This window comes from Telopea speciosissima, chromosome 6 (genome assembly GCF_018873765.1).
Source record: "Telopea speciosissima isolate NSW1024214 ecotype Mountain lineage chromosome 6, Tspe_v1, whole genome shotgun sequence".
NCBI lineage: Eukaryota > Viridiplantae > Streptophyta > Magnoliopsida > Proteales > Proteaceae > Telopea > Telopea speciosissima.
Genome location: NC_057921.1, coordinates 2,508,262 through 2,652,440, shown reverse-complemented (window position 1 = coordinate 2,652,440; position 144,179 = coordinate 2,508,262). Strand labels below are relative to the sequence as shown.

The 144,179-nt window shown below is 42.5% G+C and overlaps 1 protein-coding gene across 2 annotated transcripts; it reads right to left on the bottom strand.

Moving 5' to 3' along the window:
• Nucleotides 1–45,499: 45,499 nt before the first annotated feature.
• Nucleotides 45,500–127,858, bottom strand: LOC122666313 (P-loop guanosine triphosphatase YjiA-like). 2 transcript variants are annotated; one of them, XM_043862512.1, is made up of 10 exons: nucleotides 127,517–127,858; nucleotides 127,121–127,186; nucleotides 122,934–123,114; nucleotides 120,259–120,455; nucleotides 120,073–120,123; nucleotides 119,892–119,983; nucleotides 107,126–107,190; nucleotides 47,401–47,492; nucleotides 45,861–45,965; nucleotides 45,502–45,752 (listed from the first exon to the last, which is right to left on the bottom strand). In XM_043862512.1, exons 1-10 carry the CDS (start codon nucleotides 127,820–127,822, stop codon nucleotides 45,615–45,617), a joined length of 1,293 nt encoding a protein of 430 aa, XP_043718447.1. In that variant the 5' UTR covers nucleotides 127,823–127,858; the 3' UTR covers nucleotides 45,502–45,614. The 2 variants fall into 2 exon arrangements, with proteins under 2 accessions (XP_043718448.1, XP_043718447.1); XM_043862513.1 differs by lacking the exon at nucleotides 127,121–127,186 and having other exon boundaries at nucleotides 45,500–45,752.
• Between the last annotated feature and the right edge of the window lie 16,321 nt (nucleotides 127,859–144,179).

The following is a 144,179-nucleotide window of genomic DNA, read 5'->3' as shown; positions in this document are numbered from 1 at the left end:
GTTTGGCAGCCAACCCCCTCCTCCAGAATGCATTTTCCAAACTGATTTTGCACCATTCTGGCAACTCAGGTGGGGTCCACAGGTTTCCAAGGGTAGATAATGGTTCCTAAAATTCCCATCTACCCCTAGAGGATGTCCATGGTTTGTATGGGTGGTCCCCACATGTCTGGAGTCCAAAATAACCAATTCAGCCACTCTGGTCGATTTACTGGGTGATAGGTCCAATCGCTCAGTGCATTGCCCAGAGAATTTAGCAAGGTTGTAATTCCTCTATGCTTGCATAGGAGCTTAGGCCTTGCACCAACATCTCACCCAAGGTCAAATACACATCTTTCCAGGTATGGGCCCCACATTTATGGATAGGAGAGAGAATACTTGGAATTTATGCAGTACATTATGCTGTGGGTAGTGCAACTGCATGGGGCTGCAATCCACCTTCTGGTAGGTATGTAGGAGGTCATTCTTAGTGGTTTAGCTACTGGAGTGATGCTCCATAGGGTGTTTGGATGATTAGCCAGAGGTTCCTGCCCTTCATTCAAAATTTCCAGCCAGTTAGGGGCAGGCTTGACATTTCTCCCCACCTTACAAAAATTTCTTCCTCAAAATTGGCTTACCTTGTAGCTCAAATAGTTGGGGATACTTTTCCTGCATTTCCCCTTCGCGTTCCCACTATGCTTCCTCCATGGGACAGTTTCTCCATCGAACCTTGACGAATGCGACCGTGCGGTTACGGAGGTTATGTTCTTTTCTGTCCAATATCTTCGTAAGCTGTTCTTCATAGGTCATGTCGGCATTCAATTGTTCAGGTTCATCAAAGAGCACATGTGTCGGGTTATTGATGTACTTTCTTAGCATCAACACATGGAAAACATCATGTACGCTTTGTAAGGATGGCGGTAATGCCAGTCGATATGCTACGGGGCCCACTCTGTTGAGGACTTCATAGGGACCAATAAATCTTGGGCTCAGTTTGCCCTTCTTGTTGAAGCTTAGCAATCCCTTCGTTGGAGATACTCAGAGGAATACCTTCTCTTCGACTATCAATTCAATATTCTTCCTCCGATTATCGGCATAACTCTTCTGTCTTGATTGGACCGCTTTAATCTTCTCTCTAATGATATCCACCTTCTCACAGGTTGCTTGTATCATTTCAGACCCAAGATACTTCCATTCTCTGACTTCGTCCCAGTACAACGGGGTCTGGCATTTTCGACCATAAAGAGCTTCATACGGTGCCATGCCAATGGTGGAGTAGTAGCTGTTGTTGTATGCAAATTCCACCAGGGGTATGTGGGCATCCCAGCTATCGTTCATTTCCAATATACAGGCTCTGAGCATATCCTCCAGAGTCTGGATTGTCCTTTCGGACTGCCCATCCGTTTGAGGATGGAAAGCTATGCTGAGATTTAGTTGAGATCCCAGTGCCTTCTGCAGACTTCTCCAAAACCTTGAGGTAAATCGGGGATGCATATCAGACACAATGCTGACAGGCACACCATGTAGGCGGACTATATTCTCGATGTATAGTTGGGCGAGCTTTTCCATCGAATAGTTTATTCTGATGGGAATGAAGTGAGCCGCTTTCGTGATTCTGTCTATAATCACCCAAATTGCATTCATCCCCTTCCTGGTGTTGGGTAGATTGGTTATGAAATCTATGGTAATTCTTTTCCATTTCCACTTGGGAATAGGGAGTGGCTGCAACAATCCATATGGTCGGTGTCTCTCTGCCTTTATTTGTTGACAGGTGAGGCATTCAGACACGTATATAGCTATGGTTTGCTTCATCCCAATCCACCAATAGTACTTCTTCAGATCCTTATACATCTTTGTGCTTCCAGGGTGGATTGAATAGGGTGAATTATGTGCCTCCTTAAGGATTCAGTCTTGTACCTCATAATTGTCAAGCACGCACAATCTATCTCTAAACTTTAATGCCCCATCATGGGCCAGTGAGAAGTCTGGGTCCTTGTGGACACCATGCTGCACTTCCCAGATCATCTTGGCCAGTTCGGGGTCATAAGGCTGTTTTTCAATTATCTCTTCCCGGATCGGCGACTGTACATTCATGGCTGCTAACTACATAGCCATTCCTTCGATCATCAGTTCCAGATCAAACCTTCGTGCTTCTTTTATCAATTGCTCGCTTATAACCAAGGAAGCGAGGGATGCGGTTTGGGATTTCCTACTTAACACATCCGCCACTACGTTGGCCTTACCAGGGTGGCACTGGATCTCACAATCGTAGTCCTTTACCAATTCTAACCACCATCTCTATCTCATGTTCAACTCTTTCTGGGTGAAGAAATACTTCAGACTCTTGTGATCGCTGAAGATCTCACTCTTTTCACCATGGAGATAATGTCTCCATATTTTTAACACGAAGACTACCATGACCAACTCTAGGTCATGAGTGGGGTAGTTCTTTTCGTGTTCCTTCAGTTGCCTTGAAGCATAGGCGACCACTTTACCTCTATGTATTAACACGCCACCTAATCCCGTTTGGGATGTGTCGGTTTAGACCACCATTCCTCCGTTGCCATCTGGAATGGTCAAAAGTGGCGCCATCACTAATTGGTTCCTTAACTCTTCGAAGCTTTTCTCACAAGCATTGTTCCATTCAAATTTTGCACCTTTCTTTGTCAACTTTGTCATGAGAGCCGAGATGCGCGAGAAATTCTCAATAAATCAGTGGTAGTATCTGGCTAAACCCAAGAAGCATTGTATCTTAGTGGCATTCTTCGGAGTCTCCCACTCGAGAACCGCCTTTACCTTGTCTGGGTCTACTTTGATGCCTCTTTGGTGACGATGTGCCCCAAAAATCCAATCTGGTGAAGCCAAAATTCGCATTTGCTGAACTTGGCGTACAGATGGTGCTCCCGTAATCACTGCAACACAAAGGTAAGGTGTCGAGCATGTTCCTCTTTGCTTTTGGAGTACACCAGAATGTCGTCGATGAATACAATGATGAACTTTTCCAACACATCATGGAATACTCTATTCATCATATCCATGAATGCTGCTAGGGCGTTGGTTAACCCGAACGATAGTATAAGAAATTCATAATGTCCATACCAAGTTCTAAACGCCGTCTTGTGGATATCACCTCTTTTGATCTTCACTTGCTGGTATCTGGACCTAAGATCGATCTTGGAGAAAACTCTTGCTCCCTGCAGTTGATCAAATAGGTCATCGATGCGTGGTAACGGGTATCGATTCTTAATCATCAGGTTATTCAGTTCTCGATAGTCGATGCACAGATGCATGCTACCATCCTTCTTCTTTACAAATAACAAGGTGCTCTCCAAGGAGACACGCTAGGTCGTATGAAATCCTTCTTAAGCAAGTCTTGTAGTTGGACCTGCAGTTCTTTTAGTTCAATAGGTTCCATTCGGTATAGTGTCTTAGATACCGGTGCCGCACCAAGAGTTAGATTGATTATGAACTCTGTCTCACGATCAGGCGGTAGCTAGGTCAGATCTTCTGAAAAGACGTCAAGAAATTCTCTAACGACGTCAAGCTCCTCCAAAGGCTTTATCTTTGCCTCAATATCCATTACCGTGGCCAAATAGCCTTGGCACTCATCATCCAACAACTTCCGCGCCTGGAGAGCTGATAAGGTTATTCTTTTGGACTTCCTCATCGGTTCACTTTGGTAGGTGAAAACCGAGCCATCATCTAACTTGAATGTAATCTTCTTCTTCGTACACATGACGTTCGCTCCATAGGCAGATAGCCAATCCATGCCTAGTATCACGTCAAAGTCCTTTATATCAAACTTAATCAGACGTGTGGTCAAGTTCTTCCCACAAATTTCTACCAGACAGGGGTCGTAAACTTCCTTTAGGCTCACGACACTACTAGTCGATGTGCTGACTACTAAATCGTGCCCGATGTCCCTTGGTTGATCAGTCATCCTACTCGCAAAGGTGGTGGAAATAAAAGAGTGGGATGCACCCAGTCGAATAGTACTCACGCGAGAATGGTTAAGACAATCAGGGTACCTAGGATTTGTATAAAATTTAGGTTTCTTGTATCCATAGGTTATTTCCTACAATTTAGTAGTGTTCAGTAGACTTACCTGTCATTACTTTGGGATTCGCTTCCGCTTCTTCATTAGTCAGCGCGAATACCTTTCCTCGAGTTCGATTGTCCCGTGGCTGAAAAGGTCGAGCGTGGGACTGGTTTGGTGAGTAGGTGTTGTATCCGCGGTGCATGCATTCCCTGGCCATATGCCTTGCCTTGTGGCACACGTAGAAACTATTGGACAGCATGGCCGGTGATGAGGCTTGGCTCACTTAGCTCGTAGCAGGTCGGGCTGGAGAAGCTGCCGTTGTCGCCTGACTTGCAGTTGGTTGGGGAGGCTGGTTATAAGTGGGCCAGAAAGAGTTCTGGCCCACATCTGGTCTATGATATGGAGTCGGATTGGGGCTCAAACTAGCTCCTCGGAAAACTTTGTTCAGCCAACAGAAATTCTGATAGTTACTTGGCCTCTTGCCCAAGCCGGGTGACGTTGTAGCTTTCTCTTTCTCTTTCTCTTTCAACCTATCTTCCATAGTCTTCTCCTTGTCGACCATTTGTGTGTAACCCTGAATATCCATAATTGACAAGACAGACCCGACCTCTAGTTTGAGTCCCCTCTCAAATTTCTTCGTTTTACTAACTTCCCCTTTTAGGTGTTCCAGAGGAAAGTGGAACAGATCTTCGAACTGCTGCTGGTAGTTCAACACTCACTTGGTTCCTTGCACAAGTGCAGAGAACTCAGCTTCCTTCCTGTCCCTAAAGCTCTCTGGGAAGTAGTTCTTGAAGAAAACATCTTTGAATTGTTCCCAGGTAGGGTTTGGATGAGCGGCTTCGAGATTAGGCTTGGTGGCCTTCCACCATGCTTCAGCCTCATTTTGTAGCTGATAACTTGCACATATCAGCTTCTGCACATCCATACATTCAAGCACGTCAAATGCCTTCTCTAGGGTATTAATCCATCGTTCTGGCTGCATTGCCTAAGAATTCAACTTGGAAAACACGGGCGGTTGAAGTTTCTTGAATCTCTCCATCTCCTTGGCTATAGAGTTTTCCACTAGGTGTTAAGGTACAGGTGGTGGAAAAAGTATTGACTGGTTGGGTGGTAGCGGTGGTACCGCTTGCTTTTGCATCATAGCTACAAATTGTGTAGACATTTGGCCCAGCAGCTCCTGTTGTTGCTGCATGGTCCGCATCATGGTGGTCATGAAGGCATTCACCTCTCCAACTGCTATACCTGGCTGAGGTACAGCGGCAGTGGCTTGGGCAGCCATCGGTACCCTTAGTGAGGTAGCCGACACTTCAATATTCTGAGCTTCGATTCTGTCCGACAGCTCAACTTTCAGGACATTTCGAGGACGTCTTCCTCGACGACCACCTCGGTTGGTTCTAGTGTTGACCATGATTGCTTTTTTGGAATAAGATACATATTTAGTATTCCAACACTCTTATCGAGGTCAACAAATAATTCCTAACTATCACATGTACATTACCTATTTCACAGTTCCGGTGAAATCATGTTATCATCCTAGTAAGGTGTGTTATTTATTAAATGTCTTGTTCTTTTGGTATTTGTTTTATGTTCGAGGAGTGTTTTATGCTGTGATATGTCATGCATGATATTATGTTGAAGATTTATTTTAAACAAAAACTTCTTAATTTTTTTATACCTGCGTCTAGCATGCAAGTCTCTCCAACTTTGTCCTGGTGATAAGAGCTTGTACGTAAAAGTATCCTATGTCACTCCTAACCCCGTCAGCTAGGGAAAGGTAGATGGCTCGACCCTCAGGTCCACTAGTATCTGCAAGTGCCAAGTAGACAACCATTTGGTTCTCGGCTCGGGACTGTATCTCTCGTATCCAAGCTAATCTCTTCCTTAGTCGTCTAATGTAGAGCATGTTGTTGGGGTCTCCAAGCCCGAACAATGCGATAAGATCCTGTCATGGAGAATTTCTAAGTATCAAGTCACTATGGCTACTCAACTTAAAATTAAGTGCGACAATATAGGTAAATTAAGTAACATAGACAGGAAATTAAATAGGACAGCCTGATGTTGCATACAGTGTTTTAGTACCTGTGGGGTTCTTATCTTGCCCGATAGCTTATTAGGTCTAATCCTTGTTGGGCTAGGCTATGGGTATGGTAGGACCTACTTACAGGCACAAAATTTTAGGTAAAGCCTAAGCTTCCCGAGATTCTACAACCACACATTTCAATTTGCCTATGTATCTATGTTCAAGTTTGCACAGCATTACTCATACAGTGGTTCGTACATACATATATATATATATATATATATATATATATAAACACATAATATTTAAATATAATAATTATACTCAAACTAAGCTGTATAAAAGAGAAATTTATTCCCTCCCAATTCCTTACTTCCTCATCTCATTAATTTATACCTATGTGATTTTCCCATTACCACTTTATTTATTCATTAGTGTTCATTATTATTTATTTACCAATTTATTATATTATATATTATTATTATTTATTATTTTTTTATTCACATAATTATTTGAATGTTGTAATTATGTTAATCATACTATTTTAGGGTGGAAACAACAAGTCCATAAATGTATAGTTCAAAATTACTGAAAAATTCCATTCTCTGGGCGTTAGGCCCCATCGCCGAGTGCATCGCCCAAAGAATTGGGGCCCAGACTATATTAGTCCGAGAGTTGTCATTTTCAACCTATTTTCAATTCTAAGTCTTCCAAACCCCTAGGGCAGAACTCCAAGGGCTTACTTGACTATTTCTATACCAAGTGCATGTGTTTTCACTGGTCCCCTGCACACCTACACGAACCTAGGGTAAGTTTCTCACACTTTTCTCCTATTTTGGACTACTGTCCACAGTTTTCTTGTCCTTTTGGTTTAAAACTACAGATTTTTATGCCCTAATTTTGTTTTTATTCTCTCTTCTTGCTTGCAGCACCATGTCTACAAGTGGTAGGCACAGTACGGCGAGGAAGGCCGTGACAGGCAAGCAGCTGTGGTCTGATCCCGCACCTTCTTCACCATCTACAGTACCTGCTGCCTCACTAGGAGAGGATTCCTCATCTAAGGAACCAGAGTTTGATCGCTTTTGGTTCTCTAGGTTTGAGCACTCAAAGGACTAGGCAAAATTTAAGTCCAAAAACATAGTGAATGGGAGGATGGTGCAGGTGGATGACTTCCACCAGTACGGGTTGTATGCTAGGTTTGCCCTAGGTTGGGCATCGATGCTGTCTTCCACACAGCCATGCTACCCGAACCTGGTTCAGTACTTTTACTACAACCTTGTACTAGCCTCTGGGGTGCAAGGGTTTAGTTTAGAGAGCAGGGTGAAGGGAGTTGACATGAGGTTCACCCCTGCCATCTTAGCAGAGATATTGGGGCTGCCCAACACAGGCGATAGATGCTATTACAAGCCTCGGGTAGATATCGCCAATATGTTTTCTTCGGAGACCAGGAGGATAGTATTCAAGGCATTTACTAGGTCGGATGGGGTTCCGAAATCTGAGGCTGACTACAAGCCTACACCTAGGATTATTAGCAAATGCATCTCCTACAATATTTATCCGAAGGGCGGTAACCGGGGTAGTATTTCTATGCTCTGGGCTTATATCACCTATTGTCTGTTGGGGGCTGGTAAGGGGGTCCGGTGATTAACCTCCCATATTTTCTGATGCAAGTGATGCTCTATCCCGCGTAGAACCCGTCTGATGGGAACCTACCCTATGGGAAGTTCCTAACCCTGGTGTTTCAGTATTTTGGAGTTCATCTAGCTGGAGAGTACACGGATGGGGACAGGTCAAGACCTATTAGCAAGACCTCGATCCAGAAGATGAAGATACAGGGGGAGCCTAAGTGCGATCTTGAGGGTGGAGAGGAGATGGAGATGGAGCAGGAGGTTGGCTTAGATGAGCAGGGTGATCCAGAGGGTACTGGGGCACAATTTGTAGATTTTCCCTCCTACGAGCCGATCGATGCTACTAGTTCCCAGGTGCCGGAGTCCTATGGGTGGTCCGACTTGATGGCACAGTTTCAGGGCCTCCGCACCTAGCTTACATAGATGTCGACGTGGATGGATCAAGGCTTCACTTCCCTGGAGGGGAGAGTAGGTTCTGTGGAGCAACGCTTAGACTTCTAGGACTCCGACTATCGCATCAACTCCCGATAGACTCAGCCTCCACCGAGCGACATGCCTCCTCAGGAGAGCCTTCCAGCATGAGTTCATCTTTAGTCTGACTTGATGTAGTTTCTTCTCTTCTTTTTTTTATCATGGTTTCTGTAGTTTTTTTTTGTGTTCCAATAGATGTAATTAGAAGTAGTACTTCCATTGAACCTTTATGTAGTGGCTTTGGCCACAGTTAACCTTATTAATGTTCAACTTGTGTGTTTATCTTTTGTTTACATTTACCCCCTGTAGCTTTTAATTATTACATGTTTTGTTTTCTTGAAGTTTTTATTATTCCTATTCCGCTGTCTGTGAATGTAGAAAGAGCTTCTCGCTCTGATACCAAGCTATGTCACACCCCAAACCACCCCCTGGGAGGATTAGGTAGGTGACCCGAATTGCATGACTACAATCTGCCAAATCCCACGGATCTAGAAGTAGTTAATCCATTCACAGACACACATCCACCATAATACGTCATGTAAAACTCAGAGTGCTGCGGAAAAACTATAATTACATTAAAGCATTTGAATAGCGTAGCAGTACAGGAAATGGTAATATATACAGTATTGTGTCTGATCATTCCCTCTCTCACTCCCACAGATAGAACAGTAGTAACTATCATATACAACTTTTAAAACAAAAGAAAATATATACAGGGCAAGATAACCCGAGCTCCAAAAAGAAGAAAGCTAAAAGTAGAAACGGGAAAAAACTCCTGTAAAAAACAAAAAGGAGTCCCCAAGACAAAAAACATCAACAACACCCTTCACGGGTCATCTTTAGTAATCATCGAGAACACACGCACCAACGGTATGTCCTCCATCTGGGTCCACACCAATATAGTCATAACCACCATGGCTCTCCTCTGGGTAATAAGTCTCCCCGCCACGGTGACATCCACTTGTAGTATCATCTAATAGAAAACATGTATAACAGTGTGTGAGCTCCACCGAGCCCGTGAATGAAACATATCATCATGCAAGCATATGCAATCACAATCATAGGAATGCTACATGAGGTGCAGCTCATTTTTATTTAATTAGCCATCTAACATCACAACTAAGGCAGGTTAATGCTACTACAATCCTCAATACATGTATCCCTGGTGCGGGCTTTTAACCCCTTCTCGCGATACACCCATTGAGTTATCGGAGAGGACTAGTCAGCTCCCACAGCTTTCACCAAGGTCAGCCCGATCATCCCTCTGTGATTAACCTATGAGGCATCATCCTTTTCATCACTTTTCTTTTCTCTGGCTTATAGCCCATAATCACATTTTTTGTGCATTCACATTTCTTTCTTTTCCTTTCTTTTCTTTACTTTTCTTTTCTTTTCTCATTTGTATGGTCACTCCCACAGGCATCCAACACCTTAACCCCTGTTGGCAAGGGTGCGCAGTACGGGTGATGAAACTCTAGCCCAATATGTCTATATGGCACCATATGAGTTGGGCAGTGTCAATCGTATCCCATTCTATGGGCTACCACATGCCTCATTTCCAAGCCGGCTACGGCATATAATCTAACAATCACATACAACATTCAATGTCCATTTACAGAATCCAGCAGTCAAACATATCTTTGTTTCAGATTTCAATGTTTATGAAATAAGTAAACAACATAATTTTTATTACATTTCATTTCAACATATTAATTATGTTAGATTTATATACACGATGACATTCCACTCACCTTGGTCTGATCCTACTGGTTCAGTTGTTGGTTCAGTTCCGACCGGTGTCTGGCAGTGCACCTCAAGCATGGGATCAAATCCTAAAGTAATAAATCAAAAAATTGTTATTTTAATTATTCAAAACTGTTTTGGATAACCTAGTGTTGGCCTAGGCTCATTGGTCTGACTCGGTGTTTAGTCTGGTATCCTTGGAATTCTTTGAGTCTTGCACTGGGCTTTGGGTCCATGTCCCGGTGCATCATCCAGTGATGTGGATCAGGGTCAAATATGGTATTTACCAGTGTAATTAATGGTACATGGTCCTAATACTCTTACAAATCAGTCCACAAGTCAATAGTTCAGCTAGACCATCTTTGGCAGGGTTGCCAGGCCCTGTGGGTACCCACTTGGGTACCCACGGTATGAATATCAATGAATAGATGTGATGAGGGGTATTTTGGTCATTTACCATCTCCTCACACTATATATGGTCCACTGGTAAAGGTCCACATAGATAGGATAGTTGTATGGCCCATTTTCAATCTCTGGGCGATTTACTGGGTGATAGCACAATCGCCCAGTGCATCTCCCAGAGCCTGTTTGAGGCGTGAACAGGCTCAAATTCTTGGATTTTCATGCATGGGCAATGCCTATGTCGATCCTTCATGCATGTTGGGTTGTTGTGGGCCCCATTTGGAGTGGAATCCAATGGTCCACATGGATCATGGCCTGGATCCTCCATTTGGAAGCCAGGAGTTGTCCAGTCAGCTCAGAGAACAACAGCCTAGCTGTGTTCCAGCTCAAGGCCATGTTTTGAGCTGCATGCAAGGACAGATTTACATGTATAATCATGGCAGTAGGCTGTTCCTACATAAAACCAAGCAAGGGCAAGCTTGCATGCACAGATCCAAGCCCTGCCTGTTCTGGTTGCAACTAGGCAGTGCAGTCTGGCACAGAGACTAATCTCAGTCTCAGATGCAAAACATTAAGTATACTATACATAAAATTCTCAGATCTTACATGCAACCAGTTTGCCTGTTAGATCTGTGGCAGCACAAGGCAGCCCCCAGGTGTTCTGGGCTATCCTTGGCCAGTTTCACCTCCACAGTGCAAAGATCCATTGAGAAATTCAAGAACAGCAGCTCAAGGTGGTAGCACCTATTACCTGAGATTGATTAGGCTGCAACACAAGGTCTGGATGTAGGGCAGTGTTGTGTCCTCCTTCCCTTCTCTCCTTCTCCTTCTCTTCTTCTTCCTTTCTTTCTTCTCTCCATCTCTTTTTCTCTCTTTTCTCTCCTCCACAGTTTGAACAGTGTAGGAGCTCTAAACTAAGGCTGGGACTGCCTATTTATAGGCCAGTAGCCCTATTTAAGGCCTATTTGGCAGCCCGCTCCCTCCTCAGAATGCATTTTCTAAACTGATTCTGGGCCATTCTAGCAACTTAGGTGGGGTCCATAGGGGTCCAAGGGTAGGTAATGGTTCCTGAAATTCCCATCTACCCCTAGAGGATGTCCATGGTCTGTATGGGTGGTCCCCACATGTTTGTAGTCCAAAAATAACCAATTCAGCCACTTTGGGAGATTCATGGGGTGATAGGTCCAATCGCCCAATGCATCGCCCAGAGAATACAGCAAGACTGTAATTCCTCTGTGCTTGCACAGGGGCTTGGCCCAGGGCTTGGGCCTTGCACCAACATTTCACTTGGGGTCCAATACACCTATTTCCAGGTATGGGCCCCACATTTATGGATAGGAGAGAGAATATATGGAATTTATGCAGTACATTATGCTGTGGGCAGTGCAACTGCATGGGGCTGCAATACACCTTTTGGTAGGTATATAGGAGGTCATTCTCAGTGGTTCAGCTACTGGAGTGATGCTCCACAGGACGTTTGGATGATTGGCCAGAGGTTCCTGTCCTTCGTTCAAAATTTCTAGCCAGTTAGGGGCAGGCTTGACAGGTATTCCCGTTACATTGCCCTTGTTTTGGGATGGGGGTGTGAAACAATATTTGTAAAGCCGTTATTCTATCCGACAGAGGATAAGTCAATCATTTGTCTCCACCTAAGCGGGGGGATGCTTTTCATCTTGCATTTTTTATAATCCCATTGGTTTAACATCTCTATCATTAACCTTTGATTTTGGCACAATGTAGACTCCTAAGTATTCATGTGTAGTGTACATAGTAGTTAGTATAATGTAGTTTAGTTTTATTTGAACAGTTTGTGCATCATTATTTAGCCATGCATGTTAGTATAAGACATTCAGAAAGGGAGAATATTAAAAAACAAGCATCTATTAGAAAGACCGGTTTACTCAGGTGAGGTGGGTGCCTAACATCTTCCCACTCTCATAACCTAACCACTTACCCTGAATCTCTAACCAAACCAAACAGAATCATGTAGCCCTTCGCAGGGCTACACCAATTGGGTCCTAGGCCCCAACCCCAGGTGGCGACTCCATTCCACCTGATTGCATGACCCCCATCGCTTGATAATTGACATAAGACCCTTCTTCCCATCAAGGAGCACAAATGACATACCCACCATCCGCAGACCAGAGCCACCTCGCTGGAAACACCACCAACCCCACACATTTGTGGAATGGATCCTCACAGACCCTACTAGTGAGGTGAATGCTCCAATCATCGAGCTCTTCCAAAGCGAGGTTGCAGTAAATGTACCTCACCAATTCTAGAAACAGACCATGTAGTGGTCAAAGCATGGAGGACCAACCTTGTGCCCCAAAACTTTGAGTAACGTTGTAAGAGGTGAGATGATCCTCGATGGCCTCTCTCCCATATAACATCGATTTAAAATCAAAATCGGGCCATCGAGCGGCGTGTTCCCAAGATCGTAACATCTCTCATCAAATGGTGGGGGAGGTACATTTCTTCCCCTCCCTCCTTCTTCGACTCTATCTCTACTCCTACCACGACCCCTTTCGGCATTTCTTGGAGGCATAGTGAATATCTACATACCATAAAAATAGAAGACAAGAACAAAATACAGCAACGAGTTAGCGCAAATAGAAATATAGACATTGATGTGAAATAATAGTGAATTGAATTAACCTAACCCTAGAATTCTATGGCGCGAGCTAAATAAATCCATTAATCATTGAATTGACCTTGTCTATATGCATAAATCCACAAAAAACCTCAAGGAAGGCCAACCGAATCAAAGGGGGAGCCCTAAATATACACAAAAAGGGGGAAGAATCCCAAATTTTGGTGGTGGGACATAATGTACCCACTATCAAATGGATGAACATACTATATGTATGTATGGGAGTGAGAAACATACATAAATCAACCATCTTACATGTTTAGAGAATTGAAACCCTAGGTTTAGAGAATTTAGAAAGAACAACCAAGAAATTGGGATTTTTATTTGCATGTTTGATTTGTGAGTCATAGTAATAGTTGTAAAAGCATGTAGAGGATTGATGAAAATAAGGATTCATGATTATAGCACATGTATGCAAAGAGAAAGAAAAACAAGTCTTTCATCAAAACAAACAAGAACAACAAAAATTTTGAGATTTTCAATGGAAAACTCTCCTTGATGCAGATTTGAATGGTGAAACAACATTGCTGGAGCCTTGGAAGCCTTGGAATAGCAAGGAATCACCTCCTATGTGTTGGGAGTGACCCAAAATGCCCTGCCCAGATCCCGGCTCGGGCAAGGGAGCGATGCGCATTGGCTGGTGTACAATAAGAAATTAAAGTTGCACCTTCCCTCATAAGGCATCTTTTGGGGGATTGGCAAGCACTTGGTTCTACATTTGGTATCAGAGCGGGAGCTCAAGACCGTGATTGTTCTCAATCCAACTAAGAGTAAAGACCATGGAATCCTCTGTCAATCGTAAGGTTGAAGGATACAATATTACCCGACCACCATTCTTTGAAGGTGAAGGATTTTCCTATTGAAAGAATCGCTTCAAGAACTTCGTTTGTGCCAACAATATCAATGCATGGGAAGTCATCGAAAATGGATCAAATACCATAGATAAGCCCAAAGAAGAATGGACCCCTGCTGAAAAAGGAAAGATGGAACTCAATTTTGTAGCTATAAGCTATATTCAATGTGCTCTAGGAGAAAAGGAGTACAATAGAACTTGCATGTGTGACTCCGCCAAGGAGATGTTTGACAAGTTAGTTGTTACCTATGAAGGTACATCTGAAGTCAAACAATCTAAAATCGATATGCTTGTAAACGAGTATGAATTATTCAAAATAAAAAATGATGAAGATATCTATGCAATGTTTACTCGTTTTACTAATATTGTGAACAAGCTGAAGGGTTTAGGGAAAGTTTATTTAATGGAGAAAATGTCCGAAATATATTGAGATCTCTTTCAAAAGAATGGGGACCCAAGACTACGGCAATCAAAGAGTCCAAAGACATAGATAAGCTAAGCCTAGATGAGCTTTTGAGATCTCTACAAACTCATGAAATGGAGCTTAAACTTGACACCAAGGAAGATGAGCCTAAGGAACCAAAGAAGAAAGTTGTGGCTTTCAAATCTTATGAAATAAGTGACGATGAAGAAGAGCTTTCGGAGGACGAAATTGCGTATCTTACCAAAAAGTTCTCAATGTTCCTAAAAAATAAAGGCAAGACCTCATTCAACAAAAGGAGGTTCTCAAAAGATTAGAAAGGTAAGAGTCTTTCAAAAGATGCCACTGACTCCTCTTCCAAAGATATTATTTGTTATGAGTGTGGGAAAATAGGACATTTTAGGGGAGATTGTTCCAAAATGAAGAAGTACAAAAAGGCCTACAAAGCCGAACACACTCTTGATTCAAGCGATGAAGAAGAAGATGACGAAGGATCTCAAGATGAAGAAGAACAAACCAATCTCGCACTCATGGCTACTGAAGACGAAGAATCTCAAAATGAGGTAACCCCTACTTCTCCATCTCATAAAGATAAAGATTTTTTGGAGCTAGAAGAGGCTTTTGAAGATCTCTATCAAAATAGTTTGGAACTAGCAACCACCAAAAAGAATCTCTTGAATGAGATCAACACTCTTAAAGATCAAAACACATTCCTAACTTCTCAAGTGAACAACTTAGAAGAAGAAAGGGAGAAATTGTGTAAAGCCCTAGAGTCATTCACAAATGGTAAGAAAATACTTGATATTCTACTTGAAAATGCCTCCAAAACACCTTTCAACAAAGAAGCGGTAGGTTATGATGTGAACAAGAGTTCAAATCAAACCAAAGAGACAAGTTCAACTAAAATATCAAGTAAGAAGGTAAAGGAGAATAAGTATTGCAACTATTGCAAAAAGAGAGGACACTCTATTGAGGAATGCTACATTACAAAGAAAAGTTCTCAATCCAAGAACACCAATCTCAATAGGAAGACCTCAAATATTCCTCAAGTGGTTGTTTGTAATAATTGCAATAAGAAAGGACATACCATTTGGGAATGTCGTCACATGGACCAATCTTTCTTTCATCCTAAAAGACCCTATAATGGTCAAAATAAGAGAAGTTATCCTAATAGGCAAAGCTCAACTAGAACCCCACCAAAAGTACAAAGACCATCTAAGAACCAAGGACCCTATAAAGCACCTCAAAGCCAAAGACCTTGGAAACCTCAATCATACACAAATTGGTATGAGAACCAAAAGGGAAATGGTAACCAAATGGTTTGGAAACCAAGAGGAATGTATGATACTAACAATTATGGACCCAACTCTCAATGGGGACCAAAATTTTATTGAGTATCTCTTATTTTGTAGAGCAACATGGAATGGTACATTGACAGTGGCTGCTCAAAACATATGACTTCCAACCCAAAGTTGTTCTCCGAGCTCGAAAAGTAAAAAGGAGGATGGGTATCCTTTGGAGACAACAACAAAGGTAGAATCATCGAAAATGGATCGATCAAGTTTGGAGGTACAGTGATTTCTAACGTCAGTCTAGTTGATAACCTCAAGTACAATTTACTTAGTGTAAGTCAACTATGCAATATTGGATATTATGTAAATTTTACTGCCTCTAAATGTGAGATCAAGGATTCAAAAGATAATGTGATTCTTGAGGGTTGTAAGAAGAATAATGTGTACACTTGCATATTTAGTGTAAATTATGTTGATGCATGCCTTATTTCTAAATCTGATGATGTTATTTTATGACATAGGAAGTTAGGACACATTAATTATAAGACTATTAGATCCCTATCCTCAAAAAATTTAGTGAGAAACCTACCTAAGTTGAACTTTGATAAGCAATACACATGTGGAGCATGTCAAAGAAGTAAACTTACAAAGGTATCTCATAAGGCTATAAATTATGTTGTTGCATCAAAACCTTTGCAACTACTTCACCTTGATTTGTTTGGACCTATCCAAACCACAAGCCTAGGAGGTAAGAAGTATACATTTGTAATTATAGATGACTACTCTCGTTTCACCTGGACCCTCTTTCTCAAGCATAAAAATGATGCTTTTGAAGAATTTGTGTCTCTTTGTAAGAGAGTACAAAATCAGAAGGGTTACATGATTACCTCTATCAAAAGTGATCATGGTGGTGAATTTGACAATATAGACGAATTTGGGGAGTTTTGTCAAAAACAAGGTATAACTCATAATTTTTTGGCTCCTAGAACACCACAATCTAATGGTGTGATTGAAAGGAAGAATAGAACTATCCAAGAAACGGCTAGGACAATGCTCAATGAGTACTCCTTGCCTAAGTATTTTTTGGCCGAAACTGTTCACACAGCATGTTATATGTTAAACCGGGTTTTGATAAGACCTATTTTGTTAAAGACCCCCTATGAACTTTTTCATAATAAGCTTCCTAAAGTTGATTACTTTAAAGTGTTTGGTTGTGCTTGTTTTATTCTTAACACTAAGGACAACTTAGGAAAGTTTGAGGAAAAGGCCGATGATGGTATTTTTCTAGGCTACTCCACAAATAGTAGAGCTTATAGAGTCTTTAATAAAAGAACACTAGTTGTGAAAGAATCTATGAATGTTAAATTTGATGAATCTATGGAAAAAGAAAAATATAAAGACCTAGAAGAAGATGATGAGGATGAAGTACTTGAAATTAGGAAGAGAGTTGAACAAGTCACTCTAGATGAACCTAATGATCAAGTACATCAACTTCCTAAAGAAATTAGAACTGTTAAAGACCACCCTCTTGACCTTGTCATTGGAAATCTTGATAAAGGTATACAAACTAGGAGTAAAATCCAAAATATTTGTTCCAATGTGGCCTTCATTTCTACCATCGAACCCAAGAATACCAAAGAAGCACTTTTGGATAGTAATTGGATAATTGCTATGCAAGAAGAGCTCAATCAATTTGAAAGAAATCAAGTTTGGGACTTAGTGCCAAGACCATCTAACACCAAAATTATTGGAACTAGATGGGTATTTAGAAATAAACTTGATGAAGATGGTAATATTATTAGAAACAAGGCTAGACTGGTTGCCCAAGGCTATAACCAACAGGAAGGTATTGACTTTGATGAGACATATGCACCTGTAGCAAGACTAGAATCTATTAGAATGTTGCTTGCGTTTGCTTGTCATAAGAATTTTAGGTTACATCAAATGGACGTGAAGAGCGCATTTTTAAATGGTTTCATCAATGAAGAAGTACACGTCATTCAACCACCTGGATTCGAAGACCCAAAACATCCTAACTATGTCTACAAATTGAAGAAAGCTCTCTATGGCTTGAAACAAGCTCCAAGAGCATGGTACGACAAGCTGAGTAAGTTCCTGATAGATGATGGTTTTACTATAGGTAAGATAGATACTACTCTCTTCGTGAAACATAGAAATAAAGATCTAATCCTAGTTCAAATTTATGTAGATGACATCATTTTTTGCTCTACCAATGAATCTCTATGTCTTAATTTTAGTAAGAGTATGAGTAGTGAATTTGAAACGAGTCTTATGGGTGAATTGAATTTCTTTTTAGGACTTCAAATAAAACAGACAACTAATGGGATTTTCATTAGTCAAACCAAGTATCTTAAAGAACTGTTAAAGAAGTTTGACATCAATGGACAGAAGTCATCCAGTACTCCAATGAGCACATCTGTAACTTTGTCTAAGGATGAAGATGGAATCCCAGTTGACCCAACTAAGTATAGAGGCATGATAGGTAGCTTACTCTACCTAACGGCTAGTAGACCAGACATTATGTTTAGTGTCAGTTCTTGTGCTAGGTTTCAAGCCCAACCTATGCAATCTCATTTGAGTACTGTAAAGAGAATCTTTAAGTACTTAAAAGGAACTCCAAGCATTGGCTTATGGTACCCTATGGACAATGACTTTAACCTTATTAGCTTCTCTGACGCCGACTTTGTCGGGTGTCGTGTTGATCAGAAGAGTACAAGTGGTACCTATCACTTTCTTGGATCATGCTTAGTTTCGTGGTTTAGTAAGAAGCAAAATTCAATCGCTCTATCTACCACCGAAGCTGAATACATCGCCGCTGGATGATGTTGTGCACAAGTGTTATGGATGAGGCAAACTCTCCAAGATTATGGAGTTAAGTTTGACACTTCCTCAATCCAATGTGATAACACCAGTGCTATTAATCTCAGTAAAAATCCGATTTTACACTCTCGAGCTAAACATATTGATATCCGTCATCACTTCTTACGTGATACTGCTCAAAGAGGTGAAATTCGTCTTGATTATATTGAGACCGAGAAGCAACTTGCAGATATCTTCACCAAACCCTTGAGTGAAGAGAGGTTCTGCTCTCTTAGAAGAGACCTAGGGTTATGCAATCCTTTTGATTAAAGTTTGGTTGTTCATGAATTGAAAGTATAATTTGCTTGAAAAATGAATTTTGTTCATGAAGACCGGTTTTGATTCCCTTAATTCTACACAAGCGAGCATACTTACAGCAATTCAATCTTTGTCTCTCAATCTTGGACATCTACCATTTGACACATCGAGAGCTACTCCTCAAGCCGGTGCCTCTCATGGTGTTGCACCTCAAGGAGTTATTCCTTCTATCCCTCCATTTTTGGGGATGTCATCTCAAGATCCAACTGTCCATCCGGAGTGATCTTTATTGTTATTTCCTCCCTTGTCCCTTTTCGATAATGCCAAAGGGGGAGAGAAATTGGGTTTTGAATTTGAATTTGGATTTATGTTTGACTATGTTTTGCTAATGCTATGCAAACCTTTTCATTTCAATTAAGTCAATGCAAGTTTTTCATTAATACAAATTGTGTGTTTCTTGATACTAACTTGATATTATAATATTTGGTACTAAGTTATTTGTCATCATCAAAAAGGGGGAAATTGTTGAGGTAAAATCCACACATCACCTTATATGGTTTTGATGATAACAAATAAGTTAGTTCAGTGTTTTACTGTATAGAGACCTTACAAGAAATAAACATCAAGTAAGGGGGAGCTTTCACAACATTATTGAACCTAGATAAAGTATCAAAGTATGGTGTGAAGAAAAAGACTGAGAGAAGGACTATGTTCAAAGACCATGATCAAGCATCTCAAATACAAGAGTTTTTATAAGCATGTGTTCAATGTTTTTGTATTAAGATGTAGTTAAAGTTTAAGTCCATTTGTAATGCACACACTCACGCATGCATACATGTAGAGTGACCCGAGGAGGTGTTTTTACATGGACCTAACCTAAGCTAATGGCCCCACACTTGTCCAAACATGGACTTAGCCATTTTCAGCAAAATTAGCTGATCCGGCATACCGAATCCTAATCCGGCATGCCGAATCCATCTTGACCTGCTTGTTTGCAATCTCAGAGTTTGCTCACAGAGAGCAACCGGAATGTGCTACATCTGATCTGGTATACCGAATTGAGAATCCGGCATACCGAATCAGATCCAGCATACTGAATTGCAATATGTCCGTTGGGAATTAGCTGTTTGACAACTGATAGATTCCATGATCCGACATACCGAATTGGGAAACGGCATACCGGATTTGGACAAAATTATATCCTAAAATGGCAATGAACCTTAGATGCTTTGCTTTGCCTATAAATAGGTAAGCTCATTTGGACTAATGACAATCAATTAAGACTAATCAAAAGCATCGCAAAGGCATTCAAACTTGAACATTCAAAGTGTTGAAGCATTCATTCATCAAAGCATTCAAGTTCACTTCCCTCTCTAGCTAATTATATTCACTTAGCATTGAATCTTCAAAGTAGAAGTTAGCTACACATTCACTAAGGTTGAGGTAATCCTTACTTAGTAAAGTTCTCTTTATTATATGTTGTGAGTCCTCTTGCTCAAAATCAAGAGTAGTTAAATGTGTTGAGTCCTCTTGCTCGTCAATCAAGAGTAGTTGGTGGTGTGAATCCTCTTGCTCCTAATCAAAAGTTGTACGAGTTCTCTTGCTCATTCTCAAGATTCTTTTTAGTGGAATTCTCTCTAAGGTGAAAGGAGTGGACATAGGCATATTTGGCCGAACCATTATAAAACGATTGTGTTACTTTCGCAATTTATTTGCTTTGTTTTATCAATTGTTTTATTTTCGTACTATTTCCACTAGCTTCACCTATTCACCCCCCCCCTCTAGGTGAATTTATATTTGGTATCAGAGCAGGTGATCGCGAGTTCGAGTCTCCCCGGTGCCATGGGTGCTCTGTTATTGGGAGTACATTTGGGGGGGAGATTGTTGGGAGTGACCCAAAATGCCTTGCCCAGATCCCGATTCGGACGAGGGAGCGATGCGCGCTGGCTGGTGTGCAATAAGGAATTAAAGTTGCACCTTCCCTCACAAGGCGTCTTTTGGGAGATTGGCAAGCTCTTGGTTCTACACTATGGCCTTGGGGAGCACTCTCTCTAAGTTTGGAGAACTGAAGAAATAATGAAAATGAAACCCGTATAGAGTTTTAAGTTAAAATTTGCCACCATTAGATGCGAACCCAAGTTCACTGGTAGATGCACATATGTCGAACAGGCATTTTGCATCTGCCAGACTCTCTCGGGTATATTTCTGGCAGATGGGACACTGATAGATACAGGTAATTTTTCCACCCGCCGGACAAGGTAAAACCCATCTGCCAGTCAGGGTTTTAAAGGTTTGGGTTCATGCTTATTTGAGGATGATTATGGGATCCAATCCCCGTTGTCTCTAGTAGTCATATGCAATGAAGTACGCTATTTATGCATGATAAAATGTACTAGGTCCCATTGTTTCTATGCACTATTTTGATAATGTTCATTGCCTTGTAGGGAAGCAGACATGGCTCATACTCGAAACAAATTTTGGGAATCCTACTACCCTAGGTCGAGAAATCACCGGGAATTTAGATATGACCAATCTTCCTCCTCCTCCACCTCTACCTAACCGATATGTAGTCGGGACTTCCGGTACTACTGATATTCCTCCTCCACCAAGACTATCGATCCCTGATGTCACTACACTTATGGGTGGCGTACTCTGGGAATTTAGGGAAGAACAACGACAATATCTAGATATCTTTGTTGCATAGATGGAGCAACGACAAGAGCATTTTATAGCTCAAATTGGAGCATGGTTCCAAGCCACTGGGCAAGTACCACCAGTGCTGGTTACACCTCTGCTACTGGGAATTCCAACGGGAGTGGCTACACCTCCTACTCCTCCAACACCTCCACAGGGTTAGCATATACCAATGATGGGTACTCCTATGACCCATTTGGCAGAGAGATTCCAAAAGCTTAGGCCCCGTACTTTCTTTGGGCCTACAAGTGATATGTTGCTCCCATCAAAGTGGATATAACAAATGGAAAAGATCTTCACCCTGCTCGCTTATACAGGCGAGCAAAAGATTTCATGTGCTGGCTTCCAATTAGAGGGTGAAGCCGAAACATGGTGGAGATCCACCCAACCTATTCTAGCAGCTACTCATCCCAATTTCTCTTGGGAAAAATTCAAGGCGGCCTTCTACGAGAACTACTTCCCTAAGAATTTCTAGGAAAGGAAGGAAGGAGAATTCATGGCTCTAACCCAAGGGACTAGATCTATTTTGGAATACCAGCATCGGTATGAAGAGTTGCACTACTTTTCTCCTCTCCATTTGAGAAATGACCAGGGGAATGCTAGTAGATTTGAGAGGGGATTGAGGCATGCTATTGGGGCCATACTGGTGCCTCATAATCTACAGCGGTATGCAGATGGCCAAATCAGTGGAAGATCGCCAGAGAGACACCTATCATGCTTAGTATAGGATAGGAAAGCGGTCTATGCCCTCACAGAGTACCCAAGGACCTAGTAAGTTCCCTCAACCATCTTATATCAGCCCTGCACCAGTTCTGTCATGCCCCCAACCCGATGAAAGATATTTTACAAGAAAGGGGGTGACTGGGATAACACGTGTCATCCCAATACCTACCATGATCACAGATACAGTGTCCCGAGCCACAGTCCATCCTGTCATCAAGTCATGATAACAGCAAAGAACATACCCAAATGGAATAAATTGTTCCAATTACAGAGTTAGCGGAAACGAAATTTATTTAAATCATGTGAATTATAGAGCATCGGTTCTCTAATGATAACACATAGTACAATTTCAATATCTCGTAACCATTCATTTCTCTCATTATAATTAAACATAAAGTTTATACATGATTGTGGATGAATACATAAATTAAATAATAAATCATGCTATTAGGGCATGTACATACATTCTTGGGTGTACATCGACATCCAAGTCACAGCCACTGGCTCCACTTGATTTACATCCAACGGTGCTCATCAAGAGATTACCTGCATATCAACTAAAAAAAGGGGTTGCGTAACGGGGTTAGCTACACTATCTAGTGAGGGAGCAAAGGGGAATGTACATACATACACACAAACAATTCCAAGTAATATGATGCATGCTAATGTTAGATTCATTTTCCACCTAACACACAAATTCTATGAGTCAAGTATATGCTACTGTGATAACTCGGGAGAGACTGAGGGTCACTTAACTTATCGCCCCAGTTAAACCTCAATTATCACACGGGAGCCTACGCTGGTAGAAACCATCAGGCCACCCAGTGGTAGACCTCGATAGCCATCACTACCCCTGACCTGGCCTCTCCCACCTCCACATGCAACAGGTGCTCAGATTATCCAATACATAAACCCCTGTTGGCAAGGGTCATATCATAAGGGAGTAAGCATCCTAGCCACAAATATACTATATGCAAGTCCTATCGTCCCGAGAGGTATTTCGGGTTGCATCAACCTCCCATTCCATCTAGTACCCGGGTACCAGCACGGCACATCGCATTCAGATCAGGATGGCATATAACAATTTTCATAATTAAAGTTGGGGTTCCGACACCGTAACCCGATACAATGTTAAGAATAATATCACATTCATAGCAGTCACAATTGAGATAAACAATGCAATGCACACAATGCTTATATTTATATAATAGCATGATAATGGTTGCTTAATATGTATATTCAAGCCCAACAAAGTCACCCAAAACCCACTCACCGAACTTGGGTGTCACCCGGTGTGGTTGACATGAATCTCATCGGTGCACCAGCTATCCATCGAGTTGGGTAGCCTAAAAATACAAAAGAAATCATTAAAAGATGTATAGAGGGGTCCCATGTTATGCCCCTATAAGTACCGTGGTCCTTGAGACGAGGGTTCCCCAGCCTTATGGCGACAAGGGTTTGAGTATGGATATATATATGGATAATATTGTCAATGTATAATTTGGATAAATGGAGGGTTGGGATCATGCATTAAAATATGCTAACATAATGTGAAGTCGCCACCTAGGGTTAGGGCCTAGGACCCATTAAGTGTAGCCCTATCCGTTGTGAGCGGAATCAGGCTACGTGACTCCATATGGTCTGACCAAAGGTTCAGGTAAGGGGTCAGGTTACGAGTGTGGGAAGGTGTTAGGCACCCACCTCGCCTGGCCGAAGCCGGTCTCTCTCTATATTAGATGCTATATAAAGATGAATGTTCTCTCTCTTTTATTACGGGGATGGGAATATTATGAACTACATTCAGATTCTATGAATTGAACTAAAGCATAATAAACTACATTACATATATGAAAAATATGGACTAAAATGATGAAATATGAAAGGACTACATTGAATCAGCAAGAATGCAGTAATTATACATGTATGGTTGTATTCCCCTAGCTCAGGGGAGATAGACGAATGGACGAACGTCGATTCTTTCTAGGCAAAGTAACAGCTCTTTCAAATGATTTGGAGAGGAGAAAAATAGACAAAATAATGTCTGAAATAAAGGGGTTTTGATGGTTATCCGTGCACTGACGGGATAACAACGCCTAGGAGTAGGAGCGCTCTATGCTCGAAGGGATAATCGAAGGATCTATCCACGACCAAGAAAATTTCACTCACTCACACTCTTATAAGAGAAAGGAGAGAAAAGAGGGTAAAAAATGAGACAAAGAGAGTGGAAATCACTTGGGAAGGGTCTCTCTACCCAAAATTTCCTTGGAAAATGTGGGAGGGGACCCTCCTATTTATAGGGAGGGACCCCCTCTCTCTCCTGGCCAGATAAGTCCTCCACGGCGCCGTGGACATCGTGGGGGACTTTTCCACAGCGTCATGGGTGATGTCAGCAAACTGATGTCACACCCCCTCATGGCACCGTGGAAATCTGGTACACATCCCCATGGTACCGTGGGAAGGTGTCTACGGCGCCATGGGAAGGAGTCCACTGCGTCGTGGGGGCGCAGTGTCATTTTTCTTGTTTTTGGGCCTAAAAATGGGTTTTTTTTTGTTCAGCGGGTCAGGTATCTTGGATCTAGAAAGAGGGAGAGTGCGTCATCCATCATCCATGTTCCGTTATCATCATCGCCAATTAGGGGGTGACAAAAATCAGTGTCTACAGCCCCCAAAGTTAAAACTAAGTTTTAACCAAGACAACACGAGCAGACTCACGAACAGAAGCAACAGGGTGAGTCCGTCCCTGACTCCGTTCAGGCCAAAAGGTCAAAACATGAGGAGCGAATCCACGGATGGAACATCTATCCTGGATCCGTTTGTATATCCGTTTGATTTTTGAGACACACCCGAGAGCGAGCGGATCCACGAACGGATGCACCATCTTAATCTGCCCTTGCATCCGTTCGATCCCTGAGACATACCTAAGAGGGAACAGACCCACAGGCAAAGGCAACAGAATGAATCCGTTCAGTCTACTGGACGGACTGACGAACTGTACCATGATTGGAGAATCCGTTTGTGCGTCCGTCGGAAATCTTTTCCGAGATTCCAAAGGGCTTTCCTTCCAACTTGAAGCTTAGAGTGCACCTTGCACTCAGGGTCATGGAAAGGGTATTTTAGGTCTCCCTAGGGTCACTAGAACCTAGGCTTACCTCATGGATCCAAGATCTGACAAGGATTTGGTTCCAATTGGTCCAAGAGTAAGGTTTAATGGTTTAGAACCAAAGGTTCAGCAACCATGGCTACAATGCAGCTCATAGGAACCTTAGCTAGGGTTTGGTCATCACCACTGGAGCTCCCATTAAGGGTTGAGCTTCACCTTGAGTCCCAAATGGAACCCTAGGTTAGCTCAAGCTCAAGGAATCTATCAAAATAGAAATGGAAAGAGGGATGTACCAAGGGTCTAGGTCATACCTTGGTGAGAGGAGCTCCAATTCCAGCCCTAGCCAGCCTTGAAGATCCACCTCCTTTTTCTTCCTTTCCATCTCTTCTTTCTCTTCTTCTCTTCAAGCCTTGTCTGGACAGCAAGAGGAGGAGATGTGGGGCAGCCAGCCACCTTGGCATGGCCTCCATCTTCTTCCCTTCCCCTCTCATTCCTCTCCTACTTCCACTTCTTCTTCTTCCTTGTCTCTTCTCCTCCACGGTTTGCTTGGGAGGGGGAGAGATAAGGGAATAGGAGGCTTGTTATCTTTTAAGGGTAAAATGCGACCTTAGCTCTTGTTTGTTTAGGTACCCTAAAATACAAGTTAATCCTTTGGGTTTAATTAGGTCTTAGGTCTTGTTTGGCCCAAGTGATAAACCATTAGGTCTATTTAGTTAGTTAGGTCATGTTTGGGTTCACCCTAAGTCTCATAAGACCTATTTGCCCTCTAAGGTTTGTTTGGTTTAAGTTAGAATATAAAACTCATTATTTTATTTAAGTCAAGTCTAATGGGCCTATTTTTATGGCCCAAATAATCAATTAATGGTAAGGGTGGGGGTCCATCTAGTCCGGGGATCTAATTAGGGTGTCCGGGACACGGGGATGTGGGTCCCATAGGAAAATAAATCAAAAGGGCAAGTAACAGCACGGGCGGATTTGCGAGTGGATTCAGTCAAGTGAGTCCGTTTGTGACTCCGTTGCTGCTGTCAGGGTCCAAACTTTAAGAAAATTTGCAAAGCTTTGATCCATACTCTCAAGACTTTGAGGGGATACTTATAATAAAATACTAAGTTCAAGGTCATAAGTGTTGGCCATAGCCACCATGGCATTACCCTTCAGTAAGGTCCAGTTTGCCCCAGGGTATTGGGGTATATTTTGGGTGTAGGTGTAACAAGTTCAGTACAGGAGACCAGAGGCACCACAACCCACCCAAACTATTCAACCATCGACATCTTCACAACCCATGGATACGAGGCCTGGCTCCTATATAAAATGGCTAATTCTTCTTCCCTTAGCTATCTATAAACTCTCACTTGAAGCAAGCTCCAATCAATAATCAATGGCTGCTTCTCATTCCCTTCTTCACTTTTCTATCCTATTCTTCTCCCTCCTTTGCCTCCCATCTATTTTACACGCAACAACCAGAAACACCTACTCTGGTTATGTCCTGCCCGTCACAAAGGATGCCAAGACCCTTCAGTATGTGACTACCATCAAGGCAAGAACTCCTCTTGTCATTCCACCCTGAACTCAACGTTATTTGTTCTATGGATCTCTATTTACTATGGTTTTCTCTTTCTCGTCTTCTATTATATAAGTTCGGTAATGGCGGAAAACTTGTTACACCTTCCTTTTCCCCTGTAGCACTCCTCTGTGTTTTGATAGCACCTGTGGATAAGTTGTGTGACACATCCTCTTTCCCCATGGCTTCCCAACCGAACAATGCTTCCCTTTCTTTTTTCTCCTTCCTGGAAAGCTTAGCTTCTAAGGCTTTTGCAAAATAGCTATCTATCGAGTTCTCTTATAAACTAGACCTCCCTGACATGTAACTCCCTATAGTTGACGTCTCTGATCAAGCTTTGCTGCAAGCCAAGATCAATCTACAATATTCAGTCAGTGGTTGGGTCCTTGATAATGTGTGTGCCTCAGCCTTGGAATTTGTTTCATGTTTCATAAAGTAGGCCATTTCAAAATGATCAAGGTTGAAGAAATACATTTGGTAGAACAAGCATCTGATAGATTCATTATCAAGTTCAAGAATGCTCGTGACATGAATGTCATCCTCTTCTCTCAATCCTGGATCTACCTGGGGCATCTTGTAGCTCTCCAATAGTGGAATCCAGATATCCCTACTAATCAAGTCATTTTAACCATGGCGGTCATATGGACCCAAATGGAAAACCTGCATTGGATTTACTTTGAAAAGGACATCTTTACTTCAGTTTTCTCTAAATCTGGAAGGTGTCTTGACATTGAGTGCCCTACTGATTCAATTAGCTCCAACAAACAACCTGCTGCTTGTCTGATTGTTCCCCTTACTCACAGTATTCCCAAGTCTGTCACTATTGATTTGGGACCCTCGAACTCAATGACAGTGGAGTTTACTTATGAAAATAGGCCTAAGTTAGTCTGTCCCAATTGCCTTCAATTTGGACACAAGGGATCAGAATGCTCTTGATGAGCACATTTATGTGTGAAATCTTAGGGCCATAAAACATGCATTTTTATACTTGGAATGGAACTATTCGAGGTTTTTGTTTGTGTTTTCAGGTTTTAGGTGAATTCTTATGAAAATGGAGCAAATGATGCTAAGGATCCATTTTTAAGCTATTTAGTGGTGTTTGGCAGTAGCCGAAAGCACCCAGGAGTCGAGGAAATCAAGTTTGGATTGAGCACTGAAAGAATCATGCCAATTAGTCAAATTTAAACATGATTACAGTAGGCCCCTTAGCATAATTTTGAGGTGTTAATAGTATGGATGCGTAGCCCATTGAGTCATCTTCGCAACAGTTCAAACAACACTTGATTCCGAGTTGAAACGAAGAATTTACGGCCGTTTCCGTAACAACGCGCGAAAATGGTCTATAGGGGTTTGTTTATAATTATTAAAAAATTGGCCGGGGACAAAGTAAAGCGGAAGTTCGGATTTGAGGGGCTTTAGCATAATTCACAGAAGTTATCTTTTCTGTTAGCGGAAAGATTCCATTTGGAAGGCTTTGGAGCAGTCCAACTTCAACTTGAGATATCTTAGGTTCCCGAACTCCAAATTGGACGAAATTTGGATCTATTTTGGGTGATTTTTTGCAAGGAATGGAATGTCGAGGCCGATATAAGTACCCCATGCTCCACATTTTTTGAAGGACAGAATGGGTATTTTATTTATTGTGAGTGGAATCCTAGTCATCACCCTTATTCTCTCTCTCCTCCAATTTTTCAAGGGCACTTTTGGAATTGTATTATGGATAGATTTCTTTTGAAAAATATTCTCTTATCCATGGAAGGTTGAAAAGTCAAAGATGCCTTGATCTCATTGCTTGGAGAAGACACCTACAAGGAAAAAGAAGCACAAGTTAGAATTTGAAAGTTACTTTTTGATAAATAAAATGTTTATGTAACTAGGATTTTTATCTCTCTTAGTTTCTATTTTTTTCCTTTTTCTCAGGATTCAAGGCATTGTAAAAGATGAAGGAGAAGAGAATATTCTCTTTTCTTAGGGAATATTTCTCCTACGACCTCCCTCTTCCCTTTTCTCCCTTCTTCTCTCCTTCCCCCTATAAATACCCCTTGCCCTTTGGGTTGTAACTAGTTAGTTTTAGTTCAGTTTTTAAGTTAGTTTTAGTTTAGTTTTAATTCAATTTTTAGTTCCATTAATTAGTGAAATTTCTTCTTCTCTTCTTCTAGTTTTTGGCTTTCTAAGTTTTAATTTGATTTCATGCTTTCAATTCCATGGTTGTAATGCTTTTGATTCATGTTTTAATTTTATGTCTTCAATATGGTTGTAATAATTTTAGTTTAGTTTCAAGCTTTCTAGTCTAAGTTCCTAAGTTGATAACAAGACTTGGAGATTTAGAAGAGGAAGCCATGCAAGGTTTGTTCAAGTATTCAAGCACATCCAGGTTTTTACTCTCTAAACTCTTAAACTCATTCTCCCTCTCTTCTATCTCATTCTCTCTTCTTCTATCTCATTCTCCTGCTTCTTCTTTTATTTTTTTTTTATGTGGTTGTGGTGTGTGGCTGCAATTTGTCCCTTCCAATCCGCGTTAGTTTGATAGGTTAGATGGATATGTAATAGGATGCCAATTTAATTCATGGTAATTTAATTTGTTAGATGCTTGTGAGTTAGGACGCTTTAATTTGTTAGTTTAATTAGTTTAATTTAACACTTTAATTTGGTTCACTTTGCATTACTTTAAAGTGAGTAAAATAGGGTGGCGTATATCTACTTGAGTTCGATCGGTAGCTACGATTGATCCGTACGCTTGTGGTTATTATTTCTTGCAAACAAGTTTTTGGCGCCGTTGCCGGGGAGATTATTGTCCACTTTATTTTTTTGATGTTTAAGTAATTCAAAGTGCTTTATTTTATTTTACCTTTTCTTCTATAATTAAAAAAAAAAAAAAAAAAACAGTTTTTAAAAACCTCATCTTGTTTCTCTTCTGTTTCAAAGACTGTGCGTCCAATCTAAAGTCCTTCATATGCCCAAACCCAACCTCTTTTGGTGTCCCTCATAGGATTTGATTACCTATGACGCTGCATCTTGACTTGATTGGGTGGAATGGCATATGACTTATCTTTGGAGGTGACCAACTTTGATAACAGGACAGCGACATAGTGAGTACCTTGGAAATAGAAACGTATAGTAGTCCTCCACTCTACATTAGAATCCAATTGGAGTCGCCCATAGGTGGCTCTTGAAGACTATACGGGTTCCCTTATTGTCAACCTATATGACAACCTTATAGCTTTGGAACCATTGTTTCAATCGTTGAGGGCAATGCACCAACTGTCTATTAATTCCCTCGTATTTCTTGTGATTTTTCTTTCTTTTGTTTGACAAAAAAAAAAAAAAACAAAAATTTTTTTAGGGAGACCTCAATTTTGGATAGGTGGTTAGGAATAATGGGAGATACACCTCCACCTATGACTTTGGGGGAAAGGTGGAACCATGCTAAGGCACATATGACTTTGGGGGAAAGGTTTAAACAGACTAGGGCGGCCAAAAGTAATGAGTTAGAGAACCACTTTGCACCACCCCAGTACAATTTTGTTCCCCAACCCAATTATGGGCTTTCAGGAAATTTTGATTGGTCATACCCCCAGACTATCCATGTTATGGAAGGATGTCCTAATCTTTATGGGGGTAGCTTTATGGATGAGAATATGAGTCCTCTATTTCAGTACAATTCTTTTGGCACTTACAATCAAGGGTGGAGTGATCATCCCGATTTCTCGTGGGATCAATGGAATAACCAAGCTGGACCACCTAATTTTCAATGTCATGGTCAGTTTGGTCCTCCAATGCCCAACCCTCCAATGCATTCAACAAGAATGAATGAGCTAGAAAGGACTATTGATAGAATGGAGAAGCAACTCTCTCAACTGATCACCAAGTTATAGGAGGAGGAAATGGGTACATTACCTAGTCAGCCTGAACCTAGTCTATGCTATCAGATTCCTGTTCAGAATGAACCACCCATCCCCAGTTTAATGATGTTGAAAGTCCACCACCCCAGTTTGAGCTTAATGAGAGTCACCCCCAATAAAATGATTTTCAAGATGATTTATTTGTTGAGATTTAACCTCCTGAATATGTTAGTGAAGCGGAGTTTGATGGGCTACCTAGGGACGTCCAACTTTTGCCTGAAATTTCTGATCTTAGTGAGCTTAGTGTTTCCACTGATTTAGAATCAGATTTTTATGATAGCATGGAAACCCTAGAAATTCGATCTCCCCCTCTCTCTTTGGAAAACCTAGATAATTGTCATTTTGAGGATTCCATTGTCTCACATGTTGATTTGTCCAAACCTCCTAGGTTTGATGATTTTATTGAGGAGGACAATGTTAGTCATGATGCTTTTGAAACAAATTATCGTGATCCTTATTTGGCGAACCAAGTTCTGCAAAGAGCGGATAGTTTTATTGCTAGGATTGATTTGAGTAAACCTCCCATTTTTTATGATTATTTTGATGATGTTATTCATAATCCTTTTTATGCTTATTGTGATTCATTCTTGATTGGTTTTTACGATAATGACATGTGTTCTACATTGCAAATAGGAGAGAATAGGAGGATTTATGGCCTCAGTTTCAATGCCTTCATTTTTCACTGTCCCATGAGGACAGATTTTTCTGTTGGGTATTTCTCATTTGTACTTAACTTCTATGTTATTTCTCACTTTACTAAAATTCATGGTCGAGTATTTTCTGGTTCTGAAGCTATTTCTCCATTTACTGGCCATATATTGAGATTTCTGTTGCTGTTCCTAGCACTTTTTGTTGAGCTCATGATTCTTCATGATCCTCTCTGTTGATTATATCTAGTAAGCCCCATCATCTCCTCCCTTATCCTTATTCTTTCTTTTATGCATGCATTGAGGACACTGCATGAATTAAGTGTGGGGGGGTGTGGAGGCTTAACTGGTGAATTTTGATTGTGGTGGTAGTTTGGTTTTGGGCACACGTTTCTTTGATTGCCAAGCGAGAGAGAGAGGGAATTAGGTACCCTAGCATGCGAAATAATAAAAAAATCCCTTTTTCAAGGACAGTAATTGGTTTGTATCCGGTGAGAGGGACTGAATTGAAAATTATGAGCATTATTTCATTTGATGGCTAGATTCCTCTATGTGTTTTATGGATCCCTTGATCTTTTGGCTAGTAGTTGAGACCAATTTGTTTGTGGCAAGGCAAGGGATGAAAGTGAATGAGAGAGAAAAAAAAAAAAAAAAAAAAAAAAGGGGAACAAGAAAGAAAAGTGGAATTTCTTGGGACTAGACAGGGCACTGTGCCTCATGAAGTAGGGTGACTTGATCGAAATTCTTTGGAAGGAAACTCAAAAAACTCTTGCATCAATGTCTCAAAGTCTTTATGGATATATGTAAAAAGCGAAGCTACCAAGTATTTGGGTGTCTGGTGTATGTTCCACCATGTCATTCAGAGAACAGTAGTGGAGTAGAAATAGAGTTTACTGTTGTGAAAGAAAAGCTTTTGTCTTAATGCCTGGAAAGAAAGTATGGTAAAAAATACTCAAAGCCTAAGTCTTTGGTTCCATTGATGCTATGAGTGGTTTACCTGAAGGTGAGTAGTGTTCAGAAAATATGAGGAGATCCCTTAATCTTGATGCATGCTTGTTACTTGAATTGATGTGGGGTGATAAAATTCTAGTGTGGGGGAACCTTTGGCTCCTTGATCTTTAGTTGAGCACTTTTTGGGATTATGTGCACTGTCCTACTTATGCTATGATTAAAATTTGCAGCATTCATTTACAATTGAATTTTGGGTGTACATTCACTGCAAACACCCACGAGACACAAGTCGTCCACTAGGGGTGACCTAGGGGTTTAAAGGCTTATTGCACATGCTAAGTGCAACCGTGATTCCTACGAAAATGAGTTAGGATTTTTTGCATTCTAGGTTAGTTTTTTATTTTTGTTTACTTGAGGACAAGTAACGTTCAAGTGTGGGGGAATCTGATGAGCACATTTATGTGTGAAATCTTAGGGCCATAAAGCATGCATTTTTATACTTGGAATGGAACTACTCGAGGTTTTTGTTTGTGTTTTCAGGTTTTAGGTAAATTCTTATGAAAATGGAGCAAATGATGCTAAGGATCCATTTTTAAGCTATTTAGTGGTGTTTGGCAGTTGCCAGAAGCGCCCAGGAGCCGAGAAAATCAAGTTTGGATTGAGCACTGAAAGAATCACGTCAATTAATCAAATTTGAATGTGATTAAAGTGGGCCCCTTAGCATAAATTTTAGGTGTTAATAGTATGGATGCGTAGCCCATCGAGTCATCTTCGTAACAGTTCAAACGGCACTTGATTCCGAGTTGAAACGAAGAAGTTACGGCCGTTTCCGTAACGACGCGCGAAAATGGTCTATAGGGGTTTGTTTGTAATTATCAAAAATCGACCGGAAACAAAATAAAGCAGAAGTTCATATTCGAGGGGCTTTAGCGCAATTCGTTGAAGTTATCTTTTCTGTTAGTCGAAAGATTCCATTTGGAAGGCTCTGGAGCAGTCGAACTTCAACTTGAGATATCTTGGGCTCCCGAACTCCAAATTGGACGAAATTTTGGTCTATTTTGGGTGATTTTTCGCAAGGAATGCAATGGTGAGGCCTATATAAATACCCCATGCTCCACGTTTTTTGAAGGACAGAATGGGTATTTTATTTATTGTGAGTGGAATCCTAGTCATCACCCTTATTCTCTCTCTCCTCCAACTTTCCAAAGGCATTTTTGAAATTGTACTATGGATAGATTTCTTTTGAAAAATATTCTCTTATCCATGGAAGGTTGAAAAGTCAAAGATTCCTTGATCTCATTGCTTGGAGAAGCCACCTATAAGGAAAAAGAAGCACAAGTTAGAATTAAAAAGTTACTTTTTGATAAATAGGTTTATGTAGCTAGGATTTTTATCTCTCTTAGTTTCTATTTTTTTTTCTTTTTTTTAGGATTCAAGGCATTATAAATGATGAAGGAGAAGAGAATATTCTCTTTTCTTAGGAAATATTTCTCCTACCACCTCCCTCTTCCCTTTTCTCCCTTCTCTCTCCTTCCCCCTATAAATACCCCTTGCCCTTTGGGTTATAACTAGTTAGTTCTAGTTCAGTTTTTAAGTTAGTTTTAGTTTAGTTTTAATTCAGTTTTTAATTCCATTAATTAGTGGAATTTCTTCTTCTCTTCTTCTAGTTTTTGGCTTTCTAAGTTCTAGTTTGATTTCATGCTTTCAATTCCATGGTTGTAATGCTTTTGATTCATGCTTTAATTTTATGTCTTCAATATGGTTATAATAATTCTAGTTTAGTTTCAAGCTTTCTAGCCTAAGTTCCTAAGTTGATGACAAGACTTGGAGATTTAAAAGAGGAAGCCATGTAAGGTTTATTCAAGTATTCAAGCGCATCCAGGTTTTTACTCTCTAAACTCTTAAACTCATTCTCCCTCTCTTCTATCTCATTCTCTCTTCTTCTATCTCATTCTCCTTCTTCTTCTTTTGTTTTTTTTTTTATGTGGTTGCGATGTGTGGCTGCAATTTATCCTTTCCAATCCGCATTAGTTTGATAGATTAGATGGATATGTGTTAGGACATCAATTTAATTCATGCCAATTTAATTTGTTAGATGCTTGTGAGTTAGGATGCGTTAATTTGTTAGTTTAATTTAACACTTTAATTTGATTCACTTTGCATTACTTTAAAGTGAATAAAATAGGGTGGTGTATCTTTACTTGAGTTTGATCCGTAGCTACGATTGATCCGTACGCTTGCGGTTATTATTTCTTGCAAACAGCTCTTAAATGAGAACTGAGTATCTCAATGCCATCTCTCAAATCGATCCCAAAGTGGAACTTGCACTCATTTCAAAAGCAACCATCCCCCCTAGAAGAGTCAGTCTTCTGACAGAGATTTGTGTTGTGTATGATGAATTCTTCCCTCCAAATGAGGATCTTTCATCTCCCCAAAGAGAATTCAAAGACTCAAGCAAGTCAACAAGGGGTAGCTATTACCCTCAAAGAAGAAGGGTTGAATTGTTGCATTTCATCATAAACATGGGTCATTTATTTGGCATTGAACTAACCCTCACTTCCACCAGCACTAGGAAAGTCATGCTTGACATTATCAAAAATAACACCTTCAATCCGCCTTTTCATCCCCAACCGCAAGCTCCCTCTCCTCAACATGGAACTAACTTGCTCCCAGTGTTTGTCCATAACACTTATGCCCCTCATCCGAGTTCTGCTCATCTTTCTTACCATCAGGATATCACCAATGTTGAATCCGAAACTCTAGCATGCATCCCTACATTGGTTTAAAATCAGAGTAACCAGTGGAATAATCAAGGAAATACTATTACCCTCCAAGGCTACCCTATCAAAGCAGGCATTCTAAAACTTGATTTCCTTCAAGTTTTGCCCAAAAAAAGAGCTTTTATGAATGATGAGAACGATCCCTTAGCTCTACAATTGTTTATAGTTGGAGAAGCTAATCATCAAAGCGGTCTAAGCTAGAGAAGGATAAGTCAATTATCATTGAATCTGAGGCGATGGTGACTGGCCGGAAACAGTCACTCAAAGGGAAATGAAGATCACAGCTCTCAACTTTTGAGGGATTGGTCAACCTCGACTAAGCGGGAAATCCATCATCTTGCAATAAAACATAAACCTAATTTCTTCTTTCTGTTCAAGACTAAGAAGTCAAGTTCCAATCTGAATCATGTTTGCCGGTCTCTCTCTTTCTCTCATTATATGCATTCTCTTGCTATTCATGGCATGAGGGGTATTTTGCTAATGTGGAATAGTTTTGTTCAGTGCAATGTACTTTGGATCATCCATTACCATGTTCTAATGAACATTGGGAATGGTTGATGATGCTTATATGTGAAACTGCTAGATTAGATGTCGTAGCCGGCTTGAATATGAGGCTTGTTGTAGCCCATAGAATGGGATACGATTGACACTACCCGACTCATACTATGCCATATAGAATGCATTGGGCTAGGGTATCATCACCAGTGCTACGAACCCTTGCCAACAAGGGTTAAGGTGTTGGATGTCTGAGGAAGAACCTATATAAAAGAGAAAAAGGAATAGAATTGTGTTACACCGAAAATGTGATTATGAGGCTGAATGCCAGAGAAAGAAAATGTTATACCGGAATGCTGATGGGTGATCCACAGACTAATCCTAGAGGGCTAGTCGGGCTGACCTTGGTGTTTGATGCAGGAGCTGACTGGTCCTCTCCGATAACTTAATAGATGTATAGCAGGAAGGGGTTAGAAGCCCGCACCAGGGTGTACATGTATTGGGAATTGTAGTAGCACTTTTACCTACCTTAGTTGTGATGTTAGGTGGCTAATTAATAAAATGGACTGCATTGCATGTAGGACTAATTTGGTTGTGCTTGCATGTGCATGTATGGTTATATTTCATTTATGGGCTCGGTGGAGCTCACACTCTTGTATATGTCTTTTGCTAGATGATATTGCAGGTGGATGTGATGATGGCAGGGAGGCTCGTCTCGAGCAGGAGGGCCATGCTTGTTATGACTGTGTGGGTTTGGACCTGGTTGGAGGTCATTCCTCTAGTGCGGGTGTTTTCAGTGATTGTGGATGATGACCCGTGATGGACGGGCACCTGACTTTTCTTCTAACCTTGGGATTCTTTTGTTGTAGATAGGAATCTACTAACCAAACCCCTTTTGTATTGCTTTATTTGGGGCCCAAGTTGTCTTGCCTCTTTTGTTATTTTGTAAAGCTTTAGTTGGAAGAGTTGGGACTGTCGGTGAATGTTGAGAGAGAGCAAGAACAAGAACATTATTGTAAATGTTTATTTTGATGGTCAATGTAAATATTAGCTTCCGCAGTACTCTGTGTTTCTATCTTATTCATTGTTATGGGTGAGTGTGTTTGTGAATGGTAGTAACAGCTTCTGGATCCTTGGGGTTTGGCGGATTGCTACCGTGTAATTTGGGCCACCTACCTAATCCTCCCAGGGGGTGGTTTGGGATGTGACATTTCAAAATTCGGTGGCGATGCCGTCTCATTGTTGCACCTTTCAAAATTCGATCGTGATGCTGTCTCATCATTGCACATTTCAAAATGCAGTCACAATGTCGTCTCATCGTTACACATTTCAAAATTTGATCGCAGTGCCGTCTCATCGTTACACATTTCAAAATTCGGTCGCGATGCTGTCTCATCATTGCACATTTCAAAATTTGGTTGCAATGTCGTCTCATCATTGCACATTTCAAAATTCGGTCGCGATGTTGTCCCATCATTACACATTTCAATATTCGGTCATGATGTCGTCTCATCGTTGCGCATTTCAAAATTCGGTCGTGATGCTATCTCATCATTACACATTTCAAAATTCAATCGTGATGCGGTCTCATCGTCACACATTTTAAAATTCAATCGCGATGTCGCCTCATTGTTGCACATTTTAAAATTCAGTCGCAATGCTGTCTCATCGTTACACATTTCAAAATTCGGTTGCAATGCCATCTCACCGTTACACATTTCAAAGTTCGATCACAATGCCGTCTCATCGTTACACATTTAAAAATTCGATCGCAATGTTGTCTCATCGTTTAGTCGCGATGTCATCTTATCATTTGGTCGCAATGCCATCTCACCGTTCGGCCACAATGCCATCTCATCATTCGGTCACGATACCATCTCATCGTTCGATCACGATACCATCTCATCGTTTGGTCACGATGCCATCTCATCGTTTGGTCACGATGCAATCTCATCATTTAGTCACGAAGCCATCTCATCATTTGGTCATGATGCCATCTCATCATACGTCCCAAAGGAAAAATTCTGTCAGTATGCCTTTCAAATCGAGCATCGCTCAAAGCCATTAGCCTTTTTGATCTTTTGATCACCCATTTGTCGAAATAGATTTTATCATTCACCGAGTGATTTGTCGAGTTAGGTTATTGTTCAAAACTTCGTCACCTATGAAAAAAGTGATGATAGTAGTTGCTTAACCCAAGGAAGTTCTCCGAAAGGTTTACTAAGGGACCCCTATTACCTTTGAGCAAAGTAATAGAGTAGTTGCTCAGCCCAAGGAGGCTTACTGGAAAGTTTGCCGAGGGAACACCATCACCTATGAGCAAAGTGATAGTAGTGGTTGCTCAAAAGATTTGTCGAATGGTTTATCGAGATGCGATTTTATCGTTCAACTCTACCACCAATAAGCAAAGTGCCGGTGATGCATGCTCCTGGTGACAAAATCAAGCGGTCGATTGTTTTTACCCTTCGGCTGTTGGCATAGGTCTCGGCCAAAGAGGGGCAAACTGTAGACGTTGAATTTTGCCACCCCCCAACGATGACGACAACCGGACACGAAAGATTGGCAATGCCCTTTAAATTCTCCTTTCCTTCGGGGTAACTCAGACACTCCCTGTTCCATTTTGTTTCCACCCGTGGTCCCCCCGCATTCCCGGAATGATCCCCCACGACGCCCTCGCTTAAAGCTCTGACCCAATGGCATCGCGCATAGCCGCGGCACCACCAGGAAACACTGCGCTCGGCTGTAGCCCCCCCGGTAGCATCACGCTTGGCAGCGCTGCCACGCGCAAGAAAGATTCCCCCTTCCGCGGTGTCGCACCCCGGGCCACGGTGCCACCAAGGTACCCAAAACAAAAAAAATTTGTTCGACATCGCCGCCAAATGGATTTTTGTTTATAAATAGTCCCCTACCCCTCATTTCAACAAGGTCTGAAGTTGAGGAGAAGGGGAACCCCCAGAGCTCCAGTTTTTCAATTTTTTCCTTTTTGCTAGTTTCGGGGCCTTGCCCCTGTCCGATTTCAAACCTTCGAGCCTAGTCCCTCTGTCTGGAGTCTGGGCCCTTCGGGCCAACCTTTCCTAACCCGGTTCTGTCTAAAACCCCGAAGCCTCCCATGGTCTAATCACCTTGCCTGATGTCCTAATCCCCAGTTTTTTAAGTGTTTTTTGGTGCCGTTATTTTGCCCGAGGTCCTAGTATCTGACACTTGTGCGGCGTTACTTTGTCCGATATTTGAAGAAGCCTAGTTTCCAAAGCTTTTTGACGCCGTTATTCTATCTGAAGTCCTTGTATCCAACGCCCATGTACTGTTACTCTGCCCGATATTTGAAGAAGCTTAGTTTCTGAAGCTCTTCGACCGTCATTCTGTACGAGGTCTCTGCACCCGATACTTGTACGCCGTTACGCTGCCCGACATTTGGGTAAGTACCCCCCAAATATTTTTCCGATGTTGTTATTCTACCTGATATCTAGGTGACTATTTCCCGACGTTACTCTGTCCGACGAAGGGCAAAGCCAGTCTTTTGCCTCCACTTGAACTAGGGGACGCAATTCGTACCGTATAACCGCAATGATTTAAACACATACAAGTATTTAACTCTTTCATCGCATCTTAAATTATGACTGTGTAGTGTACAGTAGTTATGAAGGACATTTATGAAGGAAGAATATTAAAAAACCAGCATCTAGTAGAAAGACCGATTTTGCTGGGCGAGGTGGGTGCCTAACACTTTCCCACTCTCTTAACCTGACCACTTACCCCGAATCTCTGACCAGACCAAACGAAGTCCCGTAGCCCTTCACAGGGCTACACCAATGGGTCCTAGGCCCTAATCCTAGGTGGCGACTCTATTTCATTTAATTGTATGACCCCCATCCCCTAATAAATCATAACCATTTGAGAAGACGACGCATTCCTTCTCTCTCTCCAACTGAGGAGCATAACTCCAAACCCATTCCGAACCAAGTGCGGGGAATGCCAAACCCCCTCACACACGGTTTCGAAAAAGGAACGGATCCTCACACTATCCCCTCTCACATAAAGAAATTAAAGGGATGCTAGCAACCAATCTTACCATCCAGACAGAGTAATGACCCCCGAAGGTTTTCCCAGTCATACTGTTCTGATGGCTAATTGATCAATAGAAAATATAACCAACACCCTCTAAGTTCTAGTAAAGAAAAGCTTAAATTAATAAGAACCATAATCTGAAGGCATCATCTTTACCCCCAACATATTCACCAATGTCGGTAAACAACAAATTTACAATTAAGGGTTTGCTTATAATTTAAAGCTATGCATCCAAGTTCGAAACTTAGGGGTCATGATTCCCCAATTCCACCCTAACTGAACGCATGTTGCTCTGCCACAGAATTAGGGCAAACACCGTAAAAATTGGAACAAGCCGCAATGACATTCCCATTTGTGTCTCTAATAATTCCTCCACCACCACTGATTCCAGGGTTTCCTTTACTAACACCATCGACATTAAGCTTAATCGCTAAGGAAGGAGGAAGCCAATATATGGGACGGGGCATTTTTAAGGGGGGATAAAGAACTTTTACCTTTAAAATCTACATAATCAGATCCTCCTTAAGGTTGGGATGCTTGTATACTTTAGGGGGATATTGCAAACCTCGGATCTAATTGAGAATGTACTCAATAATTGTAGCCCTCATACACGGATCCTCCCCATGTCCTCTCAAATTTCTCTCCCGCCACAATTCTCATAGAATGATAGAGGGAAGTAGACCTTCTATGTAGCACGAAGGAGAAAGTACACCCTCACTCTAATCTCTAGACTATGAGAAACCCTTCGGTGAGTCCTTCACCGATAGTTAGTTACAACCAAAGGGACTCTTGCCAACATCAGTGGGTGACTAAAAGAGTGCAACTCTAAAATCACACTGCATGCACCAATGCTAGATATGAACATATGATACATGACGCAATGAACTTTAGCTTAAAGTCATGTTAGCAATGAAGAGAGAATAATGCATACCAGGCATTAGGGAGCTAGGTAAATTAGCTTCCATTGTGCCCGATGATGACCCTGCATTTCCTGTAGGAATGGCGAACCATTCCCCTGGGGATTTGCCGTCCTGCTGTGGCTGCTCAAGGTAGATGATATGCAGATAGTGCACATACTTGGCTCCACGATACGGGTAATTCCTGTGCATGTGCCTCTGCTGATGGGGGCAAAACAACAAATGCAAGGTTCTTCAAGCCAATCCTAGATGTTCTTCAGTTCTTCAAGCATAGATCTGGGTTTCTAAAACCCTAACTCTCAAACAAAGTAGAGAGCAACAAGAAGAAGAGATCACAAGAGAGAGGGGAGACCAAAAACCATCCAAGAGGGGGAGCAGCCAGAAAACGTGGAGACTTGTGTCCCCCCTCTGCATTTTTGGTTCCTTTATATAATACTAGGGTTTTTTAAACCTTGGATGGAAAAATAAAATCCCAGTGAGAGTCAGACCTCTCTCTCTCTTTGTTTGGCAGTTCTATTTAAACTCAAAGTGCTTCTAATTGGTGAAGAAACAGAACCTAATAGGAATTGATATAATTAATTACTTTATTTAATTTATGGATAATTACAATTAGCTCTATATCCATTAATTAAATAAAGAACCAATTATTTTAGCAAATTTCAAATAACTCCCTACATGGTAATAAATTATCATGTACAACCCCCCTACTAATCAACACCATCATTATGGAATCTAGGGCATGTACACTTGTACTGCCAAACCCCATTCCATAGTACATGTCCATATAAGAGTGTATGTGTATCTGATCGGGTCCCGCAAAACTTGATAAAATACTTTATTCAAATAATTCATATAAACTATTATTTTCTATAAAATAGATTTTGCAAAAATCATTTCCAAAACGGCACTGGATCTAGATTCCGATCCGACCATATACAAACAATCTCAATCTTGGTGTTCCCCAATCGAACAGTGGTGCCCATGTTGAGTAACTCCTTCACTCACAAAGTGTTCACGTATTCCCAGAACACCGACTGTGACTCACTTGAGTCTTAGTCATTGATGAACCAAAGAATGCGATTACACTTTTGCAACGACAGAGTTCCATCAGGTAAAGAGTGTTGGTGACACATATCTATCGCTTCCTATATCTGGCAGTAATACATGAGGGAATCGACAAAGTAGATTCTTTGCCAATACACACATTGATCATGTGAGTACTTGCATTCGTACCCTGACATCACATGTCTAGGTATACCCAATGCGACGACCATATGATAAGGGTGCCCAACCCAAACCCTAGTCGTGACTACCATTTTAAGTAAAGCTTACGAACACATAATGCTCAAAAAATTATATCGCATGTGATAATATTAAACCAAAACGTATAAAGGTTCAATACAAAGTAAAATCGGATTGAACCGGACCGAACCGGATTTGATGCACACAAAAATCCAACAAGCCCAACTATGGGGTCTCTTATTTCCCTACTATTGGATTTGAGCATTATTTGTTGCAAGAGGTTTGACTTAAGCATCGAAGCGTCCTACCCTGCTCAATCCGGCACTCCTTTGTCTTGTACTGTTCTCTTGTGCAGGTTGGATCAGCCATAGAGGACACCCGATCGGATCTCACCGCAACAAGGCGGATGAAGAGAAATGGGTTTATCTTTAGAGGAGCGAGATGAAGAAGCCACAGAGAATGGAGAAAAAAGTTAAAGAAAGAGAGAAATAGACAAAACAGATAAATGAAAAGACGAAGGATGTGTAGCAAGCAGTGAAGTACACAGAATGAAATAAAAAATAGGAAAAAGATTGTGAAACAAACGATTGATGGAAGTAATGATGAGACTAGAGAAAGAAATGATTAGAGAAGTAGGAACAATGATTCGAGATGGAGGAAAAAGAAACAAACTGATATGACAAAAACTAAAAATTTGCAGGTGAAGGAAAGAGACAATGACACGCTGCAAAGAGTGGAAGAAAACACGCTGCAGAGAGCAAAAAAAACTTTCTGATACGAACAACAGCATACTAGGATCGACATTCCTTTTTCCAGAAGAGACGTATAAAGTTCAGCTTCAAAAGTTTAGATTCTCTTTGATAGGAAGGGCAAATTTTTTATTTTTCTCGTAGGATTGGAGAATGGTGGTTAGGGAATCTTGGAATCTTAAGGAAAGGATGGACATCACGTCTATAGGAAAGGGATTTGAGGTATCTCTTAAGGATGTCAACGGATATTCAAAAATTCACATTTGATCCGCATTCGTATTCGTTTAGGAGAATCAGAATCTATCTGAAAACTAATCGTATACGAATATGATAATCCTCCTTATCCGTTTAGGAGAATCTGAATCAGTCCAAAAACTGATCGTATACAAATATGATAATCCTCCTGTCCGACCAATTATTATCCGATTCGTTTAGCAATGTGATGTTAATAAAATGTTTGAATATATTTTTGTATCTGATTATCCGATTAAGTTACCTTATTGGATTTTGTTTTCTTCTTTTTTTTAATTTTATAAATTAAGATAAAATGAATTTTTTTCAAAATTTTCTATTAGTTTATATATATTGTTTTATGCACTGTGATACATGGAATTACATATCTATTAAAATAAATACAAGATAAAATTAAAAGTTAAAAACGTAATAAAATCAAAGACTAAGAAGAGTAAGAGAAAAGGTAGTTGTTGAACTCTCAAGTCTTAACCCTAACCCTTATCAACAAAACGGTAAAGATGTCAATGGGTAGTCAAAAATTTGTATTCGATCTGAGGTCATGACCATATAGGAAAATCCGTATTCAAAAAATCTTTTTTTTTGATAAATGTATTAAAAAAATCACTATCTAAAAAATATTCTAATCCATCGAGAAACTAATAATATATTATTAGAATCTTTCCACAAATAATCGAATACAAATATGATAATGCCACTAGTTAATTTTTTACTTTGCATGTGATAACATAAAGGTATACAAAAATCAAAACAACGGTGGCAAGATAAAGCTCAAAGAGCACTGGCGTACAAAAATCAAGAAAATAATGGACACAACTTTAAAAAAAAAACCGATATATAAGAAAATACTTTGGCGACAATATTGTTCAGGTGCATCTTGTCATACCAGGGAGCATGTGTCAGGCTCATACTCATCGTCATTCCAACGAGTCTCACCGTAAAAAGCATCAGTCGAAAGAGGAAAAAGAAGAAGAAGATTCCTCAGCTCCTGTGTTCACATGAGCGGCTAGAACCCCCACGTGTCGCTGGCCTCTTGAGGGGCTCTTACTCGGCAACTATAGGGCGTTTGCCCTTGTCTTTCGATGCCATGGGTACCATACCTAGCAAAACACTAAGATTTGGGGGTTCTCAAGCAAGAATTCCAAATGAAAAACAAAGGAGAACCCAAATAGAAGAGAAAGGGAAGAAAAGAATCGAAGGAGAAGCTCGGAACGATCAAAGGTGAAATAAAACCAAATGGTTTCTCTCCAAAGAATCGAGCCCTAAAAGTTCCGAAAACCCTAGGCAAACAAATCACGCCTAGTGTTTCAATATCGCCAGAACAATAGAAAATCCCAAAAACCCTAATTTGAGAGCTTAGACCAAAGGTTTTTCAAGATATTTTTGAAGAAGTCGTTGAAGAAATTATCATTACCAATGGGACTTTTGATTATCTCACCAAGGAGGCAGGATGGGCATCAATTACTATTTTCAATAACCAATTTTCTTCAGTGTGCATGAACTTTGGGAATCAGAGAAGGAATCACCAGAGGAATTTCTATAGAATGCAGGACTCTAGAGATGTGGACAGATTCTGAAGAGAGACAAATGAATATCTGAACCTAAATCGCATAGATGGCAGTGGGAACTTTTTCCTCTACTTGTAGATATTCAAACTTTTAATAGTTCTTATGCCATGAGTTGTATTAAGAAGGTTGACATGAACATTATCTCACTAGCCCACTACCTAGTCATAAAGGCTAGCCGTAATCATCTACAAGGCCACTTCACAGACAATGTAAACTTATTTTCAGCAACAATAAATATAATTTTGGATTCATCCAAAATTATAGACAGACACACACACAACTTAGGAAACAAACTTATGGGTTTGGTGCCATCGTGTAAATCGATACCTCATGAATGAAATACATACACAAAAAACATCCAACCACCACAAACAAAGTGGTATTCTCACTTATTCCTTTCATGTGATTGGACCAAACATATCTAGGCGGCAAAGCCATTGGGGCTAAGAACAGAATGCTTATCGCATTCATCTCTAGAGAATTTCTGCATAGAGACTTTGCTTAATCACAAACTAGAGAAGATCCCTCTAGATTGGATTTCTAAGGTTTTTGTTATTCAATGCTATTTTATTTGGACTACTAGAACTAAAACTGTTATTGGTCATGAGAAACTTGATCCCATTTTGATTTTAAAACAGACTAAAAGTTGGCTCTCCGATATGAAGATCTATCTCCCCCCACCCCTTTTAATTCCCAATTTGTAAGTCCAGATACGGTTGATGTGATTGGTATTACTAATTTCTCGGCTTTGCCTTTATTTAGTTACCCTATTTTAATCTGTGCAAGATTCCAGGAAGTCGACGTGATTTTGACAGGATAGTCGACTATGGTTTTGTTAGCTGCTAAATTTACTGTCATAGCGGCCAAATATGTTGAGAACTACAATGGCTTAGATCATGAACTACTTACTATTAGAACATGCCTGGACTTCTAAAGGAACTTGGGGTTGAAGATCAAAGAAGTATGGTGCTCGAAACAACAGATCGCCGATCTTCTTCTATCTCCAACTTCTAATCCTTGGCCATGGTCTTTATTAAAAGATTTTATGTACATACATGAGCTTGGTCCTGATATATACTATACTACAAGGGGAGACCCTTTTTGTGGTACTGTAGCAAGTAATCTGGCTAAGTCAGCTTGCTTAACTAAGTCTATGTACATGGTTTCCTCTTAATTCAACTATTTTTGTTTTCATCAAAAAAAAAAAAAAGTGGTATACTCAGATACCATGATCCAAAGAAATTATCCTTGATGGTAGCTGTGATTCAGGAACAGCATGGGGGTTATCATTGGGTGCATTGAATACAGCTTTGATCTGATAATGGGGCTCATTCACACTAAACAACCTTTGAAGCCTTTCCTCAAGGCAACTTCATCCAAGTTCCTCCCAATGAATACAAGCTTGTTTATTCTTTTTTCTTCAGGTCCCCATGCTTTGCCTTGGCAGCCATCCAATATGGAATGCACCCCCTGAGGATCATAACCACCATATTAATGAAATGACAAAAAGATAAGGCAGTGCTGTTCTAATTCAATGTTTCTCTAGGCATCATCAGAAGAGAGAGTAAGAAAGGACACCTGGACAACATATCGTTCATCAGAACCAGTTACAGACAAAACCCCCTTCAACCTATACAAGTTTTCACCCTTTTCTTCAACCAGTCGCTGGAGCCAATCATCAACCTGGATTTTATATCATAAAGATGAATTAAATTAAGAATTATCCAAATCATAGGATTCAATAGCGATTTTGTGCTGAAAGTAAAATATTAGTGTCATTGTTATCATAAAGTAACAGCTCCAGAAAGGTGTTCCAACTAGACAGAATCAATCGATTCCTCTCCACTGATACCCTATGCCTGCTATGCAATCAGCATGAGGAGACGGACTGGCATTTATTCCTCGCATGTGAATTCTCGAAAAGGATCTGGGTAGCAGGTACTCTCGGTCTTCGGACGCCATATCTACAAGCCACGGATATCAAACATCTCCTCCTATCCCTTATTGAAAATTAAACAATAGCCCAGCAACAGAGATGCTTTATTTTAAATGTGGCTTGCATCACAGGATATTTCATATGGCAGGCCAGGAATCATGTATTTTTTCGAGGGATCAGAGTAGACCCTATAACCACAGTGAAAAATATTCAAAGATGGGAAAGGGACCTCAACATCCTCGACAGCTCCAAGGAACATGAGGAAGATACGGCAGCACTAACTCAAGTCGACAAAGCACCATCTCTAGACTTTTATAACCGGTTACCAACATCTACTAAATGCATAATAATCATGGATGGGAGCTTTGACCATGATACATCCATCGGGGGATGGGCAGCAGTTCTCTTTTATAATCATACACTCATTTCTGCACCAATGGACTTTGGATGTACAGGTTCAGCACAGGAAGCAGAAACAAGAGGAATCCAACAGGGAATCGAAAGTGCAATTTCATTTGGAAGAAGGAGCATAGAGATATGGACAGATTCGCTTGAGATACCCAGGTGGCTACAGAACCAGAAGGCAATCCATGGCCATGGCAACTTTTCACTTTACTTTTTGACATTAAAACTTCTTTAATTCAATTTGATGATGTGTGTATCCTTAAAAAACAAGACATGACGTTCACATTGCACACCAACTAGCACGTTCGGCACGATCACTATGTTACCAGGGGAATGTAACAGAGGACATTGCACTCTTCCTATAATAAATATTTTGAACTTTCATCCCAAAAAAGACAAAAAAAAACAGCTAAAGGTTAGAGTCCTTGTAATAAGAGCAGAAAGAAGTCAATTTTTTTGGTGTTTGATGGCTTTAAAGATTGACATTTATTCTGAAAGGAAAAGACATCATATCAGTTAAATCACATGGCAGCTAGACTTCAATTTGGTACAGGTCATGGATAGTGGAGTTAAAGATTTTCAAAAATTCAAAGGTAGGGTCTGACAGCAACAGCAGATAACATAGGCAAGCAAAGTTTTGAACCTTCCCCATCTAAAAATCTGAGAAGGGAATTTATAAGCTCACCTAAGACGAGGGAGGGGGAGAGCGAGAGAGGTAGGGTGGGTATCAACATTGCGAATGAAATTACATGTTCTCAACATAAGATGGATCATTACCTCATCCAGATCCATGGTTCCCTCAGAAACTATACTGACACTGGAAACAGCAGAATCATGTTCATGATCATGGCAATGTCCTCCATGGTGCTCTGTTACAGGTGTGGGGGAAACCAAAAACTGAAAATAAGCAAGGGTAACAAGAACTACAGTATTATTTTCTCTTCAAAAACACTATAAACCTTGAAAGGCTAGAAAGTAGCTAAATTTGTATAACAAACAAAAACTGCCAAAATAAATACACGAGACCTATTAAACTTTTTAGATATGAACTATAAAAGAACAATGTGAGTGAAAGTTTCACTAGTAATCTGGGGGGAACTACATTGAGTTCTACTAATGCTCAAGCACACAATTTAACAAAATCAAAACTTTATGGAGATAACTAATCTTGATGCAAATCCACACATGGTTGATTTTCTATATATATAATCAATTCTTATATAAGACATCATATTAATCAAGAAAATGCTAGGCAACATTTTCTAATCATTATTGTCATTCAAGTAATTAAGTGATGATTAATAACTAGACCTCCACATGTTCAATTAAACAAAATAACAAGAAAATTCCTATTTGAATGAACCAAAATCCGGATGTTCACAAGCATTACTCCACAGCTTCTCAGGATTAGCAGAGTAAAACCTCTAACTCCCAAAAATATAATTCACAATTCCTTTTTTTTTTTTTTTTTTTTTCTTTTTTTTTTAACCCGAATATTACCTGGGACCCGGGCTGGCCCCTAAGCTTTTATTAGAAACATGAGAGCCAATAAAGAATACAGGGGGGGACATTCCGCCTTACCCCAACCCACAGTCTCAAAAGGACACTCCACTCAGGACAGTCTAAACTCCCCATACAAGCAAAAAAGAAACATAACATCGAAGGATAGGCAAACCAGCCTTGTCTTCACTAATAATTTTTTGGAGGTGTCCCACCGGCATGCTCCCTAGCTGAAAACTGGCAGATGTCTCCGTATCACAGGAATAGTTGGCTAACCAGTCAGCCGCTCTGTTGCACTCTCGGTATGCAAACACTACACGGGCCCTTGTAGATGCCACTAACTCTTGAATCTCCTTGTAATAGTACCATCCACCCCACAGGCTGCACCTCTTCTCCTGAACTACCTTGACAGTAGCCTCAGAATCACAGTTGACTACCACATCCTGCAAGTCCAACAACTTGCACAAACTCAGCCCATCCCTTAAGGCCCGTAGCTCTGCCAGTGAATTAGTGCACGGCCCGTAAAAATTAGCAAAAGCAGCCCGGACCTCCCCCTGTATGCCCCTAATGATCCCTCCTCCACCTCCCAGACCCGGGTTACCCCGACAGGCGCCATCCACATTCAGCTTTACCGAAACAGAAGGGGGGCACCAGTAAATCGGCATGGGGCCCTTTGTCCTGAGAGCAGGTACCGGCAAGCCAAGACACTCAAAAAACAAGCCCTCCCTTGCCGAAGTGCGATTGCCTACCTTGGCCGGGTAGGGCAGTTCCCTCACCCAGGCTGTGATACACTCAACAATTGAGGTAGCTGTCCGTCTTATCCCCCCATGCCTTCTGTTGTTTCTCTCCTTCCAGAGTTCCCAAATGATCAGAGATGGAAGGATCCCTATAATATAAGCAATGAGGCTATGGCAGCCCGCCAGTCCTTGCCAATAGATCAGCCTGCTTCTAGCATCTTGGGTGGGGAGGAGGGCAATGTCAAACACTCTGGAGAAATGGTCCCATACTCTAGTCGCCGTGGCACCCTGCACCAGGCAATGATCCGTTGTCTCTCTTTGGGGCCTTCTACAGCAAAAGCATTTTGAAGCTAGTGGGATACCCAACACCATTAGTGAGTCATCAGTGGGTATTTTTCCATTCAACAGCTGCCAAGAGAAAAAGCCTATTTTTACCGGGAGTATCTGGTTCCAAAGCCATTTCGCATAGGCAACCGTAGGCGCCCCTCCCCTTACCACATTCCAAACAGCCTTGGTAGAGAACCTGCCATTACTGCATGGAGTCCAAACCAACACATCCTCGCAGTCCGACAAGATGAACGAACCTGACAAGATATGCTCTCTAATATGATCTGAATCAATGCTACCTACCACCTCCTGCCTCCAAGAACCGTCCGCGGCCATGGCATCTTTGACCCGCAGCCCCACATCAACTACTAGGCCATTATCCACCGTGTCTAAAAGTGGGCCAAAACCTGTCCAGTTATCCAGCCAGAAAAGAGTGTTACCTGCCCCTAGTAACCATCTGGAGTTACTCAACAGTAGATCTTTGTGAGCCAAAGTGTGCCGCCAAGATTTCGAACCAGTCATAGTCGTCTCTGCAAGTGCCACATGCTGATTTTTAAAAAACTTGGCTTTAAAAAATTCACTCTATAAAGATTGCTCCCCAAGTACCCTCCATAGCCCTTTTAGCCTTCGTAAAAGGCCAACATCCTCCAGCAACCTGATTCCCAAACCACCTTCCTCAGCCGGTTTGCATACTCTCTGCCAACTGACCCAGTGCCGTCTCTTCCCCCACTTCGAGCTTCCCCAGAGGAAGTCAGCAAAGATTCCATAAATGCGTCGAGTGACCGCTTTGGGTGGAGCCAACGTAGCAAGAACATGTATAGGGATCGATGAAAGCACATGCTTCAACAGGGTGATCCTGCCTCCTGCCGACAATAGCTTTCCCTGCCAGCCTGCAACCTTGTTTCTAATCTTTCCAATCAAACCCTCAAACAGACATATCTTCAGTCTTCCCGAATGGAGGGGTGCCCCCAAGTAAGTGATAGGGAGGGACTTCCTTGGGAAACCAGTGACCTCCCCTACCATGTGGGCCCTAGCAGGAGAAGCCAACCTGCTCAAGACAAAACAGCTCTTCTGCTTATTGACAAGCTGACCCGAAAAACCTTCATATCTGCTGAGCAACCCCATGATCTGCTTGAGTGAGCTCTTAAGCCCCCTCGAAAAAATGCTAGTATCATCCGCAAAGAGGCAGTGAGAAACCCCCGAGCACCCTCTAGGCAGCTTGTAGTAAGTGGCATGCCCTTCTACAAATAGATTTCGGATACCCCTGCTAAGAACCTCTTCTGCAATGATGAATAGGCTGGTGAGAGGGGGTCACCTTGCCTCACCCCTCTAGTAGACTTAAAGAAACCCGCTTGTTTGCCCCCCATAACTGTTGAGAACCAGCAATTAACCACCATCTTCTTGATCAAGCTGATCCATGCATCACAAAAGCCAAACTTAGAGAGCACCTGGCAGAGGAAGACCCACTCCAAGCGATCATAGGCCTGCGCCATGTCAAGCTTCAGGATTACATTGCCCCCTCTAGCTGTCCTGTTGATATCCTGGGCAGACTCTTGAATACTTCTACCCTGCACAAACGCCCCTTGCTCCTCTGCTATGACAGTCGGGAGGATACCTGCCAGCCTGGTTGCAAAAATCTTGGCAATAATCTTATAAGCAAAATTACAAAGACTTATAGGGCGGAGATCAGCCATTACCTCAGGGTTTTCCTTCTTTGGAATAAGCACCAAGTTAGCAGAGGTAAAACTCCTGGGCAGCTCGCCCCCCTGCAAAAAAGTCCTGGACAGCTGCCCAAACATCCTCGGCTACTACATCCCAGCATGCTGTGAAGAAATAACCCGAGAATCCATCAAGGCCCGGCACACTCTCACAGGACAGCGAAAAGACTGCCCCCTTGACTTCCTCCAACGATGGTGACACAAGGAGCACGGCATTGTCTGCCTCTGAAACCACACGAGGAATCACAGAAAGGAGATCCTCATCCACCACACAGCCCTGCGAGGAAAAAATGTCAGCAAAATGCCGCACTGCCTCCGCCTGAATTCCCTCCGGGTCTGTGATCCATTCACCATCCCCCCCTTTAATTCTCTGGATATTAGCCTGCCTCCTTCGGACATTCACCATTGAGTGGAAAAACTTCGTGTTTCGGTCCCCCTCCTTTAACCAAGTCACTCTGGATTTTTGCTTCTAGAAAATTTCCTCTTGTAAAAGAAACTCTTGCAGGTTGGCCTTTGCAGTCGAGAGAGCCTCCCTGGAAGCCTCGGAGACCTGCTGGTCAAAAGCTGCCTCCGCTCTACTCACAGAGTCCTCTGCATCCCTGACCTTCTGGTGGATGTCGCCAAAAACCTCCTTATTCCACCTACGCAGTGCACTGCGTAAAAATTTCAACTTCATAAACAAAGCATAAAGAGGTGAGCCAGACACCGGCCGTGCCCACTGTTCTCTAATAAAGTCATGAAAGGAAGGGTGTCTTAGCCACATCTATTGGAATTTGAAAGCAGAGAAAGAATGCTGTCCCGGCACCATGAAAGAGAGACCCAGGGGCGCATGATCTGAGCAAGTCCTGTTGAAGTGGGTGACAAAGCTCCTGGGAAAGGCAGCAAGCCATGGAGTAGTAACCAGGAATCTGTCGAGTCTCGTCAACACTCTTCCCGCCCCAGCCTGATTGTTAGACCAAGTAAACATATTCCCCACATAGCCCAAATCTACGAGGCCAGCCCTGTTCACAAAAGAACCAAACTCCTCAATAGAGAATGAATAAGCCGGACTAATACCCAACTTCTCCAAAGGAGACAACACCACATTAAAATCACCCCCCACTGCCCAAGGAAGAGAGGCTTCCCCGGAGAACAGCTCCAACCTCTCCCACAGGGCCCTTCTCTCCAACACTGTGCATCGACCGTGGACAAAGGTAACAAGAAACTTCCCTCTGCTAGCCTCCTCACACTTGAGAGTGATAAATTGGTCACGTTCCTCCAGCACAGAGACTTTGAAAGAGGCCCTCCAGAAAACCCAAAATCTGTCCACCAAATGAAGGAAGTCGAAACCTATTTTCCGAAGCACAAAGCGCGCCTTCGAGACCTGAGCTTTTGGTTCAGCAATAGCAACCAAATCCACCCTGTGCAAACTAACCAAAGACTTCAGCCGCCTAATCGTGGGCTTATTCCCAATCCCTCGCGCATTCCAGAAAACACAGCTCATAAGGAAACATTGCTAGGGGCAGCCGCTGATCGCATCGATCTCGTCACCCGTCTTAGGGATCCCTCTCTGTGTTGTCTTCCTTGCCTGATCTTTTTGATCTTCTTCCTGTCATACATCAAAGCAGCGCCGAGAAAAGACGTTTTCGGGTGCACACGGCTACGAGCACGACGTCCTGCTGGCGCCGAAGCACTGCTCCCAGCATCCAACCTCCCAAGAGTGTTGCGGACCCTCTCTCCAAGAGTATAGTGGAAAGCTCTCAAGCTGTCCAAAATAGCCTGTCGATCCGGCACCTGACCAGTGACCTCCAAGGTGCAACCATCATCTTTCGAACCCAAAGTCCAAATTCCTTTTTCAAAATATCGCTGAGGTCTGTCGCCATCCCCCTGTGAAACAAGTCGATGCGTGCCACTGCCCAAATCCAAAGAAGAATCACCAGCTGTCAGTGGGTCCATCACCGTCAAACAACGGTCAACCTTGCTGCCTGCTTCGTTTAAGGCCACGTTGGCTTCTACGTCACGAAACTCGCCATCCTCCCCGAGATGTGGACCATCTTGTACCTCAGGCTGTGCCACGCGAGGCCCCACGCCATCCCTGGCCACAACGGCACCAACATCTGGGTTCTCGTTCTCCACTGGAACAGGTAAGCTCACAGGTCGCACCTCCTCTCGAGACGTTGCAACGCCCTTAACAACTGAAACCACAGGGTGACCATCCAAAGCTCTACCCGCAGGAAGGGCATCACTGACCACCCCTTCCTGCAGGGGCGCAGCCCTCCACCGACCTCTCCTCTGGCAGGGTGGTCTCGGCAGTCCCAGAGCTGGCTCAACGGAGGTCCCTAAGACCCCCCGAGAAGATCCCTTGGCCCTTGGAATGAATACGCCTGCATTATCCCGGTCAGACTATCCTTCACGAGGGATGCCGCCGACCGTTGCACCTGCACCAATCGTCCTCCAGGCTACTCTCCTGCACTCTACATTCTTGTGACCAACCTTGGAACAGATGTCGCAGTAGTCCGATCGACTTTCATAAACAATTTTCTGATAAAAGCCTGAAGCCCCACACCCGATCTAGATTTTCGAGGGGAGAGAATCACGTAAGTCGACCTCCATACACACCCTAGCAGCCACGGTCCTTGTGCAATTTGCTGTAGCTCCATCCACACGCAAGACCTTCCCGATTGCACCCGCGATAGAGATGAGGTAATTTCCTTGATACAGATTGACTGGTAGCCCCGGCAAGGAGACCCAAACTGGCGCCATAGGAGACTCCCAACCAGAGACAAAATCCGGCGACCATCGCATGAACCGAAACAGGAAACCTTGAATATGCAGTTACGCCTTGAGCCAGACCTTAACAAAATCACCCTGAACCGCGAACCGCAGCAACACATGACAGGGATCCAGCATCGAGGCAAAGACTTCGCCCTACAGGAAGAGAGCCTTATGGAGATGCGTTTGAATCTGGAACAGAGGAGGGTTGCCGTAACTGCATTTTGCCACCAGCGTAGTCGCAAAAGGCTTCGTGGAGGCGTCGAGTTCCTCCCTGGAGAAGAAGATCGCAGGTTCACTAAAGTGCGAAGAGGGCTTTTTGATTTCCACTTGGACAGGTGGCATTGACGCTGATCTGGATACCACCGCAGCAAAGGAAGCAGCCCCACCTGCAGCACCCCCTGAAAGAGGAGGGGGATCAGGGGGGCGTGCCTCCCCAGGAGGGGGAACCGCCATGGCAGAATCTCGAGAAAAGACAAAACCTAGCCTATGCCACGGGAGCCTAACCTACGCACATAGGGCCCTTCCTAAAAAGTTAGTGTCTACTTTTTTGATTCACAATTCTTATGATTTATAGTTTTCAGTATAAATATTAATGAAATCATCCTAGGCATTCCTTGGAAAAATTTTAAAAAAAACACTAAAAAAAAAGTCTACAAAGATGTGTTGTTGACCCTCTATGTTGACCGTAAATTTTTGTCTTGTATATAAAGCCCACAAAGCGAAATACAATTTCATGAATAGAGAAAAAATAATCACAAATTCATAGTTTCCTTTCCCCTTCCCAAATCATTGATAGCCAAGTACAGAAAAAAAGCCATTTGCTCCTTATCTTTGAATACTTTAAAACAAAGGACTATTCTAGCAAAGAGGAACTGATGCAGATTCCAAGTTCACTCATAAGTAAAAATGCTCAGGACTTTGAAGTTCCATGCAGGTCACCCTAGGTCTAAGTTTTGGACCAGTTTTTGGTTGTAGGGGTTCAGTCACTTTTACTTTCATGGGTAGGATTTTGGTGCAATGGTAAGGTTGCTCCATTTTGACCAAGTGGTCATGGGTTCGAGTCTGGAAATTGCCTCTTTGCGAAAGCAGGGGTAAGGCTGCGTATATTATGACCTTCCCCAGACGCCGTAGTGGCGGGAGCCTCGTGCACTGGGTATGCCCTTTGGGTAGGACTTTGTTTTAAGAGTATTTTCTTTCTTTTAAATTTTTCTAGAAGGCTGGACAGGTGTCATAAGTCCCAACCCCCTTAGTTTCTATTTTCTTAAGTTATAAAGAGTTTCTATTTTGAGAGAACTTGAGTTGTCAGGACTCAAGAACTCCTTAGCCCACGCATGGGAGGTTCCCTATTGTGTTCTTTTCTTAAAAGTTATAAATAAAGAAACTTCAGCTTTATGCTTGTTTATTTCTATGAGATGCAGCAGCAGCCTTGGGGGGATGCCAAGTTAGACTGGTGAGATGCTGGTCAAATTCTACATGGGAAGCCTTTGTGGGATGCAAAGTTAGTTCATATCTTCTCTTTTCTATCCTTCTTCTCCAACCATTCATGGTCAGTTTTCTAATTTTCTTCCTGTTGCGTGTGAAAACCTCCAATGCCCGGTTCGCCCACGGATGAGCCTGCAAAAACCAAGCGATGAGCACAAGAGAGCCGGTGTGGCTCCGGCCTAGGACTCTCCGACGCTCAAGTCAGGTCTCCAATGCAACAGCGTAACAGCTAGTAAAAAGCGAGATGAGGAATGGTGCTCCATACCTGGGTATTCATAGAGTGAGGAGGAGATGAGGCGGTTGGGAGAGTCCTAGTATGGTAGGAGTCCTTCTTTCGGAAGGTTCTCTCGCGTAGAGCGGAGTGGGGAGCCATTTTCGGGGTCGGACTCTTATTAAGGTAAGAGTCCATGTAGAGTGCGATTCCGTGTTGCGCTGGAATCGTGGCTTGATCCTTATCCCGTGATTCTCGGGATCTCCTGACGTGGCCCGGAGATCCCCGGTGGCCCGAGAGGTCTGTCTCGGCAGTAAGCTCGGCCAGGAGTTTACAGCTGACCTGTATGAGCTCGGCCTTAGCCACCGGCTAGCTTGCGCGAGTCTGGTTCTGTCAAGTGACTTATAGTGGAGATGGGGTCGGCCCGGTTTCCTGTTTGGCCCAACTCGGTTCTCGGGCTGAGGTCGGGTCGGCCCTGTGGCAGCCTCTGACAGGTGGGGCGTTTTATGCCTCATCACAGGTCCCCCCACTCATCAGGGGTCGGCTCGGCACTGATGAGTGAAATTTCCTGGTCTGCTTGTCTGGAAGATTTTGGTGATCGAGCCGAGCTTATTTTTTGCCGCGGATTTGACGTTACACGTTCTGACAGTTGGGTGTCAGTGCCACGTCAGCGGAGTCATTATGGTAGGCTCGGGAATTCGAAACGTCCTTTGATCTGGGCCGTTGAATTATGCTGAGTTCTGCTCGGCCGTTGGATTAGTTTAAGCTAAGATATATAAATAGGCGACTCTAACTATTCATTCTTGGCTGCTCTAAATTATTGACTTCTCGTGACTCGGATTCTTGACTCTGTGCGCTCGGTGTTTCTTGGTTCGTGATCGGCTCGGCCTTTGCTTCGTTCGCTCGGCTCATCCTTAGCTCTTCTTGACCGATAAGTCTTCTCACTTGATATGTCGATTGGTAGTATTCTATGGCGGTGTTCGCCCGGCGGCGGGGCGCGAGTCCAGGCGAGCTCCCCGCTCGTTCTCCCGCGTAGACTTGTTGGGCTCGACCTCGGATGAGCCCGATGTAGTGGGCTTCGTCGGGCCGAGGTGGCGAGCCTCAGTTACTCGTGGAGTTTGACCACGCGGCCCGCCCATCGCGGCGGGCCGGCCGAGAACTACAGGTCATCCTCATCCGATGAGGAATCAGTGAGGGAGATTCGTCAGGGTGGGGGTTGGCTCGATCGGCTCGTCGGCGGCGCCCCGAGGCTCGAGGAAGGTGGTGTCGGCACCGTTCCGAGCACAATCACGGAGGCCGACCTCGACTATCTGAGTACGACCTATGCCATCCCCGAGGACATTCAGCTCCGAGCTCCTAACCCCGGGAGATGGCACCTTCATCAGCCCGGCGAGGTGGCTTTGTACGAGACGCCCTTGAGTACGCGTTCGAGGCTCCCGATCCTCGGCCTTGGTGGACCAGAGATCTTGGACCACTTCTACTCCTCCTGGTCACCGGTGCCGATTTCTTGGCTGGCCGTGTACGGCTTCTACGCCTTATTCTGCGAGATGGGCCGAGGTACGAGCGTGGCGCTTTTCTCTCGGCTCTTCTTTTTGAAGAAGTCTCAGAGAAGGGGTGGTACTATTTACGCCGCCGATCACAGGAAGAGTGCGGCTCACAGGCAGCCAGCAATTTACTGGTTCGGCACGCCGACCTTGATAAGTATTGGAAGCCTCGTTTTTCTTAAACCTATTCCCAGCGACCCTCTCCGAACCGAGGTGGAAGGAGATGAACTTGAACTACGTCAATAGGGTACTACCCCTGACCGAGAACGAGATGACCTCGCTTGACCTGATCCCCTAGCGTCCGCCCTTCGATGTCCTCCAGCTTCAGGACGAGGGGTTTCTTCAGAGGTGGCATTTGACCCCTGGTAGGAGCCCGAGCCGAGCCCGTCTCTGTTGTCCGAGTTGACCCCTTTACTTAGTCTTCTTTTCTTTTTCGACTTATTTTTGACGTTCTCAGTTTCTCTTGCAGTGGTTGGCCACATTCCCCCTATGGATACAGCTCGGCTAAGGGCCGAGACCCTCGCGGACCGAAGGAAGAAGAATGCAGAGAAGAAGTCCCGGGGCGAGTCCTCCAAGGCCCCCAAGGGCAAGGCCGTGATGCCGGGCCCGTTGGACGCTGTGGTCGGCCTTGAGGCCTAGAAGAGTACGGGCCCAGCAGGGTCTCCGAGGAAGGGGAAAGGCCGAAAAGGCCAGGAGCCCGCCGAAAGACACCAAGCGTCAGAAACTCTCGGTCAATCTGACGAGTGGTGGTCTTCCGCCCGTGGCTTCACCCCCCAACATTTCCCGATACGTCTTGGGGAGGGCCTCGGCCAGCAACGTTCCTGTGAGGCCGACCTGGCGCCTCTTCCCAGGGGACTCGGGATTGACGTCGGCCGCACACGCCAAGGAATGGCTGGACACGGGTCGGCTTCCAACCGACAGGGAGAAACTCGAGGCGATGTCCGACCCCGAGCTCCTGTCCACCCTGTTTCAGGATTTCAACATAGTAAGTTTCCTGGTCGGCCCTTGTGATTAGATCTGATCTGTGTAGTCTGTCTTGACTTTTGTTCTCATGCTTTTTTGTAGGGCTTCGCCAAGGCAGTGGAGACCATGCTTCGCTTTGAACGGCTCCTGACCGAGAACCGCTCCTTGGGCGTCCGGTCATGCGAAGGCTATCGAGGATGCTCGGGATGCCGTTCGGGCGTCGAGACCCAGAGAAGCTCAGCTGTCTTGCCCGAGGCCGAAGTGGAGAGCTCTCGAGGCCGAGATGATCGAGCGGAGAGAGAGGTCCAGGGCTCTGCAGCTCGGCTGCCGAGGTGAGGAGAAGGCGGAAGATCGGCCACGGCTCGGGGCGAGGCGGTCGGCGACTATCTCCAATAGGAGTATGCTGACGTATGCCATGAGATCAGGAAGCCTCCCTACGCCGAAGGATTTGAGGCAGGCCGGGCTGAACTTTTGGCCGAGATCAAGGCGGCGTACCCTGATCTCAATCTCTCCCATTTTGATGATGACGCGACTACCTTTGCCGGGGAGTTGGGAGATGATGAGGGAGCCGAGGTCATCCAGGCTCTGTCCCTTGAGGAACCTACTCAGGCCGACGTCTTCCCTCTTGACGCTGGACCAAAAGACCCCCCTGCCGAGCCTACTGAAGTGGACCCGGCCGAGGTCGCCTCCAAGTCCAACGCCGAGGAGATCGAGATGTAATTTTATTTATTTTTTATTTTTTGGGGCCGAACTGCCCATCTTGTAACCGTCTTGAGCGATCATTATAATGAATGAAAAAATCTATTTTTGCCGGAATTTGTCCCAGTGTTTTAGCTCGGCGCTTTTAACCTTCTCTTCCTTGTGTCGTTGTTCTATTTGAGGTTGTGGCGAGCTGCCAGAGTCGTTCCGCTTGTGAGCTTAGGAACTTGTCTCTTTTTTACTCATGCTTCGCGTGGTCGGTGGCTCGGCCATGCCCCGCCCGAGGTCAATGTGATCCTCGCCTTGGTTGGTTAATTCGCCATTCCCATTTGTCTGATTGGACAGGCTATCATATAAGCGGACGCGTGGCCGAGCAGTCTTCCTGGCCGAGCATAATGCCTTGGCTTAGTTTCAAACTTTGTTAGGCTCGGCCAAAGGGGGAGTTTGCGCCAGGTCTATGAGGACCGGTCTTACGACTTGGCTGCCGACCTATGAGGGTCAGTCTTCGAGGTCGGCCGGGTCTATGAGGACCGGTCTTACAACTTGGCTGCCGACCTATGAGGGTCGATCCTCGAGGTCGGCCGGGTCTATGAGGACCGGTCTTACGACTTGGCTGCCGACCTATGAGGGTCGGTCTTCGAGGTCGGCCAGGTCTATGCCGAGGGCCGGTCTTACGACTTTTGGGCAGCCGACCTATGAGGGTCGGTCATCGAGGTCGGCCGAGTGTCTATGAGGACCGGTCTTACGTACTTGGCTGCCGACCTATGAGGGTCGGTCTTCGAGGTCGGTCGGGTCTATGAGGACCGGTCTTACGACTTTGATTTAGGAGCTTGCAAATATGTTAAGTGGTGGAGAAAGACTATTTAATTGGATCAAATGTCGGGGATGGAGCCGAATACAAGCATGCTCAGTTATTGAAAAAACTTCTTCAAATTTTCCGAGTTCCAAGGTCTCGGTACTTTCTTGCCCCCCGGAGTCTGCAAGCGATACGTGCCGGGCGAATTTGCTTAGAAGCTGTCTGGCCTTCCCGATTTGGTGCTAACTTTCCTTCTTTGCCTCATTTGGGACGCGTGAGCTTTACGAGAACAGGTCCTTGGCGCGAAGTGCCGCTCTTTTACTCTTGAGTCGTAGTACTTTGCCGTCCTCTGTTGGTATGCCGCGTTCCGGAGTAGGGCATTTTCTCGAACTTCATCGAGGAAGTCAAGGTTGGCTCTCAGTCCATCTTCGTAGGTCTTCTCATCGAAGTTGAGCACTTGGTACGATGAGGCCATAATTTCAACCGGGGCGAGGGCTTTGGTCCCATAAGCGAGGCGAAAAGGACTCTCCCCGGTTGGAGTTCTTACTGTCGTCCGATATGCCCATAGGATACTTGGGAGTTCTTCTACCCATCTCCCTTTGGCCTCATCTAACCTTCTCTTAATGCCGGCGAGTAATGTTCGGTTGGGCACTTCTTGTCCATTTGCTTGCGGATGAGCTCTTGAGACGGGTGGAAGTCGATGTAGAAGTGTTCGCGAACTCTCGGAAGGCCGGGTTGTTGAATTGCGTGCCATTATCTGTGATGAGCACTTTCGGTAGCCCGAACCGGTAGATGACTTTATCTCGGAAGAATTTCACCGTATTCTTCTCGGTGATGGTTGCGAGGGCTCGGCCTCGACCCCATTTGGTGAAGTAATCGATCGCCGCTACCACGTACTTTCGTTTCCGATGCAGGGGTGAAGTCTCGAGAATGTCCATTCCCACATAAGCGAATGGGATTGGGCTCGGCGTTGAGGTCGACTTTGTTCTTGGTCGACTTGGGATTGGTGCGAGCAGTTGGCCTTCTCGCACGTCTTCGCATACCTCATGGCCTCTTCTTGCATTCTTGGTCAATAGAATCCTTGCCGAAGTATCTTGTATGCAAGAGCTCGGCCACCCATGTGACTCCCGCATATTCCCTCATGCACCTCGGCCAAGGCATACTCGGCTCCTTTCGGTCCAAGGCATCGGAGAAGAGGGCCGAGATCGCTCTTTTGTAGAGCACTCCGTTGATCATGGTGTACTTGGCCGCTCGGATCTTGACCTTTCTTGCTTCGTCTCGGTTCTCCGGGAGCAGGTTATTCTCTAAGTAGTTGACAATGGGGTCCAACCAGGTCGGCCCGTCCTCTTTAATGTGCTTTACGCTTTCTTCTTGTAAGGAGGGCTTCTCCAAGATTTCTATGTATACTGATCGGCTCAGATATTGGAGATCGGCCTCGGCCAACCTGGACAAGGAGTCAGCCGCAGCATTCTCTTTTCTTGGTATTCGAGTCATCTCAAAGTGCTCGAGTTCGGCAATCAGATCTCGGGCTCGGCTCAGGTAAGCTATCATCCTTTCGTCTTTCGCCTCATAGTCTACAATGACCTGGTTGACCACGAGTTGGGAGTCTCCTCGCACCTTCAACTGCTTTATGCCCATTGCTTTGCTGGCTCGAAGTCCAGGCTAGGAGGGCTTCATACTCGGCCTCGTTGTTCGAGGCGAGGAACTTGAACCTCGGGCATATTGGATCGAGGAACCCTTCGGGGCTTACCGATGCTCGAGGCGGCCCGCTTCCTCCGGAGTTGCTTGAGCCATCGAGCATTCGTGGTCCCGAAGTCCGATCGGTGTAGCCCCGACCTCTTCTTGTCTTTTTCTTCCCGACCTCGAGTCGGGTCACATGCGATCGGCGATGAAGTCGGCGAGGCTTGTCCTTTTATCGCCGTCCTCGGACGATAGCTTATATCGTATTCACTCTGCTCAACCGCCCAGGTGATCAACCTTCCCGAAACGTCGGGTTTGTGCAATATCTTCTTTGAGTGGCTGGTCGGTCAGTACTGCGATCGGATGAGCTTGGAAGTACGGCCTTAGTTTCCTTGCGGTCGTATAAGAGCGAATGCTACTTTCTCGAACCGGAGTATCTTGTCTCGGCATCGTGCAAGAAGCGTGGGCGATGTAATATATGGGTCTTTGAGTTCGACTTTCTTCCCTAATCAACACCGCGCTGACCGCTACAGGGGTAGCGGCCAAATAAACTTGAAGCTCGTCTTTTGGCTCGGGTCGGCTAAGAAGAGGCGGGTTCTCCAAATATTTCTTCAGCTCTTCAAAAGCTTCCTGGCATTCGTCCGACCAGATAAAGTCCTTTGGGTTCCGGATATTCTTGAGGGCCTTAAAGAACGGTAGGCACTTGTCGCCAGATCTCGACATGAACCGTGCCAACGCCGCCACCCATCCGTTTAGCCTCTGTACTTCTCGGATCGTCCTTGGAGGGCTCACCTCTTGGATGGCTCTGATTTTTGCCGGATTGGCTTCGATGCCTCTGACAGAGACCATGAAGCCGAGGAACTTTCCCGAGGTAACGCCGAATGCACACTTGGCGGGATTCAGCTTCATTTGGTTCTTCCTCAATACGCCAAAGGCTTCTCCCAGGTCGGCCAAGTGGTGTTCGGCCTTCAAACTTTTCACCAGCATATCGTCCACGTAGACTTCCATGTTTCTTCCGATCTGCTCGCGGAATGTATAGTTCACGAGCCGCTGGTATGTCGCTCCTGCGTTTTTCAATCCAAACGGCATGACCTTGTAGCAAAAATTTTCTTGGTCAGTTCGGAATGCCGTGTATGACTCGTCCTCCTCATGCATCGTGATTTGATTGTAGCGAATACGCGTCCATGAAACTCAAGCATCTCGTAACTGCTAGTGGCGTCGATCGAGAGGTCGATTCGAGGTAGCGGTACTCATCTTTTGAATGACATTGTTGAGGTCGGTGTAGTCGACACACATTCTCCACTTCCCGTTCGGTTTAGGGACCATAGCGGCGTTAGCCGCCCAGTCCGGAATTTTTCTTCTCGGATGAACCCTGAGCGTGAAGCTTCTCCACCTCTTCTTTGATCGCGGTTTGTCGATCAAGTGCGTAGTTCCTTCTCTTACGCGGGTGGTTTCGACCTGGATCCACGTGGAGCCGGTGTTCGGCTATATGCCTAGGTATGCCCGTCATGTCGACGGCCGACCAGGCAAAGACATCGGTGTTTGCCTTTAAGAAGGCTCCGAGCTGATTCCTTTGATCTTCATTCATAATGATCCAGTGGACCACCTTTCTTGGGTCATCTTCTTTGAGATGAAATGGGGTCGAGTCTTCCACGGGTCGCCTCTCTCCTCTCGATAAGCTCATCCCACGATCCTCGGGGAGGTGCTCGACGCACATTGCCATTCCTCGGACATTACCTTTGTTTTGCTTGACAAAGTAGCATAAACTCCGCGCCTTCTTACGGTCGCCTCGGACCTCGCCGACACAGTTCTCGGTGGGGAACTTCATCTTCAAGTGTGTCGGGGAGATGATGGCTTGGAGAGCGGTCAATGAAGGACGGCCGAGTATGGCGTTGAAAGCCACTACCGACCGTACCACCATGAATTTGACTTGGATCATCGCCTAGCATGGAGCTTGGCCAACCGTGACCAGCAGGTCGATTGAGCCCTTGACGGTCGCGGCAGCTCCCGAGAACCCGTGAAGTGAGGTGCCTTCCGGCTTGAGCGCTTCGTCGCCGAAGCCAAATTGTCGGTATGCTTCTAGTGACATAAGGTCCACGGATGCGCCGGTATCGACCAATACACGGTGGACGGGTCTCTTCGCAATTTCTACCTGCACCACTAAAGCGTCATCATGAGGTAAACTTATACCTTCGAGGTCGGCCTCGGTGAAGGAGATCGTTGCCGCTCGCTTGAGTTTCTTGGTGGGCATCTCGGCAACTCCGATGAACCGCGCGTTTGCCTTAGCCTTTCGAGTAGTCGCTTGTCCGGGCCCTCCGAGGATAGTGTATATGGGGGCTCCCTTGTCACTGCTCGGCCCGGACCCGTCCTCTTTCTTCTTAGCTCGGAGTTTAACTTCCTCTCGTTCGACTCGCCTATTTTCGGTCCTCGGCTCGGCTCTTCTTTGATCCCGCTCTTCAGGCCGCCGACCCCCACGATCTTCTCGGCCTCCTTTGACATATCGCTTCAAATGGCCCGCTTTCATCATCTCTTCGATTTCTCTTTTCAGTTGATAGCAATCCTCGGTGTCGTGACCGGTGTCCTTGTGGAACTGACAATATTTGTTGGGATTCCGAGATGACCCCGCTTGCATCGGTCGGGGTCGGCGGATGTACCCCCCGTCCTGTATTTGCATCAAGATCTTGCGCGAGGTATTCAGTGGAGTGTAGTCGGGGCTCCGAGCCTGATCCGACTTGTCAGCTCGGCGATCCGTCCTAGGCCGTTTGTCTTTCCTACGGTCGTCTGTTGTCGGCCTTTTCTTGCCGGGTCGGCCTTCATTTCCATTCCGGGCCTGGAGGACCTCGGCCATATTTGCAAATTCATTGCATCTCTCTAAGAGCTCGGCCAGGTTTCGGGTCGGCTTCCTGGCCAAGTCCTTGATGAGGTCCATGTATGCAAGCCCGTTGCTCATAGCAGTATGGGCCGTCGCCTCATCCAAATCCTTGATGTCTAAGGATTCCTTGTTGAAGCGGGAGACGAATGCTCAGATCGACTCGTCGGGCCTTTGCTTCACGCTGAGGTTGACCGGTCTTCTTGTGCTTCATACTACTCTGGAAGCGCGTGACCAATGCTCGGCAACCAGGAGAACCATGAGGTTGCCGCGCCCTTGAGGGATGCAGGGAAGGCTCGACAAGAAACGATCTCGTTTGGTAGCGGCGCGGTCATGATCTCAGGAGGATATGGGTGACGCCCGACCAACGAGTAGGCGTCCGGGGTCGCTTGCTTCTTCAACCCCTCCACTTGCTCCGCCAAGTCTCGTAGCCGCCTCTCCAGCTCGATTTCAGGTGCTCGGCCAACCGGCTCCTCGGCCAGGGGTCGGTAGGGTCGGTCGTCCTGTTGTAGTCGGCCATTCTGGTCAGCTCGGTCCACACCATCCTTCCTTGTTCTCCTTTCCTCCTGGAAGTTGGATCCACGGGGGCTCCCCTGTTGTTCTTCTCGGGGAGGCGGGCTTTGACGCCGGGGGGTATGACGAGATCTTTCTCCTTGTCTCGCCGCGCGCCTTTCAATCGGCTCTTTCCTTTGTTCTTGGACTCTCCACGGTTGTTCGTCCTCTCCGAGCCATCCAGAAAATACCGACCTCGCTACCGAGCCGGCTGGTTCGATTTCCTACCTTGTTCGCGGGCTTTGGCGATGCTCTTGCTCATCCCGCCGAGCGCCTCTACTAGGGCGCGGAGGTGGAGTCTTCTAACGAGATGGGTGTGAGGATGCGGCTCAGCTCGGCCCTACGCCGGCTACCGTTTTGCTGTAAGTTTCTCTCTGCGCGGACCGGAGCTGGAGGGGGCGCGACCAGTGGTTGACCCATCAACCCACCTCGGGCCATCAGGTTCGTGAAGGTACGCAGACATCTCGTTGGTGTGGAGCATCTGCGAATCGCAAGTCCATAACTCGTCGATTATTTGCGGGGCTTCAAGTCCAAACTCTCCGGCCAGGGTGGCGGCGGCGTGAGGCCCATCCCGTCCAAGCTTGGCTCGGCTGTACCCGGCCAGCCTCGGCCGTGGTTAGCACACCTCCCCCATTCCCACCCTCTGGTGGGGGAACGGTGCCCGTGATGGGCTGCGCACCCTCCGCCCAAAGGGGTCTTCTGTTTATCCCCTGCCGAGAGGCTTCGGGGGGCGGTGATCGCCTCGTCTGCCCAACGGGTTGTGGCTCGTCCGTGGGGGAAGTCGAGCCATGCTGCCGTGATCTCGTGTGCACCATTATTCTTGCTCTTGAACTTGGTAGAAACGACGATGCTTGCTGATGTCGTTCCCACAGACGGTGTTATACCCGCACCCCGGTTCATAATTAATTATTATTTCTTCCCCGTGACGTGTGGTTATCACTGCCACATATGCTGGTGAGCTGTTCTCACGGGTGGTCAAACCCAGCTACAAAATTATTGACCATGATACGGGTTTGCCTATGGAGGAAAGGTTCCCCAACCGCCGGTGGGGGAAATTCGTTGACAGCGACTTCGTTGATTTTCCTCCAAGTACTAGTCCGGGAAGTGAAGAGTATCGGAGCGTCGCCTCACTTGGACACTTCGTTCAGTGATGAGCTTGACACTGCCGTGGCAAGACTGTTGGGGTAATGGGGGACAAACCATGACGGCTAAGAAGTAAGTTTTAGCCCTTAATTTTTATTTATTTACCCTTTCCTTCGATGTTCGCAAAGTGCGGGTCAAGGTTTGAACCGTCTGATCTATTTTAATGGTGTAGAAAATATTCCATTTGTGGGTCCCACTTATTTAACGGAGCGTGTGATGGGCTTATAATCCCATGGTGGATGGACCCATCCCCAAGTGGGTTCTTTTCTATTTGAAACTTGTGGGCAGGCCCATTTAACTTGAGGGCCCATTTGACTCTATTTGACCCAAAGATGGGTTAACCCATTCCTTTACCCTAAATAAGACCATGGGTCAACCCATTAAGCCCTCTTGACCCATTTAACTTAAACTACCCATTTGGCCTAATGACCCATTTATCTTGGATCCACCCATTTAGCTATTTGACCCATTTAACTTAAAGGACCCAAGGTCCATTTTCTATAAATAAGACAAGGGAGGGGAGAAGCTTTCTTTCTCTTTATTTCTCCCATCTAACCTAAACCGTGGAGGAGAGAAAGGAGAAAGAAGAAAGAAGAAAGAAGGAAAGAAGGAAGAAGGAAGGAGAAAAGGAGGAAGAAGAATGGAAAAGCTTGGATGAAGGCTTGGAACCTCACCTTGTGGAGCCCTCTACGTGGAGCTTTTCTATATTGGGGGAAGGTAAGCCATTAAAACCCACCTCTCTTCATCTATTTTGGGTCTTGGGGTTTGGGAAATGGGAGAGATTCGACCTAGGGTTCTCTTGGAACCCAAGGAATCGATGGAACCTCTAAACCTAGACTATGGTGGAGTTATTTCACTCCATTACAAGCTCTAAGCCTAAGCAATCTCTTTCCATTTGAGAAATTTAGGGTTTCTACCCTATTATGTCCTAAATTAGGTTCTCTTTATTTTTCCTCTTAAATCCTTGGGATTACATGGACCTAATGAGGTCTTAGAACCCTAATGGACCTAGGAGGAAGCTTTCTTGAAGCCTCCCTACCTTTAAACCATTTGGGAAAGGAATCCCGGGTGAGAAATCTTTCAATTTCGGTTCTGCAGGTATGTGGTTTCAGACCTGCAAGAAACCACCCTGAGATTTCCTCCCTGAGAAGGCCCCTGGAAAGCTAGGATTTATGTGTGGTTTCATTTCCTGAGAAACCACTCCTGCAACCGCCCTTGACTGAGACTGTCCTGAGCCCCTGGTTTCCTAGGATTTACCTGTGGTTGCAGCATTATACATGAAACCACACCTGCAACCGCCCTTGGCAGAGACCTTCCTAAGCCACTGGTTAGCTAGGATTTACATGTGGTTGCAGGAATTGGGCATGAAACCACCCATAAAACCACCCTGCCTCTGAAACCTTATTTTTAAATGATTTATGGGAGACCTTTTGGGGATCCGTCCCTTTACTTAATTAACCCTGTTTTCACTCTTTATTTAGGTTTAAAGTTTTCGTCTTGCGACGTGTTACTTAATTGCGGCGACAACTCATAACATCGGAACATAACTTATATGTGAGTGGGTTTGGTTGTTTGGACTTGATATTATTATTGCATTGTATATTATGTCATCATTATAAATTATTAAGCATGCTTGCGCATATTGCATACTTTTATATATGAATGTTATGATGTTAATTGGAGATGCTTTACTTTGATGGGTCTCGGTGCCGGTGGGTGCCGGTGTCGGAACCCCGGATACTATATATATTTATGAAGAAATTATGTTGAATGTCATATTGAACTGTATGCGCCGTGCCGTGCTGGTAACCGGGCACTAAACCAGATGAAAAGTTGATGCGCCCGGATTACCTCTCGGGGCGATAGGACTTGCATGTAGCTGTGGCTAGGATTTTACACCCTTATGCGACGACCCTTACCAACAGGGGTTTAGGTGTTGGGCAATCAGTACACCGGATTCTGTGGAGGTGGGAGAGGCCAGTCATGGTAGTATTGGTTATCAGGGGTCTGCCACTGAGTGGTCTTGGAGGCTTCGATCGGCGTAGGTCCCAGGTGACAATTGAGGTTTCATTGTGGCGATAAATTAAGTGACCCACAGTGTCTCCCGAGTTATCACAGTAGCATATACCTCTGACTTAGTTGTGATGTTAGGTGAAAAATTTACTTAACATATGCATGCATCATTGGACTATGTGAATTGTGTGTTTGTGCATCCCCATCCCCTCACTGGCTCGGTGGAGAGCTAACCCCTCGTGTACACAATTTTTAGATTATGATGCGGTGCGGAGGAGCCGAAGTCGTGTTAGAGGAACATGGCAACGGGTGTCCTTGTGACGATTGCGCTACGGGCCGTGAGAATTTTAGGGACTTGTTCCCCTTCTATTTATTTTAGGGCGTAGACCCATGTATAAACATTCTTGTTATACCCTTGTTGATCATTATTAGATGGTAATGGAAAATGGATTAATTACGAGTATTTATCATCTAGGCTTTGATCATCTTGTATCTATTTGATTTTATACGCTTCCGCAAAACTATGGATCTTTTGGAATGTAATATTTTTCTTTCCGCACTCTGATATTATATTATTTTAATATTGGTTATGACTGTGCGTTGGGACACTGTGTCAGTGATCCTGGCAGCTTCGTAGGATGACACGCGTCGTCCTAGTCACCCCTTATAATGTATTGTATCCCTTGTCTGGGATGGGGGCGTGACAGAGTGGTATCAGAGCAATGATGCTCTGCACCGACCACAGTCTCGCGGACTCTTGATTTACTCTCCACAATTAGGTTATAAACTAAAAATCTTCAAGAACATAAATGATTGTGTGCAGACATAGGAGAAGACTGATTGTGGTGAAACAAGAACTTAGAAGATAATAGGTAACATGGAACTTAGGATTTGAACCATACGCTGTTCAGCTACAACTATATAATTGCTTGGTTGAGTCTTAAGTAGGTCATAAATAGGCAACTATATGTTATAATTCATTAACAATAATGAATCAATTATAGCCAAGCACAATTATCAACAATGATTTAAACAAGAGAGAATTAAGCAAATACATAGAGATACATATAAGATTAATTACAAATATTCAATTGTTCCAAATCTTCTTGGGAGGCAATCATATCCTTCCCATTTCAACATTCATGATTTCATCTATTCCAACAAAAACATATGATTCCATCCAACTCAATCAAAAGATACTAATCTAAACACCATAATTGTTCCAGATTCTCTGTTTCGGCATAACTGTGCCTTTCCCAACTCAGAATACAAGATCCCATTTGCTCCAACTCAAAATATTTGATTCTATTTATCTCAGATTAAATATACAAGTCTATCATTTCTAAAAGTCCCCAGTTGTTCATCCTAAGACAAGAACTAGAAGAACTGATCCGGGATAACTTCAATTTGTTGAGAGAAAGTTGGGATAGTCATTTGCACCACCGCCACCACCGCGACCAAGAAAGGTGTTGATGTCATCTACCCCTCTCTCGATACCCTCTAAGCGCCAAGTCTGGTCGAAGAGTTGCTTCATGACCTCATCGAAGCCATCCACCACTCGTAGGTTCAGCTGCCTTACGGCCGTCAGAATGTCAATACCTCCCACTTGATTAAGGTATAGGGATTCCTTCTAAATGAACAATAGGTCCTTGCTCCTCCAATGGACACGTTGATAACGCCGACCAACTGTGCGGCAATGAAGGCTATAGGAACCCCCTTTACACATGAAATAACCCGATAGTTTTGTGTGCCCGAGTTCTCGGTGTCCAGATTTGCATAGAAATGGCGAATGAGTTTCAGGTAGTATGGTTCAGGAAGGTTGAGAATGTTGGTCCACCCCAATGCCACGAATCTCTGCCCCACCATGTAAGCTTTGAGATCATCCAACACTACATCCCGCCCTTCCACTATATTTTTGAAGCGGAAGTAGTCTTGGTAAAGCTCTTGGTCCTCTATCTTTTGAAACCATAGTGGATCTAGGACAGTTGGTGCAACTTGTTCAACGCGTGCACGTCGTGTTCTTGGAGTCATTGATTGTTTTAACCTGCGGCCAAAAGCCAAGATTGATAGCAAATTAGTACCTTGAATGCTAAGGCCTAAGTAGATGATCAATGTAAAGTTGTGAAGTTCAAAACCTAGCCCTTGATTTTCCTTTCAAAGCAAATTAAATTACAGCAGGATTCTTAGGCTAGAAAATTCTGATTTTTATCAAATTGTGATCTAAGAGTTAGGGAAAAAGAAAAGGCATGGCCATTATGTGAATGACATGATAAATAATGAAGATTCATGGTCATATTATGCCTAGGACATGATATTTTATACAAAATAGAAAGTTCAAACAAGAAGTAGACTTGTTCGATCATGGAGCATGCCTTGGGCTTCAAAAAGACTTTTCAGATTTTGTGATTGGAAGTTTGAATCTTGAGAAACAAGTAAAATTGGTTTGTGGCAACTCAAAATAGTGTAGACTAAGCCTACATAGTAAGACCGAATCAAATATGGCAAAAGAGAAGAGGAAAGTTTGATTAGGTTTTGGTTTTTCCAAAATCTAACCCAAATCCTTGAGTTAGATGCCAAGATCGTATGCAAGCCCTTGTATAGGTTGCTTATGGTGAGAAAATGGTTAAGATTAGATTGTGAACAGCCTACTGAGCAAAAGAAAGCAAAAACCCCAAGTTTTATAAACCTGAAATCGATTTTGGGGTTTCTCCTTGAGAGAAATCGATGGGAGAAAGAGAGATCTTACCTGAATGCGATTGGATGTTGTTGAGGAGTAATTTGGAGCACAAAAATCCACCAAGGAGTGAGGAGAGAGCAAGTACGGTCGCAGTTGGGGTTTCTCCGGAGCTTTAGAGTTGTGTTTTGAAGGAGGAAAATAAACCCCTGAGTCACGGGTTTTAAAATTTTAATTTTTGGGCCATGCGGTTTCACCCGCGGATTCAATTTTGTGAAACCGACTGAGAATCCATGAATTTCTGAGAATAAAATTTTGTTCTGTAAAAGCCCGGATTTACCTGTGGTTGCAACTTACTGAAACCACACCTTCAACCGCCCAAGCCAGAAAGGGTTTTCTTGCCCTGTCTTGATGAACCAACCTATGTTAGGCTTTTATTACCTCCATTTGATGTTTCCCTCGCCCCTCTTGTGGCATATCTTACTCCGGTAACTTAAGCTTTATGCTTGACAAATAAAAGTATAGAAGTGAAATGTCTACAAGATGTGGAAATTGTATTATGACAAAAGCATATAAGGAAAATGAGACATGATAACCATAGGAAGATATTTGGAGTGAAGAGATATGAATAAGATCAATGCACATGTAAAATCCATATGAGATCCCTAATGCATGGATGTGAATAATGAGATCAATGTGAACAACATATACTTTTGGCTACTTTACATCCCAACCAATATCAAACAAGCAAGTTATTGGATGAAAATACCCCAACAAGAGACAAGAATTATTTATCTGAGGAAAAATGGAAAGATTCTAAGGATTTTATCAATAATTATGTATACAAGAGAATATGCTTGAAGATAAGACAATGAGATAATGTTTTAAGAGATTTTATGGTATGTAAAAGAATTAGATTTGAACTTGGAGAGTTTTCCCAAAATATTGTGAATTAAAGATTTTACCACAACCAAAACTTGAACATAATCCAAGTAAAATTCAACTAAACATGACGAACATAGCAATAATCTCTAAAATGTTTCCAAAGACTTGAAAATTTATAAAAGATGCAATAATCAAGCAAGGATCCAACAACTTAGTGCCATCGATCAAATAGGACTTGATTTACACCCAAAAACCCTAGTTCCAATCGATTTGGTATGGATTTGGTGTACATGGCTATGAGATTACAAGTAAAATCAAGACATGATCACAACTTGAGATGATTCATCCCAAATCTAAGAAAAGAGAAAGTAGAAATGGGAAGGAAGCCATATCTTGAACAAGTGAAAGTTGAACCTTGAGGCTTAAGATTACAAGAAAACCACCCAAGGGAAGCTTGAAAGGAAGTCCATGTAGAGCTTTTTCTCCCTGCAGTTATGTCCCTTCTTTGGAGCCAAAAGTGAGTTTTAAAACTCGCGGCTCTGTTGTCTTAAAATTTTACAAAATGGATGAACGAACGGATCCACTTGTCGTGAATCCGCTCCGCACAAAAAAAAAAAAAAAAAAAAAAAACTTAAAATTATCATTTTAAAACTGTACGGATCAACGAACGGATCCACACTCATGCGTCCGTCTGTAGATCCGTTTGACTTAAACCCTCTAGGCCATTGAAACTTTTGAGATCGGAAGAACGAACGGATTCGCATTCCACATCCGCCCGTTAGTCCGCTCTCCCTATTTTCGCGGAGGAGCCACGAACGCACCCGAAGTGCTGACGTCGCTCGTGAGTCCACCCAATTTCTTTTAGGATTTTGAACTCAGATTTTTGGAGACCTTTGACTACACTTATATGTAATGATTGTGCCTATACCCTAGACTGGATATCCCGTTATGTGACCCATTTGTGGGAACCACCTAAGTCTAGTCAATACCTTGAATTGAAAGAGGTTAGGACTTGTACCCGACTGGACCAGCTAATAAGAACTAGCAGGCATTGGAACCGCTATGACTCCTCTCTTACATAAAAGGAGAAGAGTTACCTTTGAGGATGAAGACCTTAGACCCTGTGAATTTAAGGACCCAAACCTTATGGGTAGGTACTAAGAAAGGAAAGTGATAGGCTGGTTCGGGCTGGTCTATGTGATTGAGCCATGAAGGTCACGTCTATTTGGAAGTCATTCATAACACCTCAAGCTAGTGACGACTCTATTTGAACTTTACTTGGTTTATCCAAACCTTGTTTAGACTCATAGAGAAAGTCCTACACCGTGATTTGACTTTCCAAAAAAAAGGACTTAGCGAACCGTACCTGAGAACTTCTTGTTCTTGTGGATTGACCTAGATGACAGATATGTCCATAGGGATTTGAATGTAATTATTGAATCTATGCCTACATATTGGTGTGATAAATATATATAGATATACCTTAGAACCTTGGACTTGTGTGACTAGAGTGATTCTCTGGTACTACAAGTATGACTTACCTTGACCTTGCTGTGAAACTAGTTGGTGCCCTGACCTTGGTTGACCAAACCTTAGGGTAATGAAGAATGAATTTAATGACTGGATAGGTTAAATTATGGAGACTGCTTGAAGAGTTGACTTGGACCAAAACTATTAAAAGGTTATTGGTTCTCGAAAGAGGACTGATGTGGATTCTTCCCTATGGGATAACTGTGTAGTAGGTTTAAAGGTTGTGAAAGCTAAAACTGAAGGATGTAACAAGACCTTCTCCAACGATAGATATGAATGGGGTAATGGATCACCAAATGCGTTCCCTCCGTACTGGGAGTGAACAATAGGAGATTCCATCAATATTCCAAATCATTCTAAAGTTGGGTTAGGTAATGAGACAATCAGATGTGAAAGCCTTCAGAATGTGAACCCTATGTTGGGACATGGACAGGTTAAATCCTGTAACCCAAGAATGACCAGAGTAGTGAAGGCTAGAATGGTGTCACCTGATCTGGAAGATTTAGGGAACTCTGTTCCTTGAAACTTAACTTAGTAGTTGGAACCCTGTTTTCCTAGGGTTATTGTGAACCACACCCCTGTGGTAATGTGACGCTGTAAGAAAAAGAGAATTGTGGAACCTGACTTACTGTGCCATGTAGGCACTGCCTCATCTTGTTCCGACCTTTGACTTAGTTCAAGATGTGGGTGACTTGGGATGTTATCCAACAGTCCTTATCACTTGAGACCCTAGCTGCCTTAAATTTCGGGGACGAAATTTCTTATAAGGTGGGGAGGATGTTATACCCGCACCCCGGATCATAATTAATTATTATTTCTTCCCCGTGACGTGTGGTTATCACTGCCACATATGCTGGTGAGCTGTTCTCACGGGTGGTCAAACCCAGCTACAAAATTATTGACCATGATACGGGTTTGCCTATGGAGGAAAGGTTCCTCAACCGCCGATGGGGGAAATTCGTTGACAGCGACTTCGTTGATTTTCCTCCAAGTACTAGTCCGGGAAGTGAAGAGTATCGGAGCGTGTACCTCGGAGCGTCGCCTCACTTGGACACTTCGTTCAGTGATGAGCTTGACACTGCCGTGGCAAGACTGTTGGGGTTATGGGGGACAAACCATGACGGCTGAGAAGTAAGTTTTAGCCCTTAATTTTTATTTATTTACCCTTTCCTTCGATGTTCTCGAAGTACGGGTTAAGGTTTGAACCGTCTGAGCTATTTTAATGGTGTAGAAAATATTCCATTTGTGGGTCCCACTTATTTAAGGGAGCGTGTGATGGGCTTATAATCCCATGGTGGATGGACCCATCCCCAAGTGGGTTCTTTTCTATTTGAAACTTGTGGGCAGGCCCATTTAGTTAAGAGGCCCATTTAACTTGAGGGCCCATTTGACTCTATTTGACCCAAAGATGGGTTAACCCATTCCTTTACCCTAAATAAGACCATGGGTCAACCCATTAAGCCCTCTTGACCCATTTAACTTAAACTACCCATTTGGCCTAATGACCCATTTATCTTGGATCCACCCATTTAGCTATTTGACCCATTTAACTTAAAGGACCCAAGGTCCATTTTCTATAAATAAGACAAGGGGGGGGAGAAGCTTTCTTTCTCTTTATTTCTCCCATCTAACCTAAATCGTGGAGGAGAGAAAGGAGAAAGAAGAAAGAAGAAAGAAGGAAAGAAGGAAGAAGGAAGGAGAAAAGGAGGAAGAAGAATGGAAAAGCTTGGATGAAGGCTTGGAACCTCACCTTGTGGAGCCCTCTACGTGGAGCTTTTCTATATTGGGGGAAGGTAAGCCATTAAAACCCACCTCTCTTCATCTATTTTGGGTCTTGGGGTTTGGGAAATGGGAGAGATTCGACCTAGGGTTCTCTTGGAACCCAAGGAATCGATGGAACCTCTAAACCTAGACTATGGTGGAGTTATTTCACTCCATTACAAGCTCTAAGCCTAAGCAATCTCTTTCCATTTGAGAAATTTAGGGTTTCTACCCTATTATGTCCTAAATTAGGCTCTCTTTATTTTTCCTCTTAAATCCTTGGGATTACATGGACCTAATGAGGTCTTAGAACCCTAATGGACCTAGGAGGAAGCTTTCTTGAAGCCTCCCTACCTTTAAACCCCTTGGGAAAGGAATCCCTGGTGAGAAATCTTTCAATTTCGGTTCTGCAGGTATGTGGTTTTACATGTGGTTTCAGACCTGCAAGAAACCACCCTGAGATTTCCTCCCTGAGAAGGCCCCTGGAAAGCTAGGATTTATGTGTGGTTTCATTTCCTGAGAAACCACTCCTATGACCGCCCACCGAGACCGTCACGAGCCCTGGTTTCTAGGATTTACCTGTGGTTGCAGCATTTGGGCATGAAACCACACCTGCAACCGCCCTTGGCAGAGACCTTCCTAAGCCACTGGTTAGCTAGGCTTTACATGTGGTTGCAGCAATTGGGCATGAAACCACCCATAAAACCACCCTGCCTCTGAAACCTTATACTTAAATGATTTATGGGAGACCTTTTGGGGATCCGTCCCTTTACTTAATTAACCCTGTTTTCACTCTTTATTTAGGTTTAAAGTTTTCGTCTTACGACGTGTTACTTAATTGCAGCGACAACTCATAACATCGGAACATAACTTATATGTGAGTGGGTTTGGTTGTTTGGGCTTGATATTATTATTGCATTGTATATTATGTCATCATTATAAATTATTAAGCATGCTTGCGCATATTGCATACTTTTATATATGAATGTTATGATGTTAATTGGAGATGCTTTACTTTGATGGGTCTCGGTGCCGGTAGGTGCCCGTGGGTGCCGGTGCCGGAACCCCGGATACTATATATATTTATGAAGAAATTATGTTGAATGTCATGTTTCAATCAGATGCGCCGTGCCGTCTTGGTAACCGGGCACTAAACCGGATGAAAAGTTGATGCGCCCGGATTACCTCTCGGGACGATAGGACTTGCGTGTAGGGTGGCTAGGATTTTACACCCTTATGCTACGACCCTTACCAACAGGGGTTTAGGTGTTGGGTAATCGACACCGGATTACGTGGAGGTGGGAGAGGCCGATCATGGTAGTATTGGTTATCGAGTGTCCGCCACTGAGTGGTCTTGGAGGCTTCGATCGGCGTAGGTCCCAGGTGACAATTGAGGTTTCATTGTGGCGATAAGTTAAGTGACCCACATGTCTCCCGAGTTGTCACGATGGCATATACCTCGACTTAGTTGTGATGTTAGGTGGAAAATTTACTTAACATATGCATACATCATTGGACTATGTGAATTGTGTGTTTGTGCATCCCCATCCCCTCATGGCTCGGTGGAGAGCTAACCCCCTCGTGTACACAATTTTTAGATTATGATGCGGTGCACGGAGGAGTCGGAAGCGTGTTAGAGGAACATGGCAACGGGTGTCCTTGTGACGATTGCGCCTACGGAGTGAGAATTTTAGGGACTTGTTCCCCTTCTATTTATTTTAGGGCGTAGGCCCATGTATAAACATTTACTGTTATACCCTTGTTGATCATTATTAGATGGTAATGGAAAATGGATTAATTACAGTATTTATCATCTAGGCTTTGATCATCTTGTATCTATTTGATTTTATACGCTCCCGCAAAACTATGGATCTTTTGGAATGTAATATTTTTCTTTCCGCACTCTGATATTATATTATTTTAATATTGGTTATGACTGTGCGTTGGGACACTGTGTCAGTGATCCTGGCAGCTTAGTAGGATGACACGCGTCGTCCTAGTCACCCCTTATAATGTATTGTATCCCTTGTCTGGGATGGGGGCGTGACAGACGGCGCCAAATCTGTTGCGTGTGAAAACCTCCGATGCCCGGTTCGCCCACGGATGAGCCTGCAAAAACCAAGCGATGAGCACAAGAGAGCCGATGTGGCTCCGGCCTAGGACTCTCCGACGCTCAAGTCAGGTCTCCAATGCAACAGCGTAACAGCTAGTAAAAAGCGAGATGAGGAATGGTGCTCCATACCTGGGTATTTATAGAGTGAGGAGGAGATGAGGCGGTTGGGAGAGTCCTAGTATGGTAGGAGTCCTTCTTTCGGAAGGTTCTCTCGCGTAGAGCGGAGTGGGGAGCCATTTTCGGGGTCGGACCATGTAGAGTGCGATTCCGTGTTGCGCTGGGATCGTGGCTTGATCCTTATCCCGTGATTCTCGGGATCTCCTGACGTGGCCCGGAGATCCCCGGTGGGGCGTTATGGCGGCTTCAGAGGAGGACTCGGCCTCGGAGGTCGGCTTAGGAGGGCGGCCCGATGGGTCGGCCTTGGCCGTCACCTCATCCTGGGAGGTCGGCCTTGGCCGTCACCTCGGCCTAGGAGGTCGGCCCGAGAGGTCTGTCTCGGCAGTAAGCTCGGCCAGGAGTTTACGGCTGACCTGTATGAGCTCGGCCTTAGCTACCAGCTAGCTTGCGCGAGTCTGGTTCTGTCAAGTGACTTATAGTGGAGATGGGGTCGGCCCGGTTTCCTGTTCGGCCCAACTCGGTTCTCGGGCTGAGGTCGGGTCGGCCCTGTGGCAGCCTCTGACAGGTGGGGCGTTTTATGCCTCATCACTTCCCAACACATGCCAGTTTCAGTTTTTTTTCTTTTTCTCCTAAGTTGTTATTCTGTTGACTAACCATTTTAATATAACCCCAGGTTCCAAAACCCTGTGTTCGGGGTGCTATGGGCCCACGAAAGTGAAGAAATTCTCAAATAGAGGGATGAGTGGCAATTCTGTAGTTTTAAGGAACAGTTTAGGACCCTTAGAGTAACAAAAAGAATCGGAGACGAAACAGTAAATAAAGGTTCAAAGAAAGGACAAATAAGGAATTCCAGAATAGTCTAGGAATAAATCAGAGACAATTTCAGAAAATAAGAGTTTTAATTAATCAAGGATAGAGCTGTCCTTAATTTCAATTCTCAACTCTGGCACCTCCAACCTCACTATTGAAAACAGAATAGCGGGGGAGAAGACCCCTTTGCGATTGATCCAGCATTTCACTCAAGACTCTAAATCCCATTAAACTTCAGAATAAGGTTCGATCCCCTGTCCTCTTGGTTTCTTCTTCGTAATATAATTTTTATTCATCTAAAAAAAACTAGTAACAGACCCAAACAGAAGGGATTATGATGGGGATAAGTTCTGCAACTGGATCTGGTGGTAAAACAAGGAACCAGCTCTGGTTCCAGTATAACACCTCACAATGGGGATGGTTTTAAGTGACCAAACTATAAGGTTTGAATCACCCAAGAGTACTGTATTAACCCCAAAATCTCAGGCTTAATAGATACAGGGGTAAATAATTCTAACAATTCTTATCCAATCTGTAAATAACACAGATAACAGGGAACAAAATCTGAAAACAGAATGCGATAAGAGGAAAGAAGGATAAGAGGAAAAGAAGAATAGGAGAAATAAAGGAGGAAGGAGAAAGATGTGACCTGAGAAAAGAGAGATCAGAGAAGGAGGAAACCAAAAGCACTGATCAGTTCAGGTAAATAGGCCACACAGGCAACCACTCTGTTACAACCACTTATTCCAAAAGCTCGAGCTGTTATGGGCTACAACAATGCATATCAACATACAACTACCCCCCACTCCCCGCATGTACACACACATACACACGACTCTGCACATGTGGCATCAAGGGGCATAAAGCATAGGGGCACAAACACATATAACCCAAACCCCTAGCACTTACTGCGGATCGAACACACGACCTCCTGGCTCTGATACCAAGTTACAACCTCTTGTCCCAAAAGCTAGAGCTTTTAGGATAATCGGTTGTAACACACTCAAACCATAATTCAATATTCCATCTTCAATCACTCTTTTTCATTGGATTGCTTAAATATAAAAAGAAAAACTCCTACTATAGAAAGTAAACAGAATAAATAAATTCCTAAATATCATACAATACCGAAACCAGATTTGGACACTGTTAATCTTGGTTTGGGCTTCCAAATGGGTTCGTGTCGGTCCACAGAAGCACTATTGCATCACTATTGCTAGACTGCTTCCAGCTTTCAAACCAAGTTTTAAGTGCTGAAATAGTTTTTCAACTCAATCAATCAATTTGAAGTTCTATTGGCAGGTCACTGCCAATCGCTGAGTTCTGTTTCAGCATACTTCTACCTTTCATCTCTATTTTTGTAAGTTTCTAATTGATGGACTTGCTCGCTATTTTCTGCCCACTTGAGTTTCCCAATTTGCACCTTTTTTCTCTTTTAAGTTTGACTTACTATTTTGGGATCTAGTTGTTATTTCTACGAGTTACTAAATCTCTGGACTTTTCTATTTTAGTAACTTGCTATTTCTAAAACTTATTATAACTTGAGTAAGATCTAGCCATTGGGTTTGAATAAAAATTGGCTGTGTTGATCCTCATCCTTACAAGATCATTCGATCAAGGTTTGGATCATATCATATTAGTCTTGTTTTTTATATCTGGTTTCCTTCAGTCTGGATTACTCTTCCTTGCCTGCAGTTCTAGATTCTCTCTTAGTTTCTAGTCTGTAAAACTCAGGTGATTAGATATCTATTAGGAACCCATCCATACAAAACGAAAGACTTCCAAGTTTCCACACAAGAGACATCAACAATTAAAGAATAATGACTAAATCAAGGGATTTTTTAGCTAGAGCACCAGAAGTAACTGTTTTATTAGTTCCTTTGGGGAACAGAAGACCACCATATGCCAAACTAGACTTAGTTACTCCGGATTGCTAAAATGCCCCCAGCATACTCTGCATGAATCAACATGACATGTCAAAAGCATGGGAAGTTTACAATAAGTATTGAAAGGGCATTGATCTGGGAAAGCCATGTCTTCATATCTTAAGGTCAAATAGGTATAGTCTAAAACCATACAGCTATAAACCACTGATACATGGAAACATATTCTAAATTTGAAAGCCCAATGTACACATGGTAACATAATCAATGGAATGAAAAGTAGGAACACTAAACATTTCATTGAAAGAAATGGTTTCCTTATACAGATTAGTCAAATTCTATACAGGATAGTGAACAATACCACATAGAGTCATATCCTTGATTTGGATAAACTACTACTGATATTCAACTCTGTTAACGGATGATTAAATGACCCATGACCTGGACCCAGATACACTAGTGTCTAGGTTCATTATGCACATGTTGCACATGTTGATTATGTTAGAATTTATTTCCAAATTTGTAATGATCAATGATTATAAATAAAGCGGTGGCCTTCGTCTATTCGACAAGCCAAATCATTCTCCTCTTCTTGTCACTCAACTTGGTATCAGAGCGCCCAATCCTTCTTTTCGGAATTCCTTCATTATTGCCGCCGCCACCGTTGCAGCATCACTACCGCCATTGAGGCTTTGGCCTCATGGTTCAGTATGGTTGACTGAGCATGTGCCAATGCATGTCGAACCACGCTAAACATTGCTGACTTCTAACCACCCAACATGATTATGTATTCGTCCAGGGCTATCGCTGCCACTCCAGCAGCTCCTTTTGCTTGCGCCTATGGCTCCATAAAACCTGCCGACTCCACCAGGTCCTGCTGCCAGGCCTTCCGCCTCTGTCAGGCCCCACCGCCAGGCCTCCCACCTGACCCTGTCGCCTCCACCAGGCCCTCCACCTAGCCCTGCCGCTTCTACCAGGCCCTCCGCCTGGCCTTGCTGCCTCTAACAGGCCCTGCGCCTAGCCCTCTGCCTGGCCTTGACGCCTTTGCCAGCCTCCGCCTGGCCCTGCGCAGTCCCTCTGGCATCTCTGCCAACTTATACAGGCTCCCTTTGCTACTTCCGCCAGCTCTTGATTACTCCATAGGACCTTTTTTGGCCGTATGCTTTGTTGGCAGCCACTAGATCTTCTTTTGTGTGACTTTTTTTTTGAGGTATTTCTCATCCAACTTCTTGTGCTTATTTTCTTGGCACTATGTCGAACGATTCTGTTACCTCCATGGGTACTGGGAGTGGCCCTTCGAATCACCTTGGCACTCCACACCATTCGCTTCAGTCAGGATCTACCAAGTTGAATGGACTTAATTAGCTCACGTAGTCACGCACTTTTCTTCTTACCATTTGTGGTAATCATTTCTTGGGGTACATAACTGGTGACACCCCTATGCCTACAAAGGCTTCTACCAAGGAGAATTGGTTAGCAAATGATGCCTTGATTATGTCTTTATTGTTCAATTCTATGGAATCAGCCATCAGTCAGGGCTTTGTTCTGTTGAATTCCATGAAAGAATTCTGGGAAGTAGTTAAACACACTTATGGACAGACCAGTAATTATGCTCAGATCTATGAGCTTCATTGCCAGATTCGTGACACTACACAGTTTGAATTGTCAGTGCCTGCATATTATTCTGCCTATTTTGCCACTGTACCCTATACTTATATATGATATTTTCAGGCCCTCTCTCATTACGAGAGTGCTGCCCATATTTGGCTCTCTCTTTCTCTTCTTCCTCTTCTCCTTTCTCTTCTCTCTATCTACCTAGTTCTATCCATTACATGGTATCAGAGCAGTCCCATTGATTGGCTTAGTCTTCATTCCAGTTGTTCTTCGATTTTTCTTATTCTTTCACCCCAGTTTTTAAGGCTTCGACAGTTTCTGTGATGGCTTGAAGTCATCGAAGCATTATCCAAACAGGTTCGATGTCCCTATTCTTAGTTTTGGTTACATTTTGATTGAGTTTTTATCGACATTCATGGTCAATATTTCTGGAATCGATTTGGGGTTTGAGGAGAATGTTAAGTCTGGTTTCTGAAATCAATATTTCTGGAATCGATTTTGCATTTGATGAGAATGTTGGGCCTGATTTGTGGAATTGACATTTCTAGAATTGTTTTTGATTGGTTATTGGCTCGTGAATTGCTGTTTAGGCATGCTTGCTTACTTGCTTCAACTTGGTAGTGCTGGAGTTCCTATTTCAAATTATTTGCTTTCAATTTCTGAGGCTGTTTAATGAATTTCTGAGGATGTTTGATGAATTTCTGAGGTTGTTTGAAGTTGGGTGCTACATTTATTTGAAGTTGGCTGCTAGTTTTATTTGGAGTTGGCTGCTAGTTTGTTTGAAGTTGGCTGCTACATCCTTTTTATTTGAAGGACTGTTGTTAGACATATCCAGGTACTTTATCCTTGCTGATTTGTGATGGGTGACTCACAAATGGACCATAAAATTGTGACTGAGGTTATATCCTCATCTTCCAATTTTCTTACCACCAAGAAATTGGAAGGTAGCCATAATTTTCAGCAATGGCAAAAGATTGTGTCATTGGTTCTCACAGGGAGAGGAGATAAAAATCATTTGACTGGTCAGAAACCTGAGGATACTGATGAGTCTGCATGGGAGATTGTAGATTCTCACATTTTAGGACAAATGCTGAACTCAATGGACAGCAACATTGTTGATCTTGTGACACATATCAACACTGTTAAGGAATTGTAGGATTACTTGGCTGTATTGTATTCTGGTCACAACAATCTTTCATGGATTTATGCATTGTCACAAGAGTTCTACCGGGTTGACTGCAAAGGTCGTCCTCTTACACAACACTTTGCCGACTATAAACGCATGTATGAAGAATTAAATGCACTTCTGCCCATTACTTTTTATGTTACCCAAATGCAAAACCAACGTGAGCAGTTGGCAGTGATGAGTTTCTTAGGCAGCTTGGGACCAGAGTTTGAATCTGTCCGCTCTCAAATCCTTCGTGGTGACAAGGTTTCCTCTCTCGCAGATATTTTTTCTCGGGTTCTCCGTGTATCCCGTGACACTACGCAAGATTATACTCCTAGTGATAGTACTGTTCTTGTGAGTGGTCATGGCGGAGGACGTGGTACTGGCCATGGTAAGACCCTATCTTATGGTGGCATGGTGCATCTCCGTCATCTAGTGCTCAGGGCTTTCTTGATAAGCCCGATAAACCTGGTCCGGTGAGAAACTGCCATCATTGTGGCAAGCTGGGTCATATCCAACACTTCTGTTGGAAGCTTCATGGTAAACTTTCTCAACCCAAGGTGGCGAATACTGCTAATACAGAACCAGCACCACCTTTTGTGCCTATGGGGGAGCGTTGTGTGACCTTGACTATGACAGAGGAGGAGTATGCACGGTACAACCAAAACAAAGCATCTCAGGAGTCTCCTTCCACTGCTACTTTTGTTCAGACAGGTAATGCCACTACATATCTCTCCACCTCTAGACCCTGGATCATTGATTCAGGGGGCTCAGACCACATGTCTAGAATTCCAGGTATCTTTTCCTCTCTACAGACTTCTTCTTCTAGTGTTACCCTTGCTGACAATTCCTTTGCAACAGTTAAAGGCACTGGTACTGTTCAGCCCACACCAACTTGTCCTTGTCCTCCATATTATATTTACCCAAATTTCCTTTTAATTTGTAGTTTGTTAGTCAAATCACTAAGGCATACAATTGTTCCATAACCTTCTTCCCTGATTCTTGTGTCTTTCAAGATCTCCAGACAAAGAAGACGATTGGTAGACGCAAAGTATCGGGAGGGTTATATCTTCTTGAGGACAAACCTTCTATGGCATGTTCGGGCACCTCATCCCCTCATCAGATACACTGTCGGCTGGGTCATCCTTCATTACAGAATTTGTAGAAACTTTTTCCTAGTTTTCGTTCACTTTCAGTTTTAAATTGTGAGTCGTGTCAGTTTGGGGAGCTCCACCATGTGAGTTACCCCCCAAGAGTCAATAAACGGGTCACCCATCCTTTCTCTTTAGTTCATTAAGAGGTGTGGGGTCCTTGTTCTATAACGTCCAAACTGAGTTTGAAGTATTTTGATACATTTGTTGATGACTATTCTCGTGTTACTTGGCTATATCTAATGAAATGTCGTTCTGAATTATTATCTATTTTCTCTACATTTGTTTCTGAAATTAAAAATCAGTTTGGATGTTATATCAAAGTTTTGCATAGTGACAATGCACGGGAATATCTTTCTGCCCCTTTTTTCCGACCTTATGACCACCTATGGTATTATTCATCAGTCTTCTTGTCCTGACACAACTCAACAGAACGGTGTAGCAGAATGGAAGAACCATCACTTGATGGAAGTCACTCGGTTGAGATGTAAGTGGCCAAATCTTTTTGGGCAGATGTTAGCTGCTTGCCATCTTATCAATCGTATGCCCTCTTCTGTTTTAGATGGTGGCATCCCTCATACCTTACTTTTTCCTTCTGAACCCCTGTTCCCTTTGCCACCACATGTATTTGGATGTGTTTGTTTTATTCGAGACCATACTCCTAGGTTATCTAAATTAGATCCCAAAGCTATTAAATGCATTTTTGTTGGATACTCTCGTGTTCAAAAGGGGTATCGGTGTTACTCTCCAGTTCTTCGGAAATACTTTATTACTATTGATGTTTCTTTCTTTGAGTCTCAATCCTATATGGCTGAGCCTGTTGTGGATCCCGGTTTGGATGAGGATATTCCTCTCTATATTGTCCAGTCTCCTATGCGTCCTCATGTTCGTCCTCCACCTATTCTTCAGCATGTTTACCGACGTCGTCCAAGAGAAGCAGATGCAGCTCCCATTGGTCCTTTGCCCACTGCCACGTCTTTGCCGCATGTTGATTCTGCACCAGCCCCTAGTACATCTTCATCTGACTTGGACCTTCCTATTGCTACTCGTAAAGGTAAACATCAGTGTGTTTGATATCCTCTTTCCTCTTATGTTTCTTATGCTGGTTTATCTTCCACTTTCCGGACCTGTCTTTCTACTGTTGCATCTCATCCTATTCCTAAGACCATTGCAGAGGCCTTATCTAGTTCTGGCCGGAGGACAGCTATGCAAGAAGAGTTAATGGCATTGGAACATAGTCATACTTGGGATTTCGTCCCATTACTGGCTAGGAAATCTGCCATTGCTTGTCGTTGGGTGTATATGGTCAAGGCCAATGCAGATGGTTCTCTTGCTCACCTGAAAGGTCATTTGGTGGAAGGCTATGCCTAAGTGTATGGTGTGGATTACTTGGATACCTTTTCTTTGATGGCCAAGCTCTCCCTTGCTCGTGTCTTGATTTCTCTTGCCGCCTCTCATAAGTGGCATATGCATCAACTGGATGTCAAGAATGCCTTCCTCCATGGGAATTTGCAGGAGGAAGCTTATATGAAGCAACCTCTTGGGTTTGTTGCTTAGGGGGAGTCTAGGTTAGTTTGTAAGTTGAAGAAATCACTTTATGACTTGAAACAGTCTCCTAGGGCCTGGTTTGGCCGCTTTATAGAGGTGGTACTTGAGTTTGGTTTGTCTCGATGCAATAGTGATTACTCTCTCTTCTATCGTCAGACCAGTGTTGGCAAGATTTTTCTTATTGTGTATGTGGATGACATTGTGATCACTGGAGACGATTCTATAGGCATTAATAGTTTGAAAGCTCATCTGCAACAGAGCTTTCAAACTAAGGATTTAGGGAAATTGAAATATTTCCTAGTTGTCAAAGTGGCCCAATCTAGGAAAGGAATATCTCTCTCGTAGCAGAAATATACTCATGATTTGCTTACAGAAACTGGGATGCTAGGGTGTAAACCTCTTGATAATCCAATGGATCCCAAGGTCAAACTTCTTGCAGAAGAGGGAGATGTCCTTGATGATCCAGAGAAGTATAAAAGATTGGTTGGAAAGCTGAATTTTTTGACATTCACTCGACCAGACATCTCATTTCCAATTAATGATGTAAGTCAATTTCTGTCATCTCCTAGGAACTCCTCATTGGGATGTTGTTATTCGGATTTTAGGATATCTCAAAAAGGCTCCAAGGTGTGAATTAGTATATGCTGATCATGGACATAAAAGGGTTGAAGGTTTTTCAAATGCAGATTGGGCTGGATCACCAATTGACCGAAGATCAACTACGGGCTACTGTATATTTGTGGGAGGTAAAACTTGTCTCATGGAAGAGCAAGAAACAAAGTGTAGTGGCTAGATCAAGTGCGGAGATTGAATATTGAACCATGGCACATGCTACCTATGAGCTAGTGTGGTTGAAGATGTTGCTAACTGAGCTTGGGTTTGAGAACTCTTTGCTGATGTAGTTGTGGTGTGACAACCAGGCAGCAATGCATATTGCCTAAAACCCAGTATTCCATGAGAGGACTAAACACATTGAGATGGACTGTCACTTTGTCAAAGAAAAACTTCAAAATGGAGTAATCTCTCCAAAGTATGTCAAGACTGGAGAGCAACTTGCAGATATTTTTACTAAGTCATTAGGAAGTGGGAGGGTTGACTATATTTGTAACAAGCATGATTGATATATGCTCCAGCTTGAGGGGGAGTGTTAGAAAAGGGAATATCCCTCTCGGGATTAGCGTCAAACATTTTGGCGCTAATACTAAGAGAGGATTCAAACATTTTGGCGCTAATACTAAGAGAGGATTTCCTCATTTCTTTATTCTCTTTCCCTGTACCCTACACTTATACATGATATTTCCAGGCCCTCTCTCATCACGAAAGTGCTACCCATATTTTGCTCTCTCTTTCTCTTCTTCCTCTTCTCCTTTCTCTTCTCTCTATCTACCTAGTTCCATCCATTTACAGCCTCCTACTGTTCCCACTCGGTCTGCCCTTGTCACTACTCCACAGCCACCTTTGCCTATGGATACTGCTGGTACGGTTAACAAGTCTGATGCTACTCGTGAACCTACAAAATGTGACTATTGTGGCCGTGCTCGTCACACTCATGAGACTTGTTGGAAGCTCCATGGCCATCCTAAAGCGGTGGGAAAGGAGGACAATCTGGTTCAACTCATTCCCAGGCTCATTTGACCGAGACTACTAAGGCTTTTACTGGTTCCTCCTTGGTCCGCTGAACAGCTTGGGACCTAGCTCCAACGTATGATGACTCAGCTTGGTTCTGCATCTTCTACCACAGCACCTTCTACCTCGTCTGCCTCTCATTTATCTCAGCCATGTATTTTTCTTGCTTCATCTGAGTTTAGCCAATCTTGGCTTCTTGATTTTGGGGCATCGGACCGCATGACCAGCACTTTGGACTTTTGCCATACCTATTTTCCCTGTTCTGGTGAGGACAAGGTCCGGGTTGCTAACGAATTTCTTTCCTCCATTTCTGGTAAAGGCACTATTACCTACACTCCTACCATTTCTTTATCTTCTATCCTTCATGTCCCTAATTTATGTGCTAATATATTATCCATTTCTCATCTCACTACTGAGCTGAATTGTAGTGTGTTTTTCAGGCTCTAACAACAGGGGCAATGATTGGATATGGTAAAGTACAGGATGGACTCTACTACTTGGATCAAGGATCTTCATCTTCCTCTCCACCGGTCTCCGACAATACTCTTACCCGAGCAAAGAGCACTCTTACTCAGCTCCAGCAGTGGCATCGTCGTCTTGAACATCCTTCTTATCATGTTTTATGTCATTTATTTCCTTTTTAGTTAAACATTGTTATTTGGATGATTTACATTGTGATGTTTGTGAATTTACCAAACATACCCGGTCTTCTTATTTTCCAAGTGACAATAAAAGTTTGATTCCCATTTTTGTCATACATTTAGACCTATGAGGCCCTTCTAAGATTGTTGCTAGGGGTGGGTTTGAATGGTTTATTACTTTTATTGATAATTGTACTCGCTTGACCTAGGTTTATCTTCTTCGGGACTAAATCTGAGGCTTTTTTTTTTTTGTTTTCAATCTTTCCACAATATGATTCGCAATGTGTTTAATGCCAAAGTCCAAGTCTTATGTAGTGACAATGTCAATGAATACATTGATGGATCCTTCCTGCAGTACCTTGATTCTCATGGCATTATGTTAACAAATTAGAATTAGAGAATAATAATGGTTGGACAGTCTAAGGCAGACCCCAAGCTATGTAAAATACAAGGACATAATTGCCCCTAACATAGCCGACATGGCAATACACATAATAGAAAGAAGAAAATGTCCAGAATACCCCCACGGTATTCTGGCCCACATAATCCAACACGCCCCTTTAAGTTGGTACATATATGTCATGCATGCCCAACTTGACTAAAATAGGATGAAACACTTTGCCACTCAATCCCTTAGTGAATACATCGGCCAACTGATCAGCAGACTTCACAAAGGGAATACAGAAGAGTCCGGCTTCAAGCTTTTCCTTGATGAAATGTTGATCAACCTCCACATGCTTAGTACGATCATGCTGGACGAGGTTATGAGCAATGTTAATGGCAGCTTTATTGTCACAATATAGCATCATGGGAAGATGGACAGCAACACCAATATCCTGCAACAATCCCCTAAACCATAACAATTAACAGATTCCTTGTGCCATCGCACGAAACTCTGCTTCAGTACTGGACCTTGCCACAACATTCTACTTTTTGCTACGCCATGTGACAAGGTTTCCACCTACAAAAGAGCAATACACAGAAATGGATTTTCTGTTAGTAGAGCCAGCCCAATCGACATCTGTGTAAACCTCAACCTTTAGACGACCACTGGGAGATGAAAGTATTCCTTTTCCTGGAACAAACTTCAAATATCGCAAGATGCGAAGAATTGCCTTCATATGAAAGGAATAAGGATCATATATAAACTGGCTTACCAAACTCACTGCAATGGCAATGTCTGGTCGTATATGAGAGAGGTAGATTAGCTTGCCCACCCATTGTTGATAACGACCTTTGTCAATAGGTTCACCTTCTTTCTCTTGAGTTTTGTAGTAGCTTCCATAGGACTATCTGAAGGGTGACACCCCAACATCCCAGTCTCAGACAATAGTTCTAGGATATATTTTCTTTGAGAAAGAAAGATGCCCTTTGAAGATCGGGCAACCTGTGTCTCTAAAAAATATTTAGAGTACCTAGATCCTTTATTTCAAACTCACGGCCAAGGAAAAGCTTCGGTTTGTTGATCTCATCACCATCATTTCCGGTTGCTACAATGTCATCAACATAGACTATGAGGATAGTTGCCTTATCACCAACTCGTTTGATGAACAAGGTATGACCAGCATTGCTTTGCTTGTATCCCACAGAAACCATAGCCTTGTGAAACCTACCGAACCAAGCTCTAGGTGATTGCTTCAACCCATCAAGGTTCGAAAACTCGGGTCTCGGTGGCATCTCGGCCAGGCTAGAAACCGAGTCGAGCCGAGATCTCGCCGAGTTGATGCATTTTTTTTTTTTTTTGACTCAGACCCCCAACTCGGTGGGTTGTACACATATTTTGGGTCTGAAACTTGGTTTCCAACCTATTTCAGGCCATTTAAACACAATGGCATGCCCAGATTTGCCAAAAAACAAGTCCAAATATGAGTTTCACTTTGGACCATAGGTTGGTAGGCGACGAGTCGTACTAAAACAACATAATCTATATATAATTTAGTAAAACATAGCAAATTAGCAATCAAAACATTCTAATTAGCACACATCAATCAAAACATTCAAATAAAATGTACATTACATCAATGTTCACTTAATTTGTTACATAAAATGAGATTGAACAAGAAATTCATCCCTATATCGATCCACATAGAATTCCCATGTCATGGAATTGCTATAGTGTTGCAGATAATGTGACACAACTTCCATATAAGTCTTCTGATCAACATTTACCAATCTCCCTATCTTAGGGTACATGAGAGGCTGTTGGTATGAGGTGTAAGATCCACTGCTCTTGTCGTATTGAGTTTGAGGCATGTATGTTGGTTTGGGACTAGGAATGTATACCCACACTGACCCGAGCTTTGTTGTCATACTCGGTGGTGACGCCCATCTGACCATAGGCGCTATAATCGAACCAGGTGCTCTGCTGGCCATAGTCATAGCCATGATGATCTTTGAGAAGATTGTCGTGGCGATGCTCGCTAGTAGTATCTATACTCGTGCTTTGAAACTTGTAAGCATAGTGTTCATCTTCTTGTTGTCCTCCTCTGAGCATATGGTGATGTGAGTGTTTGCGACCCTTCTTTACATTGTATGTTTTAGGGTGGCCCCATGGTCTTGATCTTGAGTGGCATGCGTAAGCGAGACTCACCGGTGAAACGCATGGGGTCCTCCTGCGTTCCAACTTCTTGCTCGTATTGCTCGCGCATCCCCTCATGAGCGATCATCATAATAACCGCCGCTCCGCATGCCACTAGCAATGAGACCTTCACCACCACCACACCAGATCACCATCACCATCACTACCATCACCAGCGTGTCATCGTAGGACTTCCTACGCGAGGCTCAAAAGGTTTCGGTGACTCGCCGCATGTCGCCCCTCTTGCGTCGACATATATTCATCAACATCGATGCGATTCTGAGACGTAATGGTGGGGTCGGGCCTACCCCAGTTGATCCATATCGGTGTACCACGATCCCTCACCCACTGGAATAGGGATCCTCATCGTCATCGAGTCCTCTTGAAAAATGTTGGACAGTTGAATGGGTTCTTTATCATTGGCCTCAATTCCTTCACGTATGTGCCTCATCCTTAATCTCATATTGTAGTGCACATACACAAGTCGCTCCACGTTCGCTACCCAACCTATTCCGCCTCTTTGAATGTATCAATGAGAATGTACTCGATTGCGCTCACATCCGGAGGATGAACAAGTTTGTGAGAGCACTCTCACTGCTACCTTCCTCGAGGTTGGGTGAACTTGTACCATAAAGCACCCAACAGTCATGCATTACAAATATAGAATAGTAAGAATATGTACATTCTAAAGAGATAAAATTATAATTCATAAATGTAATATCATGCCACCTACCAGGTCTCGACTTTTGTCTACCCTCCACTGCAGCCTAGTCGACCGAAACTTCTTGAGGCCTCTCAAGTATTTGATCTATTTTCAATTTGAGGCATTAGTATTTCCTATTTAGTAATTACATTCATAAACTAACTACGAAGTGCGAAAGTCCCATACTCTCACCTCATCATTGCAAGCAGCTTGTGTCTTTGGATGGGGCTCCAACTTGAGTAACGGCTTGAGGCGCCTCTAACAATTCTATGTCTAGCCCAAGATCATGGGAGTAGTGATACTTTGGATTCAAATAGTATCTTTGGAAAAGTAAACACCACAAATATGATTTGTTAGTGACTTAATCGCTTTAATGCCTTTAGGGTTTTGAATATGTAAATGTAAAAAAGTTATAACATTTAAAGTATAAAGTATGTTGAACTCACACCTTATGCGATGGATGACTCAAGTGCTTCTCCCACCGCTCATCAATGATGTTAGTGTAGGACTTTGCACTCGAGGTATAGCAACTCTAACCATTTCCTTCATTTTTGGATGGCGGCATAAATGTGGCCCCAAAGTAGGCTTCTTCTCTGTATCAACCATCCTCGATCTTGCCACTCTGGCTCTAATATGCCAACCACTTTCCCAAGTCCTTCCAAAATCCATCATTTGCAACGATGCATTTGTCTACCTTTGCTTCTTCGACTTAGAACCTTGCCACCAAACCATTCGCGACTTTGAACATACACCTAGACTATCGCCTTACTGCAAAGCTCTTGATGCAATGTAATTGATGGCAAATCGAGTGACACCAGGCCTCACTAAATCTCCATTGCATTTCTCCCTCATCAAGGCTAAAGCATAAGAATGGTTGTACACAAAAGTTGTCACTTGTCTTGCCCTATTTACCACACCCGCCACCAAAGTCTTTTTCCCCATGTCCTTCAGAATTAAATCAATAGAATGGGCTGCACATGGAGTCCAAAAGAGCTCGGATCCTCTTACTCTTCTTATTCATCAACTTCTCTCCAACCTTTTTATAGTTGGAACCGTTATCCGTCACAATTTGGATAACGTTCTTTGGTCCTACCTCCTCCACCACTTGCTTCAACTCCTTATACAAGTATGATGCATCCTTTATATGCTTTAATGCATCGATAGACTTCAAGAATATAGTCTTTCCATTGCAACTCACCATAAAATTTATGATGGACAGCCTAGTAGGTCCAGTCCAACCATCAGCCATAAGAGTAACCCCATATGTCTCCCACATTGGCTTCAAACCATCAATGTATTCTTTTAGCTCCTCTATCTCTCCCGAGGCAAATATACATTGTATAATTCAAATGGTGAAGGTCCCTTCCATCCTGCGCACCAGCCCTCCTGCAGACATCGAGGAATGCATTATAGTATGTTCCTTGTGCTACATTGGCTGGAATGCCATGGTAAAGCATGAACTTCTTGAAGGCTTTTCGTGCTTTCTCTTGTTTACCACCAAATACTTGTGGGATGGTTGGCTGGTAGGCATCTTGTTGCCTAAAAGTGGTGGGATCCTGCTCAAAAATGGGTTACGGACCTTGTACTCGTGGTCGGGTTTGGGGTCGTGGTATATTTCTTGTCCCAGTGCTTCTCCTCCTCTCATCTTCTTGCCTTGCGTGAGCCAGATCCACCGCTCCTCTTGCTTGCTCATATGCTCTTATATTATCAAAATGAAAACTTTGTCTACTCTCGCCAAAGTCTGCTGGTAAATTCTCCATTCAGCCTTTGATTGAAACTCACTAGGTGGAGGCCCAATGTCAGTATCATCTCCACCACGGACCTCTGCACCAGCCCTCTCTAGTATTGCCTCATTAAACTCTTGTTGCATTCTTTCCCTCTCAGATTTTTTTAATCTTCCTCCTTTCAAATGTTGTGTCATTGCCACTTTCACTTGAATAGGAACATTTGGGCATGATGAAACATCCTTGCCATCTCGGACAAGTGTTGCTTTAACCTGGTGGCTCCTCCAGATAGCAACTTCCCACAATAATTGCATTTGGACTTCTTTTTGTCTGCGGACATGGGAACTCTATGTTGCCATGCTATATCAGACATTGTATACAAAATGTCTTATGTTTTACACTGTTACATAAAAAAGCATGTATTAATAACCATGGATCACTTAAAGTAAGGTATTCAAGACTTAAAGTATGCTATTCATAACTCTTAAACGTAATGTCAAGCTACTAGAACTATGAAATAACTATCTCTTATTTATCCCCTAACCCTAGTATTTATTTGTTAATTAAAAATAATATTTTGAATTTTTTTTAAAACTATTTATACCTTAAAGTATAAGAAAAATATAATGTAATGATGAATTTGACACCATTTGAAGTTGAATATTATGTACATATGTTGTACATAATTTTCCATAAGCAATAAGTATTTTTCCTTAATATTATATATATTTTTTTAATTTTTATAATATATTTATTAAATCTGAAAAATAAAATATTTTTTTTAATGGGTGAAAATAAAAAATTAATCCATGGGGCTGTAGAACATCCCAAGTAGTTTAACATATATCAAAATCATTTTCAAACAATCACTATTCATCCTATTTTTTTCATTTTCTTTTTTCAAATAAATCATTTATTTTTTCAGAAATTATAATAAATAATTTATTAACTGAAAAAAAAAATCCGACTCCATGAAGTGATAGATCGGGCAAAGATGTTCAACATATATTAAAACCACATGAATATAACAAGGATTACAAAACATTTTTTTGGAAAAAATAGATTTGGGGAAGAAATAGAAAACACCTTTGAAATCTTGCAAATAGGTGATGATGCTCCAAATTGGCACTTGAATCTTCACTTTGGCACTTCAATCTAACTCCAAACAGTGCATTCCATCCAACAATCGAAAGAAAGAAGAAGAAATTTGAAGGAGAGGTGTTTTTCCCCTTGGTTTAGAGCCTAAGAACTTCTGTTCCTGCTCTCTCTTATGTTGGAAATGGGTTTTTGGGTGAAAATTGGGCTGAATACAAGTAAATAGCACATTTGGGCCCAACCGAGATATCGCCGAGATCTCGGCGAGATATTGTTTTTTTGTACTAAAAATATCTTGATTTTCACCTTCGAGATATCACCGAGATCTCGGCCGAGAAATTGCACTTTTATGAACCGACTAGCAACTCGACTCGGTTTTGCCCAAAACCGAGAAACTCGACTAGATCTCGGCGAGATCTCGCGAGTTCTCGAACCTTGCAACCCATAGAGAGCACGCTTCAATTTACACACCTTACCCTTGGTAGTATCACCTGAAAAGCCTAGGGGAATATCCATATATACCTCTTCCTCCAATTCTCCATGGAGGAAGACATTCTTCATATCCAACTGCTGAAGATCCCATCAGAGATTCACAGCACAAGATAACAACACTCTTACAGTGTTGAGTTTTGCTATTGGTGTGAAGGTCTCCTGGTGGTCAACTCCATATATCTGAGTAAAGCCCTTTGCAACCAGACTTGCATTGTAACAATCTACTGTTCCATCTGCTTTCTGTTTGACCACAAACACCCATTTACATCCCATTGATTTTTTTTTTCGGGAGGAAGAGGCACAAGATCCCACGTATTATTTTTTTCAATGCTCTCATTTCTTCCAACATTGTTGCCTTCCACTTTCCACCTGTACATACTTCCTGCCAATTTTTAGGAATGGAAATAAAAGAAAGAGAGGGACAAATACACAAAAAGAAGGAGAAAGAGAACTATGAGAAACAAAACGAGATATGGGATGCTGAGTGCAAGCCCTAGTACCTTTGCGATGAGCAATAGGTAGGTTGGAAGAAGGCGGCTTACCAGGAGAAGAAGGATCTGGATCCTGAGTCGGCAACTGGATAGGTATTGGAGCTACAGTGGATTGAAGCTGCCCTTTACTGGAACATTTCTTTTTATAAGTGATACTGTTGGAGTCGTCAATGGTCTTCTGAAATTTACTAATGATTCTCTGTACTGGAGTCAACTCCCCCTGAATAGGAACATCACTACCACTTGTTTCCATAATCTACCCCTGTAAAGGATTCCTTTCAGGTAAAGAGGCAGCAGTCAAAGGAGGCTGGGCAGCAGTCATAGGAGGTTGGACAGCAGCCATAGAAGGCTGGGTAGCAACCATAGGAGACTGGGCAGCAGCCATAGGGGGTGGACAGCAATCAGAGGAGGTTGGGCAGCCAACCGAAAGAGGTAAAAGAAGGGGAACCTTAAGCAAAGGAACCACATCTTCACTAGAGCTCTCCCCCTGAAGATGTGAGGAAGAATAATTGGAAAGGCTTTCATGAAAATTGACATCCATACTGACCAGAGTATGACCGGAAGGAGGATGGTAATACTTATAACCTTTTTGGGTTGGAGAATAACCCAAAAATATGCACCGCAACCCACGGGGTTCAAGTTTGCTAGGAGATTTTGTATCCCTAGCATAGCATACACAGTCAAACACTTTAGCTGTAACCACAAAGGAGGAATTCCCAAGTAAAACTTCAGCTAGACTACAGGAATCAAGAACTTGGGAAGGTAACCGATTAATGAGATAAGTTGCAGTTAGGACAGCATCACCCCAATATTGGGATGGAACATGCCGAGCAAACATCAATGCTCTGGCCACTTCCAACAAGTGGCGGTTCTTCCATTCAGCCACACCATTTTGGATTAAGGTATCGACACAACTAGTCTGGTGTGCAAAGTATTTTTTAAATTGAGATTCCTTATACTCGATTCCATTATCACTCGTCAAAAATTTAAGCGTAGCCTGGAACTGAGTTTGGATCATTTATGAAAATGCTGAAAACATGCAAAAACCTGATTTTGTATGCATAAGATATACTCGTGTTTCTAGAATGACAGTCAATAAAGGAGACAAACCAACGATGACTAGAAAGAGAAGTTTTACGACTAGGCCCCCAAACATCAGAATGTACCAAATGAAAACAATAACTCCTTTTGTAATAGAGAATAAGTTGAATGTGTCTGTTTGGCCAGAACACAAGCCTCACAAAAGAAATTGTTGGAAGAATCGTGGGTTAGAAAAGAGAGAATGAGAGAAAATAATAACTTGTAATCATTGATAGGTAAGCCGAGGGCAAAATACAAAGGGACTGAAATAGGCGATGTGGGACTAAAACCCACATAGCCGACTGTAGACATAACTACCCCTAACTAACTGTCTCTATAAGAGCAGTGATTTAAACCTAATAACATAGGAATTAAACTACCACAAAAGGACTAGAATACCCCCACGGTATTCTGAATTACATATTCCAACACTCCCCCTCAAGTTAGATTATACAAATAAGTAATGAAAGAAGATCCAGCTTGAACTAATAAGAAAAAAACTCCTTATTAATGTTAACACTCCCCCTCAAGTTGGCGCATATAAGGCACTAATGCCCAACTTGAACAAAAAAGGAAAAAACTAAGTTGTAGCAGAATCCAACTTCAAGACGAATGTAGTTCCCAAATAAACCTTCAAGAACTTGAAAAAAATAGGTCTTTAAAACTTCGGCAGACTTGATCAGCAAACTTTCACCAATCTTTAACAACTGTCCAGTGATAAATCTCTGACTGATAATCTTGAAGATAAGCAACTAGGGTAGCAAGCAGCAGAAACAAATAAATCAGGCAGCAGAAATGATCAACCCAACTGTAGAACCTCATATAGGCAGGCAATAACCAAATATCTTCAATACTCTTCATCTCCCCCTTACGGCAAACTCAACCCAATAATGAAGGATACCCAATAGCAATAGTGGAGAAGACTGATCTTCTATATTTTGCACCAAACATCCTGTAAGTTCTGCTTTCTACAATGACTGCAGGTGTAGTGTACATAATCCCCCCCTCACGGATAGTAGTACACATGTACAGATAACGGAGATGATATAAGAAATAGTGCAAAAGTATAATATTCCAGAATTTTCCAAAAGGTGTTAAGGGTAATGGAAAAGGAAGAAATGGCATTGTAGAGAATACCATAAACTCCCAAAGTGGTTATCGGTATATGCCAAAGGTATTATGGGAGGTAGTGAAGTAAAAAAAAAGTTGTGGGATAAAGAACCATGGACAAAAACAATGCAACACCGTAATCATCAACCTTCTTTAATCGATCAAACTAATTCCAAAAAACACCAATCTCCAATGATCAGATCTGAGTTATAAAAAACAGATCTGATTTTTAGAAGGAAAATGCACCATTCTTCAAAACTTGATCGAGCTTCACACAAGGAAGAACCAGTGTGCAAAATTCCAAACTATAAACTCCCATATGCAAAATAGAACTAATGAAGATATCTGGGCAGAATTTATGTAATAAGCTTCAACAAAAAACTTGGATCAGATTTGAATTAGTAACCAATGCTAGGATCAAGCTCCCAAAGTAAGCTGAACATGAACCAGTAGATAAGCTTCACACAACTGAATAGGTTCATAGTTGCAACCAATAACCATGGAACACACTGTTGTAATCCCAAATAAGCTGATCTCCAGGGTAGTAGACACGAATCTTCAATAATGAAAGAAATTCGATCTCCAATGGTAGGATACTCAGTCTCAATAATAGGGCAGCAGTAGTTCTCATAAAGGTAGCAGTAACATGTTAACCAATCATGCTTACAGAAGCCAATCAATAGAACCAACAAGTATAAGATAAATAATTCAACAGATCCATAGGCAGTTGAAGCAGCAAGCCACATAGGAACTAGAAAAAAAGGTTGATTGATGTAAAAGGTAAACATAAGGATGAAACCTGAGTTTGGTTAAAAACTCCATGAATGATGCTGAAACTTGGGTTGAGTACTCCTCTGATGATGATAAAACACTCCTCAAAAATCAGCAAGAGAGGACTGCCCTAACCCTTGAATCGATTATAGTCAAGGTTTTGTAAGAAAAAACCCCTAAGACTTGAGATCGATTGGAGTGTGGGGGGCTTCAAAAAAATGATGATGACTTGTCAAAGTGTGATGATTTCAAGTAATAGATGATGTCCTTAGCTGCTTGAATGGATCTCCAATACGAACAACCAATCTCTTGTAGTTTGAGACTTGATCTTTAAGAGGGAGAAACACCCAAAAGTACAGGAAAAAATAGGGCAGCAGCTATCTTAGGTAAAATACTTCTTCAAGCCATTAATAATTGAAGTAGATTGCCTCTCTTGATTGTAGAAACACCTCCAAAAATTACAGCAGCTGCAAACAACCCTAACCCAAAAATCGATGTGTCAGGGTTTTGTAAAACCCTGAAAGTAGAGATCGATTGGGGTCGGGGTCTTCTAGAAAACTTGGATAGGTGCAAGATTGAGGTCAAGTGGTCCTAGTAATGGAAGTAATCAGCCCTCCAAAAATCAGCAAAAGCTAAAACCTGTAACCCTAAATTCAATTGGATTCAAGGTTTTGTCAAGATTTTTTGGCAGGTAACCAAATTAGAAGGTTAAGAAGGCTTTGCCATAAAAACTAATCCAGCCATCAGAAAAGGTCAAAACTTAGGTTGAGTGGTGCTTATAGTAGTAGGGAATCACCCCCAAAAAATCAGCTGCATCTGAAAAGGAAAACCCTAAAATCGATAAGAGTCAGGGTTTTGAAAAAAACCCTGACAAATTGAGATCGATTTGGGTATGGAGGCTGGATAAGTTAATGAAAGATGGAGAAAAAGAAAAAAGGGAAGGAGGACAATGGAATAGGGTAGAAAAGGGCTGGAAAAGGGTTTATAGGAGTCTCCAACAAGGGAGGATCAGCCATCTTTAGTGATAGAAATCTGATCTCCAAAAAATTCTGGAAAGCCCCAAATCGCAAAGATGGTTCCAGCAGAATTTTAATGAAAAAAAAAAATCGAAAGAATGGGGGAGGGCAGCAACTAAATCATTGGCTAAGGTTTTTACCTCATTAGTGCTGTCCCCTTACAAGGATAAGAAGAAGAAAACCAGAGGAAGGAGAAGCCGAGAAAGAGAGAAAAAGGGAGAAGTCGATTGATAGAAGAAGGTCTTCTTCTTTCTTTCTAACCTAGATCAGACTAGCTTTGATACCCTGTTGGAAGAATTGTGGGTTAAACAATAGAGAATGAGAGAAAATAATAACTTGTATTCATTGATAGGTAAGCCCCTCTATTTATAATAGAAGGGAAAATATAAAGGGACTGAAGGTAATGGTGATGGAGAGAGACGACCATCATCAAGCAGGTATAATCTACCGTGCACTTTACCCAATCCAATCGCCTTCCCAGATGCCAGATCCTGAAAAACACAATGAAAAGGAAAAAATGTTACTTTGCAGTTAAGATGACGAGTAATACTAATAATTGAAAAAAGGTAGTAGTCAATTAGGAATGTGCAAAACATAAGACAAAGGAAGGGAGGAAGTGCAGTTGAGTTCCTTTTCCAGATATGGAAGAAAGGGAACCATCAGCTACTTTGGCCTTGTCTTTCCCAGAAGCGGGAGAATATCGATGGAATAGGCTAGAGGAACCGATCATGTGATCTGTAGCTCCAGAACCTATGATCCAAGGATGGGAAGCTATAGAAGCACAATGACTACCAAATAGAATACCTGAATGGGCAAAGTTTGAACCTGAAAGAGGCAAAGAGCATAAGAGTTGACAGTAGCCGATGTAGTAGAGGCAGCAGCAGCAGATGACCTTAGCACACGTACGAATGCTTGTTGGTCATCCTGGGATAGACCAAGGTCAATAGTCGGGGCTGTAGTAACAGATTCAGAGTGGTTTGCCTTATTTTTTGTCTTCTTCTTAGTAGCCCGTTTGACTTCAAAATCAGCTGGTTTTACGTGAAGCTTCTAGCATTTCTCTTTGGTATGGTAAGGCTTTTGACAATGCTCACAAGTAGCAGTCCCTGTAGTAGAATCACCAAGAGAAACATGTCCAACAGTGTAGGAGTAGCCTGGGCAGCAGTCTGGAGGGCTGATTTGTCAGTAACAGGAGGGTGGAGCATAGTAGCTCTATGGTTCTCTTCAGAGGAGACTAAAGCATAGGATTGTTCAACTATGGAAAAAAGGGACACTTGAACATGAATCTGGTCATACTCCATGTTCAATCCAGCCAAACAATCATAAACCCTGGTTTTGTCCAGATGCTTCTTATATGCAGTAATATCGGCAGCTATAGTGGGGTGGTAATCAAAAAAATGGTCCAATTGCTGCCAGAGACTGCACAAGGTAGCATAGTACTTGGAGACAGATAACTCCCCCAGAGTAGTATGATTGGCCTTTTTCCGGAGTTCATACACATGTGCATCATTACTGAGCTGTCCAGATGTTTCCTTGCAAGCAAGCCAGATTTGATGAGCTGTATCAAGGAGAAGGAAACCACTTGCAAGGTTTAATTGCATTAAGCCAATCAAATAAGACATGAGTATACCATTATATTATTGGAGATCCACCTGTTCAAGAGAGGGCCAGGTGCAGTTGGCATAGCAGTATTACCATCAATATGACCAGTAAGCCCACGACCAGCAATCGCAAAGTATGCCGAGCGAGACCAGATCAGATAATTGCTCCCATCCAGTTTGATAGGATTAAGGAGAAAGTCATGGTTGTCATTCCTACCAAGCCCATCAGTAGCAGAAGTGCCAATAGAGACTTCAGAGTCACCCATAATGCAGCAGAGAAACCCAAATCGCAGAGAGGGCTGTTGTGATGAGAAACCCAAGAATTCCTTCAAGGGCTGAAAATTGGAGGAGAATCCTCTTTCAATGGGAGAATATATGTCTTCAAAAATCAGGAGCAGCAGACAAGTGAAACCCCTAGATCGATATTGTCAGGGTTTTGAAAAAAAACCCTGTTTTGCTGAAATCGATATAGGGGAGAATGAGCCAAAAAACTGATTTGTTGAAGCTGAAATTGTAGTCGAGTGTGTCTTTATGAGTAGTGGACCACCCTTCAAAAAATCAGAACCAATAGAAATCAGCAACTCCAAGATCGATAGTTGTCAGGGTTTTGAAAAAAAAACACCCTGTGTTTGTGAAAATATCAATCTTAGGAGGTCTTCAATACAACTGGAGATAGGAACTTATTCAGAAAAGAGATCCTGCTACAGTTCTTGGTCCTCAATGAGGAAGATTGGTTCCTTGTCGTAGAGATGGAAGCAATCCCAAAAAAAACTTGGAAGCTCCAAATATCGCAGGCAGGTAGCTTGTCCCTATTTATCAAATATCTGTATCATGGAATGAGGTAATGGAGGGCAGCAACTAGATCTGTAGATCACCTCATCAGTACTGCCCTAGTGGGGAATAAAGACAAAGGAGATCAAGACAGAAGAAGAGAAGAAAAAAATCGAGAGTGAAAGGGAGGGGAAGAAGAAATCGAGAATGGAGGAAGGGAAGTTCCCTAATTCACAACCTGCTCTGATGCCATGTTAACGGATTAGAATTAGAGAATAATAATGCTTGGATAGTCTAAGGCAGACCCCAAGCTATGTTACATATAAGGACATAATTGCCCCTAACATAGCCGACATGGCAGTACACATAATAGAAAGAAGAAAATGTCCAGAATACCCCCACGGTAATCTGGCCCATACAATCCAACACATTATTTCTCAAACTTCCTATGTTCGGACCCCTGGACAGAATGGCATCCCAGAGCAGAAAAATCGCCACCTTCTCGATGCTACTAGCGCGTTGATGTTTACAAATCATGTTCCTAAGTTTTATTGGGGAGATGCTGTCACACCCCACTCCCAAAACACCGGGCAGTGTAACGGATGTACGCCTACATCCCTACACCAATCAGGATCGCAGATGCAGTGGCTAACTCTCATAGTCCAATAATCACAATATTATCAAAATCAGAGGCAGCGGAAGCCCATCAATTTAAGATCAGAAAAAGGGAATCTACTGTTATAACATATAAATAGCTGTTTGTAGTTTATCATCATTGTTATCATCCACATGTACAGATGTACCACAAGATAGAAATACAGTAGTCCCCCAAAAGAATGTGTATATCTATACATCAATGAACAAAAGGAAAACCAAACATCGATGTATCAAAATGAAGGGCCCAGCCCTCAATCAATCATGCTCCATAAGCAAAATCGTCGCACGTGCAGCCCAGACCATGCTCCTCCTCCTCGGAAGTACTCCAAACATCAACACCAACATCATAGGGGTAGGGTAGATCTGAGCTCGCCAGCTCTTATACACCTACATCACCATCTAAAAGGGGAAACCACGTGGGGTGAGCTTCACTATGCCCAATGAGCGGTTAGAACATACAAGCACACGCATAAAATCCATGAATGCAAACACATGATGTATAAGTTCAATTTTTATTATTATTCACCTAACAACAAATGCCCAAGTCTGGGTCAGGTGCTACTGCAACATCCCCTAGGCAGCATCCCTAGTCCCAAATATGGTGGAACCCAACGATGGTAACCCGAGTTGCGGTTGGAAGCCTGACATACACATGTATGTCCTGTACGACAAACCCTCGATATAACCCTAGCTCTCACTTGGTTCCGGAACGTCAGCCGATCACACTAGGCACCAAGTGTGAGAATGGTACTCCAGTACGTCGGATGTCACCATCGGTTACCAACACCTTACCCCCTGTTAGTAAGGGGTGTAGCACTGAGGAAGGTATCATCCCTAACCATATGCATCTAAATGTATGAAAGGGCATGCGTATGCATATACCAGAGGCCGGGGCCATAGTACCGGATTTCCCTTCGGCCAAACTATCCACCTGTCTCCTTTGGCATACACACCCACATACTAAATAGCACGGCGATACGTTACCGGCTTTCCCTTCAATCACACTGTACTCTGTTTCCCGTCCTAGTGCAGCAATCATACTAGTGCAACAGTAAAAACAAATAAAAATACAACACTTAGTACGGCGATACAGCAATGGAACCCCGGCCACATTCTCACCCCGTTTCCAACACCTACTCTATATGCATGAGTACAATAAAATAAACGGAAGGCGATCCCGAGTCCAGCATCCCTTCGGCACTCGGATCCCATAATTACAATCTCATCTCATTTACCTCAACACATGAATCAATAAGAACCTAACCATCTAGCAAGCATATAACATAATACATCCAACCAAATAAGTATAACTAACCTAGACTATCAATCATTGTGAGGGTTATAAAAACTTAAATATAATTCGAGGACCCAACCCACTCACCTTTAGCACGTAGGTGCTTTGATGCACTCAAAGGTATATCACCATTTTGGCCTCACCAGGACCTTGTTCTTAACCTATTCGATGTGTGGAACATGAATAAATTAGGGTTCATCAAAGTGGTCAAAGATCAATTAAAGAGTTGGAGAAAATCAGTAATTTCAAGCCTCAGGTCGATCATGCGGTCGTGTAGGGTTGATCATCCGCTCGATCGACCTCAGGCATTACAGGAGCTGTTTTAGGGCCTGCCATTGATCCTATGGTCGATGGAATCTGATCATCCGCATGATCGAACAATTAGGTATCAGAAGCTGTGCTTCCTTGCCTTTGGTCAATCTTGGTCCAACTCGCATGGGGGCTTCAAGAGGGTTAAGGTATAGCATGATTACATGCATTTGGTCATATAATCATCTATGGCACACCCCAATTCATGGGGGATGGTATCAACCAAGTTTCCATCATAGAAACCCTAGTTTCCGGTTTTGAAATCCAAATGGATTCAAAGGGAGGATGGACAACATGTCCACAACCATGGGGAGGTCTTGATCACACTAAGAACAACCCATAAATGCATGGAAGCATGAGGGGATTTTGGGTAGAGCATGTTCATGGAAGTTTGGGGTAAATATCACCAATGTATTGGTGAATGCCATAGGGTTTGGGCGGCGTGGGGAGGTGCATACTAGCATGCATATCAAGGGAGATCATGGGGGAGGTCATAGCATGTACCCAAGGCTTTAAATCCCCATTACAAATTAGTAAGCCTCAAAACCCCAGGTCATTAAGCAAGGAAAATGGAAGGAAACACACACAAGGTTGTTAGGGTTTACCTTGTTCAAGGCTTGATGGTCCCAAGAGGATGCCCTAGCCCTTGCTTCCTTCCCTCTTCTTCTTCTGTTCTTTTTCTCCCTTTCTTCTCTTCTCTCTTCTTTTCTCTCCTTTCTTCACTCTCCCACGTTTTTGGTTGGTAGGAAATGAAATGAGCTAAGGAAGCTCATGTGGTTTTATGATTTTAAGTGGTCCTTAGGGCCTGTTTCGCTGGCAGCCTTAAACCCCTAGTTTAAATAACATTAATCCTCATGCTAGGGCAAGGGGACCCACCATCAAGGACCAATAGGATATGGTTCGTACGGTGGTCATACCTATTTTACAATGCCATAAGGGATTGGGACCCACCCCAAGGATTAGTGGGGCCCATAGATGCAAAATGTATTATTCAGCACCTGCAGTTGATGGTGCGATTGATGATGCTTGATCGACTATAGCAGCTTAGACAGCAGCTTTTGAGGTCTAAGTGCTGCTGTCCCAGGCCAAACATGAGGAGACTTGTATGGGGATCTAGTTAGAGTATTAGCATGATATCTACATGCCATGAATGGTAGTTGCATGGTATATTGGGATACGTACCTTTAGTCATCTGAAAAGGAGGTTTCGGGTACTTTCTACGGTGCGCTTCACCTGCTTCACTTGTATTCGGAGGGAGGTCAAGTATCCTCCAACCATCGACGAATCTTCCACGATCCCTATCAAGGAACCTTTCTTCCACAGGTTCACCGGTTATCTGGTCAATGATTTTGTGTGTCGACTTAATTGTAATGGTACAGAGGTCACCAGTGTATGCAAGCTCCGGACCTACACACAAGTTCAAATTAGTACGAGTTTGAGCACGGTTGTAATTGATGCGGTTCTTAGTTGCCTTTCTTATAAATTGGGTTCCTTCTAGTGTCCTCAACTTCAAAACCCCGGTTAGCCAGCTTTCAGATCCTTCCCTTGCTTCTCATTTTTCCCCCCCAACGTATTCGGTTGTGTCTGTTTTAAGCCAACACTTCCCCTTCTCGTTCCAAGCTGGATACGCGGGCAATTTGTTGTATTTTCTTAGGGTACTCCACCTCCAAGAGGGAGTACTGGTGCTATCATCCTCCCACTCAAAAGCTGTTTGTTACCATGGATGTCACTTTTCATGAGACTGAACCCTATTATCAGTCATCTCTTTAAAGGGAGCATCAATTGGAGGAAGAGATTCCTTCTACTACCCCTCTTGTGATTGATACTGTTCATCTTCAGGGGAGAAGCCTATTCCAAGTAGCAAGGACCATAGTTGTCAAGGCACCGAAGGGATGTCTAAGCGCCTAGGCGACAAGGCGCCCGCCTAGGCATCGCCCCAAGTGTTATTTTTTATTTCCCTCCTTTTCTAACATTATTTGGTATGCTACAATACTTTAGCTACAGTATTTTAGTATGCTACAATATATATCTTATATAATAAAAAATCAACTTTATGCCTCCTCAAGTCATAAAAAATCAACATTAAGCCACCTCAAGTCATCAAAAATCAACATCAAGTCACATTAAGTCATCAAAAATCAATATTAAGCCACATCAAGTAATCAAAACTCAACATAGAACTAGAAGACTACAAAACTGACGAATCAAGCTATTGGAAGTTTGAAACAATCAAACATACATTTTGGTTTATACTAGTCTCACATTTGGTTTATATCATTCTTAAAAAATATGATCTTATCTATAAGTAATTAATTGCTCTCGATTTAGAGAAATGTTCTTGTTCTCTAAGAAGTTTGAATAGTCAAATGATTTTATTTTTATGTGAGACTTTTAGTATTGGATAGAGCACAAAACCAGCTTCCAACTCAACCATTGGATCATCCGTTTACTTAAATGATATTTGGCATAAATAAGTGCCAAAACCGGGTTTGATACTAAAAAACACTAGTGAAAGGTGCCTTGCAATAAGGCGGCAGTCGCTTAGACCCCTACAAAACTTACGGTATTGATTACCAAGATACCTTTGCTCCTGTTGCAAAGTTGAACTCCTTTCGAGCAATACTGTCTTGTGCTACAAACCTTAGATGGAACCTTTAGCAATTGGATGTCAAGAATGTTTTTCTAAATGAGGATTTAGGAGAAGAAATCTACATGGACATTCCACCTGGTTTTAGTTCAGACTTCACAACTGGTAAAGTATGTAGACTTCATAAGTCTCTTTATGGCCTCAAGCAGTCTCCTAGAGCCTGGTTTGGGCGTTTCCAAAGGGCTAAGTTGAAGTTTGGGTACAGACAAAGCCAGGCTGACCATACCTTGTTTGTCAAACACAAGGAACAGAAAATCACTGCCCTCATTGTTTATGTAGATGATATAGTCATAACAGGCAATGATGATGTCAAAATCTACTTATTGAAGACCCAATTGGTAGCAGAATTTGAAACCAAGGATCTCGAACAACTCAGATTTTTCTTAGGGATTGAAGTTGCCGACTCTGCAAAGGGCATTTTCATCTCCCAAAGGAAGTATGCCCTAGACCTTCTCGTAGAAACAGGTCTGCTAGGATGCAAGTCTGCTGATTCTCCTATTGAGGTAAACCATCATCTTAGCTACACAGGAGGTGACTCGGTCGACAAGGAAAGTTATCAGCGCCTTGTAGGAAAACTGATATACCTATCTCACACTAGACCAAATATTGGCTATGTTGTGGGAATTGTTAGCCGATTTCTTCATGACCCAAAGGCTCCTCATCTTGAAGCTGTATACAGGATTCTTCAGTATTTAAAGTCCTCTCCTGGGAAAGGTCTTCTATTATCTAACAACAGCAGCTTGAAGTTAGAATCATTCACTAATGCTGATTGGGCAGGGTCCATAGATGATCATCGTTCCACCTCTGGATACTATACTTTCTTAGAAGGAAACTTGGTCACATGGCATAGCAAGAAACAGTCAGTTATATCCAGGTCAAGTACTGAAGCTGAATACCGAGTCATGGCACAAGGAGTTTGTGATTTACTATGGTTAAAACTTAAAAGTCCTCAAAGATTTGGGTATTAATTCTGAAGACCCTATGAGACTCTACTGTGACAACAAGACTACAATCAGCATCACCCACAATCCAGTTCAACATGATCGAACTAAACATATTGAGTTGGAACACCACTTCATTAAGGAAAAGCTTGAAGAAGGCCTGATATGCATTACCTTTTGTTACTACTGAAAACTAATTGGCTGATGTTTTCACCAAGGGTTTGACTTCTAAGTCATTTCATCTTGTTGTATTCAAGTTGGGCATGCGAGATATCTATGCACCAACTTGAGGGGGAGTGTTAACGGATGATCCAATGACCCGTGACCCGGACCCAAATACACTAGAGTGTCTAGGTTCATTTATACACATGTTGTACATGTTGCACATGTTGATTATGTTAGGACTTATTTCCAAATTTTTAATGATCTATGATTATAAATAAAGCGGTGGCCTCTGTCTATTCGACAAGCCAAATCATTCTCTTCTTCTTGTCACTCAACTAACTCTTTGACTAGTAACAATTTATTATGATTTTATACACACATATATAATGGATGCCCATCAATGGATGTATGGACCATCTCAAAGCTAGCAAGAACTAACACTATCAGATTAAGCAGAAAACACCTTTCTCTGATAAAAATTAAACCAAATAGCAATGGTAATGTATGCCATCTACAGAGACAGAAGCTATACATAAGAAATAAAACATTACCATGGCCAGCCTCATGATGCTGAGTTGTACCGTGGAATTCATCCAGCTGGACTTCAGACTCGATCCTGCAAATTCATAAGCATCTACACATTTAGAAATTTGGCATAACATGACTCAGCCAAATGTTGCAATACCATACCAACAATAACCAACAACCAAGAAAAGCGAAAGAAGATGAGAATCGAGAAGAGATAAAAAGCTATCGACTAGGGAATGTATTCAACCCTAAAGTAGCCAAATATTAATATCTAAACCTTTAACAAAAGTTACTAAAATACCCATCTACTTAACTAACAACAACTAATAATAGTAATAACACATATAACTACAAAACATAAAGATAATTACAAAGAACTCCCTGGGGTACATAAATAAACCTTAAGCATTCCCCCTCAAGCTGGAGCATAAATATCACCCATACCCAGCTTGGAACAACTATCAAGAAAAGCAGGAAGAAACAAGGCTTTGGTAAACTTATCCCCTAGCTGGTCACTAGAATGAACAAAAATAATGACCAACTACCTCATTATGGCCAATCAACCCCAATATGCTTAATCCATTTCATGAAAGACCGGATTACTAGCAATGCAGATAGCAGCCAGTTTCTCACATATGTTCATAGGCTTATTAACTATAAAAACAAGTTCCTAAACAAGAGACTTTAGCCATATTAGTTCAACTGCAGTCTACACTATGGCACTATACTCAGCCTCAGGCCCTCAGCACTAGATCGAGCCATTGTAGTCAGCTTCTTACTCTATGTAACAAGATTACCTCCAACAAACACACAATACCCAGTCGTAGACCTGTAATCACCATCGGCACCAGCCTAGTTAGCATCAGGATAACTAGTAATATCAGTATGACCATGACAACAATAAATAAGACCTTTCCCTAGAGCACCTTTAAGATACACCTAAGGATACGATACGCTGCTTCCCAATGGACTTGCTTAGGATTCTCCATTAACAGAGTAATAACATCAACTGCAAAAGGCACATCAATCCTGATAATAGTAAGATATATAAGTTTGCAAACTAATCACCAATACTGATGTTCGTTAGCAAATTCCTTGTCATTATATGTTCAAGTTTCACATGAGGATACATATGGATATCAATTAGTTTAAAACCTAACATGCCGGTTTCAGACAGAAGATCAAAAACATATTTTCTCTAAGGAAAACTAACACTCCTCTTGCTACGAAACACTTCAATGCCCAAAAAGTACCTGAGAACCCCAATATGTGACATCTTCAGCACCAGACAGGTCATTACCAGAAACAACAATGCCATCAACATAACAACCACTACAACAATCTTAGAGCCTTGATGATTCATCAACATAAACAACCAATATAACAATCTTAGAACCTCGACGATGGACAAACACAGAATAATTAGAATAACACTATGAGAATCAATAACCAACTACTTTACTAAACTTATCAAACTAGGCTCGCGGTGACTGTTTCAACCAATAAATAGCCTTGTGCAACTTACATACTTTCTGTTAATTCTCCCCCCGAGCAACATACCAGGAGGTTGCTCTACATAAACTTCTTCAAGAAAATCAACATATAAAAAGGCATTTTTTATGTCAAGTTAATATAAAATGGCCAATCAAGATTTACAACCAAAGAAATAAGTATACATAATTTTAAACAGGCAACTAGAGAAAGAGTCTCAAAATAATCCACATCGTAGGTCTGAGTATACTACTTAAGTACTTAGCTACCAACCATGCCTTAAGCCGCTTAATAGAACCATCAGGATTATAATGAATGGATACACCCAATGACACTTAACTAGATCCTTACCTAGAGGTAAATCAACCAAAATCTACGTCTGGTGAGAGAATAGAGCATCCACTTCCACATCTAATGTAAGACTAGAACCAGAATAGGTCTAATCCCAGGCAGAATCAAATAGAAAACCCTCCAATAAACAAGAAGTCATATGAGGGAACCAAGAGAACAATGGGAACTCAAATGAGGGAACAATTTCCTTGGTTGAAGTAACAAATAAACAACAACTCCTCAACCTTATCTCAACTAAATGGGGTAGGCTACATGGATCCTTTCCAAACAAAGTAGGGAAAACTGAGGTCCTCACAATGGGAAAGGTAGTAAAAAAATGAAGAATAAAAAGAAGAAATGAGATGAGAAAGCTGTGAAATGTAAAATGAAAAATGAAAGATGAAAGTAAGAGGAAATAGGATAGCCCAGACAGTCAGGAAAATCTCAGCTACATGTTGTCGACATCATGGATCCTTACCCTCCAATAAGCTCTGTCTGAGGTCATCCTTGGCACAAGACCCAGACTATGCATGTCATTCTTTACAACCTCACCTACGGTCATTTTAGGCCTGCCCTTAGCTCTTTTAGCTCCTTCAATCGGAATCAGATCACTCCTCCTTACTGGGGCGTCCCCAAGCCTCCGTTGCACATGGCCAAACCACCTTAGACGACATTCTCGGAGTTTGTCACTAATCGGGCAACTCCCACATCAACTATAATACGTTCATCATCACTTTATCCTTCCCAGTTTTGCCCCACATCCATCTTAACATCCTCATCTCTGCAACACATAGCTTTGCTATATGGCACTTCTAAACTGCCCAACATTCCGCCCCATACATCATAGCAGGTCGGACAACAGTACTGTAGAACTTTCTTTTAAGCTTTAAAGGAATGTGTCGGTCACATGGTACTCCGATCGCACCTCTCCACTTCATCTATCCCACTTTAATTCTTTGTGAAACATCATCATCTATGTTACCTTCTTTGTGTATGATAGACCCCAGATATCTAAAATAGTCACTTAGCGCTATCTCTCTCCTCAATTTTCACCATGTCAACATCCATCATAGTGACTAAAGTTACACATCATATAATCCGTCGTTAATCTACTAATTTTGAACTAATAAATAAAAACCCACAAATTTGTAACTTGTTGAAGCAACAATGATCTTGATGTGGTAATCTTAAAGAAATCAATGTGACAATCAATTGAAAGAAATCTCAGCAGCTTGTAGCACTCTTAAGATCGATTTGAATAAATTAGGGTTTGGATTCAAGAACCGATGGAAGGGGATAGGGGAATGGAATGGGCATCTCATCCTGGGCTCTCACCTATCCTATCCTAGGATTTCAACATTGCATAAGCAACTTTTCTATTCATTCAAATTTGTATACAATGCTGGCCTCCCTTACAAACTTATATAGAAGACTCAAAAATAGAGTTAGATACTAAAAAGGAAATGCCTAACTCAATCCTTAACTAATAAGGTATCCTAAATTGACAAGGAAAATGAAATAATAAAGAAAACAACTCAAAATAGGACTCTAATTAAACTAATGAAGTAAATCCCGTTTTCCTACTTTATACCCATATTTTAGGCTCATTAAATTGAACAATACAAAATAACCCATGAGATCAAAAGTCTAACACATATATCACCCAATCAAAGGGCTTATTCCCAATAAAATAAGCCCTCTAAACTGACTTATCTGCATCAATTCTCCCCTGCTTGAAAAAAAATTCGACCCCTAATTTTGCAAAATGGAGGAATCGACTTTGTGTGATGAACATCCATCTTCAAATCATAACAGTACTCAGGCAGCTCCTGGATGTAAGAAATGTAGTCTTCAGGGCATGAAACTTTCTCTTCAAATAACTCTGGTGGCATGACGAACTCTATGTGCTCCACTTCGAAATTAGCAGTCATGTCCATGGGGTCTTCTATAGTTGTGTCTTCTACCTTCTCTACTTCAAACTCTAACTCTTTAAGTTGTTCTTTGTCGCTCACAGTCTCCTCAATGGTTTCTTCAACCACCTCATCAACTATAGTGCCAAGGTCCACATTGTTCTCACTGCCTCAACTTTACTTCAAATTCTTCAATGTAAGCCTCGACATTCGAAACATCAAGGAATGACTCTTCCTTGATGACTGAAATTTTTAGAAAGTCTTCAAGATTAACCTCAACTGCATGTCCTGGTTCACCGATTGGAGGTTTCTTCTCTTGTTGCTCTTCCATCTTCAAAACTTCAACGACTTCCACGGTCGCATCTGTTGGAGGTGGAGGGTAGAGGGGACAAAATTTGGCTTTAATCATTTGCTCAAAGAGGTCATTTGGTCTTTTAGTTGCTTCATGCTTTCTTCAAGTGTAAATACCTTCTAGTGGTAATCTTGTTGCTGTCTTCGCATATATTCCGGTACGTACTTGTAGGTACTTGTTTTTCACACTCCTGCGGACTCATACAGTAATGTGGAAGGTTAGGCAAGCTAGCACCTGGGAAGAAATCAATATGATGTTGGATATCCCTCATTGGAGGTAACCCTTTAGGAAGTTCATCTGGGATGATCTCCTCAAATACTTGCATTAAGGGTTTTAATGCAGTAGGAATACTTGTGGCCTTGACGTCATCTCCCTTAAAGACTAAAGCAAAAAAATTTCAACCTCTTTTGCTTCTTCCACAATATCATTAACAATAAGGTAAGACTGACCCTCCACTTTAGAAGTTTTAGGTCTACTTTCCTGTCTCATAGGGGCAAGGGTAATTTTTCTCCCTTCCTTGAAGATGATATATAAATTCTCCTTGCCTCTATGAGTAGCATCCACATCATATTGCCATGGTCTACCCAATAACATATGGCATGCATCCATACCAACCACATCACATAGCACTTCATCCTCATAATATTTACCAATTGAGAAGGGAATTCAGTATTGTTCAGTTACCTTGACATCATTAACCTTCTTGATCCAGCCAATTTTGTAGGGAGACTGGTGTCGTTCTGTTTTTAGATGCAACTTGTTCACCATAGATCTCGAGACGATGTTCTCACTGCTGTCACCATCTATGATTACATCGCACACCCTCTAGTTCACTGTGCATCTTGTCTTGAATACAGTGTCGTTGTGTGCCTTCTTCTTGTTTCAGTGTGAACATTAATCGCCTCACTACGAGAGAGACACCCTCATCTTCATACATCACCTCTTCATCTTCATCTTCCTCTTCGACTTTCTGAAGTTCATTATCTTCATCAACATCATCCTTATTGATCATGTTTGCTGATCTTCGTTTTGGACATTAAATTGATCGATGCCCAGGTTCCACGCACCTATGACACTTGAATGTCAAAGGAAGAGCATATGGATTTTCTTTTGTTGTGGTTGATCCCCAATTCCGTCTCGTATAACCACTTCCACTCCCCAAATCTTGGTTTGTGGTGATTGCTGGTCGAGAAGAATCTCCCACGGGTGCTTTACCTCGATTTGGCGCTGCTATTCGAGGTGGATCAAGTGTTGAAATAGGATCTGAAACTCTACTGGTCATCTGCCTCTTGCAGGCGATCTGTCCAATTGTGCTTCAACTCGGTTCGCCATCTTGACTGCCTCCACTAAGGTCCAAATCGGTTGTAACATCACTCTATCTTCTATTGCCAATCACAACCACCGTAAACCTCGCCACTTGTTGGGACTCGGTTTCAAATAAATCGTTGCGTGAGAGGCAATAAAATTCTTCTGCATACTCTCTTACAGAACGATTTCCTTGTTTGTAGCTTTGGTATTGTTGAAATAATACCTGATCATAATCTGGTGGTAAGAACTTCGCTCGCATCAACTGCTTCACTTGTTGCCAGGATTTAATTGGTGCTTTGCCTTGGCGAGTCCAGGTTAATTGCAATTGTTCCACCAAATGGATGCTCCTCCCTTGAGCTTATAAATGACAAGTTTGGATTTCTTGTCTTCACTGATCTCCATATAATCGAAGAACCTCTCCACTTCAAGAAGCCAATCTAAAAAGTCCTCAATATGAAGTTTACTATTAAATGCAGGAAGGTCTACCTTCATCTTGAAGTTTCCAAAACCTCTATCTCTGTAATCTCGATTTCTAAAATCCCGATCAATTCCAGTGTCACCTTGCATTCCAATAATAAGGTCTTCGATTTCCTCATCACTGGAATCAATTGGCGCTGGAGATGATTGTCTACGAACAGGGCGATTGCGAACCCCTTCTGCGGTTGCACAACCCCTAACAACTGAGTCGTCTGCTGTTGGAAGTTTCTGAAATCGTTCATAGTCACAAATTGATCTCCGCGAGCACCGTCAGTGGAGTTATTGTTGTCGTGTTCAGCCATTGAACCAAGGAGAAACCTCGGCTCTGATACCAAATAACGTAGCGGGAAGCACGTAGTAAGAAGAAGAGCATGTCTTCAACCTGCAAGTCTTGAATCCACAAGACAAAGAGAGAATTTGATAGAGAAAACCAAACCAAAACTTCTATTCATTCTTGAGTGGAACCAATATTACAGCAATATAAATAAATTAGAGGTCCACTTACCAAATACGACTCTAGATAAAAAAGGAAAAGGATATTGACAAAATAAAACAGATCTAAATATAACCACCCCCAAAAGGATAAGAATTCCACATAGACAAGAACTCAACGTTTCCTATTTCTACCCGACTTTGACGATTCTAATCTTTCCAAGAAATCGTGAGCAACACGTTCTACATCATCTATCTGGCTACATCACTGGAACTGCTGTTAGGCCTAGCGATGCTGGTATTGCACAAGATCGATGGATGATTTTTAATTTCTTAGTCATGTCCTATCTGATTAATTCCATGGACCAAGAAATTGCCGGATGCTACCTTCTCCTTGATACGGCTGCCAAGGTCTGGAAGACAGCCCAAGACACCTACTCTCGGGTAGGGAATGCTGTCCAATGTTATGAGCTCCGTCAGAAGATCGACTCGACAAAGCAGTTGGAGTTGTCCTTCTCTCAACATTATAATAAAATGTGCACTATGTGGCAGCAATTGGATTTTTTGGGAACCTTCACTGCTACTTGTGATGTTGATGCTACGGCCTTCCGAAAGTGGGAAGATGGTTTGAGGGTCTTTGATTTTCTGGTTGGCCTCAATATTGAGTTTGATCAGATTAAGGCCAATATTCTGAATTGTGATCCTTTACCCACTCTCGAGCAAGCCTATGCGATTCTTTCAACTGAGGACAGTAGGTGTACAGCCATGGTTACTCCCATTACTCAGGAACGATCAGCCCTCCTTTTTGGCTCTCAATCTACTTCTCGTAGGAATTCTTCCCCCGCTATTGGTGGTGATCGAGTGACTAGTGATCACCCCCTATTAAATGTAACCACTGTGGGAAGGACTGGCACACCAAGGACCAATGTTGGAAGCTTCATGGTCGCCCTGCAGATACCCGTGGGCGTAGGAAGGGTGGATCCAATCGTTCCGACAATGCCCGTGCCCATCAGGCATCTACTGAAGAGCAACATGCTGACCAATCTCTTTCACAAGTTGTGGCTGAACTGCAAAATTTCCAGGACATGATGACTCGATTAGACACGTCTTCTTCAGCATCTGTGTCTTCTTCATTGGCTGCTTCGGCTGTTTCTCTGCCTTCCTATCATTCTACCACTTCTTCCACAGGTATTCCACTTGGTGAAAATTGGACCTTGGTCATACCCGATTCTTGGGTTATTGACTCCAAGACAACCAACCATATGACGGGTTCTTCCTCTCTTTTTTTCAAATATTCTCCTTTATTTGGTCCGAATAAGGTTCGTGTTGCTGACGGGTCTCTTTCTCCTATCTCGGGAGAGGGATCAATTCAGTGTACTTCTTCTCTTTGCCTTTCCTCTATGTTACATGTTCCTAAGTTTTCTACTAATTTGTTGTCCATTAGTAGCTTAACAAGGGATTTAAACTGCAAAGTGACATTTTTTTCAAACCATTGATGTTCCAGGACTTGGTAATGGGCTAATGGGTCGTACGATTGCATGTGGTAAGGTGGTTGGTGGTCTATACGTGCGTGATAGTTCACCGGCAGCTTTGACATCTCAACCTTCATATTCTGATTATGCTTCTGCGTTACTTGAATTAAATAATTGGCATCGTCGTTTGGGCCATCTACCATTGGGTGTTTTATCAGTTCTTTTTCCTAGTTTATTGAAACGATGTAATCCGAATAATTTTTCTTATGATGCTTGCACTTTGGCCAAGCAAACTAGAAATGTTTATCCTGTTTCTGATAGTAGAAGTATGTCTCCCTTTAGTTTGATACATTTTGATGTGTGGGGCCCTACCCGATGTGTTTCTACTTCTGGGTTTCAATGGTTTGTCACATTTATTGACTGTTACAGTCACACTACTTGGGTTGACTTGATGCATAGTAAGAGTGATGTATTTACCTGTTTCACATTATTTCATAAGATGGTCCAAACCCAATTCGATGCCAAGGTGAAGATTTTACGGTCTGACAATGACAAGGAATAAATGGATGGTGCCTTTCGCTCTTATTTGGATTTCCATGGAATTATTTATCAAACATCTTGTATGGACACTCCTGCTCAAAATGGGGTTGCAGAACGAGAGAACCGGCAATTGTTGGAGGTAGCGGATTTTTATCTGCTCCATTACTGACATGCTCCATTTTGCTCCATTACATACTTAGATTGCCGACACATGGCATATTAAAATCCTATGGTCAGATTTGGAGGATGACATATATTCACCCAACACTAACCTAACCCGAGTTACCCCTTCTCTCTCCTCTCTCACTCCTCCCTCCCCCTCTCTCTCTGCTGCGACTCTCCAAAAACGACGAGCAGTCCGGCAGAAACTCTCCCGAGGGCATATCAAAGCCCTGCAAATCGTGGGCGCAGAGATTTGGGAGAAAGAAACGCGAACGGAATAAAACAAGAGCCCTTTTGATAAAAATCTGAGACAGCCCTTTAAGAGTTTTAAGAGACTGATTAGAGAAATTGGGAGCAGCCCTGAAGTTGCCACTTTGCTTTGTCTTCTTCTTCCTCCCAAGTCTTACTGTTGCAGAGGCCTCAATAAATAAGTCATTTGCCCATTATTCTCTCTCTCTCTCTCTTATCTGTTCAGGTATTTCCATCAAAGAACACAGCGCAAATAAAATCAAACCTCTCCTTTCTATCTTTCTCTTACTCTTCTTTTCTGCTTTTTATTTCAGTCATCTCTTCGTCTTTGTTTTTCAATGTCATACGATCTTTTTCTCTTAGATGGCTCTTTCTTTCGACACCCTACCTCTGATACCGTCTCCTCCAATGTCAACTTCCCTCTTTTGCCTTTCTCACTGATCCGTCATCACTGCCCACTAAAATCCTCCATGGTTTCTCTGATGGCCAACCAAACGGCTTTCATCAATTCTCAAAACTGAACTATGCTCTCGGTTAATCTCTTCTCTTGTTCTCCACCTAGCCAAAAATTGAGTTACTTGTTGCTTGAGCCAACAACCCAGGCTCAATCTCAACCTACCGAACTCAATTCTGCTGATGGGCTCACATGTTTGCCTGCTTTGGATATGGACACACTTGGGTTGATGTCAGAAGGTTGTTATGTGAATCTTGAATCTTCTCTTCTTCGTAAGGACCCAACTGGAATGTTTCAGAGGAGCTTCAGCAGCCAATCTCTCGACCAAAGACCCGGTTTTTTCGTACCATCATCGCATCAGTACTTTAATGGAGTCCCAAATTTCCCAAATCAAGTTGTGGTTCCACCTGAGAACACTAACTGCAACGTGCCCATGCGGACAGTCTGCAACACAGGCGATTTACATGTTAGAACAACCACCCGTCCCTGCTTTCTTTCTTTGCCTTCTTTCCTGTATTTATGTTATATATTGGGCTCTAATGGTTTATTTTCTTTAATTGGGTCTTTTAGAGAATCACACGAACACACTTGAATCATGGATTTTCTTCCAACTTGTTAGCTGTATATAGCACAATCACGGAGGAAAACCAACTTCCAAGTAGGAAGGTATAGCCCAGAAGAGAGGAAAGAAAGTATTCATAGGTATAGAAGCAAGCGCACACAAAGAAATTTCAACAAGACAATACAGAAAAAAAAAAATGAGAGCCCTCGGGAGAGTTTCCGCCGGAGCTGCTCGTCGTTTTTGGAGAGTCACAGCAGAGAGAGAGGGAGGGAGGAGTGAGAGAGGAGAGAGAATGGGTAGCTCGGGTTAGATTAGGGTTGGGTGAGTGAACGTCATCTCCAAATCTGACCGTAGGATTTTAATATGCCATGTGTCGACAATCTAAGGGTGTAATGGAGCAAAATGGAGCATGTCAATAATGGAGCAGATAAAAATCCGGAGGTAGCTCGCTATCTCATGTTTGCTATGGCTATTCCTACTCGTTTCTGGGGCGATGCGGTACTTACAGACACTTCTTATAAATCGGCTTCCTTCCAGAGTCTTAGGAGGCCGTTGCCCTTTGGAAATTCTGTTGGGATCCTAATGTTTGTTGTGCCTCCCAAAGTATTTGGTTGTGTGGTGTTTGCCCGAAATCACTATGTTCACGGGAAGTTCGACCCCCAAGGATTTCGGTGTGTTTTTTTTGGCTACTCGGCTACCCAGAAGGGGTACAAATGCCATCATCCTCCTACTAGGAAAATGTTTGTAACCATGGATGTGGTCTTTCGGGAATCTAAAGCCTACTTTACACCACCGGTACCTCTCCAGGGGGAGATTCTAGGTGATGAAGAGGTCCCGCTGGTTGCTCCTCTGGATGTTAATGTGCCTACTATAAAGGATGTTTCTATTGAATTGGAGGACAGAGAATTGAAAGACTTGAAGACTTAACTCTCGTGGAACGAATTTTCCTCCTCATGAAACTTGGCACAAAGAGACCACCACCACTGCTCCTACACAATCAGTACCTACTCCAAGTCATCTCCCTAGTAAGCTTCCTCCTGATCCTAGTCCTGATTTACCCATTGCTATTCGGAAACCAAAGCGAAGTTGTACACAACACCCAATTCCCAATTTTGTGTCATACAATTCTCTAACTCCTTCATTCCATGCCTTTGTGTCTTCATTGTCCTTTGTTACTATCCCTAACAATTAGCAGGAAGCAATAGCCGAATAGAAGTGAAAAGACACAACAAATAAAGAAATGCATGCCCTTGAGAAAAATCAAACCCGGGATTTGGTGATTCCTCCACCAGGAAAGAAACTTGTTAGCTGCAAATGGGTCTTTATTGTAAAGCACAAATCAAATGGTTCAGTAGAGAGATATAAAGCGAGATTAGTTGCAAAAGGTTCACCCAAACCCAAGGAATCGACTATCAAGAGACCTTTGCTCCTGAGACAAAGATGAATACAGCAAGTCATCATTTCTTATGCTACGAATCAAGGTTGGGATCTCCAACAACTTGATGTGAAGAATGCCTTCTTGCATGGAGAATTGGAAGAGGATGTTTGCATGGAAATAACTCTTGGTTTTGCTACTCTAGAGACTCAGGGAAAGGTATGCAAGTTGAAGAAGGCCTTATATGGCCTAAAGCAGTCACCAAGGGCTTGGTTTGGTAGCTTCCATAAAGCCATGGTTGCAAACGGTTATAAACAAAGCAATGCTGATCACACATTGTTTGTTAGAAGGGTGAGACAGCATGTCACACTTTTGATCCTTTATGTAGGTGACATAGTAATCACGGGAAGTGATGCACAAGAAATTCAGAAGTTGAAGACTTATATGGGCACCGAATTTGAAGTCAAAGATTTGGGAAGGTTACGGTATTTCTTGGGGATTGAGGTTGCCTATTCAGCCAAGGGCATACCTCTTTCTCAGAGAAAATATACTCTTGACTTGTTGAGTGATACAGGGATGCTTGATTGTAAACCGACAGATACTCCTCTTGAGCCCAACACACACTTGAAGAGCAAGGAAGGTGACCCTGCGGATAAGGGTAGTTATCAGAGATCAGTAGGTCGTTTGATATATCTCTCCCATACCCAACCAAACATTGCATTTGCTGTGAGTGTCATGAGTCAATCCATGCATGACCCTCACTCCTCTCACTTGGAGGCAGCAGATAGGATATTGAGGTACCTAAAGTCATCTCCAGGAAAAGGAGTCTTGTATTCTCCACATAGTCATCTCCGGATAAAGACTACACTAATGCAGATTGGGCAGGTAGCCCTGATGATAAAAAGTCAACATTTGGATATTGCACCTTTGTTGGAGGAAATTTAACTAAGTGGAAAAGCAAGAAACAAGCAGTGGTTGCTCGATCTAGTGCTGAAGCTGAGTTTAGGGCTATGGCACAAGGTGTATGTGAACTTCTCTGGCTCAAGGGTCTTCTTCAAGATTTGGGTTTAGGTGTTGATCTTCCTATGCGATTCTACTGTAACAGCAAATCAGCGATCAGTATTGCCCATAACCCGGTCCAACATGCCAAAAATGTTGAGATTGACTTGCATTTTATCAAGGAAAAATTGGAGCAAGGAGTAATTTGTATTCCATTTATCTAGTCTTGTGAGCAGCTGGCTGATATTCTTACCAAAGAGATTAGTAGTAAGTTGTTTTGTTCTGTAATTAGCAAGTTGGGCATGTTTATCATGTATGCACCAACTTGAGGGGGAGTGTTGTAATATGAGTTCAAAAGTAAAATTGTCCTAGGGGTAATAATGTCCTTGCACCTATTCCAGAATGTTCGCTATCATATTATAAATAAAGAATGGCTGTAATCTCTCTGACTCAAGCCAGTATTCACGGAATTCAACAATATCTAAACCTCTAACGTAGTTACAAAAATACCAATCTACTTAACTAACAACTAATAATAGTAATAACCCATATAACCACAGAATAAAGATTGTTGGTCTTAACACCAAAAATTCTAAATCCAAATATTGTTTGCTAGGTGACAGAACAACGACGTCTGGAAAGAAAGACCATTGGTTTGAGATCAGTGATTAATGACCTATTAAGATCATATCCTCCGACTCCAAGAACGAAGTCAACATCAACAGCTCCAAAAGCAGCTTTATTAATTCGTGCCATTCCATTGATATGCTGATAAAGTTGAATCAAGAAACATCAGGAGCAAATAGCAGTAGCATGGTCAAAAAAGCAGTGACACCTTGTACAAGTTAAGCCCCTACCTTAATTCTCTTTGTCAGCGCCTGCAAGTCAGCCTCACTAACCAAATCTATCTGCCAGAACAATTGAAGTGATGATTCAAAAATTACATCCCAGACTGCCCAAAATTTGGCACAGAAGGAATGTCCCTAACAGCATACAGATGATTCAAAGTAGCAGTGGAAAGCATATTCCCAGTACAGGCTAACCTTGTTCAAAATGATCCGATCAGCATAAGCAACTTGCTCTAATGCCTCATTAACTACAAATCTTGGTTTTACTTCATTCAAATGCTGCATGGCATGCTTACAATCAACCAAAGTAACAACTCCATCAAGTTTGACGTATTGTGAAACCAATTCATCAGTACAGAATGTTTCAATAACAGGAGCTGGCTTTGCAAGACCTGCAAAAGGAACATCAAATAATGACTTCAATAGGCATGCTTCCAAATTCCAGTGCAAGATGCAAACTTTCAGGTCAATATATTCTGTTTCTGGAAAAGGCGCAAACCATAGTTGTCACGGCGTCACGGCGATCCAAGTCGGTGGAAGGGTGTCACGTCGATATATCGACATGTCGCCCGCCATGGCGTTGCCATGGCGAGCATGTCAACCATGTTTAGTTTTTTATTTTCTCTATTTTTAATGTCATTGAGTATGCTATAATATATGTCCTATAACATCAAAAATCAACATGAAAGTGTACTACACTACTACTAATATACTATGCCACTATGGTTTAATTCATGAAAGTGTAACTAATATCCATTAGTGTATATGAAAGTATGAAAAATTGAAAATATAGATAACCTATCCATTAGTTCAACTATGAAAGAGACTACAAAAGTCACAAAACAAAAATAACAATTAAACTAGTTTTTAGGCTGAACTAAAACACAAAATCAAACTATCAAAGTACTGGTTTTTCTGCTATAACATTAAGTTGAAGGGGGGGAAAAAAAAAACTGAATTATGGACTACTGGAGTTGAATATGTGCTGCTGTTGTGTGCAGGGCAAGAAGAAGAAAAAAATAAAACACCTTCTCTCATTCTCTGTCTATGTGGAAGCCTGCAACTGCAAGGCAAGAAGCAGAAAAGCTCAAAACCGAGAGGTTGTGTGCAAGCTTGCAAGGCTGCAAGTGCAAGGCAACAAGAAGAAAAAGGGAGAAAAAAACACCGAGAGGTCTCTGTCTGTAAGCAAGCCTCGCAATCGCAAGGCAAGAAGAAGAAAAAGAAAAAAAAGAGCATCGTGGCTGTAATTGGAATAAATCCCTCCCCCCGTCTCTTGACTATCTCCCTGTACAAGCAGTTGCGAAGAAGAAAAAAAAAAGAAAAAAAACCAAGAGGCTCTCCTCTGTCTCTCGAGTCTCGACTATCTCCCTGCGTCCTTGTTCACAGAGACTGAACAAAGAGGCTGCGCAGAAGAAAAAAAAAAGAGAAAAAAAAAAACCAAGAGGCCCCCCTCTCTCTCGACTATCTCCCACTGTACAAGTAGTTGCGACTTGCGAAGAAGAAAAGAGAAAAAAATAAAAATAAAAAAACCGAGAGGACTACTACCCCCCCCTTCTCGTCTCTCAACTCTCTCCCTCGTCTCTCGTGTGTAATCGCGTATGTGTGGCTGTGCAAGACAAGAAGGAAAAAAAAAAAAACGATACTACTACTACTGGCTGGGAGGAGAAGAACTGAAGAAGAAGAAGTTAAGATTAGAAGAAGAAGAGGACTGCTGGGAGGAGAAGAACTGAACTCAAAAATCGAGTTGCAGAGGACTGGGAGGAGGAAGAAGAACCAAATTAAACAAAAATACAAATTACAAAATAATAAAAACTTACCGGAATGGAGTCCTGGAGGTTGCTGGAGATGTTCGTAACTTCGAAGGAGTGAAGAACTGCTGCCGAGAGTTGCAGGAAGCTTGCCGGAATCTCGTCTCAACTCTCACGAACTCTTCCTCACTTCCTCCGTCTCGACTCTCTGAGGAGAACCTTGAAGTCTCGAACTGTTTAGGCGTTTAGCCTTTTGCGATTTCTATTTCCCCCAAATTATTAGGGTAATATGTTTATTATTTTTAAACTTCATGATAAATTGATAATGTGTATTGCAGGTGTATACTTTTAAGTTACACCTCCAATAGACATTAATAAAAAAGCATCTAAGCTATTAAATGGTTTAAAAAAAATAAATTTAAATCTAACTTTCATATGTACAAATATCGACCGATATGCCAACATATCGTGGTATGGTGTCCATGGCGACGCCATGGAAGCCATATCAAACGATATATTTACATCCACCATGGCGTAGCTCGATATGCCACCTCTCCCAGCGCCAGGACGCCATGGCGACGCCATGACAACTATGGCGCAAACAGATTTGAGATAAATCTAATTACCCGTAGGACACCACACTAGAAATCTACACTTCCAAAAGTTGGGAAAGGTCCAAAAAGAGAGCCAAAAAAAAAACAATCACAAACAGAAATGACATCATAACATTGATGATAACACTCACCTTTACCAGAGTTCTGGTCACAAATTTAAACATATCAATGGAGTGGCCTTTTTTATTGGGTAATGGATTGGCTGGTTATCAGTCCAAGCCAACATCATCAATAGAGCTTTGCTGCAACTAAATTAATCATATAGTGGGAGTTCTGGAGTTTCAAAACTTCAGGCTTTCAGCTAATGCCACTCTACGTTAGTAAAGCATTACAGATGAAACATATGGGTCATAGGTCATAAAACCAAGGACAACTTTAAGTGGAAAACTTGGTTCCCTCCATATCATGCTTCTGGCCACAATGAATCTCATTTTAAGTCTAAAGAATAAGATCTCAATGACCATTTATACAATGACTACAAGATTCTAGCTTTTCAAAAGAACTATACCTGTTGTTTCTATAACAATATGGTCAAACTTCTCTAGCTTTTCCTTAGCCAACTTCAAAAGCATTTTAACTAAATCCCCCCTCACAGTACAGCACAGACAACCATTGTTAACCATGACAATGTCCTCAGATACAGAGGAATGGCTTGCAATTAACGAACCATCAATATCCACCTCCCCAAACTGCAATGAAGTACAAATAATCAAATAGACTTTCACAAGAAGAAGAAGGTACTTATTTCAATAATCACAACCAACTCAACCAAAGAATAAAATTGTTGAAATTAAATCATAATAGTAAAAGAATCCAATTATAATAATGTATCTGGTCATTTCTTGCCCTTTTGTTTTTCATGTAATTTTTTTCATTTAATGTTAAAAATATTTCACAATTTCAATATATACAAAATTATACATTTCTATTTTGTTTTTATTGTAATTTTTTTCGTTTATTGCTAAAATATTTCAATACAAAAATTTTTTCGTTTATATTTATATGTTAAGAGGCCATAGTTAACATTCAATTTGATAAATTCCAGAAAAATAATTTATTTGCAACAGTTCAGAAGATGATGGCTTATACCTCCAACAAAGGCTGCTAACTGACTCCCCCCCCCCCTCAAAAAAAAAATTTCTTGAGTTGAATTAGTTTTAGGATCTGCACGAATTCAGTTCGAGTCTGATCACTCTAGTTCCCATTTTTTTTTTTCGGGTGGGGGGATAGAAATTATATTACGTAAGAAGAAAGAATACAAGACCTCCCCATAAAAGGCAGGGAAGGAAGAAAGAAACAACACAAAGCAAAGCCAAGCCCAAGACCCTAGGAATCAACAATAAGCTTGTTCCTTGAGAATCGATGCACAGGGAGGAGACCAAGGACAACTTTCTTCTAAAGTTGAAAGAGATGGTGTCCCAAATCTGCTGGAAGGTTCTGGAATTAAAAGTCCATCTCTTGAGGTTATGCTCCATCCAAATATGGTGAATTGTGGTGCCAAAGGCTAGCTTACCCACTGCATCACAGCTGGATTTACCGACAAATTTATATCCTCTAAATTGATTTCTCTATCAAAGGGAAAGATTCGTCTCATCTCAGGCCAACATTTGATGAGCAGCCCTTTGCAAACAGAGGAGAAACGGCAAGCGAAAAAGAGGTGGTCCACATCTTCTGGGGAATTCCAGCAGAGGCAGCGGCCGAAATCTGTCTCTGAATGAGGAAAGACTGCATTGGGAGGAAGTGAGTACAGGCCCGGTAGACAGTGAATCTGTGGTGGGGGAATGTAACCCTTGAACCAAACAATTTTGCACCAAGGAATCACAAGATCTTGAGCACAAATGAGGTCCCAAGCGGACTTGGGGCAAAATTGGCCCAAGGGGAAAGTAGTCAAAACAACAAGATCACCACTCCCTCTAGGTCTTCTCTTAATTGCCCACAAAGCATCCCAAACAGCTAGCAAGGAGAAGAGAGAAGACAAAGAGGCCAAACCGTAGTGACGAATGTCCGAAACCATGGCCAGCTTGTCGTAGCCTAAGCTATAACAGCATCTGTCACCAACTGAGTGGCTCAAGGGAGTGCCAGTGATCCAAAAGGCAAGTGGCTGTTCCATCGTCAATAAGGAATTCAATTTCCCAATTATAAGGCCATATTAGGGAAAACCAATGTTCAAAAGAAAAACATAGAGTTTCAAGTTCCAAAATTAAATTTTCAGTCATGTACAGGAAATACACCAACAAGTGAATCCATCAAAAGTTTTGATGAAACTAAAAGGATCTAGGACCGACACATCTAAATGTGTCGAACATATTTAAAAATCCCAGTTAGTGGCTTCACATAAGCATAACCTTATAGTCAATCCCACTAATGCTAACACTGCCGCTGGTAATGATGGCTCAGAGGAAATAATCTCAAGTTTTGGAGCCACAAACATTATTATAACCCAATTTAGGGAAAAATAAAGAATGTGGGTGAAGAGAGAATCCCTCCACCCATCTTCTTCCTCGAAACCCTAAAAATTAATAAAAAAATATTAATTTTGTTCTATTTTTTTTTTTATTGTTGCAGATCCAATGTAATTCAACCATACAAGCTATACGGCGCATGGCCATGGGCAACAACCCTTGCGACGGTAATATGCGTATGTGCATAGATTACCGGGAGCTTAATAAGTTAACCATCAAAAACCGGTATCCACTGCCAAGGATAGATGATTTGTTCGATCCAAGGTGCATGGATATTCTCCAAGATCGACTTGGGATCAGGTTACCATCAACTCAAGATCAAGGAGAGCGACATAAGCAAGACGGCCTTTAGATCTCTATATGGACATTACGAGTTCTTGGTCATGTCCTTTGGATTGACCAACTCACCAGAAGCGTTTATGCCTTGCAGAATTGATGAACCGGGTACTTCAGGATGTGTTAGACAAGTTTGTCATTGTATTTATTGATGACATCATGATCTACTCCAAGAAAGGAGAAGAACATGTCGAGCACCTTTGACTGGCACTGCAGTCTGCAAAGATTGAGAGAGAAGAAGCTATACGCCAATTCAGAAAGTGTGAGTTCTGCCTTTCTCAAGTGGCATTCTTGGAACATGTAGTCACTGAGAAAGGGATTGAAGTGGATCTAGGCAAGGTGAAGGCAGTAGTAGAATGGGAAGCACCGAAGAATGTGGGAGAAATCCGTAGTTTCCTAGGATTGGCCAGATACTACCAAAGGTTCATTGAGAATTTCTCGCATGCATCAGCTCTGGAAACCCGTTTGACATGGAAGGACATTAAATTTGTGTGGCCTGAAGAATGCGAGAAGAGCTTCTAAGAATTGAAGCAAAAGTTGATCATAGCATCAGTTTTTACTCTTCCGTCCATAACTGGAGGAATGACAATGTACAATGATGCATCGAGACTGGGACTTAGTTGTGTACTGATAAAGAATGGTAAGGTGGTTGCTTATGCCTCAAGGCAACTAAAGGATTATGAGAAAAACTACCCCACCCATGATCTTGAGTTGGCAGCAGTAGTGTTTGCTTTGAAAATTTGGCCCCATTATTTAAAGTATTTGTGAGTCGATGTAGACATATAGCAATAAAGTATTTTGCTATTAAAAAGAATTGTTGGGATGATCGAGTATTGATCGAACACATTGGTACTGAAGAAATGATTGCCAACCCTTTCAAAAAAAGGCTTCCACCAAAGGTATTTGTGGATCATGCAGGTCATATAAGACTATAAATCATCATCTATCTAACACTTTATCAAGGATATTGCAATTATAGTTGATGTATTATGAATTTAAGTTTTTTGTCATTTATTTTGGCTTGCACAAATAAATTTTTTAAATGAAAGACGCCCATAAGGACAACAGGGAAATAAAGTTTGGACCAAGAATTGGCCATAAGGTTGATTCATAATTGACTATGGGGTTGATTTTAAAAAATTAAGATTTACCACATGAGCGTTCATCATGAAACAATTTTAGGTTTTCAGTTATTTATTTTGGCTTGTGCAATTAAAGTTTTGAAATGACAAACACCCATAAGAACAAAAGGGAAGTAAAGTTTGGGCAAAGATTGGCCACAAGGTTGATTTAGAATTCACCGTTGGGTTGATTCTAAAAAGTTGAGATCTACCACATCAGAGTTCATTATGGAAAAGTGGGAGAATTTTGGATGATGTAGCCCTAATTATCACATAATGTTGAGATGGAATTCACCGTAATGCATTGACCAAGTGGGAGAATGTGAGTTGATGTAGCCCTAATTGCCACATTACCATAAGTACATTATGACCCTCCCCAAACCCCGCAGTGGCGGGAGCCTCGTGCACTGGGTACGCAAGAATTATTTCATTTCCATGATGGAAAGAGTGGGATAATGATTACAACATGAGTAGTATAAGAGTTGGTCCTAGCTTTGGATAAGGGTAAGGTGTAACTCCATCTTATCTATCCTCCCAGAGACATCTCCGGAAGCTAGAAAACTTTCTCATTGATCTTGAAGAGTCTGCAGCAAACACTCCACTCACAGGCAGCAGATAAAGAAATAGCTTAACTTGCATTGGACAGCATGACGGTTTTGTTCAGTCCTAAGGGAGGTTAGTTTAATCTCTGTTTGTCTCCTTTATTCTGCATATCTACCAGAGATTGGCATATGTCGTTTTGAATGTTAAGAACCCACAACCAGAATGTAGCATACCTCATTCTCGATCACTGCAATCCGTCTGCCATGTTGAGAATTTAGAATGTGGTTCAGCAGAGTAGTCTGCAGTAGATTGTCCAAGTTAATTGAACTGAAAAATATAAGAAAGAATTAATCAAAATGGTGCAAGCACTAGGCACTGAAACAAGTAAGACATAAACAAATTGACTTCCGGTAAATGACACCTACACCATTGAATGCTTCGGAGAGCAACATCCACCAAAGGGCAAAGGCCATAGCATAAGCTCGAATGACAGAATTTACAGTATTCACTTCGCCCCATCCCGTAACTTTCTTAGTTCATAAATAAATTAAAATTATCCAAGCCTAACATTAGCTAGAAACAAACAATTGAAACAGTCATTACGGATGGGAAATTGTTCGAAACCTGACCTTTCCAGAGCCGAGGAAACCAGTGATTACAGTGGTAGGAACCCGAGTATCGACGTCCGATTCAGTCGAAATGACTGCGGCGGTATCATACCTAGGACCTGAGACTGTAACCATTCCCCTTGAATAGTATTGATGAAGCGCGTCCCGATTACGAGAATGAAATCGTTGTGCAACAAATGAATGAATCCTTCTGAGACCTTCAGCAATGGAAGAACGTGTAGTTGATGAAGAATCAAATAGACAGGGTCTCAGGATCTGATTACGGGTTTTAGCTGCCGCTTTTGACACCAATAACTTCGTTGCCATGATCAATATCGCAGAAGAAAGATTGTCAATGAAGTTGCAGGGGCGAAACAGAGGAGAATAGGACACAGAGTTAGACGTCTTAAACCATAGAATGGGGTCTTGAAGGTCGTTTTGTCAAAACTCAAAACTGCAAAATTATCCAATAATCCATAATTCTCGAAGGTTCATCTCAACCCTACTTAATTAAAACATCATTACGAAAAGGGTAAAGCTATTTGTAACCAAGGCGGTTACAATGGATTTTTGTAACATCTTATTTATACCCTTACCCACATCATTTACATCCTTTAGTAGGTAAGGTCATTTTGGTATTTTCATTTTCTCTTCTCCCTCTCCCTCTCCCTCTCTCCAACTCTCCAGTGGTATTGTCTCTCACTCACTACTCTCCTCCCTTGCTTTCCGACCTCGCTCCACCCCCTCCCCAACTCTGCAACCCCGCCCTTACCTCCTCCCTTCAATTTATTCTGCAAAATCAAAGCCAAATCAACTATTTGACACTCTCAACCGATTCATATTATTCCCAACTTGAACAATCTATTCTGGAATAGAACTAATAGAGCAGCAACTGAAACAATTCGACCATTCTAATCAAAGCAAGCCCATATAGGTCGCGATCAAGGGAAGGATCTTTGACTCGTCCGCTAAGAACTTTTATGGTCCTGGCGGTCCCTGCTACATATTGGCTGGTAGTAGAGATGCGAACAAAGGTCTGGCCATGATGAGTGAGAACGAAGATGACATCTGTGCTTCCCTTGATGGGTTCTTCGAAAAAGAGATGGGATAGCGACAGATGCATACAACGATTAATCAAATATATGCCTTCACTTTGAAAGAAATCAATTGTTTTGATGCGATCTTAGCAACCACCCAAGTGAATAACACAATCCGAGAGGGTGAAGGCAATCACATAGATCCGCGGAAGCATGGTAGGATTGATTCTATCAATGGAGAATATATTAAATTATCTAGAACAACAGGGGAATAGATCGTTACCTAGAGTTCCACAGATGCAAAACCTCCAACCGATGATAGCCCTTTCTCAGTCGTTCTACGCACTACGCAAAGCTTTGCGTTCCTACACGATCAAGCCAACTCCTCCACAAACAAGGGTTCTCAAAACCCAAGCTTTCTCCAAGATCAAACACCAAGAGAGGGAGAGGAAGAGAGAACAGTTCTAGGGAGAGGAGTGCTCCACCGATTTTCCAAGGATGAGAGAGTGCACTTTGAATATTGGCAATCTCATAAATATATGTGACTTCCCCTCTCACTCCCAAATTGGTAGCACACATGGGCAAGGAATATTGAGTTTCCTATTGGGACTCAATCACCAACCCATCCAATCTTCCCCACCAAAGAAAGATCCCTATTGCTAGAGGAATCCAATATTGGGTCTAATATCCAATATTGACCCAACATCTTTCCTTTTCTAACAATATTCTCCATCCTACTGTAAGATCTAATCTTACAAGAGGATCACAAAATGGAAATCATGATCAATTGTGCTACAAAAATGAATGAAACCGAAAGGAAAGGGGTAGGATCGCAATGGGATTCTACTCAGCTTCTAAAGTATCCAATCACCAAAAATGCCAAGCAGAGTGTAACAATCAACACCTAAGGTAAGTAGTTAAGATACGCATTAGTTCCATACAAAACAATGTTGCATGGTTTAATATAAGGCATATGTTTGAGACTGTCAATCCTCAATGAACCGATACGCTGATTGAGAGATTCAATTACCTTGATTGGACCGAGAAAAAACATTTCAAATAAAATATTGAAGAAAATAGATAATGGTTTGTAAATATATATCTAAAAACATTTCAAAAACATTTTGAAAATGCTACCGGATCTGGATTTATGTCCAATCCTATATAGAATACTCTCCTCAACATATTCCCAATATATGGACTGTGGATTCCATGTTGGGCATCTCTTTCGAATACAGTCAGACACTGTGAATCTAGTGCACCGACATATAATCAGAGAGACATCAACCGTTGGTGCACCAAAACACACAACATCTGAATGCAACGATAAGGACCCTTCAGGTCAAGGGACCAATCGAGAACTACTTAAGAGAATCTCATTTTCTTTATAAACTGACAATACACTACACCGTTTGTATACTCACACTTGTGTGACCACCATGCCGGACAAGATGTTCAATCCTGTCCCTAGTGATGAACAGTTTTAGGTATGAATACCTATGGATAACAACTAAGCTCAACAACTGCTCGTGCAAATCAAAAATTAAATTCATTAATTCAAAAAGAGTTTGTACATCAATGCCAATTGCCCATAAACTTTATCCCCATATTTCCAACATGTTTCTCAAAAATAATAGGAGATAATGCTTTAGTCATAGAGTCAGATAAATTATCTGCAGTGTCAACCTTAGCTATGGTTATGTCACCATGCTGAATGATCTCACAAAATCAAGTGATACTTCCACTCTACATGCTTATTCCTTTGATGAGCTCTTGGTTCTTTTACTTATGCTATAGCTCCCTGTTGTCACATAACAATGGTATGGGTTACTCCACTAGCTCAGACACCATCCCTAAGTCGGTCAAGAATTTCTTGAGTCAGACACCTTCCTTGGCTGCTTAACTAGCTACCAAGTACTCAGCTTCTGTTGTGGAATCGACTATTGAGTTTTGTTTGGCACTCCTCTAAATCACTGCACCACCACAAATCATAAAGATCATCCTAGAGGTGGACTTTCTATCATCCTTGTCAGTTTGGAAGTCCAAATTGGTATATCCAACTACTGATAGCTGATCACAACCATAAACAAAGAAGTAATCCTTGGTCCTCCTTAGATACTTGAGGATCCCCTTGACAGCTGTCCAATGTTCTTATCTCGGATTGGATTGATATTTGCTCATAATCCCCACAGCGTGACAAATGTTAGGTCTGGTACATAACATGGCACACATTAGACTTCCTATTGTTGAAGCATAGAGAACTCTTTTCATAGCCTCAACGTCCTCAGAAGTTTGAGGGCATTGTGACTTGGAAAGACCGATTCCATGTCTGAGAGGCACATTACCTCTCTTAGAATCTTGCATGTTGAACCTGTTAAGCACTTTGTCAATGTAGGTGGATTGTGACAATCCCAACATCCTCTTCTTGCGATCTCTCACAAGCTTAATTCCTAGGATGTAACTGACTTCACCAAGATCTTTCATTGAGAACATTTTGGATAACTACATCTTTACAGATGAAAGTAATTTCACGTCATTCCCAATGAGAAGTATATCATCCACATATAGGACAAGGAAACAGATGGCACCCCCATAAATTTTTTTATACACGCATGGTTCATCAATGTTCTACTCAAACTCAAATTCCTTAATAGTTTGATCAAAATGGATGTTCCAGCTTCTAGAAGCCTGTTTCAGTCCATAAATGGACCTCAACAACCTAAATACCTTGTTTTTCTCCCCTAGAGAAACATAACCCTTTGGTTGATTCATGTATATGACCTCATCAAATATCCGTTAAGAAAAGCTATTTGTATATCTATTTGCCAGATCTCATAATCATGGTATGCATCAATCGATAATCCAATCCGAATGGATTTAATCATCGCTACTGGTGAGAAGGTCTCATCATAGTTGATACCCTCTTTCAGAATGTATCCCTTTGCAGCCAGTCTTGCCTTGAAACGTTCCACCTTTCCATCCATACCTCTCTTCCTCTTGAAGATCCATTTACAGCCAATGATTTTCACCCCTTGTGGCAGATCCTCAATAGTCCAGATATGGTTAGAATGCATGGAGTCTATTTCAGAGTGCATTGTTTCCTTCCATTTATCTGGGTCAACATCCTTTAGAGCCTCAACATAAGTATAAGGATCCGTCTCTGAACAATCAGACACCATGTGGAATTCTTCCACACTTTGATCATCCTCTGTGAGAAGATTCAAACGAGTCAGTGGTCGTATAGACCTCCCACTCCGTCTAGGCTCTTGAGGCCATTGCTCCTTAATGGATACGTCAGCTGAAATTTCTGTGGGTGCAGAGGGTAGCTGGTCATTGGATATTTCCTTTATGACCACTGGATCTGATCTCTATGAGACCATGTCATCCTTTAAAAATGTCGCATGCTTACTAACTATGACCTTCTGATTCACTGGGTCATATAAATATTAGCATATTGTCGTCTTAGGGTATCCAAGGAAATAGCATCTATCTGTACAAGATTCCAACTTATCCATTTGTTGCTTTTGAATATGTGCTATGCAACCCCACACCCTAATACGTTGGAGACTAGGCTTGCACCCATACCATAATTTAAAAGGTGTTTTGGAAACAGATTTTATGGGTACCCTGTTCAGTATATAGATAGCAGTTTCTAGTGCAAAACCCCAAAAACTTAACAATAATTCTGAATAACTGAACATGGATCGAACCATGTCCAACAAGGTCCGATACGGCCTTTCTGAGACTCCATTCTGTTGAAGTGTCCCAGGGGTCGTCAACTGAGATACTATCCCAACTTCTTTCAGATAGTCCCTGAACTCATCTGATAAATACTCTCTTCCTCGATCAGATGAAAGCCACTTGACGCAACTATCCAACTGTTTTTCAACTTTTGCTCAGAATTCTTTGAATTTATCAAAATTTTTCGACTTAGGGTGCATCAAGTATATATAACCATAACAAGAGTAATCATCAGTGAAGGTTACGAAGTATTTGTAACCATACCTCACTTGAACATTAATGGGTCCACACACATCTGGGCGTACCAATTCTAACATAGCTTGGGCTCTTCTTCCCTTATTTGAGAAGGGTTTCTTGATCATCTTTCCTTGTAGACATGACTCACAGGTTGGATAAGGTTTTACCTTCAAAGAATCTAAAGGTCCATCTTTTATGTCACACCCCAAACCACCCCCTGGGAGGATTAGGTAGGTGACCCGAATTGCGTAACGACAATCCGCCAAATCCCACGGATCTAGAAGCAGTTATTACATTCACGGATCCACATTCATCACATTACTACAAGTAAGATCAAAGTGCTGCAGATAAACTACAATTATAATAAAAGAGAAAGCATAGCGATATGGGAATGATGGTGATATATACATATATAAAGTGTTCTGAAACATTCCCACCCAGATACAACCCACAAAGAGAAACAAAGCTGACAAAACCTAAAAGGAAATACAAACATATACATATATATATACAGGGTGAGATAACTCAACCCCAAAAAGGAAAGGAAAACTAAAATTGCACCACAAGCAAGACGGGGATAAACTCCTGTCAAAATAAAAAAGGAGTCCCCAAGATAAAAAGCATCAAGTGCACTCTTCACTGGTCTTCATCAATGACCACCGAGAATGCACGCATCATCGGCACGACCTTGGTCGGGGTCCACACCAATATCATCATAATAACCATGGCTCTCCTCCTCATGATGAGCCTCCATGCCACAATGGTATTCACCTACAGAATCATCTAAAGGAAAAACATATATAACAGAGTGTGAGCCCCTCTGAGCTCGTGAGCAAAACATATCATCATGCATACATATGCAACCGCAATACACATGATCCTACATGAGATGCAAGTCCAGATTATTTATTAGCCACCTAACAATACAACTAAGTCAGGTCAGTGCTACTACAATCCCCAATACATGTATCCCTGGTGCGGGCTTGGTTACCCCTTCCCGTGATACACCCATTGAGTTATCAGAGAGGACCAGTCAGCTCCCGCATTTGTTCACCAAGGTCAGCCCGACCAGCCCTCTGTGATTAACCTGCAGGGCAATCCATCCCTTTTCTCTTTTCTTTTCTTTTTTGGCTTATAGCCCATATTCACCATTCCGGTGCAAACATATTTTTTTTCTTTTCTCGTATATACATTTGGTCACCCTCACAGGCATCCAACACCTTAACCCCTATTGGCAAGGGTGCGTAGCATGGGTGATGAAATTCTAGCCCCATGTCTATAGAACATCATATGAGTCGAGCGGTGTCAACCGTATCCCATACTACAGGCTACCACCGGCCTCATTTCCAAGCCGACTATGGCATCTAGTCTAACATTCACAATCATCAGATAAGAATCACAATGTTGATCAACAGACAATCATTGTGTAGTAATTTGAGTAATTGAATAGAATTTAAATAACACAACATTTATAATTAAAGAATTCAATTACCGGCATAACATTATAGTTACACATACATATATGATAATACTTTACTCACCTAGGTCTGGTTCTAAGAACTCAGTTGTAAATTCAGTTCCGACTGCAGTCTGGTTGTAGGCCTCAAGCGCGGGATCAAAACCTAGAATTGTCATTTTAATATTCCAATCTGTTTTTCGGAGGTTCTAGGGTTGATCTAAGCTCACTGGGTTGACCCGGTGTACAGTTGGTCTTCACTTGGAATTCTCTGGGCCTGGCACAGGGCCTTAGGCCTATGTCCCGGTGCATCATCCAGAGATGGTGGCCTAGGGGTAAAATGGTCATTTATAGTATTAGTACCTGACCCTAGGTTACATTAGGCTTATAGTGCTGTCCCCAACTTGGCAGTACTGCAGGACCAATCATAGGCAGGGTTTCCAATACCTGCGGGGCCCACTTGGGTTCCCAAGCATTCACACACATGGACAGATGTGGGGATGGGCATTTAGGTCATTTTCCACCTTCCCACACAGTACCATGGCCACTGGGTGAGGTCCCCCAAGTCAGAACATCAAAACAGCAACAAATCATTCACTAGGCGATGTCTCTGGGCGTTGGGTGCATCACCCAGTGCATCGCCCAAAGATTTCAAAACGAGCTTTGGCTGAGTTTCCAAGGTTGCTGGTTATGGACAGTGATCAAATCCTTCCCCTATGCATGTTAGGGTGTTAGGTGACCCCAGGGGTGATCTTCATTTTGGTCCATGTGGATTTTCCACTGGGCCCACCACTTGGCTGCCAGAGGCTGCCCAGACAGGCTAATGAATAGTATCATAGGGTTCTCTACAGTTGTAGATCTGACTTTTGGCCACATGCAAGGCTGGAAACAGATGTAAAATGATGATCCAAGGCTGCCACCACCTAGGGCTAGGTCCCATGTAGCCAGGGCTTGCATCCAGGGCTCCAAACAGCCACTTAACAGTGAACTGGGCAGTGCAACTATGCACAGCCAGGTTTCGGTTCTCAAACCAGTAAAATAGACCTGTAAAATTACTTAAAATTCCCAGATCTTCCATGCTTCATCCTTGCATGGCAGATCTGGTATAGTTCTAGGCAGTTCCCAGCTGTTCTAGGCTACCAGAGAGCAAAAAACCTATCAAAATATATGCATCAAAGGGAGCAGCAGGTAGGAGCAATATTATTTATACCTGCTCAGAGTTGATGAAGCACGAAATCCAGGCCAAGGGTGTAGGGCTGCCTCCTCTCCTTCTTCCTTCTTCTCTTTCTTCTTCTTCTTCCTCTCTTTTCTCTCTTCCTTTCTCTCCCACGGTTTAAATAGTACCAAGAGCTCTAAAATGAGCTGAGGTACATCTATTTATAGGCCCAGGCTGACTAAGGCCTGTTTGGTTGCTAAGGCCCTTTTTCAAAATGAGTTTTTAAACTGATTCTTAGTGATTCCGGGCACACTGATGGGGTCCACAGTGAACCAAGGGTATGAGGTGGTCCCTCAGACTCCCCTCAACCTATGGAGGGTGCCCATGTTCAATATGAGTGGTCCCCATAATTTAAAATCATTTAAAAATGATGTTTTGCACTCTGGGCGATGTCACTGGGCTTTGTCTGCATCGCCCAGAGATTTCAGCAAGGCTGAATCTCAGTGGGGCTTGCACAGGGGTTTGAACCATGGCTAGGGCATTGTCCCCACATGCCAATTAGAGTTGTTTACACACTTTTCCAGGGGTGGGTCCCACAGTTGTGATGAGGAGAGAGAATATCTGGAGTCCAGGCCATATATAATGCTGTGAGCTGTGCAGTTGCAGGGGTCAGCTGTTCATCTTCTGACAGGTATGTAGGAAGACTTGCACAGGGTTTCTTTATCAATTTCAATAACTGGAGTGATACTCCATAGTGTGCTTGGGTGCCATGTCTGGGATTCCTGTCCGTCAGTTAAGATTCCAGTCAGTCAGGAGAAAGGTTTGACATTTCTGCTCACCTTACAAAAATTTCATCTTCAAAATTTTCTTACCTTGCAATTCGAAGAGTTGGGGATATTTCTCCTTCATTTCTTCCTCACGTTCCCATTAAGCTTCTTCTATTGGGTTGTTTCCCCATCGAACCTTCACAAAGGCGACCGTGCGGTTACGGAGGTTATGCTCCTTTCTGTCCAATATCTCCGTAGGTTGCTCTTCGTAGGTCATATCCACGTCCAACTATTCAGGTTCAGTTGATAGCACATGTGTCGGGTTGTTAATGTACTTCCTCAGCATTGACACATGGAAAACGACGCCCAATAAAGATGGTGGTAATGCCAGTCGGTATGCTACGGGTCCCACCTTGTTAAGAATTTCATAAGGACCAATGAATCTTGGGCTCAACTTACCCTTCTTGTTGAAACGTAGCAATCCCTTTGTTGGAGACACTTGGAGGAACACTTTTTCTCCGACTTCGAATTCAATATCTTTCCTTTGATTATCCGCATAACTTTTCTATCTTGACTGGGCTGCTTTGATCTTCTCTCTTATAATGTCCACTTTGTCACAGGTTGCTTGTATCATTTCAGGTCCGAGATATTTCCATTCGCCAACTTCATCCCAATATAGTGGAGTTCGGCATTTCCGTCCATAAAGAGCTTCGAATGGTGTCATGCCAATGGTAGAGTGATAACTATTATTGAATACAAATTCCACCAGAGGTATGTGCGCATCCCAATATTGTTCATTTCCAAAACACAGGCTCGAAGCATATCCTCCAGAGTCTGAATAGTTCTTTCTGCCTGTCCGTCCATCTATGGATGGAAAGCTGTACTAAGATTCAGTTGAGATCCCAATGCCTTTTGTAAACTCCTCCAAAACCTTGAGGTAAACCGATGATCTCTATCAGACACAATACTGACAGGCACACCGTGTAAGCGGACTATGTTTTCTATATATAATTGGGCGAGCTTCTCCATTGAATAACTTATCTTGATTGGTATGAAGTTAGCTGCCTTTGTCAGTCCGTTTACGATCACCCAAATTGCATTCATGCCCTTCCTGGTGTCGGGCAGATTTGTCACGAAATCCATAGTGATCCTTTCCCACTTCCATTCAAGTATGGGAAGTGGCTGCAATAATCCATACGGTCGGTGTCTGTCTGCTTTTACCTGTTGACAGGTGAGGCACTTGGACACGTATATTGCTATGGTCTCTTTCATTCCCTTCCACCAGTAATACTTTTTCAAATCTTTGTACATCTTCGTACTTTCGGGGTGAATTGTATAGGGTGAGTTGTGCGCCTCTTTAAGGATTCAATCTTGGACATCATAATCATCATCATCAAGCACGCACAATCTGTCTCGAAACTTCAGTGTGCCATCATGGGCCAAAGAAAAGTCTAGGTCCTTATGGACTCCTTGTTGTACTTCCCAAATGATCTTGCCCAGCTTAGGGTCCAATGGTTGCTTCGTAATTACCCCTTCTCGTATCGAAGACTGTAAATCCATGGCTGTTAATTGTATAGCCGTTCCTTCGATCACGAGTTCTAGATCAAATTTTTGAGCTTCTTCTACCAACTGCTCACTTACGACTAAGGAAGCGAGAGATGCAATCTGAAATTTTCTGCTTAATGCATCAGCAACAACGTTGGCCTTACCAGGGTGGTACTAAATTTCATAGTCATAGTCTTTTACCAGTTCTAACCACCACCGCTGTCTCATGTTCAGCTCTTTCTGGGTGAAGAAATACTTCAGACTCTTATGATCGTTGAAAATTTCACTCTTTTCACCATATAGGTAATGCTGCCATATCTTTAACATGAAGACCATCGCTGCCAACTCTAAGTCATGAGTTGGGTAGTTCTTTTCGTGTTCCTTTAATTGTCTAGAGGCGTAGGCGACTACTTTACCTTTCTGCATCATGATGCCACCCAATCCTGTCCTGGATGCGTCAGTATATACCACCATTCCTCCGGTGCCGTCCGAAATAGTCAAGACTGGAGCTGTCACCAATCGGTTTCTCAATTCCTAAAAACTTTTCTCGCATGCTTCATTCCATTCAAATTTGGCTCCCTTCTTTGTAAGTTTTGTCATGGGTGCCCAGATGCGCGAGAAATTTTCAATGAAACAGCGGTAGTATCCGGCCAATCCCAAGAAACTTAGAATCTCAGTGGCACTCTTCAGAGTCTCCCACTCGAGAACTACTTTCACCTTTCCTGGGTCTACTTTAATGCCATCCTTGGTGACGATGTGTCCCAGGAATCAAATCTGGTGTAGTCAAAATTCACACTTACTAAACTTGGTGTAGAGCTGGTGTTCCCACAACCACTGCAACACAAAGGTAAGGTGTCGAGCGTGTTCTTCCTCATTCTTGGAGTACACCAGAATGTCATCAATGAACACAATGACGAACTTATCCAACACGTCATGGAATACTCTATTCATCATGTCCATGAATGCTGTCGGGGCGTTGGTTAATTCGAACGACAAAACCAAGAATTCATAATGTCCGTATCGAGTTCGGAATGTCATTTTGTGAATATCACTACTCTTAATCTTCAATTGATGGTATCCCGACCTAAGATTGATTTTGGAGAAAACTCTTACTCCTTGTAGTTGATCAAATAGGTCATCGATGCACGGCAGTGGATATCGATTCTTGATAGTCAGCTTATTCAGCTCGCGGTAGTCGATAGACAGCCGTATACTGCCATCCTTCTTAACAAACAACACGGGTGCTCCCTAGGGTGATACGCTGGGTCATATAAATCCCTTCTTTAGCAGGTCTTGAAGTTGATCCTACAACTCTTTCAGTTCAATCGGTGCCATCCGATATGCCTTGGATACCGGTGCTGCACCAGGAATTAGATCGATTGCGAACTCTATATCGCGGTCAGGCGGTAGCTGCGCCAAATCTTCTGGAAAAACATCAAAAAATTCTCTGACGACATCTAGTTCTTCTAAGGGTTTTATCTTTGCCTCCATGTCTATCACAGTGGCCAAAAAGCCTTGACATCCTTCGACTAACAATTTTCGTGCCTGCACTATCTTTGATAGGTGAAAACTGACCCATCTTCCAACTTAAACACTATCTTCTTTTCCACACACAAGACGTTTGCACCATAGGAAGACAACCAATCCATGCCTAGTATTACGTGAAAATCTTCCATATCAAATTTTATCAGCCGTGCGGTTAGATTCTTCCCACAAATCTCAATCTGGCAAGGGTCGTATACCTCTTTCAAACTCACGACACTACCCATCGGTGTGCTGACTACTAGTTCATGCTCGATGTCTCTTGGTTCGTCTCTCATCCTACTCGTAAAAGTGGTAGATACAAAAGAGTGGGATGCGCCCGAGTCGAATAATACTCGTGCAGGTATGGTTGAGACATTCAGGGTACCTAGGGTTTATATGTAGTTTAGGTTACAGAAAGTAAACCAATTATTCCCTATAATTCAGTAGTGTTCAACAACTTACTTATCAATACATCGGGGTTTGCCTCAGCTTCTTCATTCGTCATCGCGAACACGTTTCCTCGTGTCCAATTATCCCGTGGCTGAAAAGGTCTAGCGTAGGGCTGATTCGACGAGTTGTTGCCATACCCACGCGATCTGCAATCTCTAGCCATGTGCCCTTCTTTATTGCACACATAGCACTTATAAGGTGGAACAGCAGGTGTTGAGGCTTGGCTCACTTGACTTGTTGCTGGTCGGGCTGGCGAAGCGACTGTTGTCGCTTGACTCATAGTCGGTTGACCAGGTTGATTGAAAGTGGGGCGGAAAGGGTTCTGACCACGTTTGGCCTACGATACGGAGTCGGATTAGGGCTTGAACTTGTTCCCCAATAAACTTTATTTGGCCACCCAAAAGTTTGAAAATTATTTGGCCTTTTGTTCAATCCAGGCAACGTCGTAGCCTTCTCTTTCTCTTTCTCTTTAAATCTATCTTCCATTGTCTTTGCCTTATCGACCATCTGAGCATAATCCTGGATGTCCATGATTGACAATATTGATCCGATCTCAGTCTTGAGTCCTTTCTCGAATTTCTTTGCCTTACTAACTTCCCCTTTCAGGTGCTCTGGAGCAAAATGGAACAGGTCTTCAAATCGCTGTTGGTAATCCAACACTGACTTGGTCCCTTGCACCAGCGCAATGAACTCAACTTCTTTCCTATCCCTGAAACTCTCTGGGAAGTATTTCTTGAAGAAAACTTCTTTAAATTGCTCCCACGTGAGATTCGGGTGAGTAGCTTCCAAGTTAGGCTTAGTAGCTTTCCACCAAGCTTCAGCTTCATTCTACAACTGATAACCTGCACATATCAGCTTCTGTGCGTCAGTGCACTCAAGTACTTCAAATGCCTTCTCTAGGGCACTAATCCACCGTTTCGGTTGCATTGCCCCAGAGGTCATCTTGGAAAATGCAGGTGGTTGGAGTTTCTTAAATCTCTCCATAACCTTGGCGGTAGAGTTTTTCGCTAAGTGTTGAGGCACAGGTGGTGGAAATAGTACGGGCCGGTTGGGTGGTGGTGGTGGTGCCGCATGTTTATGCATCATGGTTGCAAACTGTGTAGACATCTGACCAAGCAATTCTTGTTGTTGTTGCATGGTCCGCATCATAGTGGTCATGAATGCAGTCACATCGTCGGCTGCCACATTTGGCTGAGGTGCTGCAGCAGTGGCTTGTGCAGCTGCTGGTGCCTCTGATGAAGCAGCTGATGCTTCAAAATTTTGAGCCTCAGTCCCGTTTGGCAGTTCAACCTTTGGTATAACACGAGGTTGTTTCCCTTTGCGACCACCATGTGAACTTCTTCTTGTGTTGACCATTGTTGCTTCTCTGAAAAGAGGAGCATGTTCAATATTCCAATATTGCCCATCGGGGTCAACAATTATTTCCTAGTTAGTACAGGTATAAACCTAGTCCATAGTTCCAGTGATTTTCATGAGTCACACCAGTAAGGTGGATTGTTAGATATGTCATGTTTGATTATTATGAGGTGTTTCTTTCATATATATTTTTTTTGTGTTTTGTTTCTTAAGCATTTTATGTAGTGGTATGCTATGCATGACACTATATGAGAGGCTTCAAATTTTTAAATAAAAGGCTTTTAATTATTTACCTGTTCTAACAGGCAAGCAATTCCAGCTTCCTTTCGGTCATAAATTCCATCGCAAGCAGGTACTCTATGTCAGCTCTTACTTCTTCAGCTAAGGACATATAAAAGTCTCGCTCCCTTGGTCCACTAATGGCAGCAAGGGCTAGATAAAAGTCCAATCGGTTCTCGGCTCGGGGTAGTACTAGTCGTATCCGTCTCAGTCTCTCTCATAGTTGTCTAATATAGATCATGATGCTGGGGTCTCCAGCCTTGGCTGAGGTAATGGGTCCTGTCATAGAAAATGGTTCTAAGCATCAGGTTATGCTTAATTAAAGGAATTAAGTACATGCCTACTAAAATTTCAAATGACTATAAACAATAAAAATATGATTGGGTTGGCTCAAGGTACCTTAGCGTCTAAGGAGTTTTGATTGGCTAGACAACCTATTAGATCCTAAACTTGGCTGTCCTAGGTTATGGGTATGGTAAGACCTACGCTCTCCGCACGTCATAAATATGTATTACAACATACCTACATATCTATGTTCGGATTTGCATTGCACCACACCATTCAGTTCATACATCACAGTATTTGGCACATAGTAATAAATATTTATACACACACCAATCCTCCTAAGCATATATATATTTATCTATTTTTAGGTACTTATATTAAAAACAAGGAATTTCAATTTCCTATGTGCTTTACTAAGATCCCCAAGTAGGAGTCATATTCTCTTAATTAGCCTATTTGATACAATCATGTTCACTTTATTCAATTAATTTAATTAAAAATTTTATACCCATTATGATTATTTTATAAAAATTCATATTTCCATGTCCATTGATGTTCATTTGGGTAATACTAAAGTTCCCATGTGTTGAAACACAAAAACAGCAGAGAAATAATCATTGGGTGATGTCTCTGGGCGTTGGATGCATCGCCCAGAGAATCGGGGCTCAGTTATATGAGTCCGAGAGGGTCCCATTTCATTTCATTCTTTCTCCAAACTTCTCTAAACGCCTAGGAAAGCTCTTTGGAGGGTAGTGTGACTATTTCCACGCCAAATCCTCACATTTCCTTGGGTCCTTTGCAAATCCACGCGTGCCTAGGTAATGATTTTTGGTTATTTTTACTAAATTAGGTTTTTCTTTGTTTCCTCTTACTTTGGCTAGGTTTTTTTTTTTTTGTGCTAAGTTTCCTTGCCCTAACCACTCTTTTTCTTTTCCTTGCAGCCTCATGTCTACAAGTCATCGCACGGCTAGGAAATCGGTAGCCCGCAAGAGGCTACGGGTTGAGAGTGATCATTCATCATCATCATCATCTATGGTGCCTCCCACTTCACTTAGGGATGATTCATCTTCGGCGGAGCCCGAGTTTGACCATTTCCTCTTCTCTAGGTATGAACATTTCAAGGATTGGGAGAAGTTTGAGTCCCTCAAGATAGTCAATGGCCGGGTAGTACAGGTGGATGACTTCCATCAGTACAATCTGTTTACTAGGTTTAACATTTTGGGTTGGACCTCTATGTTGACTCCTACTGAACCTTGTTATCCCAACTTGGTTCGGTACTTCTATTGCAATTCGGTGCCATCTGGGGCACAAGAGTTTGGGTTGGAGAGTAGGGTGAAGGGAGTGGATATCAGGTTGACCACTGCTTCACTAGCAGAGATATTGGGGCTGCCCAACACTGGGGAGAGGTGTTACTACAAGCCTCGAGTTGACATTTCTGAGATGTTCTCTTTGGAGACCAGGAGGAGGGTCTTCAAAGCATTGACGGGTTCACAGGACACTCCTAAATCTGAGGCTTCCTATAAGCCCAGTGCCCGAGTCATTAGTAGGTGTGTGACCTACAACATCTACCCCAAGGGCGGTAATAGGGGTAGCATTTCTATGATGAGAGCATATATCACATACTACCTATTGGGAGCAGGCAGAGGGGGTCTAGTCATAAACCTCCCATACCTACTACTCCAAGTCATGCTATATCATGCACAGAGCCCATCTGATGAGAACCTTCCATATGGGAAGTTCATTACCTTAGTCTTCCGGCACTTTGAGGTTCCTTTGGCGGGTGAGTATACGGAGAAGGATAGATCTAGGTCCATTGATAAGACCTCTATACTGAAGATGAAGGTGCCAGGGGGTGATCCACAGGAGGATGAGCCGATGGAGATGCCAGGAGATGAGCAGCAGAGGGATGAGGAGCTGGATGAGGTGTAGGGTGGTGATGAGCAGGGTGAGGAGCAGGGCGACTTTGAGGGCATTGGTGCATAGGGTGCATAGTTCACAGATTTTCCTGCCTATAGGGCGACGGGTGCTTCTAGCTCGCACGCGCCAGGGCCATCTGAGTGGGCACAGATGATGTCATAGTTTCAGGGTCTCAGCATTCAGCTTTCTGACATGTTGACCAGGATGGATCAGGGTTTCTCATCTTTGGAGAGTAAAGTAGTGTCCGTAGAGCAGCGCCTAGACTTCTGGGACAGGTTCTACCATGTTGACTCTTGCCAGTCACAACCTCCATCAGGCGACTTGCCTCCGTCGGAGTAGTTCTTCCAGCTAGCTTGACTCAGTGCTACGTGGTTCAGACATATCACTATTTTTTTAGCTTATGTATTGTTTTTTTGTAGGAAATGTATGTAGTTTTTTTTTCAGCTTATGTAAATATTTGAAGTAATACTTTCAATCAAACTTATGTAATGGCTCAGCCATAGTTGTCTTTAAATTTAATGAAAATTATGCATCTTTTATTTAATTGCATCTGCCTCCCCTGTAGCTTTTAATTATCACATGTTTTAATGTTGGTAGCTTATTAGCCCTATTCTGCATTCCGTGAATGTAAGAAGAGCCTCACGCTCTAATACCAAGCTCTGTCACACCCCAAACCACCCCCTAGGAGGATTAGGTAGGTGACCTGAATTGCGTAACGGCAATCCGCCAAATCCCATGGATCTAGAAGCAGTTATTACATTCACGGATCCACATTCATCACATTACTATAGGTAAGATCAGAGTGCTGTAGATAAACTACAATTATAATAAAAGAGAAAGCATAGCGATACGGGAATGATGGTGATATATACATATATAAAGTGTTCTGAAACATTCCCACCCAGATACAACCCACAAAGAGAAACAAAGCTGA

Excerpts from the sequence above, each read along its gene's own strand:
- LOC122666313 (XM_043862512.1), bottom strand. The coding sequence starts at position 127,822 with ATGGCAACGAAGTTATTGGTGTCAAAAGCGGCAGCTAAAACCCGTAAT. Across the intron at positions 120,124-120,258 it reads ATCGGATCATTTTGAACAAG|ATAGATTTGGTTAGTGAGGC; the intron begins GTTAGCCTGTAC and ends TTGTTCTGGCAG. Across the intron at positions 45,966-47,400 it reads GAACCATGGATCTGGATGAG|GTTGATGATTGGCTCCAGCG; the intron begins GTAATGATCCAT and ends TATAAAATCCAG.